This window comes from Fusarium poae (assembly GCF_019609905.1).
Source record: "Fusarium poae strain DAOMC 252244 chromosome Unknown contig_4, whole genome shotgun sequence".
NCBI classification, from domain to species: Eukaryota; Fungi; Ascomycota; class Sordariomycetes; order Hypocreales; family Nectriaceae; genus Fusarium; species Fusarium poae.
In genome coordinates, this window is record NW_025408662.1 from 62919 (window position 1) to 202888 (window position 139970).

Here is a 139970-nt window from a genome sequence, read left to right on the forward strand (position 1 = left end):
GTAAGTAGGTCTACTCACCATTCCAATAAGTGATAGGGGTAACTCAGGAGTCGCCAGGGGGTATGGCGGTCTTGCCACCGCAGCCACTGCAGCCACTGTAAGTTCAGACAGGGATGCGGCTAGTAATCAACCTATCGGTGTCCTGCTCATCCTACAAAAGCGGCTGCCCCCATTCATCATTTGACTCAGTTTGGTTCCTTTACCTTTCTCATTTGCTTCGGCCTTGATTGTTCCGCATTCTTACAAGTGAGTGAGGCTTTTAATACACGATGGTATCTCGCAAGGACCGAGTTTCAGTAGGAGGCAAAGCCCCATGACAGAACGAAAATGTAAGTGGAATCACGCCGCTCATTTCTGGCTTCAATAACAAAATCCTTATTGAAAGGTTGTCGCCGCCCGATTTCGTTTCATACACATAATTCAACATCTCGGAGAAGATCGGTGGCAAAAGCTCATGGCGATTACCAACTATCTAGATCAAAGAGAAACTGCCAAGGAGACGGTCTTGAAAATACTGGGGGATAACACCGAAGAAAAGCACGGAGATTTATCTATACTCTCTAGCACACAGATGATTGATGCTATATGCAGCGCCAAAGGCGAAAAAGAAAAGCAGCAAACATCATCTACGCCAGTCAGAATACCGGGGTACTATAATACGGCCAACATGCCGACGCAACCCGTGGGCAATCTGTCGAAGTTATCTATATTGCCGCTCCTAGAGCTTTTTTCTTTTTTTTTTTCTTTTTTTCTTCTTTTTCTTCTTTTTTTTTCTTTTTTTTTTCTTTTTTTTTTTAATTTACCATCCCCGATGTCTCATCCAATACCTACCCAAAAGGTGGTGAGAATTCAAATCAACATTCATAGTAAAGGAAAAGGAATTGATAATATAGGCATTATATGCATCGAGGGCATGGTAAGAATGTGTCAATCTTGTGTCGTATTGGAAGGATATAGGGTAGCAAGGCGTTTTAACAAAACGAGCCTCGAATTTAGAGAAGGCTGGGTCACATGACTATCTGAGACGCGAAGAAGCTTAGTGTAAATGTAGTCTCCTGAAAAGAGGGGAAACAAGAGACACAGAACAGACACACAATCAATCAACAAGTTCAATTCAATCAATTACAGGACCCATCGGCCTAGGATTCAGACTCATTGAATCGCTAATTAATCACCCCGATTTATTGCATCACTGAGCTCGGGGTTGATCATCCCGACACGCTGACCAGCATGGCCGCCAACCTTGCATTCACTTGGCACAGTCAGGGCCGACTTGAAGATTCTCTGACTTTGGTGCAAGGCTGCGTTCATCTGCGTCAAAAGAAGTTTCATCAAGATAATGAAGAGTTGAAGACAGGGGACTAGCGCACGAGCGGAGAGTGAGATTTAGTATATTACAAGCAGTCCTTGGTACAGTAGGGTGATTGACTGTAGATTTACTAGCAAAGTGCTCTCGCGATCCGTGTCCTATGGCTTAGCATTCCACTCCAAGAACGCCGTCTTTGCCAACCGGATATCCTCTAAAAAGCTTTGACTTGACCGACTTCGCTTGCTCGAATCACCAGTTACCTTCTTGCCATCCATCGTCTCCGACTGCCACGCTCGCTTGTTCGGCACCAGCTGCGCCAGCGGACGTCGAGGCGGGTTGAGCAGCAAAGCCCGCTCAAAGTCGATCACCATAATCCCGCCGGTCTCGGGATTGAATAACATGTTTGCGAGCCTCACGTCTTTGTGGACCACGCGCTCTCGATGCATGGCTCTCAAGGACCGAATGGCCTCGCCTTCGAGCGACCTGCCCATGTCGCCAGCCCTCTGCGCTCCGTCGACGCTGCAGCCTCCCCAGGACAAAAATGTCAAGTGCACCACGTAGACCCGGTGGTCGTAGTAGTAAGTCTTGTTCATCGATCGAAGGTCAACCGCACCCAGGAAAACGGGCACGTGGACGCCTTGCACTGGCTTGAGACGCTCGTAGACAGCAGCCTCGTGCTGGAGATCTTTGATGAAAGCCCGCACCGTGCCCTTGCTGACAAAGGTGTAGCCATGAGCAAGTAGGGTCACTTGGAAAAGCACACCCCGCGCACCACCTTCCCCCAATGGCCTGATCCCGTCGTCGAGAGACTGTTCCAGCTGCTTCCGGAGTAGGCGAAGCCACTCCTTGTGGTCGACAGGATGACGTGCGCGGGCGGTAGCGCAGCTCCCGCAGTGAAGCGCCACGTTCGGGCACTTTGGGTCAAGAAAACCACCCTTGACCATCCCGAGAAGACATTTCTGCGTACAGTACTGCCGACCCTGCTCGCCGTCTCGCGCGGCGGCCGCAACGCCAGTCGCCGGCTCCGCCTGGTTCCTTGTCTTGTGTTTCGTCCAGTTGGCGTAGGCGTGTCCGGTGGCCTGGATGCCGACTCGTCATCAGATGGCTCCGGCTTGCCGTCCTTCCTCAACGACCCCTCGCCAATCTGGCACTTGGCAGTTCGACGCGTCCTTCTGCGCGGCAAGGCCGGCGACCGATCGACATCCTTGTAGGTGGTAGGTTCATGGCCAGGAGAGTAGGCTGACGACACCGATCGTTCATTTTCTGGGATAGAACGGAATGTCGATTCGAAGTCCTCAGACCACCTCTTCAAGCCATTCATAGCTTTTTGACGTTCCTCCTGGCTAATCTCCCGTCGCTCTCCAGGCGCACCGAGAGCCATGAGGGTGAACGCTAGATATTGACCGACAGCCGTGCATATATGGAGGTTGTTTGGATGTGCCGACACCTCCGGACCAGGCTCTGCTAGATGATAGTACAGAGTCTCAGGGTCGTCGTCCCAGTCGATGTTGAGAAACACAATAGCCTCGCCAGTAGTAAGAAGACCATACCCAAGGCCGCTTTCAATCATGTAGTGATACGTCTGCGTGATGGCAGATGCCGTCAGCTTCTCCGCGTGGTACTGGAAACGCGCGTCAGGGTTAATAGAAGTTGGAATCGTCCTTCGGTTCACAACTTCCCTGTAGATGTCCATGGGGCGGAGACCGAGGCGAAGGTGCGGAGCGGTCAGCTTGTGGGGCGGCTTGTACTCGGAAACGTAAACCATTGTGCGCTGGGAAGACGGCGTGTTGTCGGATCGATAGACGCAGATTTGATCCGGCCGCAACTGGTTGAGATCTATTCCGTGGTCCGGCGTCCGCGGCGGCGTCGATGGGGTCTCCCTCTCAACCACTTCTTCGGCAACATCGCTGAGGGCATGGGGATGGTTCTCAAAGACGACACCATCTCCGATCTGAAAATCCCTGCCGACCTCTTCCACCTGTTTAAGATGTTGTACGATGGCCCTAACCGGATCCTCCACGCTATTATGTAGGAAATATTCGAGCGTCTTCTCGTCTCCTATCGGTCGTTGGGAGACCCGGTTCCCCATGCCGGCCAGGAAGTTTCGGTTCTCGAAAAGGCGTCTTTCGGTAGGAAATGAATGGTGCAGTGTACCGAAGGTGACCTTCTGTTGATGAAGGAAGTTGGGCCATGGCCTGAGGTTTTTAGGACACCACTTGTTACGCGGGTTGGTCAACGGGCCCTTTGAGGTCAGTTTTGGATCTGTTTCGATGGCGAAGCGAGAGAAGACGGAATCATGGCAAGCTGCAATGTATTCGTCAAGCGTCGTGAGTCGTGTGTGTTCCTCTGCTTCCTCGGCGCGTTGCTGTTCCCTCTCGGCGCGTTGTCGCTCCTCCTGTCGTTCTCTCTCTGCTCCCTCGGCGCGTTGCTGTTCCCTCTCGGCGCGTTGCTGTTCCCTCTCGGCGCGTTGCTGTTCCCTCTCGGCGCGTTGCTGTTCCCTCTCGGCGCGTTGCTGTTCCCTCTCGGCGCGTTGTCGCTCCTCCTCCGCGCGCTGCTCAGCTTCTCGTAGGAGTCTTGTCAATTCCTCTATACTCGATGGTCCATCCATGATATATAGGATTGATGTCGTGGTGAGGAGTGATTTCGAAGGGTGGATATTTGTGTCGTAAACGTGTGTATTGTGTTTTGATGTTTTGAGCTAATTAAAATGGAGCTACACTACGTTGCGAAGGGTTACCCGCCGGAAATCATTTCGAGGGCGGCCAATACATGGGCTAGGTGCCCAAATTATGTCAGCAATCGTCGCCCCGATTTGATCCGTAAGGCTGTTTAACCGATTGGCCCCGCCCTGTGAGGCCTCCCGCTCGCACCCTGTCTGAAGCCGATCCCGTTGAGCACTGGCCTGGTTCGCGGAATAGACACTCCGATATGTATACTACTTCATCAGAGATTGGTGCCACTTCAACTGGTTCTTTTGGTCTCACTCCTCCCGGCTAGCCAACGAGTAAATGATTTTCTTTTGGCCATTACTACGCCGGCGTGACAGAATGGCTACACCGGCGTCACTCTTATACAGGCAGGCGTTTCTTTTATGGCTTCTGATTCGCTCTTTTTTCCTTCGACCCACAGGTACATCCGCGCAAAGGCGGTGAAGGCAGCTCCCCCTTAAAAAGTCCTTGCTTTTGGTAAAGAACCAATCGGGTCAACCAGTTCTAAAGCGAACATCACAACAAGGTCTAGTTTTCACTGCAGAACCAGGCCAATTCAAGTATGCCCTAGAGGGTAGTTATCTATCTCGCTATCCTCTACCTACTATCGAAGGAAGTCCTTTCTTAATACCTGATGAGGAGAGGCTGTTCAGACAGTTCTGGTATCATCGTGAGACATCTTTCCTTGAGGTGGCTGCCTGCCATTTCTCCAACACTACACACAGTGTTGGCAGAAGCTAAATGCACTAACAAAAAGGGATGGACCAATCAGAAGCCGTAGAAATGACGCCTGTGTAAGAGTCACGCTGGTGTAGCCATTTTGTCACCCCGGTGTAGTAATTACCTTTCTTTTAGCCAGTCATATGTTGAAGTAAGCATTTACTAGAAGGGGAATGTCGTAAAATCATACGACTATACTGCAGGAGGCCCACCGTTTACTGGGCACATGCAAAGTAACGGTTTATGGCTATTCTGGCCTGATCATTTCCCCTCTTTTAGACCTAATTAAAGCTTCCTTCGTCATATGAATCTGACTATTCCTACCCGCCTATCAAGTAGACACATGTATCTATAAGTCTCTACTCCAAAACTTACAAAGAGAATGTTATTGCGAAGAGGAAGGTGTACATGTACAATACTGTAAAGGTTACGCAACATTCCATTCATGCAATCTACCAAGGTTAGCACTACCTGCTGCCACCAGAACGCGGAGGTGGACGCATAGACCGGTCCGCCACAGAAGATTGTCATACTTTTACCGTCATGCAGCTAAGACGCTTATACATAACCCGTTCTAGGAAAAGGTCTTCTGCATGAGGCCATAACTCACTCATAGATCCCTTCTAAAGCCAGTGGCTTAGCTACCAAACAGAATAAGACATACTGATATATCAATGCCTTTAACATGTAGTTATCTATAATTAGAGAGGTGGTATGTTGAAGGATGATTGTATTTTGAGAGTTCACTTTCAGCTTACTGCAAGAAGTTGTGCCGTGTCTCAACCGCATGCGGGCAATTTCGTGGAGAGCTGAAAGGCTGGAAATAGGCTCTGTTATTGTCGATCTTCTGCCAGCTACCCAAGCGGGTTATGTGGCGTTTCCGCCGGCTGTAGATCAGTCCGAAATAAGTACATACGTTGTGTGTTTTAGGCCGAGTAGGGAGAAATTAGGGATGAGAATACTTTTGGCAAAGTACCTCAGGAAATTGGCTTCCAAGCAGACCCCTCAACGGTGTGAATCGGGAAAACTAGAGCTTTGTCGAGGTGCATGGTTTAGCGTAGTCTTCCCAGAAGGAGTAAACCATATTATATCACACTTACGTCATTGGAATGAAGTGCGCCCCTGAGGTTTCCGGAGCCTGTTAATAGCCTTCGTGTGGGCCGTTGACCCGGCGTTTATCTCTACTCCGAGTCTCTTTGTCAATGCTTCTATATATCGGGGTGCTCCTTCTACCACCAATCTACCTATATAGCGCGACGGGCTTTTATTATCTAGATTTAACATAGTTCAGCCCTTATCCAACACTCACAAACATGTCTAACGACCCGGTCAACAAGCAAAGAGAGGCCGCAGCACCCTTTTGGGATGGCGAACCAGACAGCAGGCCAGAACACTCGTTAGAATTTGAGTTCTCTCTTTGAAGACCGTCAACTGACAATGCAACAGGCCTTACGCCAGTCAAGTCTGTGCCGTATACTTCCAAGGAAATGGACCCCTCCATATCCCTCACGTACTCCTGCATCAGAGTGTCGAGCTTACTTCCCGAAGCGTCGCGACAGACTGTTTCTCTTCGTCGTTACGCGGCCTTCACTTGGACGATATCGACTACAATACCGGCCATGTCCTTATTCACTTTATGACCACCGGCAGGTATCAATGCCTGAAGCCACAGGGAGAGACTATTATGATGAGGTATGCATCCGAGTTTACAACTGCACTCCGCGTGTACGCCGCAGCCCAATCCTTTCAATTGCCCTCTCTTTGTGATCTGGCAAGAAGAGAGATGATCGCACTCGGCGACAGGTTGAGCTTGCCTTCCTTGGTTGATATCATGGAAGAGTCAAGTCTGTCATTGAGCACTCTCCCGGGAATAGCCGCGTATGTTGAGTCGCGCATCCTTGCTTTTGCCGAGAACATTACCTATCCAACTTCAGAAAAGGTACTCTCTGAGATTGGAACTCCCAACACGCTCAGCATGGTACTTTTGAAGGCTATTCTGCTGCTTCAAACTTCAAAAGTATCTCTACGTGATGATTCACTTCGGAAGGGGGAACCCGTAGAGATTCTCCGAGGTCTCAGCGATACCGGATCCATAGTAAAAGGCAAGGCTTCGGATGTGGATCAAGTTATAAAGGAAGCCGAGGAGCAAGCAGCTAGGAGGGCCGAAGAAAAGGTTGCTCAAGAAGCAGAAAAGGCTACAGCTGCCGCTATGGCCGTGGCGCAAAGAATTGCTGCGGCTCAGGCGACTGAAGCAGTTCATGAAGAGGGGGAAATTGCTTGCTTATTAGCAAAAAAGGCACACAGCGGAGGCAGGCTTTTCAAAGAAAAAGACGAAAAGAGGCTTTCTGCACTCGAGCATAATGCCACAAAGAGAGCTGAAGCTCGAGCTACTCATGAACTTGCTGAAGCAAAAACTGCCCACGCACTAAGTGCCCCCGCTGCAGACAAGGTCGACCTTTCGCTGTTGTGGGCCGCCAGGAATGGAAGCGAGGCCATGGTCAAGATGCTCCTCGATACGGGCAAGGTCGACCATGATGCGAAAGATTACATTGGCTGGACGCCGCTGTTGTTGGCCGCCAGGAATGGAAGCGAGGCCGTGGTCAAGATGCTCCTCGATACGGGCAAGGTCGACCTTGATGCGAAAGACAAGAGCGGCCGGACGCCACTGTCGTTGGCCGCCAGGAATGGACATGAGGCCGTGGTCAAGATGCTCCTCGATACGGGCAAGGTCGACCTTGATGCGAAAGACACAGAGTATGGCCAGACGCCGCTGTCGTGGGCCGCCGAGAATGGACACAAGGCCGTAGTCAAGATACTCCTCGATACGGGCAAGGTCGACCATGATGCGAAAGATTACATTGGCTGGACGCCGCTGTCGTTGGCCGCCAGGAATGGAAGCGAGGCCGTGGTCAAGATGCTCCTCGATACGGGCAAGGTCGACCATGATGCGAAAGACAAGAGCGGCCGGACGCCACTGTCGTGGGCCGCCGAGAATGGACACGAGGCCGTGGTCAATATGCTCGTCGATACGGGCAAGGTCGACCATGATGCGAAAGACAAGAGCGGCCGGACGCCACTGTCGTGGGCCGCCGAGAATGGACACGAGGCCGTGGTCAATATGCTCCTCGATACGGGCAAGGTCGACCATGATGCGAAAGATTACATTGGCTGGACGCCACTGTCGTTGGCCGCCAGGAATGGACACGAGGCCGTGGTCAAGATGCTCCTCGACACGGGCAAGGTCGACGTTGATGCGAAAGATGTAGAGTATGATCGGACGCCGCTGTCGTGGGCCGCCGAGAATGGACATGAGGCCGTAGTCAAGATGCTCGTCGATACGGGCAAGGTCGACCATGATGCGAAAGACAAGAGCGGCCGGACGCCACTGTCGTTGGCCGCCAGGAATGGACACGAGGTCGTGGTCAAGATGCTCCTCGACACGGGCAAGGTCGACCTTGATGCATAAGATTTCTACAGCATTGAGTACTTGCACCTTCCGGTCCAAAAAAAACATGCTCTTTGCAAGTCTAGGGTGGGGCTACCTGGGTACATGGCTCTATCTCATAAGCAGATGTTCTGTCAGAATTTGGCCGCCTTATGGGTGCGTAAATAATTTCTGGCTTAGCGAATGAAGTACTTAGAAATACCGCTGCTGCCTGAGTTCCGGGGTGCGAATGTGGGGGAATGGAGACAGGTCGACAGTGCGAGTCATAAATACTGTCGCTAACATTAATGCCTTGATGCATCCGGTAACCCTAGTTCTATTATGAATGGTCCAAGCGAATGCCTTGTTACTAAAACTTCTGCTACGCACTGCCGCTCATGGGAGGACAGCCCGGAGCATATGTGCGCTATCGCCCGTACCCACTCTGATATGGTCAAAGTTGCCGTAGGCTAGGTCCAGGCTGGCGATCAATTCAATTCCATCAATTTCGCCCTCGCGTGGCGTTGCGTTGACAGCTTACTCAGCATTTGGCCCGTGGAGGGGAGCCCATAGGTTCGCGGTGGCCGCGGATTTAAAATTTCACGGGTACCGCGAAAATGACTAAGCACCGTTACCGTAGCGATTTCCAGCCATTCAGCTGGCGTCGTGCGGCGCGACGCGATCATATTCTTGTTTTCACCCTTCTCTAATGTTTTCAGTATCGCCTACAGAGAACGCGACTTTCCCTGAAGACTGTCTCCCTCCAGAACGGAGCTATGAGTCACGAGATGCCCTTCTAAGGTCTATAAATGTGTGGGCGGCTACGAGAGGCTATGCTTTCACCACTGGGAAGTCTACTAGAGGGAAAAGTGGCAGACAAACAGTCTCATACGCTTGTGACCCCGCCATTGACTTACACGGGGTCTTTCACCAGATCCCATGGACTGCCTTGCCTCCACACTCTGAAATCCTTGCAAGAGCAGGGACAAGTTCTTTCACTTGGACACTTCCACCAGCACTGGCGCCTGCAGCGCAAGGGAGCTCCACAACCACTTCTAGAGCCTCGCCAACGAATTGAGTCGACGTTTGCACACTCAAATATCCCTAAACAGAGCACCCGAAGAGAACCTAGTGCATTTGAGAGTGTGGAGATGGCGCGCGAGGCGCCACCTACATGCAGCAGATGGTGCCTGGACTACAAACAAATGTCCAAGCGCTGTACCACGTCAACAAGTTCAAGAGAATGGACGAAAGAAGAGATGATGGCATATCTAGACTGGGCTAAGGCTGAGGATGAGCGAATTGAAGCCCAGGTCGCGGAAGAGATAGGAGACAGTCCTTTGGCTAATAGCAGAAGGGGCGTCAAAGACATTTGGAGGAGGATAGAAACGGACAGCAGGGAACAAGAAGCTTTGCATTCAGCTAGCCGTAAGGCAGAAGGAGACTGTATCATTGTTGGCAGTCATGGGTGTTAGACAATCGACCGTGTGGCAAGGCCCATTCTACAGCTGTCACGCCTGTCTATAATTTCAAGTAGCTCTTATGTGAATCAAACACCTGAACCTTCTCATCTCAACAATTATAATTGAAATGTAGTTATTGGCTCCGTTGAGTGTGTGTGTAAGTCAAGTGGGCTTTACTTTACCCACAAGAGGCCAATTCTGCAAATACACAGTGCTTAGTCATTTTCGCGGTACCCGTGAAATTTTAAATCCGCGGCCACCGCGAACCTATGGGCTCCCGCCCGTGGAGTTGAACCACCGCATCTGCAAATTGAATTGGTGGCGTTGAATTGAACATGTTGAACCTCATACGCCCCCCGAGATGCCCAACACGTTATTCGCCATCGTCTCGGCCATCTTCCTCTGTCTCCCATATAATGCTACTCCCAACCTCATCTGATACGTCAACCAACGTATCCACCGCGTCGATTAGGCCATTCCGCACCCATGACCTTAGCGTCTGTGTCATCCTTATCGTGCTAGCCTCCAGTCGAGTCCGCAGCGGTGAGACCATTTGCCCAGCAACACTAAACAAACGCTCGCACTCTGCCGACATAGGCGGTACCGAAAGCAGGTCAAGAGCCATTCGCGACAGTCGAGGGTAATCTTTCCGTCTCTCCCACCAATATTGGATGGGATCCGTGACAAGAGGGTCGCTCTTAACGTCCGGACTCGACAGCCAGTGGTCATATTCATCATGGTCTGCGTTCACTGACCTATCCAAAGGACATCTGCCTGCTAGAGACGAAGTTCTGTGTGCTCGGTGTCTTTCGAGAGCACTCATTGCCTTTAAACGCTTGAATGGAGGTTCCTCATCTGAATTCGAAACATTCGGTAGTGATTTATACTCTTCCTCCCACAGAGTCTTCACCATTCTTTTGCCTCCTGAAGCCATGGCAGCTGTGCTTTGCCGGTCCACGTATTCTCGAAATATCCCCAACGTGAGGCCGGATTTAGAATGGCGGAAGCATAGTAAGCTGGCGTCTCGTCCAGTTTCGTATAGTACTCGTTCAACTTATCCCACCTCAGGTTGATGTTTATCCTGAAGTGCTCAGGATCCGGGTAATTCTCTGCTGCTGCTTTCCACTCCTCCAGACGTTCCATCAGAAATTCATACGTTGAAGCAACATCCCACATATTGCCATATGCCTCAATACGGCCACCTTTACGTACCCGGCTCTGAGCATCTCCTTCAAGCATCCGGAGTGCCTCCTCGAAACCAAGCAGCACCTTGTCCATCAACTCAATTACTTTCCAGTCCTTCTCCCCAAGAAGACTCTCCTCCCGGAGACAGAGCGGTATCTCTTCCCTCCGTCTAGCCCCGTTGCGGCATTCCTTGTTGAATTCAAGCGTCACCTTCTCAACTAGGTCCTCCAGAAAAGGACGCAACAAGAGACCGCGTCGCATCATATACAGGGTCGACAACCACCGCGTCTGGTTATCGCGAACAACGTCGACAGGCTTCCTTGCTCGAATCTTGGGGTTGTCAGAATGCTGAAAAAGTTCTTCCTGCAGCGCACGGAGACGATAGGTCAACTTGTCAGACCGATGGATCCAATGGACCAGGTTATGGAGCTTCCCAATGGGACCTTTCTTTCGCCAGATCTCGTGCTGGGCAGCGCCAGAAACAGATTCTCCATCAATTTCTGCTTCAAAAGCCTCAGCTTTGTACCCAAACAACAGGGCTTTCACCACCAAGTTGAGCACATGGCCGAAGCATCGCACTCTCCGTTTCTTCGGATCGAATCCCAGCGCCTCCGCAATGTCCTCCATTGCTGTATCCATATTCCCGGCGTTGTCAAGCGTGATGTACCACACCCTATCGAGTATCTCATAGCTCTCCAAGATCTCGAGGATCTGGGCTGCAATATTTCCCCCCGAATGGCAATTCTTCAACTCCGGTAGGCCAAGGACCAACTTCGACGGGATTCCATTTTTGTCAACATAAAAGCAGACAATCCCATACAGAGCATGCCGATTCCTTGAACGCCAGCCATCGAACGCAATATGAATTTGACCTGGAACACTCCTCAGGTGGTCGATTATGCGTGTCTTTTGTTGGAGATGAAGGTCGATGATTCGCCTTCGAACCGTGTCATGAGAGATATGAGCATTCGTCGCTGCGACTGATGGGTTCAGGTATTCGAATATACGTCGAAGCCGCCCATGCTCGGGCTGGCGAAAAGAGATATTGGCGTCGATCACCCACTCAAGGAGCAGTCTCTAGGAGTGGTCCCTGTCGAAACGCTGTATGAGGGCGTTCGCGATGGCTTGCTCTTTAGGGTCTGAGGTGTCAAGATTCAGCATCTCCACAATGTTCCTTGAGGGAGTCTTCTCCTGCTTTCCCTTCCAAAGAGCGGGTGGCTTCCTCCTCCCGGACTTATCGACAAGTCCGTGCTCCCTGAACAGATGTTTCTCGATATTCTGGGTGCCAACAGCAGAGAAGTCTGTCATCTTGGGCTTAGCTTTCCGAAGACAATGCTTGCAAACCCATTTCCTCTTCGTGGGAGAATCGCGGGCTTGAATGTCAAAGCCGTGCTGCCAAACCCACGAAGTCTGCCTGCCAACGTGTTCCGAAATCGAGAAACCCGGAAACTTGTGCCATGGGAAGGCTTTCCAATCTCCTGGCGAAGCATCCAAGTTATTAGGTGAAGCACTAGGTGCGCTGCAGTCGGGACTCTGGCACTTGACAGGTACGTTGGCGTCCATTTGAAGATTAGGAAAGGAATAGAATGCACGCAATCTTTCTGCAAGGGTCATGGGGCGCGACGACAGCTGGTTGGTTGGTTGGTTGTATTCCTACTCGGTTTTAGCCGCCACTACAGCAGCCATGCCCGGTAAGCAAGTCCTGGCTGACAGCCGAAGCATTCATCCTGTGAACACCCCACTTCGCCTCATTGTTGAAACAAGGCCAGCTGTCCCCAAGTTTCCTGCTGTCTCTACTCCTATACTCTGCTTTACTATGTACATGTCTTCTGTTGGAGAATCCCATGTGCTATCCGTCCTATTTCGTTCCGCAAATTTCCCCACGTGTTTTCTTGAGAATTTTCTGCTTCATATCCTCGTGTTGTGACTCTGTCGGTGCCCTCGGGCACCATATGTTGCAACCGTGATACCTGCAGTCTCCCCCCAGCCATCGGCTTTGTCTGTTTGCTGATCTCCCTCGAGCCCCCCGGGTTTTTGTGCGTACTCTTTATGTTCCGTGTGTTTCTGTTGTTGTTGCCTCCGACCGGGTTCCTATGTGGCCATGTCTTTGTACTGTGAAGTCAGCCGCTGGCGACATTAACCATAGCCGTCATCAACCACCTCATGTAGTGCAATGCTCCAATCGTTTCGACATGGTGAATTACTGAGTATGAGAGCTCCCTCACGGCCTCCTTAGACCCGACTAGCCGGGTGGCGGAGGGTGGCCAAGCCTCCGTCACCATAGGTTGGGGGGAGCGACAGTGGGCAAGTCTGTCTGGGATCCATAGTGTTGTGTGGCCTTTGTCTATGGCATGCCGGGCGTTTGGTGGTCGCGGGAGGTGATACCGTTCTGTCCAACATGTCGGCGTAGTGGGACGTTGCAAACGTTGACGAAAAATGGGCCGAGGGCCCATGAGTGGCCATGTATTTATTTATAGAGGGGACAATAATGTTGACGATGTTTGGGCTCCGTCGTCACACTGCAAGAGGTGTGTTGTAGTTAGCTATAGCCGCAGTCATCGGTGGTATATGCGTGGTTTTCGTGGCGTGCTCGTGAATTTCGCGCTCCTTTCCCCGCCCGCCATCGCAACGACATCTCTTGGGAAGTCAAAACACTGCAGGGGAAGGTGTCAAGACCCGTTGAGGCGCATTGCGACAGCGGGCGGAAGTGTTGAGTTCCTCGAGTGGCTGTTGTTTCAAAAATTCGTTCTCGCTGTTGTGAAAAGTTTTTAGCTGGCGTGAGCCGTAAGGCTACTCTTTAGTGATTGGCTTGAAAATTGTGGGGTACACGTGACGTAACCGCTAGGGTCGTAACACCCCATAGTGGGTGAAGGTCGAGAGCCATCAAATCTCGCATGCGACTTCACCTGCACCCATGAAGGAAGCCACCATCTTAACGAGCTGCCCAAAAGAGAATCGTCAGTGGAGAATAGTGGGGGTTTATTGATATGTCAAAGTTTGATCTTCAGCCTGACAGGCACCCTGCGATTCAGTTACTGGTGCTAGGGAGACCTAGACCGCCTGGCACACAAGGAAGAGCGCAGTGGAGTTCCAGATGGCACGCATTAAGTCATATGGGTTCATTTCTATCCGAGGAGACATAAAAACGAAGCGACGCAGAAGAGTAAATACAAAAAGTACACAATATCGTACCCATACAGTTCAGACCCTGTTCCAGACCCTGGACACAGCCAGGATCCTTTGCAAGCTAACAAATCTATCAATATGCCAGAGAGCATCCATAATCCCAAAAGTTTGTAACATCCCCTGTCGCCAACTCTTCGTGCTGCCACTAAGACTTCTTGAGACACGACAGATCCGGGTACTGAGGCCAAGAAGACGGCCAAGATATATTTCAGTTATTTGTATGATGAAGTTCAGAGACTAAAAGATGAAGAAGATCGAGATCGGTGGATTCAGGAGCTGGCGGAACGAAATGATTTTCTGGAGAATGAAATACAACGAATGGCAGAAGAGATCAAGCGATTGAGCCCCAAGAAAGAAAAGGAGGTCGACAAATAGAAGTAATTACCGTTTTTTATGGCTTTGGTTATAGAATATGTTCTACAGTCTTGTAATACTGTATCTCCGTAGGCTCAGGGGCTATTCCGTTCGCTTCGATGAATTATGAATACTTGACGTTGATCTAGAGTTCCCAGTCCCTCGTCTCCAATTCCTGGCTACACATGCGTACGAACCCTTTTACCCGAGGACATATTAGAAACAAGTGTTTTCCATAAAGTAAAGAAGTCTCCAAGTTCTGGCGAGGGGCTTATCAGTTGCAAGAAGAATGCTTATATAGCATCAATCGTCAAAGTACGGACGGATAACACCCGCTTTTTTTTCTTTTTTTTTCTTGATATCGCTCCCGAATCGAGCTCCAAAGCTGGATAGAAATAAGGACCTCGGATTTGGTGTAGGGACCATGGTTATCTTTGAGATGTACTCCCGACGTAGCAAGTTTCTCGAGTCAAGAACACTACCTAGCCCACAAGAGTCGACCAATTTTACAGCCCTTTTTTACATCGAAGGACTAGTGACCAGGGTTCAAATCCACGGCACTCCACGACACATTTGTGAATATGGCATGGATAGGGGCCCCATAGGGACACGGGTACCCGTGGCTCCAAAATTTTCACGGGTACCCGGCGCCCGCTACAGAGGCGCCCGGACGCGCAAATCATGTCAGCATTCAACCGAGGCAACAACACAACGGCAGAGATCAGGGGCTGCCTCCATGGCTCAAGCAGCATTCCCTAATGATGTGCTCCCGTCAGAGGGCACATGCGACTCTCGGGGGGCTCTTCTTCTAACCATAAACTCTTGGGCGAAGCCTAGAGGCTATGCATTCGCGACGGGAAAATCTTTCAAAACTCCAAACGGCCGAGTGAAAGTTGTATTTGCGTGTGATCGGAACAAGCCTCCGCCACGTGCATCTGTCGGACGAACACGACGCACATGCAGCCGAGGAACTGGTTGCAAGTTCTCAGTACTTGCCAAACAATCTCTAGTGGGAAATTCATAGGTCTTGAGTCACCAACCGAGCCAGAGGCTGTTGGAAGTACCAAGGTTACCCCTCACATCATGATCAAAGTTTAATAATACATAGAAGGTTCGAGAACTCAAGGATAACTCAAGTATGAAATAACTTGATGATTCTTGAATAGAAGAACAATAATTAACAATTGAATTCTTACACACAAGTGCACCCGGCATGACTGCGCATCATAACAACAGCCGATTGACGTCTCCTTTTATTTCTGCGTTGCGCTAACTCCATGTCGGCGCTAGCTAACCCCAAGTTCAATTGCCTCTTAATAGTTCCTAGGGTTAGGGTCAGAGCGGTATTCAGGGTTATTTTCACTCAATCAGCTGCTCGTCTCAACATGTAACGATTGACCGATGGATCGCCTCTTAATAGTTCCTAGGGTCAACTGGTCTGTACTTGTAGCATAGCATCATCGACCTAAGGGCTTCGATCCACATAGCAGACTAAGATAAGTGCTCCACCCCGCTCTGTGAATAAAACGTGTGGTGAGACGCCAGTCCCTGGTGGCTACATCTTTTCCTCTATCACCTGTATTCAATCTATCTTTTTGTGTGTGAGAGTAAGATGAGCCAAGATCTGGATGGCCTATCCTCAAATTTCAGGAACATCGTGGAGCGAGATGAGCCAGACGAGAGCACTTTGTTGAATGATGCGACTGCAAGTTTCGAGATAGAAACAGATACCATGCAGTACCCACCCCCGTACGTACCCACCCCCCGTACGTACCCACCCCCCGTACACCAAAAATATTTCCTCCCCATACAAAATGCAACTTTTCAACGTCGTACTAAAAAATTACCAAAAATGGCAACAACGTGACGTTTCATATGAATAGGTTTCAATTTGTTCAAAGTTCAATATCTTCTAGGTTTCTTGACTTTACGGCCCCTGCGAGTGTGCATGACAGGTAATTCTTCCACCTCAGAATTTGAGCTTTCGCCCTCCTGCACCCCGCCAACCTCGATCACGTCCTCAACAGCCTCTGTCTCTTGAGTTGCCCGAGACGGGCTGGAAATAACATCACCAGCTACTAGAGCCTCGGCTAATGTCATAAACTTCTTATTGGGGTTCGGTATCGCCTTCCTCTTCTTACCTCTGCTCAGCCGGCTAACTTCCTCCTCCAAACTGGCTACTATTGACCTTAGCGACAGGCTTTCTATCCATACTCCATACTCCATACGGCGCCTTATGGAATATGGAATATGGAATGCAACCCATATGGAACTTAATCCATACATATGGAAACTAAGAAATGACGTCATTTACATTATCAACTAAACCGAATCTGGGTTGGAGCTCTGCCAGCCAGCCGAATCATCTAGCCCCTCTACGTTGTTATCCTCAATACTTTCCGCTTCAAGTAAATCTACCGGGTAACCTTGTGTTATCCCGCTTTTGATCCAACTCTTCATGCATACGTGCTGAAGAAGCTTCCATTGTTCGGCACCACCGTGACTACCCGGCCCGTCAAGACCTGGCAACTCCGACAAAGCTAATAGTGCCTGCAGCGCTTCCTTTGCATCCGGATCTACAAATTTGACGCATATCCCAAGGAAAGCTTTGTGATTTGGAGCAGACCACACGTCAGCAGAGAGATGAAGTTTCCATGGTGTAGACTGCAATTTTCTTCGCAACATGTCTTTGTGTACACGAAAGGAATTGGAGACAAGCTTCTGTATGGAGCCGTGAGAAAGGCTGATGAGGTCATCTGCCGCAGGATTGACTGCAGAAATGAGCGCATGAAGCTCTGGCCAAGAACTGCAGTTGTAAGAGAGATTACGGACAGTCACGAGCTGAATAAGTGCCTTCAACGCTGCTTTGTGATTGATGGCATGTCTCAGAGTTTCTTCTCGTTTTGCCAGTTGCTTTGCAGCATGCATATCGCCGGCCTTGGCGAAAGCATCCTGAATCAGACGGTCACGCCGTTTTTTAATCGGATGTTCATGGGCTTCCAGCTCAATGCCGTGTATCTTGAGCAGATGATTCCGAAAGGTCGTTGAAACGGTCGTGGAGTAAGTCGGACTTACACAATGCATGCAGTAGTAAATCTTCTCATTTTTGCGACCGCAACGAGATGGCTCCGAATTGAGGGGCTCACGGGCGTGAGCCCAAGTATTTGCAGTCGTTTTACGCTTTCGAGCCATGCGCTCTTGGACATCGCCGCTTGAGAATCGAGGGTTCGTGCTGAAGATTGAGGAAGAGCACAATTCGCTTGTGGACACTGGAATCCCCGCAGGGTCAGTGGAAGTGGATGTCATCAGCGAGGACATACGCAGCGTCCTTACACAGTGGTGTTGGAATTAAAGAAAGAGTGGAGAGTTGGAAAATCGCCCCTGAACGGGATTACTACAGGGATCAAATTTTTTCCGCCGTATTGCCATACTTATGGAATACGACATCCCCGTATGGAATATGGATTAACGCGTATGGATTATTCCATATGGATTAATTAATCCATACGCGTATGGATAGAAAGCCTGCCTGGATATACACGACACGGATATATTCCGTTCCGTGATTAAGAGGTTGTGGATGAGAGGACAATTTGGCTCTAATTACACTGCACAGAGCCTGGATTGTGATATTCCAGAGCACGATGCCAAAGAAAAGCCAATTGGCGAGAAGCCTGCAGAAGATACACCGGAAAGGTTAGACTGGGAGCTATTGGTACCAGCAGACGCGCCCGCAGAAGCTTCGGCTTATGATCCAGAAGAAGAAGCTCCTGTAGAAGCAGCGCCTGCCGAAGAGGCGCCTACAGAAGAAGCGCCTGCTGCATACGACGGCTCACCGGAAGAGGAACTACCCACTGCAGAAGCATGTCCGGTGGAAGTGTACAATGAAGATGCACCGGCTGAGGCAAAACCCACAGAAGGTACGTCGCCCAGATCCATACTCGTCAGTGTATTCATATACTCACCCGTGCCATACACAGTAGAGGAAACATGCGAAGATGATTACGTACCGAAAGAGCAGGACGCAACATACCTACCTTTCAGTAGTCAACACAAGTTGATAACCTTTCTACAGGAGGTCCTTGAGGGAGCATGTTTTGCTTATGGACGGAGAGAGCTGTCGAAATTATTAAACGAGCGTGGCTGGAATTGCGTCGAAGCAGTACCGCTCCGTATCTGGATGGACCAACTCGCTAATAGACGACACATCCTCGACACAATACCCAGTGAACGTCTCTTGGAATCGGTGGCTGGTACCCAAGACATCGCTGTTAACCGCACGCCTATTGATTCGTCTAGGATGAAGAAGTTCCTAGAGGATGCGGCCGAGCTTACCGATATCTTGAAGATGAAAGACTACGGCGACATCATTAGAAAGGTTCGAGTAGATATCAATAAGACAACCGAAGGTTTAAGCCGTGAGGAGCAGGAGGCAAAGGACCGGCAAGAGAAGAATCTGAAGCGAATTGCCGAGGAACGAAAAATACTAGATGAGCGGGAGGCGGATGTTCGAAAGGAGCGGGGAAAAAACAAGAGGGAGCGCCAGATATCGGCTGGGCTGGAGGTCAAAGGGTTGTTGGATGAAGCAAAGAAGTCGTTTGGGATAACAGTCTTTTTCGACGAATTGGCATAGTAGTGTCACGGCCAGGGTCCCTGGATGCATTCAGGGTCTTACCGCTGCACTAAATGGCAAAAGACTAGGATGTAAGGTCCCTGACCTTACACTGCATTCTCATATATATAGCTATAGCGCCCTCAGATCAGGATCAGTTCAGGCTTTAGGCTTCAGGCTGTGACAAGTAGACGTGGGAGAAAGCTTGTTGATAAAGTTAAGCAGTAGTATTTTTACCAGCCAACCAGTAAATTAAGGGACTACATAAAGATGAGAATATGCTAAGAAAAAAGCCCTTTCTTCGTGAAATTCAAACTAGAATTAAAGTTACTTATCGTCCTATATTGTAGTTAAAGTTCTAAGGCAGACGATAGGGTAAGCGATGGTAGTACGGGGGCTAGACCTCCCTAAGATTTAAAGTTCAGGCCGGGGTTATAAGGAGGGAGGGGCTGAAAGGACACCACTGTGAACAGGGGTCAGCAGAGGTCTACAAAACTGGAGCAGTCCCCCATAATCGTGGGCAGGCAATTTCTCCACTCTCAACCGCATACGACAATTTTCCATCATAATTAATCGCAACGACAATGCGCGACATAAAACGATTTAATGCGACAAAGGCAGCTAATCTGATGATGAACACCACAACGAAGACGAAATGGATAATACGACCCGTATGTAACGGTTGCACCTAACCGTTAGGCCACAGGGCAAAAGATTGGGCTATAATCACTATGTGAGCGATTGCAGTGGTGCTTACAGCTGCCTATAGAAGCCTTACAGCGCTGTTACGGGACCAATCGTAACACCAGGGGAGTCGGTTACATGGGTGCTTGACTTAAGTTCTTCCTTGCTTAGTTCTTTTAAATCATCTTTGAGATGCTGGACATCCCCAGAGAACGTCTCCTTTTCATTAAATATCACGTCTTTAGTGGAGATGACCTTGTTGGTCAAAGGATTCCAGACCCTGTAGATGTTTGTCAAGCTATACCCAACCAGGTATCCTATCCACCCTCGGGGATTGAGTCGTTGTCGTCGATTCTTCTTTTCAAGGCATCGGTCGTCATCGCGAAGGTTTTACAGCCGTATACTCGAAGGTGTGTCTGATCGGGCTTACGCTCCGTGACTACCACTCCGTCCCTAATGGCAAAGTAAGTGTAGAAACGCTCATACGGCGTTTTCCAATTGTAGATGTACTTCGGTGTCCTGTTGTATAGGTATACAGCAGCACGCCAGATCTCAACCCAAAGGAACGAAGGTAGCTTTGCTCCGATTCTCATTGCGCGAGCTTTCTCCTTGATCACACCCCCGAGCGCTCTGCGCCGCCGTTTTGACTTTGGGCATATGGCGCGGAGGGCTCTAGGCGCATCCCGTTTTTGATACTGAGGAAGTCACTTACCTGGCGACTATCCGGGATTTCGTTATCGCACTCAATGACCTCGGGCCTGCACTGGAGTTGTCGCTCTAGTGTTCTGAGTAGATGCTCCAGTGCATAGATAAGCGTTGGTGCAGTTCGATCGGGAAGATAATAGTCCCAAATATAGCCAGAGTAACTTTCAGTGACCAGCATAGCTGAAGTACAGCCAGAATCTCCACTGATGTCGTGGAAATCGATGGCGAGTCGGATGCCGGCCTTCTCGGGCGGAACTCGTCTTTGTCGATGGACTTGGCGTTTCATCTTCGCCGTTCCACAAGCATCACACTCGACCGTGGAGATCCCCTTGATCTTCACCCCCCGAGATTGGCCCACGAGGTGCTTGAGTGCTTCAGGTCCTGGGTGTCCAAGTCGAAGGTGCCAAAAGGTTTCGTTTCCACTACAAGGAGAACGCTTACTCCACGAGTCATACTGTTTCCGTCTGGCCAGGAACGCTGCTGCTGCTGTCGATTTGTCGATGTACTCCAATACATACTGGTCGAAATGGTCCGTCAATATGCAGGGGACTGAATCATCTTTTCTGCGAATTTGGTTGTTATTTCCTCTCGTGTCCCAGTAGTAGCCCCTTTTTCGTAACTGCCGGTATGAGACAATATTGCAGGCAAAGTTTGTGCAATGAGCTACGTCATGTAATCTGAGCAGAGAAGGCCCTTGGGGCCCCCTGAACGCGAATGTCCACGTTCCCTGTTGGAGATCACAAATGTGAAACGACCAAGTCGGTGGCAAGGTGTGAAACAAGGTGGAACATTCCACGGAGGTGGTGCCTGTACATAAATAGTAGTTCTCCTACTGCATCTTTTGAAAGAATTAAGAAACCTAAACTCTTCCCATTTTAACACGACTCCCGTGCGAACAAGATATTGCGAACACTCTGGCCAAGGGTTTCGACCGCAAGCATTTCCAGCGCCTCCTACTCGAATGGATCATCGAGGAAAACCACGCATTTAGCGTCTGTGAGCAAGGAAGACTACGCCAGATATTCGAATACCTTAACCCACTTATCAAGATCACGGATGCCAATATTACCAGGACAACCATCCGCCGCAAAGTTCTCTCGGCCTACGAAATGCACAAGGATAAGGTCGTCGCAGCGCTGAAGAAGTCATGGCATGACTGTCATGCGGCCTGATTCACGTCTCCTTTGACGGATGGAAATCAGGCAACAGGCACAGCTTGTACGGGATTGCTTGTTTCTTTCGGGATGAGAATAGCCAGCCACGCAAGCTGGCGCTTGGTGTACCGGAATTGAGAACTCGCCATTTTGGACACAACATTGCGGCCGAAATACTGGACGTCCTTGACGCCTATGGTATCCAGGATAATATTGGGTACTTCACACTGGACAACGCGGAAAGCAACGACAAGGCCATGGAGGTAATTGGTGGTGAGCTCGGGTTCATCGGGTCGAGGATGCGTGGGCGCTGCTTCGGCCATACGCTAAATCTCTCGGCCAAAGCACTGCTGTTTGGTCACAACGTCGAGGCTTTTGAAGAGCAGTTGTCAGGGGAAGCTGCTCTGTCTGAGGCGGAGCACACACTTTGGCGGCGTAAAGGACCTGTCGGAAAGCTGCACAACCTGGTGGTTGGCGTCCGAAGGTCGGACCAGCTTACTTATTTGCTGCGGAGTATACAACGATCCGAATTCGATCTATCCTCGGACCCCCAGGATTAGAGCGAGGCAGCCGGTCGATTTGATCATTGACAACGATACCCGGTGGCTTTCTCAACTATACATGATTAGACGCGCCATCATTCTTCGACCATTCATCGAACAACTCGTCTTGAAGCATCGTCAACAGTGGGAGCAGGACAACAGATCAAAGAGGACAGGGAATCTCAGAAAGTCTGCAAGGGAGCCCCGGATTTGCTTGGAGGAAAACCAGCTTACGGTCAATGACTGGGTAGTCCTGGAACACCTAGCTAAGCTTCTTGGATTCTACGAGGACTCCGTGAAGACTCTGGAAGGCGATGGCCAACAACGCAAGCGGAAAGGAGGGTGGGTTGGCTCGTACGGGAATGTATGGGAGGTTATCCAGGGATTCGAGTTCTTGTTGGAAGTACTCGAGGACTATAAGCAGCTTGCTTCTGAGATACCCGCCGCGGAGCACTTCCGAATCAATATTAATCTGGGTTGGGAAAAACTCAACAAGTACTACAGCAGGCTGGATGAGACACCAATCTATTACACGGCCTTAGCGCTGCACCCGGCTTTCCGGTGGGGGTATTTCGAGAATGAGTGGAAGGATAACACGAAATGGGTGATGAAGGCGAAGCAGATGGTCCGAGAAGTGTGGGAATCGGACTATCGTCACCTGCAGGTGGTCCGGAGTCCCGTGGATGACGAACCAGTTGCGAAGCGGCAGCGAAAGTACTACAATCCATTTCAAGCGTACTGTGAGCGCACGCGGCTGGTTCTCGGATACGGTTTGGTGAAAGAGGAAGCGACTTTGTCTGACGATATCAATGAAGAAATTAACGAGCTCGGATTATGGTAGTCGTCATGGGAGGCTGGAGATAACGATGTTAGAGATCCAATATCATACTGGCACGAGCGCAAACGTCGGTATCCTCGTCTTTCACGAATGGCGCTGGACTTCCTTACGATCCAGCCAATGTCAGCAGAGTGTGAGAGGATGTTCGCGGCGGCAGGGCGGATGGTGACGCCGCTACGAAATCGGCTGGACGCGGACATTATAGGAATGTGTCAAGTGCTGCAATCGTGGTTACGGGCTGGGGTGATTTACGACCTGGACGTGTCACATCAGGATCACGGCGGCGGCGCAGAGTGAGTGCTGCATCCTCTATTTCCCACTTCGCGGCAGGCAGGCCTGACTTCTGCATCCAGATGATATAAGATACGATAGCTTCTTCTTCTTCCTCCGTGAGCTGCTGCGGGCGCCCTATCTTAGCATCAGCAACATCCTCATAAGCAACGGTATTTGCAGCCTCAAGCCTCTTGACGATACGGTCGATGGATGCACGAGCAGAGCCGGCATATCGAGCTTCAGCATCACGAAGAGTCAGTGCCTTTTTGGGCGGCCGGCAGCGTCACGATTGAGGCCGTGGCGAAGTCTCTGGCGTGAGAGAACAACAGCCTGAGCAGCTCTGAGATTTGATTGTGAGGGCATAATTTCTATAGACGTGATATATGAATTTTCTACTGATTGATGTCCTAGAAATCATTGGTTTTGGCGGGCAAAAGTCATGATTCTACGACGGCAGCCTGTGCGGGGTTGTCTCACACTTTTGTGCCCAACTAAGCTTGCTTAGTTGGCCCCCCCGGCTAGCCAACGAGTATAATTGACCAGCTTACGACGCCTTTCCGTACTGCCTTGATCAGATTTCAATTCTAATATCTAATCGGATTGAGACGTAGTGTCTTGACAAAGATATGCTTTATTGGGAGGCCAGATGTACCTATGTTTCAAGAAAATAGCGCCGGGAACATATCCTTGTTGCTGTCGGTTTGGTCACCCTGTTACCAAGAACCAGAATGTTGAATGCTGGTTCAGTATAGTGATCTGACACCAGAATTGGCAGACCAGCCACTCATTCAGCAATTCAAGACGACGGCTGTGCCGCAAAAGCTTGTCAGCGACAAAGTCCTCAAAATCAAATACGCACCCCACTCACCTTTGGCGAAGTAACTGTACGAGTTGGTGTGTCTAAGGTTCTGAGCTGCTGAAAGAGCCCGGGTTTGTTCGTAGCTGTAAGCCCTATTGATATCCTTGAGGCCGAACAGATGGCCCGTCTCGTGGAGCGTGACGAAGGCCTGGTCCCTATAATGGCATTGGTTGTTTTGAAGCTGCTTTTGGTAGTACCCAGGGCAGGTGCCTATGATTCCCAGCTTGGGCACGGCGTAGGCTACCGCATTGCGTCTAGCGCAGACGCCCCTCGGGTCGCCACAGTAGTAGTGGGCACCCCTGAGTTGATGCTGCTGCAAGCCACCGCGATGCGGTCAAAGATACCAGCGACGTGGTTGCGAGTCACAGGAGCGGCCGACTTGAAGTACTCCCTCATCCTGGCGGCAGGTCCGGAGCGAGCGGCGGCGGCGGCTCGACGCGCGCGATTTCGACATATTCCGATGGCCTGGCTCACCGCCGCGCGCTTAGCCCCCCTGGCAGCCGGGCACCAGGATGTGACGTGCGCGAAGGGCGAAACCCTGATGGATGGAGGAGGCAGCGGCACCGTCCACGTGCGTGTTGATGGTGTTGCTGGTAAACTGGATCACGCCTGCGATCTCGTTGGACCCGGGCAGAGCGTACAAGAAGGATCCAGTAGAGATCAGAGAGAAGTTGCCGCCGGCGCCAAGGTTGTGGGTTTCACCGACATCGAAAGTGGTCTCAAGGGTCTGCCCAACGCGAAGAGCTTCAAAGTCGGTGTCGTCCACGTCCTCCATAGAGATTTCGACATAAACGCCTTCAAAGTCAATGCTCTCGCCTAGTGTTTATTTAGGTTAGCCATGCGCTCTGGCAGAGCTTGCATCTACACTCACCATTCTGGAAGATCTCAGCCTTCTCGGTTTGGATATCAGGATCAATCAGTGAACCGGTCTTGAACAGCTTCAGATCAGATCCGCCATTGTTGGTGATCGTCGCCTTAACAAGCGTGTTGCCAATCATCTCCAGGTTCACTGCTAAGGAGGATGCATCTCTCTCGTCGAATGGCATAGAGTTGGCAACAGAGGCTAGGAGCATAATGGAAGACGAGAATAACTTCATCTTGTCTGGTAACTACGGATTGTAGTGTGATGGGCGAAACTCAAGAAAAGACAGAGATGCTGGGACCAAGATCAGACTCATAGAACGTCAGGGAACCACCATTATATAGTAAAAAGAAGACCATTGGGTCTCTCCCTGATCGCACTCAGCGACTACCTTGCCATGTCTGCTGGCATCGCAGTACATGACCTTCCTCTACTGCGATACCGCTCCCGTATGCTGGAGCTAGTAGATGGAAACGCAGCTGAAAGATGCTTTCACTCCCAGCCGAGCTTCGGCATGATGTCCAGATTGCAACATGGTAGATGGAAGCAGAGTTGAAAGATGCTTTCGCCCTTGACCGATATGGTATCCAAATTACAACATAGTAGATGCAAACACAGCTGAAAGATAAAAAAGCATGATCACAACGATTCTTGGCATGCCCCGCTGCGCCCACCCCAACTCCCAACACGACGACACAACACCCAATACAGCAGATGCGCCGTTGAGTGATCAAATGCCTCGCTGGATTGAAAGGCTCTCACATAGGTTCGTGAATATTAGTATGGTGCATCTCCGAGGAACCGCGGTCCATCGCTGATGCAGAACACAACGCGATTCTTTGGTGCCAAGATTGCCGCGGCGGGCCGGCACATGGAGCCGAAGCGGGAGAGGCCAGTGTGGATGGTGGATGAGATGGGGGCTGAGCATTACCAAGCCAACCTTCCGTTTTTACCGTCAAAGTTGCATCGAGCTGACAGGATCACCGAGGATCTCTCACAGACATCACTTCACTCTCACTTGCCAAATGCATGGGAAGAGAGTCGCTGTCCATGTGGGCGCGACGGCCTTGGTCCTACATGTTGTGATCTAGATAGGGTAATCGCGGACACGCTGGTCTTATTTTTCTGAGACTAGCTCAAATCGGGTCCCCGCAAATCGGTTTCAATACGACAATACTGCGGGATTACTGCATTGTTAAAGCCGTGATCAGCAATCAGTTCGATTTATTGGCGGCGGCAGCAACCAAGCTCTTTCACTGGCTGTTAGAAGATATACACCGGGGTAGGCCGTTCTAGACTTGGGGGATTTAACATTTAACACGCGGTGCGGGACGGGACCTTTCAGCTCCCCGCTATTGACTCTTGGCGTCCGGTCAGGACCAAGTGGCGTCCAATCAAAGACGGAACTGATAGCTTCCAAGGCTCACACAGCACAATTCAGGGATGGCTGAGGCCTGTTGCTTTGTTATCTGCAAGGGTTGAAAATATGCAGCCGCTTCCCTTTTCATCAATGCCCAGCGCGGCCATGCAACTAACAATGATATTTAAACGAATCATGATGTAGCTGCTCTGTTCTCGAGAAAATGGAAAGGAGACTTTCTCGCACACGGATACTGTTGGATGTTGAGGGTTCACCCTCACGTGGAGGATGAGGGAGGCCGCATGAGCAGCCGAGCGGCTCGTCAGCGTCCAGGCCTTAGCGTTGCATTCATCACGTACATGGACATCCTCTTTTCAACAGTTCTTCTTGAAAAGCCGAAACATACATGACAGTTGAAAGCTGAAAGTTCCGTGTGACTTGGCATCATTGTAATTGGAACATTCAGAGGGTCAGATATGATGAAATGGTGAGGCGATTGCAACCGCCACTATTGTGCTGATTTTTTCTGCTTTGAGGGGCATTTTCCCTTGTGAAGATGACTAAAAGGGACGTCGCATGCTTTTCTGAGTCAAGGTCAGCGTTGAAATACGCATGGCGCAAGCTGAAAAACAACCCTTGTAGGATGCCAATGATATGCCGTGAGAGAGAGAGTTTATTACGCCCGGGAGAACGAATCTCATAGGGCCAGTAGGTACCCTAAGCTATTCACGATTCCACCGCATTGGTCCGGTCTACACAAACTCTGCTTGACAGGCCTGCTTGAAGACCGACTTCTCCAAGTGTTCAGCATCCTATCTTCAGCAGCTGAAGCATGGTCTGTCAACTTGAGGCTGTTCAATGTTAGTAGTCAACAGCGATGTTAATGTTTAGTATGTTGAGTTTTCCCTTTCAACTCAGTCTTCCCGTAGCCATCGCAAACTTGGTTGCCGCTCTCACATGTCCGATTCTTCGGCTCCTATCTTGCTGAGGTAGCTGTTGATCCTGGCCATTCCTGTGCGAAGCTGGGAAAGCACGTCGGCCTCTCGTCTCTTTAGACTGTCGTATAGCATTTCCGTGTGCTTGCCTGGTAGAGCTCGGTCGATGCGCTTAGAGTAGCCGCCTACTCTGTCACGGGCACCTACGGGGGGCCCGAGCGTGTAAGCTTGGACCGTGGATGGGGACTTTGATGATGTGATGTGTGCGCTAGCCGATGCTGACTGTCGGATCAGGTAGTCTAAGGTACCTAATTCAGTAATAGATTGTCAAGATGATGTTAGATTAGTGGCTGGGGATGGGGTAAAACCCGTCTCGGACAGATTGAAGAAGGATCAAGTCAACAATCAATAACATCATAACATTTTTAAATCCACATCTGATATTCGTAATTGCGCGCATCCAACAGATGACCGTGCATATGCGCAAAGAAAGAGTAAGAAAAAGAAGGCCCTGACAAAAAACCATACTCGTATAACGTATCCGGTGGGGAAAGGTAACAAGGCGACAGAGCTTCGGCATTGGACGATGTCTCACAACGCCATGACTCTCTTTCAGGCCAATACAACGGCCATGGAAGTTTAAATGTTTCTCGCGTTCTTTTACTTCGACGAGAGGATCTCTTTCTCCGACGGATGGGTTGATTGCAGATTAATATATTACTCAACTAATTGGTGGATAAAGCTCAGTTTCATTAGCGATATACATGTGCAGCGCCTGATATGTGAGTAAATAGTATAGATGAATAGATAAGCGTCATGACTGAGCCCAAAGTCATAGTAAAAGCCTCTATCAGGTCACATATCTCTAATATAAAATGATGTGATACGGTGATGTGCTGTGCTCAACGTGAATCTTTCTGTCCTGAGACCTACAGCTGCATCTGCATGCAGAATCCTCTTTTCGTATGGGAGACTCCTGTGTTGGAGAGAAGAAATGAGGATCCTGGACGAAGATCGGCCGCCGCCCTTTTTAGCAAAGGTCTGACACGTCAGAACATTCTATTCTTGACAAAATAGTGTGGTGGTGGTGGTGTCATGAACCTGATGTAGTCGAACACGGAGGGAGTGTGTAACTCTCTTTTAGAGAAACACGCATTGGTCTCAGCATTAGCCAACATTTTGAGCTTCTCCACAAGTTTATTTATTCATCTTTACAAGGAACGTTCAGGGATGTCCCCAGCGGGAATACGACTGGAAGGCTCGGGCCTCTTCCGCCTGAACCCGCACCCCAACCTTGTGTTCGTCTCACCTCGGGATGAAGCGAGATACAAGTCGGTCACCACAACGCACATCAGGCATATTTCTGTATTGAGAACCTTTAACAGCCTCAGATGTACACAAATCTCAGAAGGGGTCGTTTTAGTAAGGGGTCATTCAGCTTGGGAAGGTCAATGGATTACGCATCGGTCATCTGCCTTGAGGTGTGGACGGCAGAACAGCGTGCAGCGACTGTACGACAACCAGATGACCATGGACGATCAAGTCCCAAAAGAAAACTATAAAAGGAGGAAGATTCAACCAGAGGACACACAGTCAAACATCAACAGATTAGCACACAGCATCAAAATCAATCATACTCTTCTTCTTTGATAACCAAACCTTTTACATCGTTTTCAAACTGCCTCTCTCACCGCCTTGTGCAAGATGGCAGCTCACTCTTTGATCAAGGGCCTCATCGTCGGGTCAGGTCTCCTCGCGGCCGCCGTGCAGGCTTCCTCGGGAGATCATCGCCTGAATGCTCGAGACAATGGCGGCTACAGGCCTGAGCCCCAGGGACATTTTGTCTGCGTCGAGCAGCACAAGATCGTCAAGGTGACCGTCGGTGAACCCGGGGGCGAGTGCACCATGACGACCACGTACCCCGGGACCTCTGTTGGATATCCCCCGGGGACTACCCTTACCCCGACGCCAACCTCAACGCCGCCGCCGGCCTTCTCATGCGATGAGGGTGGCTACCTCGTCCAGGGGACAGTTCTGTACCGACTCAACTTGGAGACTGGCGACAATCCGGCTGTCAACGAGAACGTCGGGCCTGGCGGTAACATCAATGCCATCGGTTATAATATCCTTGACAATTACCTCTATGGCTTTGTGGCCGTGAGTGGCGGCCGGTGGCAGCTGATCCAGATTGACGCCGAGGGTGGTCACCAACTGCTTCCCCTCACGGTTGACCGTTTCTACAGCACGGGAGATATTGACGCCAACGGTCAGCTGTGGATTGGGGCATCTGGGACTACGGCTTGGGCACAGATCGACCTGGACCCTGATTCGGCGAGGTACGGACAGCTCGTAGATTCGGGTACTATGAAAGTCCCAGGAAACTTCGTTGCTGACTGGGTGTTCCTTGAGAACGGCGGCCCATACCTCTACTCGATTGCCTGGTCGACCACAGCTCGCCTTGTTCGCTGGTCCATCGAGAGAAAGGAGTGGACGGAGGTCCGTGACTACGGCAACGTCACGCCCGCGGCGCCTCAGTTCGGCGCCCTGTACGCTGTTGGCGATGAGATGTGGGGAAGCGACAACGCCTCTGGCAAAATCATCGCGTTCCCTGTCCTGGACGATAATGCGCCGGCGAGGGATATCAGCGCAGGGCCGCCATCGAACAGCAACGATGGTGCGCGTTGCTTCGCTGCCCCAGCACCTTCGAACCGCTAAGGGCAAAGACGGTGCCGGAGGGGTGAGAGGGCATCATTCTCGTAGGAACACGGACTTTCTGTTGGTTCTTTTTGTGGCTGAAGCAAGCTGACTTGGGCCAGAGTATACGGTGGTCTGGGGAAGAGCTTTGTCAAGTATTTGTTAGTCACAGAGAGAATCGATGTGTGCCCAACCTGGATCGCCAGACCAGTTGTGTTGCGCTTGGCCATGTCTAGGAAACGTAATCAGTCCCGGTAGCGGATGTGCCCAGACCGTCCATCTGTGTTCTATCCGTATTTCAGACTAACTCAGTGATACGTGTGCATCACAACAGATCGCTTTTTGACCAATGAAGCCATACGTGACCCGTCGTGTGGGATGCTGCTGAAAAGGAAGAAGGAAACCAATGTGGGAGCGAAGGACCAAAGAGTGCGGCTAGGGTGCCTATATCTCGAACATAATAGAACTAACAGGTATTGTAAACATTGTTCTCTGCAGGAAGCTGTTCTTCTCGCGGGAAATTAGATGACTTACTCGCTCTTATACTGATCACTTAATCTTCTGTTGAATCTCAAGTCATAACCCTTTATTACTCTATCTGAGAAGTATGCCTAAGTGAGTCGTCCTGTTTACTACTGCTTAATCATAGTACGTCCAAAAAGAGGAAATAATATAAAGGTGCCGGGGATAGTTATATTAGAGCTTAATTTGTTAAAACGAGTACCCGTGGGTCTGAGTAATCAACGCCGACCCACCCTCCTCTGGAGGGTGGGTGAGATAACCCGTAACTGCGTACAAACCGTAACCACATAACTATGCCGCCGTGATCAACAGAACCTTCAATTCGACATCAAATAAATCCAGATTTTCACAAATAGCTTCATTTCAATCTAAATTCGCTATGAAACCAATTTCAAAAGAATCCCGGGTTAATGCGGCGGCTGCAGCCCGCGCTTGGCTATCCGGGGAGTCGATATCACGTACAACGCGTCAGCGCCCCGCACCACCAAAAAAGCTATCACAAAGCGATGTTGCAGCTCAACACAAGGCTCCATTGTCTCTCACGAAGAAATATATCTATCTTTTGAAGGATGGAAAGCCTCTTCCAATGATGAAGAAGTCTATGACTATGGGAGGTCGCCCAATGGCATTGACTATACCAGAAGAAAGAGCTCTCATCGAGTATCTCAGCAATGTTGAGAACAGCGCTTTTGCAGTTACTGAATCTGTCATTCGTAACTATGCAAGTTATATACGTTCCATACGCATCAAAGGCCCAAAAACGAAGCTATCACAAGCTTGGGTACGGGGCTTCAAAAGCGGCACCCTGAGTTACAATGTAACATCCCCAAGACCAAGGAAATTCAACGGGCCAGCGCAGAAACAGATATTAAACGACTAGATGGATGGTTTGATAAATATGAAGCTATTCTCAAGAGCTACAATATTATTCAAAGGAATAACTGGAATTTCGACGAGTCTCCCTTGCAAATTGGCTGGGTTTCCGGCAATGTGAGGCTATTCTCGATCCGCAAGAAGCATAACACACGGGCTATAGCTTTTCAGCCGGGCAACAAGGAGTCATTGACTTCAATTGACAGTATCAACGCCGCTGGTCAATCAATTCCTTCATTTCTGATATTGTCTTTGAAGTCATTGCTAGAAGAATATACTCGAGCAGAAATTGACGAAGAAGTCGTCCTTACACATACAGAAACCGGCTTCAATAACGCCCAACGCGGCGTTCAGTGGCTTCAACACTTCAATCGGCATTCCTTCGCAAAAAGCAGCGATTTTGACGGCTTCACGATAAAGGAATGGTTCGGGTACCCCCCTGAAATCAGCCTCGCGACTTGGAGCCAAAAGTACGCATATTTGGCATCCAAAAAATCCCGGAAAAATTCCCCTGTCACTCGTCTACTAGTAATGGATGGATTTTTTGCTCATGAGGATATTCAGTTCATTTGGTATTGTATCATGTTCGATATCGTGCCTTTCCTTCTTCCGAGTCATACTAGTCACATTCTTCAGCCCCTTGATGTGGGGGTTTATCTACACCTCAAAAGGGCACAACGAGATAGCCTCAATGACTTCGTTGCCGGCGGCGGTCTTCAAATCACAAGATTTCACTTTCTCAATATGTGGAATACACTATACAATGCTGCTTTTAGAGCCTGTTATATATACGTTGGCTGGGAAAAGTCGGGACTTTGGCCCGTTAACAGAGAAACCCCCCTTCAACCACTACGACTTGCAGCCAAGCAGAAAACCGAGCCTCTCTTCCCCAAGCTTCTACATCCTATTACACCAAGAAAGTCGAAAAAACAGCTCAATGATATACGTGAAAAGCTTCAGATACTAAGCAGCCCAACGAGAGAAATACTGAGGAATGTAGAGGCATCTCTTGACTATGCAATCATCGCAAAGTCGGCACAGCTTGAGATCGTTAAACTGCAACGCGAGCGGCTCGCGATGGAGGCACGCCGGACCGGCTCACGGCGGCGAATCCGCAACGAAGATGGAGGTGCCTATACAATAAAGAGCCTGCGCAAGCAGGGTGTCACAGCGTCAACATGAAGAATTGCTTGTTACTAACAAAAAGCAGGCAAAAGAGCAAGAATCCTGGTTGAAGGAGCTACGGCAGAAGGCACAGCCCCCTGTTGATGCAAGCGGCCTGAAGTTGCGAGGCAGGGCCGCGGCCAAAGCAAAGGCAGAAAAGGAAGCTCGTGATACAGCCAAGTGGGAAGAGATCAAGAAGTCATTTATAAATGATTGGGAAATTGAGAATCAACAACGGATTGCAAAGAAGTGGAATGAAGTTGATGATGAAGAGAAGAAGCTGATGATTTCAACGGTACCCAAATCACTCCTTGACGGCATCCCTGACCTTGACAAATGGCAAGAAGATCACCCCTTTACCTTCATTGAAGATGATGAGGATGTCAATCCATCGCCAAATGCCGAAGATTTCATCTCGGTAGCTTCATCGCTTGAGCTCCCGCAACTTCCTCGATCTGTTACTTCGGATAGTGATGATGTTAGTATCATTGTATCCTCCCAGGCGAGAGCTTCTCAAAAAGCCCCAGCAAACTATACAATGGCTCCCTTTGGCGTGGAAATCAACAGGGAGGAAATCGAAGAGATACCTAGAGAGAATTGGGGGGGTTGGGGCTACGATCGGAGGCCAAATAATTACTCATCGCGAGAGGGAAGTGGTGTTGAGAGTGATTCCGGGCCAGTAGCCGGCCCTGCACCGAAGTCGCCGTGATAACCCGGACTAGGCAAGCAAATAATACAACAACAACATAAATACATATTCAATGATGCTAAAAATAATATTGAAGATACTATCGATTGAGCGCTTTTAAATGATATAATTATTAATTTTTTCTGATGTTATTTGATAGCTGTAGCTTACACGGCGGCATAGTTATGTGGTTACGGTTTATACGCAGTTACGGGTTATCTCACCCCTTTTTCTCCAGAGGAGAGGGGGTCGTCACGTTAGTCCCGACCGGCGGGTAACGTGCTTGATAAGCGAGTTAACCAAAAATCCCTCAACTTTCATCATTACCATTTGATTAAGTACTTCTCAACAACCTAATATGACACAGCCTTCAAATGAAGCTAGAATCCTTCTTGCCCTTCAGGCCCTTCAAAATAACCCAAAACTAAGCATCCGACGCGCTTCAAGTATGTATAAGGTTAGATACGGTACCCTCCGTAACCGAAAGAATGGCATGCAATCGCGGTGCGATTCTATCCCAAAATCACGGAGACTATCTGATCTAGAAGAGAGGATAATAATCCAATTCATTCTTGACCTAGATTCGCGAGGATTTCCCTCGCGACTGCGTTTTGTGGAAGAAATGGCCAATTCTCTGCTTGCTGACCGTGACGCATCACCTGTTGGCAAGCGCTGGGCTCATAACTTCATCAAGCGACAACCAGAGCTAAAGACGCGTTTATTTCGGAGATATGACTACCAGAGAGCCAAATGCGAAGATCCGACTATTATTTGTGGCTGGTTTAGGCTTGTACAGAACACAATTGCAAAGTATGGTATCCGATCAGATGATATCTGGAACTTTGATGAGACTGGCTTTATGATGGGCGTCATTATGGCCGGAATGGTTGTCACAGGTTCAGAAAGGCAAGAAAGGCTAAAATCAGTGCAGCCTGGAAATCGTGAATGGATTACTGTAATCCAGGCGATTAATGCGGAAGGTCAATCAATCGCGCCGTTTATCATTGGTGCAGGCCAATACCATCCACAACCCCTCTTTCGCCACCACCCCTCTTTCGCCAGGCAAAATAAAAAAAGCTCCACCAAAACTCACCAACTTCACTTACACAGAATTTGACCAAATTGACAGAAATGCGTAAAATCATTCATTTAATGAGTCATAAGTAGATCAATCTATTGTACTCTGGTTTTTTTCACTATCCGCTGCGACCGCCTGGTTGGTTGGTGGGGTATGTTTTCCTCTCTGACTTCTATGACCGAGCCAGCCTCCGATTCTGACTCTTGCTCGCTTGAAGAGATAAATTCCACCCCGATAGGCGTATAACGAGTCGCCCCTTCTGGTATGGACTCTTTACCAGCTAGAGTCTCTCCAAGAGTCATGAAACGTTTGTTAGGATTCGGCACCGCCTTCCTCTTCTTTCCTCTTTTCAGCCGAGCCAATTCTTCCTCTAGGCTGGCAATCCTCTGCGTATGCGCCGCTACTGTCTGCTGGTGAGCTTCAAAGCCCTTGGCTATCACGTTGTATCGTCTCCGCGTCTTTGGTGTCTTGTTCAACCCAAGATCACGAATTTGACGGCTCGTCTGTGGCGTATCGTCCGAGCCAAGATACGGCCTGGGTTCAGGAGTCACTCTTGGGCTGCCGTTTGGCCTATCTTGTTGGATTTCAGGGTGCCGTAACGCTTTCGCACGTGAAATTGGCCAGTTTCCAGTGACCCTCCAGCCTGACAGTATGTTCTTCTTAGTCATTCCAACTCGGCGAGCTTTGGCGTAGGCCCTGATGAAATTGACCTTGTCCATCGGAGCGGAATCAGTCAACGAAGCGAACCTTTCCAACTCTCGTCGATATGCAGCCTTCAATGCGTTGAATACTCCATTGTCCAGTGTCTGGAGTCCATGAGAGCAGTGTGCTGGTAGATAGCAGCAATAAACGTTGTTCAAAAAGCACGTAGCCATCCATTCATCCTTCCATCACTCAGCACTAATCTTGAGGTGGGGAAAATGGAGAACATACTGTTGCATGGCTTCCATGACCATCTAAAATGATCAGCCTAGCGTCTGACTCGTCAGCAGGTGTAGTCTGGGGTAGATAAACTCTTTCAAGCCATTCAATGCCTATGTGGTCATCAGTCCACCCGTTGGGCGATGTTATGTAATACCAGTCTGCTATCTGCTTGAACTCCTCAAGAAACCATTGTTTCTGCAGTTCTTTTCCCTTGAAGATTATGCCAGGAACTAAAGCGCGGCCGTCAGCAGTGACAGCTTCGATGAATGAAGTCCAATTTCGAGTTTGTGGTCCTTTGAGAAAGGCCTTGCGCTTCGGGTCCGCGCTTCCAACAACTAAGCTATCTAGGCCTGAATGAAGAGAATTAGTCAGTCAAAATGCAAGCACAGACAAGTAGTAGAGGTGAATACTTGCCGAAACCAGTCATAATACCCCCTTCATCAACGTTGACGGTGTTTTCAGGCTTGATCCAGCCATACTGGCCATCCCGGATATCAAAGTACCAATGAACCGCTTTAGGGGTAAAAGAGTCGAACCTTTTAGCTTCTTGACGTCTACCCATCTTGGTCTTTAGATCTGCGCGGCGATTGATAAACTTGATCACCCAGTTGCGTCCCAAGTTGGGATGTTCGCCCTGCTGTCTCAACAAGCCCATGACACAAGCGCGGATTTGACTATGGGACGGAGCATAGCCCAAGGACTCCTGGCGGAGAATCCAGAAAGCCAGCCTATCCTCTTGTCTCTTGGACAACCGTCGATGAGGGTGGATCTGCTCTTTCACGGCCCCGCGGCCGTGAAGTCTGTCGATTAGAGTCCTTCGGGGCACTCCCCGTCTATGAGCGGCTTGAGGGGGTGAAAAGCCATTGTCAGTAACGTCCAATATGGCCTCTGCCACGTCGTCCTCTGTGTATTTCCATCGAAGTCTTGACCTAAGCATTTTCATGTCGTTGTCAAAGACAAAGACCAAAAAACAAGGCAAAGAGCGGTGAGGAATTTGGCGATCAAACTAACGACATTTCCATAGCACAGCACGCATAGATCACGTACCCTGCACAGCCTTATAAGGTCAGAATCATCACATCCAATCATTTTTATGATCAATAGAGGTAATTTCTCTTGAGTAGCTATATATTTAGGCTGACTTTCGTGTAAGTGAAGTTGATGAGTTTTGGTGGAACTTTTTTTATTTTGCCTGGCGAAAGAGGGGTGGTGGCGAAAGAGGGGTTGTGGATGGTATCATCTTGCGAATTGGTACCGAGAATGCGACCTCCCAGGTAATTGGGTTATTGCAACAAGCCAAAATGGATGGACAAATAACGAGCTGGGTCTTGAGTGGCTAAAGCACTTTGATCGATCTACAACCAACCGATCAACTGGTCCCTACCGTCTTCTGATCCTTGATGGTCACGAAAGCCACCACTCTACCGATTTCGAGAGATATTGCCAGGATCACAAGATCATCACGCTCTGTATGCCTGCCCATGCATCTCATCTACTCCAGCCTCTTGATGTTGGGTGCTTTGGGCCGCTGAAACAGGCTTATGGTCGAGAAATAGAGCATCTGATCAGATGCTCTGTAACCCATATTTCCAAGACTGGGTTCTTTTCTGCCTTTTATGCCGCATTTAAAGCCACCTTTACTGAAAGCAATATTCGGGGAGGTTTTAGAGGAGCTGGGCTTGCTCCTTTTAACCCGGAAAATGTAATCTCAAAGCTTGATGTGCAGTTGCGGACCCCAACGCCTTCCGAGGAGGCTGCTAAACCATCGACCACTTGGACTTCAAAGACCCCAACAACAGCAATTGAGGCCCAATCTCAGTCTGAATACCTTGAAAGGCGAATCAGAAGGCATAAGAGTAGCTCACCAGAGTCAATAATTGAAGCTATAAGGTCTAGTACTAAAGCAACAAAGGCAGCTTTACATCGGCTAGGCTCTAGCCTTAGTAGAGGCTAGGTTAAAGGATCTTGAACAAGAAAATAAGATACTAAGCCGGCGCCGAAGGTCAAAAAGGACCAGACTACAGAAAGGAGGGGCAATGACTGTACAGGACGCATCGTAAGTAATTGATCAGATGGATGTTGATGCGCAGGTAGTGGTTGAATCATCTAGAAATGGTGCTCGAGGAAGGTCGGAGCGACCGGGTGGTCGGCGTTGTGGTGTATGTGGCAAGGCCGGGCATAATGCAAGGACCTGTCAGGTAGTAATTGAGATATCTGGGGAAGAGTATAGTAAGTGATTTTAATTAATTAGATAGTTTGTGGTGGTTTTATGGCGATTTTTATTTAGATAGTTAAGATTTTTGGTCAACTCGCTTGTCTGGGAGGCTCGCGAATTGGTATGACTACGAATTGAAAAATTAAAATTAGCAATCCTCATAATCAGGCCTTCTATGCTGAAGTTGTTGGCCCAATACAGAAAGATCAGTTGACATCAATCTAGACCGGCACGTCAGCCTCACCGGACGAACGGAAGCATATCTGTTAGAATTTTACCAACTACACCACACGCCACCAAAATGGGAATCCCCACTTAGAGCAATGCATGAGTGGTTTTTACATCTGACAATATCCGATTGCGAAAAAAGTAAGACGTAAGAAGAGACAACAGGTGGGGGCATGGCGAACAGCGCATATACCAAAACATCAAACATGACGAATGGTAGTCCGTCTGGTGGTAATTTCTTTCGCGGGGTAGATGTGCTATCCATGTTGGGTTGCGTGGCCGCATTGGGTCTAGGTGAAAAGAAATCGGCTATATATTTTCAACTCCCATGGATAATAAAATTATGCTCCAAAAGTCTGTAAACACCCCACCCTGTAGCAACTCAACTACTTCAGCCGCGATAACTTCACTTATACACAATTAATTCAATTAAATTCCAATAATAATTAAGTCCGAAGGACTTCTATTACGACGATAACTTGAACTTTCAAATCTCCACTCCCATTGGCCAAGAGTGTCTCCACTAGGCACCGATTGGCCAGATGTGTGTCTCCACTCAACGATTGGATGACAGTGACGCCCTCATCCTTTCCATCCCCTCCAATCCAACACAGTCAGTCATGGCTGATTCTATCCCTTCGATGAACGTTTACAGGAAATGCAAGCAGGAGAAGCCAGTAGATCAATTCATTTCGAAGACAAAGTCGTCACTCGCATGTGGAAGACCTACGACCGACTGTCTAGACTGCAGGAATCGACGAGCCTTAGGCGCCTCTAAGCGTACGGCAGAACAAGCTGAGTTATCCCCAGTATTTCGAGAAGGATTGCCATTGATAGACTTGCAACTGGGCACACCAATCACCACGTCAACACGAACGGACGCGCCGATTACTCTCCGACCAGGTCCGTCGGCTGCTTCTCAAGAAGGCGTACGACTCGGGACGCCCATCGAATCTCCGGTATCGAGTCTTTCTATTTACCCGAGGCCAACTCGAGGGGGAAGAAATCCCCGTCCGCCCGCACAGCTGCAGCAGCCGGCCATCGAACGCCCAGAACATCGAGATTTTGAACTTCCTGGCCCGGACTGGGCGCGTGATCTGTCGCATTGCCCGTTGTCTGATAAAGATAAGGACCTCCGGGAGGCGTTCTGGACGGAGCTGGAAAACGACCGGATGGAACACTGCGCCCGTTATCAGGAGACATGGTTTGACATGGGCTTGAAAGACGGCGTTTGCAAGCGTTGCATGGCCAAGGACAAGAACAAAAAGGAGGATGAACCACTGTTTTTTTCAGCCGAAAATCAATTGGATTTTGGCTCAGTCCCCGCATTCCTCCCCCAGTTGACAAGAATAGAAGAGATGCTAATCGCTCGAGTTCACCCTCTCTACTTTGATGGGCCACTCCAAGACCTGCATGAGGTCTCTGGCCAGACAGCATATCTGGCGTTCAACCACACTGTCTCCTTGAAGAATGTCCAGCGGCAACAGGGCAACGATCAGGCTAGCTTTCGTCTTGCGCTTGAAGAATTACGTGGTCTGAAGTTATCCATCGAATCATGGAAACTTCTGAGTCAGCGTGTGCAGGTCAAACTAAGCCAGCGCGAGGTATATACGTTTGATGCTGCTCTTCGTATCTATCGCAAGAAAGCTCGTGTCAATGAGTACAACTACGACCACCTAGTCCGTCTGAAGCACCCAGCAATCCAAGTCATGGCCAAGAATATTGGCAGCGGTGCTGACAAGGCAACATCTGAACAGTCCGGCAACCTGGCTGGCCAGTTTCCGGTATGTATCGGTGCTCGCCTCATGATCACCCAGAACATCTGGCAGCCAGCAGGTCTGGTTAATGGGGCCCAGGGGATAGTGTATGACATCGACTGGGCACCTGGCGCTGATACACGTCGTGACTCGCCGTGTGTCATTATGATGGTGATAGACAAGTAAACCGGGCCATCTTATCTAACCACTGATAATAGGCGCAAGGTAGTGCCCATACTCCCCATGAAGCGAGACTTCTTTCTTGGAACGTCCGCGTGTACACGGAAGCAGTTCCCACTTACAGTGTCGCACGCCATTACGGTTCACAAGTCACAGAGCATCACGGTGAACAAGATGGTGACGGATCTGTCTGAACGGGACTTTCAGACAGGGCTTAGCTATGTTGCAGTGTGGAGGGTCAAGATGCTAGAGGGGTTAATGATCGATGCCCCATTTGAACGGGCATCTCTCTACTATGACAAGCTACCTGATGGCAAGAATAGTTCCACGTGAGGCTCTATAAGTCCTAACTGATTAGTAGGTGTTCTGATGAAGGTCCGCGACCAGGACTGGCGGAGGCAACAGCAACTTGATCAGCCCCTTTTCCATCCTCTTTTTTCTTAAAATCTTAACGACATCCACAGTTAGCAATATAAGCAATACAATATGAAATTTCATCTCAGACAATCCTCCACAGCATAGAGATATATCCTTCGGACTTTATTACGCCCTCCCCACCTCCGGTGAGGGTGTCACTATATTTTAGTACTTATTTTGGTATATAATTGCCATTGATGGATTTCTTACGCCTTTACCATATGATCTAGAAATGGAAAAGATACGTCGGCAATACTTTGGCGAGTTCTAGCCGAATACTCTCTGTGCAACATTTCTGCAACCTATTCTAATAAAAGGGCCTGCTGTTTCGGGCAGGCCTTAAGGTACCAACTCCTTTCCCTCAAGCAGATCATACGTCACACTATGCTGGTATCGAACTGTCCTGGGGCAGCCTGACCGTCAAATCGATGCTTCATACCCTTCTCTTGAACGTACGACATGGCTGTGTCACGGAGAGTTGCCCAATCAAGCACTGAAGTCCCCAAAGCCTTGCTATCATTCTTCAGCGTGGCTAATGCTTCTCTGACCCACTCGAAACAGTTCCATCCCTCTTGCTCCCCCCTAACTGGTACACTCCTCAATATAATCTCAAGTCTCTCCATACTCTTAACCTTTGCCACCTGAATACGTACCAAGATCATTAGGGTAGATGCTGTGCCCGTCTCCTGCTCACTGAACTCCCAGACTGACTGCATACCACTGTAGATTCGTTCTTTGGCATGGAACCGCTTGCCACGTGTCTCATTGTTTTCGACCTTGGGGCCAACTAGCAAAGCCCAATGATACCTGGCACTGTTTGTCAGCTGCAGCACACGCCTCAGGAATTAAGAAGCCTGACTTGTCTTCGCCACCTGGCATCTTCGCTGTACCTCCTCGAGCGTACAATCCAACGTACAGACGCTCTTTATTGGATGGCATGGTGTATATTTGGGGGTTATTTCGTCGATATCTCAATCTCAAAGATGCTGTGCGGCTGTGAATGGAAAACGTTTCCTTACAGTAAGAGATAGCACAATAGTGAAAAGTCTGCACTATGTTGCAGATTTGTTGCTCAGCGAAAAGATCGCCCTTATATAGAGATAATACGAAATACTTTTGACGAATGGATGATAAGGCAACGTGTTGTCGCCTTCTTGAGACCTAGCCGCTGTGGGCCGACATAAGGTTGGCATTGCCGCCGAGTTTCATTAGCCGCCAATTTTTTCATTCGTCACATCCCTACTCAAGCATGTAGAGTAGAAGTGCGCCGCATTTCCACTCCTGCACCAATCAAAATTTCCATTTTCTTACCTCGAATTTCCCCTCTGGAAATGCGCCGCGTTTTTTTCACGAAGGTCCGTGCTAACCATATTGGAGACCTCGATCTGCGGCATCGAAGTGTATAGCAATTTGCGCTTTGTGAATTACGAAGGACTAGCAATGAAGATTTTCTTTTCTTTTCGGGTAAACATGTCTAAATAAAAATTTTCCTGTCCTCACGGCGCCTTCATAACTTCATCAATATGTCAGATCTAGCAACACCCAAGTAGGCCATCGTATTGCGGCCAAGTCAGCTTTGGAAGCTCGACAACCACGCCGAGTAGTCAATGCCAACATTAAGTGTAGTGTTGACAGGGGTGAAGGTGATTTTTATTTGGGCCACGCCAACGCCAACACGCGTGACACAGGTAAACTGTATCTACCCTTGACCTCATTCGTTGCAAACTTATCACTCCCCCTTTCCTTACCCATTCTCATCAGCTCAACAGCAGTAGGTATGTTGAGGAAAATATACGCCTATTAATGGCCCTCATGATGATATGCACTCACGGAGCAAATCTTAAGTATATCCATCAAGACTTACGTCATCCCAATGAGAAAGCATGGGACATTCGAATAATGTTTCCTATATTGTATGTATTCTAAAATTGCGCTGTTCAGAAGTTTCATGGTGTTTTTGACATAGGGTAGCAATATTGCAAAAATTATGGGGCACATCAGCCTCTGTTAGAGGCATTCTGCCAAATACATGGGGCGCCCTTAACTACCCCACTTCTAATCCACCATGTGGATTGGGTGGAGTGGCTTTCAACCCTGTCGGGCACACCCAGCACAATCTTACGGGGCTTGTTGTGCTCATCTCTGAAGAAGCAAGCGATTCCGTACAAGGTATGCCGGTTTCCCGACGTCCAGCCATCGAAAGAGATGTGAATCAGGCCGGGAGATTGTCGAAGGACGTCGATAACGGTGTGGCGGTGTCGCTGATACTCAGTGATAATCCTGGTCCTGAGGGTATCTGCAGATAAGTGGCCACCACGTATTGACACTGATGGACTAAGATAATCGAATATGGCTCGGAGATCCTCGTCTTCGACCGTGAGAAAGGAAAGATTACTCTTAACGATCCATTGCATCACCATCCGTTGAAAATGGTCCCTGTCAAAGTTCTTGACCAAGGAGTTCGCCATGGCCTGCTCCCGCGGCTTTTCCGGATCGAGCGTCAAGGTATCAGCTATTGAGCGGTGCTGCTTCTCGACGCTTTCCGCTTTCAACTGCGTCGAAGACTTCGTCTTGCCCTCTGGCGCCCGAATATGATGTTCTTTGAACAGATGTTTGCTGGTATTTTGAAGACCAGTATGTGTGAAGTTCTTCGGCTGGGGGACTCGTTGGTGAATGCAGAGTTTGCATACCCATCTTCGCTCATGAGCCCGCTGGATATCATACCCGTAGTCCCAAGTCCAGGAGGAGGTGTCCTTTGCGCGCTCGGAGAAGAGCCAGCCGCGGAAATGACGAAACAGACGTTCTTCCTGTAGCTGTTGGGCATCAGCTAGTAACGTTGATGGTGAAAGAATTGGTGGAGAGGTCTCAACGACTTTGTCTTCTAAAGGATCGGCCATTACGGGAGGTGTGAATGCGTCAAACAGATCGATGAAAATTTGGACCTGTACGGGAAATTACCCCAGGATATCCTCTATAACTACTGGGGGCCCGAAAATAAGTTAGGAAATACTAAAGTCTGTGTGGCCCTGCCCTCACAAAAGACAGTACCTCCTAACAGGGTGGATCCAGATGTCCAAAACTGGATACCTTGTCCCACTAAAAGTCCACCGCTGCAAAAATCCACTACACCTACATCAACCAGGGTCGCCGATGTAGGGTAGTTGATCACGTCGAGGGTTCAGGTTGATTGATGTAAGTGTATGAGTAATACACCAATCGATCAACCGGTGGGTTTCGGTGTAGTTGATCGGAACCTTGACGGAAAGCGCTCATACATGCCGAAATCCAACCAGACAAGAAGGAAACGACGCCTGGATCAGACGGCCACAGAGACGGGCAAGTCGACTCTGATAATACGCCAAAGACCAGCCGTCACATCAGAGACCTGGGGAAGAACAAGAGCCCCTCTAACAGAAGGCGGTATTCTGTGATATCAAAAGGGTTTGAAGCCCAAGAGTCCAAGATCGCCTCTTTGAGCACCAGAATAGCCAGCCTGGAGGAGGAAGTTGGCCGGTTGAGTAGAGGTAAGAAGAGAAAGGCGGTACCGAACCCCAATAAGAAATTTATGACGCTGGCAGAGGCTTTAGCGACTGGTGACACTATTTCAGAGCCAAACGAAGCAGTTGAAGGGGCGGGTGTTGTTGAGGATGTGATTGAGGTGGGAGGGATGGAAGAGGATGAGAGGTCATATTCAGGGAAGGAAGAATTAGGTGTCGTACGCACCCGCACAGGGCGTGAGGTTAAAAGACCTAGAAAATATTAAAATAGATCCAATTTTGATCTGAATTCCAGAGATAAACTCATTTTTACTATTTTTATTAAATTGTACCCATGAGGTTACAAAAGTGCATTATGTATGGGGGAATTTTTTTTTCGCTGACCGGTAGGTGGGTATGACCGGCAGGTGGGTACTGCATGGTATATTGATCGGAGCAGAGAATAAGTCCACAGTACGAATAGACCTGATCAGATCTTGACAACCTCAAAGCCTTCCGTCCAGTTGTCCAACGCAGCTCGGATCTCATTCTTGTAAGCCGGAAGACCGGCAGCATAAGCCAGAGGCTCAAACGCCTTGCCAGGGACATTGCCCCCCATATACGTAGACTTGGTGGTAGGGAACAAAGTTGCGTTATTCAGATCAACAACACGCTGCTTCCACTTGTCGGCGGCTTCAGTCTTCGGGTCGATGTATTTGACGCCTCCGCGCTCCATCTTGATAATGGCATCGGTCACCCATCGGCCTTGGATCTCCACTGTTGTCGGACCGTTGCTGAGTAGGGTCGGGGCCTGGGCACCATAGATGGAGAACATGTTTGGATAGCCAGGTACGGTCGTGCCGAGATACGTCCTGGCCCCAGGGAGCCAGTCTTTCTCGAGGTCAGTTCCGTTGATGCTTTGAAGGCCCAGCTGTGTCATGGAGCCGGTAGACACGTCCTGCCAAAGTCAGGGACTAATTTCATAAAATGATGTGAAAGAACTCACGAATCCAGTGGCGACGGCGATGACTTCCAGCTCGTGGTGAGTCCCGTCTTCAAGAGTGATACCTGTCTCGGTAAACTCGCGGAGTGGGTTGTTTCTGGTGTCCACGACGTGCACTGAATCTCTGTTAAACTGTTCGTAATACGTCTCTTCCAGGCAAGGGCGCTTGACGCCAAAGTAGTGTGGCATTTCAAGTGGTGCCAGTAAGTCCCGAGCCTTCTCGTCGTTAATACGAGCCCTCGTTTTCTTGGCCCAGAAACGATAAGCCTCTTCATTAGCCTTTGGGTTAAGAAGTGTATCCTTATAGTTAGCCACCCAGAACCGAAATCCACCGTCTTGCCAGAGTTTCTCATAGAAGGCTTCACGCTCTTCTAGTGAATCATCGAAGGTACTGCGCTCGCACCAGTCATAGGTAAAACCTGCAAAGCTTGTCTCGCGGAGCTTGAATAGCTCAGGATAGAGCTTTTTATCTTGGCCTTGAGCTGGGAGAGCCTTTCTCCGCATGGGAACAGCAAGGTTGGGGGTCCTTTGAAAGACCTTGACCTCAGCGGCTCTTGGGCCCCAGGCCTGGGTGATTTGCACACCAGAGGCTCCAGTGCCTATAATACCGCAACGTTTACCCTTGACGTCGATCTCCTCGTTGGGCCAGAATGAAGAATGGTGAATGATGCCCTTGAACTTATCCACCCCTGGCCAACTGGGGACGAACCTCTTGGAGAACTATGTGAAGCCGGACATCTTTAGTAAAGCATTATCGCAGCTAGAATTTTAATCTGGAAACCATAGACTCACAACACCAGTACCCAGCACGAGATATTTCGTCTTCGTCGTTCGACCATCTGCAGTCTCAACAGACCACTTGCCTTCGTCGGTCGAAAAGTGTGCCCCGACGACCCTCGTATTAAAAGAACAGTCTTTCTTGATCTTCATGACCTTATCTACATGATCGAAGTAGTTGCGAAGATCTTGGAAGTTTGGGTAGTTAGTCCTCCAAGACCATGTGTTGTACACTTCAGGCCAGGAGTACTCATACTCGGGAACGTCAGAGTCAACTGCGGCGCCGGGATAGCAGTTCCATCGCCAAGTGCCGCCAAGATCGTTTCCAGCTTCGAAGATGACCGTCTTGAGACCGCGTTCACGAAGTGTTTTGAGCATGTACACTCCCGCTGCACTATTATTAGATTGCTTCATGCCAGGAGTGTTAAGCAACGCCAAACTCACCGAAGCCAGCACCGATGACAAGAACATCGAGCTCTTGATTGTCAGTGTATGGGCCGGTCTTGGATGCATGGCTATCCGAATGATCAGCAAGGTCAGTGCTGAACTTGCTGGCCTTGGCTTGTCTGTTGCTAAGAGTAGCCATTCTGGAGCTGGGGTAGATTGTCAGTTTAGTGCAAAGGATAATTGATATGATTGAGGTGCTCTAGGAACAAGCGAAACTGATGGCTTGGAGCGACTATCCTTATATCAACGTCTTCAACTCGGAAGCACAATCCAGACCCAGGGCGACCCATTATGACATTAGCTGTGTTACTCTCTCAACACAGTGAGTCCGTGCTACACATGCCTTCCGCACTCCGCACTTGAGCGTCTACTGCAGCGATCTGCATCCATGTCTCGGTCAATACGGGACATACGAAAGCACCGAGAGTGACGTTACCGCGGAGGCCCAAGCGTTGCAGCAAAGTTGGAGCTAAAGGACACTATCCCATACCCTATGGGGGCAGAGGCACTTGACCTGGCCCCCGCTCGCTGCGGCAGCGTACAGTGCGAAGACTTTGCACCATTCATGTCGTTTGATTATCCATCATGTGCTTCTCGCGGGTACTCCCATCAACGTTAGTGCAGTCTGGCTGTAGCCAATAGTCGTCGGTTAAGGGTAATTAGTCGTAGCTTGCATTATGCGAAAGACTGCATTATCACGTTCTCATTACCCGTATCAGCTAAACGAATCGCAATTTGACGTCTGATAGTCCTCCAATACTAGGATTTGTGCTTGCTTCTTGCCTATACTTATTAGTAATTGCCTCTCAGATTATTAAAGGATCAACTGACCCTACTGAATATCTTAATTTGTTCCTCTCAAGTTTTACACAAACCTGCATCTATTCTTCTGAATTACAATTTTCTGCTTTGAAAAATGAAGGCATTCCGATACTCCAGCGTCGAGTCGGGCATGGAACTTATTGACGCTCCAATTCCTGAGCCCGGACCTGAGCATGTCCAGATTCAGGTCAAGGCCGCGGGCATGTGCCACTCAGACTGCCATCTTCTCAAAGGCCACTACGATGCCTGGATAAAGATCCCTCTCATATGCGGGCATGAAGTTGCTGGTATAGTCACCAAAGTCGGCTCATCCGTCAAAGACTATCATCCCGGTGATCGGGTTGCTTGCCTCATTATCTGTCAACCTGTAGAGGAGCACGACTGGAATTTTGCTGTTGGACTTGGATTTGACGGAGGTTACGCCGAGTATGTTTCAGCACCTATCAACCGGCTTATCAAAATCCCCGATAATGTTTCCTTTGCCCAGGCCGCTGTGGCTATGGATGCACTGGCCACATCCTACTTTGCTGTCATGTCCAAGGCAGGAGCAAATCCCGGAGTTACCATGGGAGTCATCGGCCTGGGCGGTCTTGGCATGGCAGGCCTCCAGTTTGCCATCATAGCTGGGGCAAAAGTTTATGGATTTGACTTGCAGAAGCATAAGCTTGAGGAGGGCCTGAAGCTAGGGGCGGCTGGCTGCTTTGGATCCCTCGAAGAGCTAAAGGACGTCACATTAGACGTCATTGTCGATTTTGCGGGTGTCGGTGTCACCACGGCTTCCGCAGTAACGGCTGTAAAGCCAGGTGGGACAGTAGTAGTGGTTGGATTGGGCAACGAGACCATGACCTTGCCAACCCAGAATGTGGTGTTGAAGTCAGTGACTGTGGCAGGAACACTGGGGTCAGACTTGAGTGCAACCAAGGGAGTCTTGCGGTTGTTAGAGGAGAAGCGCATTGATCCAATTCTTAAAGAAATTCCCTTCCTAGACATCCCCAAAGGCCTGGAAGAGATAGAAAAAGAAGAGGTAGTGGGAAGATTATGGGCAGACCCAAGTAAATAGGCCATGCAACGACTATAGTTCTTAGGGTAGCTACATAAAATATATTTTACTTTATCTATCTCGTTTATAAGAAGTTTTAGCCATTAGGGCTTAAGATACTACTTCATTCTGTATTTTAGGTAATTTTACCGAGCTGAGTCCTGTAACCGGGGCCCCATAGGGACACGCCTAGGCGTGCGGATTATGTCAGCCCTCAATTTGGCCCAAACTCCACTGTCGAAATTCCGAGTTCTGATGCAGTTTTTACTTTTTAGAATACTATGATCCTAAACGGTTATGAATTCTTAATTATCTACCGGAATGGATGACCTGCTGGGCCTCACTATCTACTGCTGCCGCCTCCCAGATATCATGCATACCTCTTCTACTGGAAAAAGGGCTGCGTTCCATCTCCGCAGCTACTTGAGCCTCGACACGGTCATCTTCCGCTTTGCTCCAATCTAGATAGGCCATCATCTCCTCTTTAGTCCAATCTCTGGAGCCGTTTGGAGTATCGCAGCGCTTACCCATCTGCTTCCAATCGAGACACCATTGATAGCTAGATTTGTCGTACCGCAGAGGTAGACCTAGCGCCCTCCGATACTGCTGGTTAGTTTTAATACTGCCACGAGGCTGCACCTTGTACCAAGCATCTCGAGCAGCAACATATCTCTGATAGATAGCCCGAGGATCATCATACCTTGATGTCGGCATTATCCTTGTCTGTGCCGGTGGTGCTGCTGATGATGCTGCCGGCACCATATTGTCCGCGCCGTCGAGACTGACGATAATGCAACTGGCACTATCTATCACTGACTCTGCCTGCTCTGATGATCCCGAAGACGTTGGTCTTGGAGCTTCTCCTGCGTGCAAGGATGATACTGATGAAGATCTCGTCGACAATGGTCTTGCCTGCGCCGACGGTGCTGGTGGCTTCAAAAGCTCCTCGTATCGTTGAGGGCATGTCTTTGAAGTCATTGTATGACCTATCTGGTGGCATCTGCTGCATTTAGGTTGTGCCTTTGGCCGTGCTGTTGCCTGAACTGCCTCGAATGCACTTGGCTCTCTCTGGGTGCTTGATTGTGTTCTACTAGTACTCGAACCGGTGGCTATCCGATCGGGTCGATGCTGAGGCTCCAGTAGTAACCGGTGAACACCATGGCGATTGAGGTGCCAATGTGTGTGAAAATGCTCCAGGCGAAGGGGCTGATTTTGTTCTTGTAGAGCCTTGAGAGTATGGGCGCAAGGGAGGCCGTGAGATCTGGAGAATGCACCGGTGCAAATGGGCAGGTGTTCTTTTAGGAGCAGCTTCCGCTGTTCTTCCACCTTGCGTAAAGCCTCGTGAGATACCCAGCCACGTATGGCACTGTATAGTGATCCAGAGAGCTCGATTGGTATTCTCATTTGCTGGCTGGCTTGGTTGGATTGCAGTTCGGCTAATTGATTGAGAAGCGCATGCTTCATAGCCCTCCAAGCCTCGAAGAGATCTAGCGTGGATTTCTTGAGGTGGCTCTTAAGGAGCCCATGGATACCCTCAACCCGCGAGGTGACTACATTACCAAAATGAGGATGTTGATCAACCCAAGCCCTCACTACCCTTTCCTTGTACGGATCGAGCCAATTGGCCTTGATATAGTTAACCTCTTTAATGTATTGTGGTAAGTAGCGCCTTTCAAGCTCTTGCACGCGCTGATTAAATGCCTTTTCATCCGGTGACTTCATGATCGAATGCCAGTGATTGAAAAACTCATTCCAATCGGCCAGACCTTGCTGGTAGGCCTCTGATCCTTGTTGGTGGCGCACGAATGTCGGCTGGCAATAACGGAGGACTGCCTTATTCGCATGCCATAGGCACAAGAGTGAAATTGAGGATGGAAAGCAGATTTCTGCGGCGTTCATACAAGCCTTATCGCGGTCTGTTAGGATAACCGATGGAAGCCTTGTATGGCAGAGTTCATACAGGGACCTGAGCCGGTCCAAGGCCCATATGTAGTCCTGCTCAGTCTCGCCGCTGAGGAATGCAAAGGCTATACAGAACGATCGCTGGCAGGCGTCGACGCCAATCATATCAAGCAGTGGCATCCCGTATTTGTTTGTCTTATATGTACAGTCGAGGAAAGCAGGTCTGGGTAGGCCTGAAGGTACGCCAATGACTCTGGATGGGCGAATAACACCGCTGTGATTCGGTCATCCGAATCAAGCCGCATTCGGTTCCAGAACCCTTCCTTATCCAGTTGGTTAGCAAAGGCGTGTATAGTGCTCTGACCCTCACAAAGCTCTCGTTTGCTATCTGCGATACGATTATAAATATCTTGCTGCGTTGCAATAGTCAGGGTTCGGATCAATTCAACGAGCATCAATATAACACCTCGTTGATAGATAATAGACGATTACGTAATGACAGGTGGGTTGATTGATAGAAGTTGATAAACAAACGACATTGATTGATAGATGTTGGTATCCGTTGATAGGTGTTGCACCCATATTTGCTGACAAGCCAAGCCTCTAGCTGTTAATCCTCAGATTCTTCGACATCTGGTATCATGTTGCCCGTCCACTTCAACATTGGATCAAGATCCTGGATCACACCAGCGTGGTACCAGCTCCGGATGGTCTGACAGAGTGAAAGAGTATCGGCATGCAGTCGGTTGCGCAGAGGAACCACCATGTGACCGGTGACGCTAAACAGACGCTCGACCTCAGCACTCATGGGAAGTACAGTGTGTAGATCTAGAGCCATGCGTGATAGCCGAGGGTATTTTTGCCTTCTCTTGTGCCAGTAAAGACGCGGGTCCTCCACATGCTTATCGCCTGCAGCGTGATCATGCTCCCATAGTTCAAACTCATCCGGCTCAGTTGCCGCTGGCGACGCACATGGTGACAAGGAGGCTGACGTTTGCCCGCTGACGTCTCGCCTTTGCTTTTTGAAGTTTGTGAATTTGTTGGTCGAAAGACGAAGGGCTTTCCTAGGCGGCTCGAGGACGTCTTCAGCGTCAATCGGCAAATCTTTGTACTGTTCACGCCATAGGCGGTACACCTGTTGCCTCGCTGCGTCGATCCAGTTGGGGTGATCTTCGTACCACCCGTCGAAAGCGTCCCAACGTTTCCCAGGATTCAGAACCGCGGCAGCGTAGATCAATGGTGATTCACCCACCTTCGCGTAGTAGGAATCGAGCTTCTTCCACGCATTGTTGACGTTCACGACCAAATGATCACCTTCAGGAAGACCTGCCACGATGCCCTTCGCAGTCTCGAGGCCGTCGAGGAGAAACTCATATGCATCAAGGATTTCCCAACTTGCGCCATGAATCTGGTCAATGGCTTCCTCGCCAAGGCTTCGCTGTTTCTCGCGAGACTGGGAGTCGCCCTGCAGGGATTTGATGACAAGCTCAAAATTGAGAAGGATGTCATGGAGAGCTTGTATTGCCTCCCAATCACTCTCTTCCAGCCTATTGCCTTCCTGGAGAAAGTAGGGTTCTCTGACGCCCTTCCTCAAGTTGCCGCATCTTGTTCGGTTCTCAGAGTCGAAATGTGCCCTAGCCTCGAATATGAAGGTATCGTAAAAAGGCTTTAGTCGAAGCGCGCGTTGCATCATGTAGAATTGCGAAAGCCATCGGGTGGCATTGTCGGTGACAACCTTAACTGGTTTATGGGCTTTGAACCCAGAGTCTTCTGCTGCCTCTCGAATGCGGTGCTCCTGGGCCGAGATAAGCTTCCTCGTCCATAGGTCTGACCGATTGACTTCTTGACAGAAGTTGTGAAGCTTCCCAATGGGTCCTCTCTTCCTCCACTGCTCGTGTTCGCGCTGCACAGTAAGCAGGCCATCGTTAACATCCCGCTCGAAAGACTCATAATCTTGGCCGAAAAGAAGGGCCTTTACAACCAAATTTATAACATGACCCAGGCAGCGAACTCTGCGCTCTGGCCAATGAAAGCCCAGGGCATCCCCGATTTCCGCCAAAGCCGTATCGTTGTTCGATGCATTGTCGACAGTGAAATATCCGATCTTCTTCTCGATATCGTAGGAGCTGATGACTTCGAGAACCGCAGCGGCGATATTCTTCCCAGTATGCCTGCCATCCATTTCAGGCAGACCAAGCACAATTTTGTGGGGTTGTGCCTGTCGGTCGCGATATACGGCACTGACACCATAGAGTGAGAGGCCGTTTGTTGAAGTCCAGCCATCAAAAGCAAGATGAACTTGACCAGGGCTCTCCTGAAGCGTCTTGGCTACCAGCCCCTTGTTTTTCTCGTATTCGCGAAACGCAATCGCCCGCACGCTCTTGTCGCTGATGTGCGCGCGTTGGATGCCGACCGAAGGGCTGAGATACTCGAGGACTTCGTGAAGAAAGGGATGTTGCGCGGTGCGGAAGGGCAGGTTGGCGCTGACCATCCACTTGACCATCTTGCGTTGGAACTCCTCCTTGTTGAAAGAGGCAACCAGTCGATTCGCCATAGCTTGCTGATTCGCGTCGTTGACGTCGAGGCCAAAGAACGAAACGACCGACATCTGATCCGCCATGTCATGTGGACGTTTCAGAGTATTCGGTACGGTTCGCTTCGCGCTCGCGTTGCGCACGTTGTGGAAGCTTGAGAGATGTAGCTCAACGTTGCTGAGGTTTCGAGCGTCGTAGTGTGAGGGTCGAAGGTCTCGCTTCTTAACGCAAAAGCCGCAGACCCATGTGGCACTGTTGCCCGCCTTTGAGATATCGAAGCCGAACTTCCATACCCATTGTCTTGTAGATGACCTGCGTTCACTGAGGGTGTAGCCTTTGAATCGTTCGAAGACGAAATCATGATCCTCGTCAGTAAGGTCCAGGGGGTCAGAACCTGTAAAGTTGGCATCATGAGCGTGGGGATGAGGGGAGGCTGATTTGCTTCGCAAAGGCGTTGACGGTGTGGATGATGGAGCAGTGGTGGCCGAGCTCTGCATTTCGTCAGGTGGTTGCTGTTGGCGAACGCGTCAACGACGCGTCTCGTTGCGCGCGAAATATCTTGCCTCGGTCCGCCCACCTACCCTGCAGTCCGCCGTCAACAAACATCAACTTCATCAACGTTGATGCCATCTCGTTGAATTGATATGTCTTGGCGAGTAATGAAATTGATTGATAGATATTGAAACATCTCTGACGCCCGTTGATTGATGGTTGATGCTCGTTGAATTGATCCGAACCCTGGCAATAGTGTTCGAATTCTGGCGGATATAAGTCCTGATATCCTTTGGCGCTACTCCTGCATTCGTAAGGCGGCTGACTGTCGACTTGTCTGCATCGGAGAGCTGCCGATGGACTGGATGGGCCGATTTGTGCCAGCTTGGCTCGTGGTTGTGTAAATGAAACCGGCTGTCCGGACGATGCCTTAAAGACCAAGTCGCCTTATCTAGGGATTCCTTTGCGATAATTGAGAACCGGCAATTGGTTCCTCGCGTAGTGGTCTTACGCTGGCGATCTTTTGACACGCTAGGCGGACGACACCATCGATCGCATGCGTAGGTGATAATCTGCCTGCCGCTAGTTGATCGTGAAGATCTTCCAGTTATGAACGCGTATCCTCTCGGTGCTGCCCACTTGTTGATAGCGGCGAGCAGAGCCTCTCGTGAATCGTATGTACCCTCTGGCGGGAGCACATCATCAGGAAACGTCGCTTGGGCCATGATGAAGCCCGCACCTGGGGACTACAGTTGTGACGAGCAAAAGCAGTAATGGGTGCAGCCCGTGAAAACCGCGACAGTGGAGTTTGGGCGAAATTGAGGGCTGACATAATCCGCACGCCTACGCGTTCAGGAGTGGAGGCGCGCCTAGGCGCGTCCCTATGGGGCCCCCCTGTAACCGGCTTGATTACTTATTCAGTCCGAAGGACTTCTATTACGACGATAACTTGAAAGCATAACCTCTGCTCTCATTGGCCAAGCGTGTCTTATGTATCCACTCATCGGGGACTGGTCAGAATTTGTCTTGTGTCCCCACTCTGTAATGTCGGCCTGCCAACATCATGTTGAACAGGGATGCTTAAGATAGATTTTGACACAACAAAAGATCAGATACACGAATTTACATGAATGAACCAAAAACACGTAATGTCTAACACATCACACGTCGCCGCCAACGCCCAGCCCTTCCCCATTCTTCCTCATCAATCCGTCCCTTCAATCCAACATATCCATCATGGCTGATTTCATCACTTCAACCAAGGTTTGCAGGAATTGCAAGCGGGCGAAGCCGGAAGATCAATTCATGTCGAAGAAAAATACATCCATATCATGTGGAAGGCTTATGGTTAACTGTCTCGACTGTAGGAAACCGGCAAGCCCCTAAGCGTACCGCAGAACATGCCGAGCTACCCCCAATACACCGAGAAGGACCGGCATTGATAGACTTGCAATTATGTACAATACAATACAAGTCTATTACGCCCGGTAGGCCAACGCCCAATGGGCTCTGAAGCTAAAGGTACATACACTTCGCTAGTTATTGCCTTATTCTCGTCAAGCCCATGAGAGCAATTATGTACAGCAAAGACTGAAACCGGTTGTCCATCCGCACACTCTCTTCAATTTCTAGCGCACGAACCAAGCTTACGGGGTGTATATAGCAATCACTGATTTTACTGTGCTCAGTGTATCCTGACGACCAAGCCATAATCAGGCGACCCACGGCAGTGTTACTCCACAGGCTGAAAGCTGCTTTATTTCACTCTTAGTGGACAATGTATTCCTGCGCTTCCCACCGTTTTGTTACATCAACATGAAATGGGTTGGAAACCCGAAAGGTTGACGGCAATCTGCTGTGAAATCGCATTACGCTGTTTTAACATGCATCTCAGCTGTCAGCAAGGGTACATAGATACTGTGGCAATAGTGATTAATTACTGTGTAAGCAATACGCCCCCGGCAAAACCGTCCGTGCGGTATAAATCAAAGAGTGGGCGGCTAATAGGCGGACGGGTACCCGTACTTCTAGGAGGCAAGGCAGCATCAAACGGTCAGAAATGGGCGCCGAACATGGATGCCGTACGAGCTACAGTCAGGTTCGCGATCGCCACAGGTCGCCTGGAACAGAGATGACAGGGACGTCCCTAAAATAGCACCATTTCATCCCAGGATCAGGTTCAGGTTCGGGCTCAGACTCAGGCTGTGACAACCGGTGCTGCAATGGTCGATGAAAACTACCCGCCGTTGTCTCGAGGCCCGTGGGGCGGGGGCAACTAAGCAAGCTTAGTTGGGCACAAAACCCTGATAAACGCACAAAACGGTGGTACAGGCCAGCATCCTTCAACTGTTCAATTTTAGTGCATTTTACACCAAAATCTCAACATCAGTTAGACATAATTATACGATTTTTTTCCAAATCGTAATGCACTCACCAACAAATCTTAAGGCTGCTCAGGCCGTTGTTTTTTCACGCTTGCGGCTTCAGCACGGCCTTCTTGTTACGACCCAACAACTAGAGTAAGCACGTGTCCCGTGCACCCCACTTTTTGCGCCAATAGCCGGTAGCCTACCCTGTAACAGTCGAACGCACGCCATTCGACTTACATGACGAACAAACAGAGTGGCGCATCAATCACTATCAATCACTATGAAGGGGATAATGAAATGAAATGGCTGCTGATTAAGCAGGACCACAATGATAATGATCATTGAGGGGCAAGGAATGAAATGATAGTGATTGAAATGATTCAATGAACGAAACATCCCGGCCATAGTGAACGCGATTAAGTCTGGACTCATTCTTCTGCCACCACATCCTTGAGCAATCCGTCATAATCGTCCAGCAAACCCGCCATTAGAGGCACAGAGAGGATGTCTATAGCCATCCGTGTAAGACGTGGGTATTCAAACCTCTTGTTAAACCAATATAAAAATGGGTCACAGTCTTTCTCAACAGGACCGGCGAGCTGTAGCCACCGGTCGAGCTCGTCACCCTCATTGCCCTCCAACCGCGCTGTGGTCGTTGACTTGAAACTGTCCAGGTACGAAGAGAACGAATCTTCTACTTCCTTGGCCCTCTTGATTGGACGTAGCTGGTCATAGTTGCCTCGTTCAAATTGGACCGGCAATTGCTTGTACTCCTGCCAGAGGCCGTCAATGAGTTGCTGAGCTTTTCCGATCCAATCCGGCCTCTCTCGTAAGCCCTATGAAGGAAGTCCCACCGAATCGCCGGGTGGAGGACAGTTGCGGCATAGTAGACAGGAGACTGGTCAATGGCGCTGTAGTATTTGTTCAACTTGACCCATGCGAAGTTGATATTTGTCCGACACTGAGCAGGCTCCGGCGTCCGATCCGCGCGGCTCTTCGCTTCTTCCAAATGGCCCATCAACCACTCATATGCTGGACAGATATCTTGCACGAGCCCATAGGCAGCTTCTTTCCCTCCCTTGCGAATCCGCTGCTTTCCGTCTCCCTCTAATTTCTTAACGCAGGTTTCGAAATGCCGGAGAAGGTCATGGTAGAAGCCGATGGTCTTCCAGTCTTCCTCCGTGAGCAGACTTTCATCGTCGAGGCACCGTGGCAATGGCCGTTGCCTACCTCCCTTCCTCTTAGACTTCGATGCCTCGTGGCGTACGTCCGCAATAACGGTGTCGATGTATGGGCGCACCTTCAGCGCACGGCTCATCATGTAGAATTGGGAGAGCCAACGAGTATTGTTGCCGATGATGACATCAAGTGAACCCGGCCAGCTCTTCTCCGTGTCCTGCCGCTGAGCTTCCCGAAGCATCTCTGTAACTCTATTGGAGCGGTTGATCCAGACCATCGTATTATGCAACTTCCCAATCGGTCCCCGCTTCAGCCATACATCATACGCTTCAGCGTCGATGTCATCCTCAAGTACGCCGTTCGCATCATCTTTGCCGAAGAGCATCGCCCTAGCAACCAAATGGACAACATGTCCAAAGCAGCGGACCCTGCGGGCTCTAGAATTGTCCCACTGGAACCTTTGAGCTAAGTGCTCCATCGCGGTCTCATTGCTGGAAGCGTTGTCAAGGGTAAAATAGCCGATCTTGTCCCGGCCTAGATCGAAAGCCTCAAGGATATTCTGGACTCCTTCCGCAATATTTTTGCCTGTGTGACGATCCGTCAGATTGGGTAGACCAAGCACGATCTTCTGTGGCCGGAACTCGTGATCAAGGAAGAAGGCAACGATGCCAAACAAAGGATGTCGGTTCCGGGAAGTCCAGCCATCAAAGGCGATATGGACGTGGCTGGGGCTTTGCTGTAGGGTCTTGATAATATGGCTTCGAAAGAAGTAATACTCGTCTGTTATAATTTATTCGCCGTCGAATTGAATCGTGGGAAAGGTGGGCATCGGTTGCGCTGATGATTGGATTGAGATAGTTGAAAATATCGCGAAGACTCTCGCTTTCAGCGACCCTGAACGGTTGGTTGGTCTCCACAATCCACCTGACAAGCTTTCGCTGAAACGCATCCTTGGTAAACCGTTTCTTCAGGTGGTTGATGAACTGATCGTCTGCGACTGCCGTCTCGCTGGTCTTTTGGGAAAACATCTGCTCAATGGTTCTTTTCTTCGCCTGTCTTAGTTGGGACTTTCCGCCGTATATGTGATGTTGGTTGCCAAGGTGAGCTTCGATGTTGGTAGTCGCTGATGCAAGATAGGCAGTTATCTTCGGATCCTTCTTCCGGACACACTCGTGGCAAACCCATCTATAGCGACTCTGGCCTTTGACCTCTTGAAGATCATAGCCATGCTGCCAAATCCAAGACTTGGGGCGCCCGCGCCTCTCAGATATTGTTAGATTGGGGAAGGTGTGCCAAGGGAAGGGCCATGGCCCTCAGTCGTTCAGCCATCTTTGGGAACAGCTCCAGTGAAGTGTGAAGAGCGAAGGTTGTCGAAAGAAAAGGGGCTGAATGAAAGACGAATGTTACTCGTAAGTATAGGAACCTTCTCCTTGGCTAATTCTGCTAGCACCCCCAGGTACCAGTACTCAAGCACGTTACGCAGGGGGTCCCCTGTCTTTCATTTCATTATTGTCATTTCATTGCCGTCTCTCCAATGCAATAATCATTATTTCGGGCATGGCGTCAATGAAATGATTGATAGTGATCATTATTGATCATTCAGCACTAACTCAATCACTATTAATGAATGATGCGCCAGCCTGATTGGAGTTAGGAAACACGCCGAAGGGGTCCTGGTTAGGGTTACAAGTGACAAATATTTAGAGCCTTTTACTTATAGTTATTTTGCGCCACGGCTTACCTATATCAGGAAATTATTATCCTGCTTTATCTTTAGAACTAAAGAGCTAATTGGGTTTGGGGTAAGTTCTGTGCAGTGTTGCGAATAATATAAACAATACGTATATTGGCAATATGGAAGCCTCGCAATATTATTGTATTGCCAAGTGGTGCATATTGTATTAGGCCATATGACATTGGCCTATATTGTATTGTATTGCCAAGAACCCAATATATTGCCAGTATGACAATACATCCCATATATTGCACGTGATCTGGGTTATTCTACTGCGGCAGCTAAAGTACATCACCTTGAAGCTCTCGTATCCCAAACCATGACTTCCAGGCACTCCAGAGCTTCAACTACATCACTACCAAGCCGATTTCGACGATCTGTAATGGTTATCTTGGCCCCGGAGAAGAGCCGCTCCGGCTCCGCAGACATTGCGGGAATTGACAGTATGTCCACCGCCATTTTACTCAAGTTTGGGTAGTTTTTCTGCTGTGTCTCCTCTAGCCACCATGCAAGGGCGCTTGTGAACCCGTAAACCCGTTCAGAGTTGCAATATCGTTCATATTCATCCGTGACGAGCGACGGCTGCAGGTGCTTGTTCCTCCAGTTCAAGAACTCGTTCGTGGTCGTCGATGGGACCTCGCAGAGAGGAAGAGGTGATTCCACGGGTTTATAGTCATTCCACAGCGTCTCCATCAACTTCTTTGACGACTCAACCCACTCCTTTTTCCAGTTCTCCTGTATGTAGTGCCATTTATGCGAAGGGTGGAGCACGATAGCGGCAACGTAGGCAGGCGATTCATCAGTGAGCCGGTAGTACTTGTCCAACTTGGCCCAGCCAGAGTTATACATGGGCGCCATTATCGGATCGTCAATATATGCCTCCTTCCCTGCTTCGAATTGTGCCAAAACGAAATCCATAGCCAAGAGGACGTTATCGAGTGTTGCAAACGATGACTCGAGAGCCTTGGTCGTCATCTTCAGCTTCTCTAAGAAAGACTTGATTTTCTCCAAGATGATCCAGTCCTCTGAAGAGAGCTCGTCTCCAGCGCAATCTAATTCCATCCATTTGTTGAAATAGCCGTCAATCGCATCTCTGAGGTTCAGGGCCACTCGCAGCATGTTATACCACGAACTCCATCTTGTGTCGTTGTCCCGTGCGAGCTTACGGTTATGGCTAATAGTAAGAAACTTTTGGCTGCGCTGGACACTTCGTTGGATGAAAACGACGAAGTTGTGAATCTTGCCAAGAGGCCCCTTTTTCCGCCACGCTTCAATATGTTTTAGTGTCACATTATGCACACCAGGATCGTCGAGTTCGAGCTTCTCATTATCGGTGACGAAGAGGAAGGCTTTGGCGGCGAGGTTGATGATATGGCCTTGGCAGCGGAGTCGGTGCACTTTGGGATCGTATTGGATGTCATATCGGCGTAGGAGGCCTGTGGGATGTTAGGGCCGCCAGTCAGGAGAAATAGTGAGTTGTACTGACCAAGCGAAAGGGATCTCATCATGGTGTCGTTATTGTCAGCGTTGTCCATCACGAAATATCCAAGCTTGGAAGCAAAGCCCCATTCGTCAACCACCTTCAAAATGGCCACAGCGAGACGAGAACCGTCGTGCTCACTGTCGATGTCTTTCAACGCCAAAACATGGTGTTCCAGCTGACCGTCTTCCGTGACATAGTGTGCGACTACGCCTAAAATGGCCAAAGAATTGGGAGAAGTCCAAAGGTCGCAGCTGATGTGAATTCTTGACTTTGCCGACTGTATGCGCTGCTTGACCCTCTCTTTCTGGCATCCATATTGGCGCATAATCCATGCCTTGACGGTATCATGCGTATCCGGAAGCCAAGTCTCGATATCGTTATTGATGTAGGCCAAGAGTGCTCGGAACTCTGGGCATTCCACGAGCCGAAATGGGAGAGAGCAGGCCGTGATAAACCTCACGTATAATGCCTCGAGCTGGTCAGGTTCGATCGAGTCTCACGGATTGATCGTTGAGTCGACGGCGTTTTCGGGGATTTTCTTCTGCCGCAACACGAGCTTGTTCGATAATAGTTCGTATAGTTGTAACTTTCGCTGTTCGCGGGGCTCCTTTTGGCAGGCCGTGACCGTCAGGAGGAGGGTCCATGAGATGTTTTGCAGGAGCTGCAGTACCCCCTGAAGAGGCATAGGTTTTGTCGCAATGTTTACAGAACCACTCTTCCTTTCCGGTCCGCTGATTGTAGTATCTCGTCTCTACCTCCTCGTCTGGCATATGAGAGAAGACCCATAATGTTCTGGGCTTGGTAGAGGAGGTTGTGGAGACGGTGCGAGGTTGAGATGACAGGCACTTGGACTTTTGGCTTACGTCCAGATCATCCGATTGCTGGCTGGAAAACTCCAGAAGGTCGCCAGAAATTGACGACCCTCTTCGTTGTGACCATTGCGCAAAAGAGAGGCGTTGTTGAGGCATGGCAGTTAGATTTGTAAAGTTGAGTTCGACGAGTGGTTATCGCGAAGAAACCGCCTGTACCATCCATCGCCGACAGGCCCTGCTGGAGGCGTTCGTGATGCCCTCAAATCATTTGCTGCCTCTTCAATAAGTAGCTGATTACAAGGAAAACCTGCTCTCTCGAGCCAAACGATATACGCGATCACGGCACGCTCCTCAGCCTCACCGAGATTCCTCGGCCGGCCGCGGCTGTTATCACTGAAGTCAGGTTTTCCGTACAGCTTCATTGACTTCAGATGACGGCCAACAGTGCTCTTGGAGGCGCTGAATCTATCCGCAGCTTCTCTCACGGTGAGAGGTTTCCCTTCCTTAGTGTTGCGGTGGCGGCGTTGTGAGAGCAAAATCGCACGTGCAGCCGCAACGGCAGGGTTGGGTTGATACAGATCAGTCATAGTGACGGCCTAGATGAAAATTCAAATTGAGATACAAGATATGACCGAATAATACTTAGAAATGTCTTTCAAAAGTTGGGTTTTTGGTGGTGAAATCAAGCAAATTCGGACTGAGCGGGGTATTCGGCTGTCCCAGAATTTTGCCCTTGTCCCAGAATTTTGCCGCCCACTCTATGAGTGGGGTTCCTTTTTAGTCAAACCCACGAGTATCATGGTTATCGACTTTCACTGTTAACCCCGCCTTCTCAACATTTTGAGATTGTCTTTTGTTCTCACACGCTGTACAGATTTATCTCATCGGTGCTTAAAACCACCACTGCTGAATTGGGTTCACTATGCGTGAAATTGTAAGTCCGCTTCTAATCCTGCCTTGGAAGCTCCACAAACTAACCTTGGACTCCCTTTTCGATAGGTGCATCTCCAAGCTGGCCAATGTGTGAGTATCACGCCCTTCTTGCTACATCTTTTTCCTCATTTCTTCCTAACGCAGCATATTAACCTCAATAGGGCAACCAAATCGGCTCTGCCTTCTGGCAGACCATTTCGGGCGAGCATGGTTTGGATAGCAGTGGCATGTAGGCAACCCATTCGAAATGCCACTGAATATTCATCCTTCTCACGCGTCAATCTAGGTATAATGGGACCTCCGAACTACAGCTTGCGCGTATGGACGTCTATTTCAACGAGGTGCGCGATATTATGTGACCCATTCCAAACTATCGTCGGCTTCTGATCGAGTTCGCATAGACATCCAGCAACAAGTACGTGCCACGTGCCGTGCTCGTTGATTTAGAACCTGGCACAATGGATGCGGTGCGCTCCGGCCCGCTTAGCCAGTTCTTTCGTCCCGACAACTTTGTCTTTGGACACTCGAGCGCCGGAAACAACTGGGCTAAGGGTCACTACACAGAGGGTGCTGAGTTGGTTGATCAAGTACTGGATGTGGTCCGTCGCGAGGCCGAAGGCTGCGACTCCCTCCAAGGCTTCCAAATCACCCAGTCGCTCGGTGGCGGTACCGGCTCCGGCATGGGCACGCTGCTAATTTCCAAGATTCGTGAGGGTGAGATTGATACCACTGATGTGATGCACATTTCGATGCACTGTCTCTCACGGTTCTAACCGCCTATTTAGAGTTCCCGGACCGTATGATGGCTACCTTCAGTGTAGTACCGTCTCCCAAGGTGTCTGATACCGTCGTGGAGCCGTATAATGCCACGCTTTCAGTCCACCAGCTGGTTGAAAACTCAGATGTGACTTTCTGTATCGATAATGAGGCTCTGTATGATATCTGCAAGGGTACCCTGAAGCTATCGAATCCTTCCTATGGCGACCTTAATCACCTCATATCAACCGTCATGTCTGGCGTGTCAACTTCACTGCGCTTTCCTGGACAGCTAAACTCTGACCTTCGCAAGATGGCCGTTAATTTGGTAGGAAGACTCGTCTCATCTAGGCACATATCGCTGTAATCAAGTAATGCTGTGGCTAAGCATTCCTCCTTCCCGTCTAGGTTCCCTTCCCCCGCCTACACTTCTTCATGGTTGGCTTTGCGCCCCTCACTAGCCGTGACTCGCACTCGTTCAGTGCTGTATCTATCCCCGAGCTTACCCAGCAGCTATTTAACCCCAGGAACATGATGACGGGCTCTGATTTCCGAAACGGCCGCTACCTGACCTGCTCTGCCATCTTTCGCGGAAAGGTGTCTGCGAGGGAGGTGGAGGACCAGATGTATAAGATTCAGCAGAAGAACTCGGCTTACTTTGTTGAATGGATTCCCAATAACGTGCAGACGAGTCTATGCTCTGTCCCGCCGCAGGGGTTGAAGATGTCGTCCACTTTTGTTGGCAACTCGACCGCCATCCAAGAGATCTTTAAGCGCGTTGGTGAGCAGTTCACCGCTATGTTCCGCCGCAAGGCCTTCTTGCACTGGTATACCGGAGAAGGCATGGACGAGATGGAGTTTACGGAGGCTGAGTCCAATATGAATGACCTGGTATCGGAGTACCAGCAGTATCAGGACGCAGTCATCGACGACGACGTCTATAGCGTGGAGGAGTATGACGAGGAGGAAGCCCCCGCCAAGGCCGACGCTTAGTCCATCGCAACCTTGTGCTCGGACAGCACATGGCTTGTCATAGTGGGCTCACTTAAGGTCATGACGCCCTGTGGAAGCAGCGACTACTGAAGGACAATCATTATATACCCAATAGGGCTTGGTAGTCGCTAGGCGGTCCAGGTAGTTCGCGCTATTACGTATTAGAGATTCCACATAGCTCTCGAGTGGTTGAAAGATGTCAATCTACCTCGAACAGAGCCTCGTGTTACGTCAGATAAGAGACTCATTATCCTTGACGGTCAGGAAAGCCATGCACAGATGAGACTTTTGCAGTTTTTACCGTAAATTCTCCCGCTATCAAACCGCTGACGAGCATCCAGGATGAATGGATAGTTACGTGCCTTCCGAACAACGTCTACTGCTGTTACCTACCAGCACATTGTTCTCATTATTTGCAGCTACTAGATAATGGAAATTTTAATATCATCGAAGGTGCGTATCGGAAGGAACTCTAAAACCCGGCTAGTTTGATTGATTCTGCACGGGACAATTGAGCCAACTTTATTCAGACATATGCGAAAGTCGGAGAGGCGCGTATGAGAAAAGAGATGATATTATACGATTGGAGACCTACTGGACATTGGCCTATTTGGCTGAGAGCAGAGATGTGATTTCTATTGCACAGGAATGCCGGGATATGCTTATACTGGATCTCTGCCGGCCGCAACTGAGCCGCGAGTGCTGTCGTGATGCGCAGCTCAACCCGCCAGCCGTACCCCCGTGACGGGTCCTCAAGGTTGCTAGCCATGCGCTGGATTGACTGCGATAGTGCCCGTTCCGTGTCCTGGCGGCTAGCCTTGATGTTACCCGTTCGGGCCACTGCCGCCCAGGCCTCTTCGCTGTGCGCGAGGTTGAAGATGTTGGGGTGTAAGAAGGCCCAGATGGCGGCCACGTTGAAGTTCCCCTCCTCTACGGTGTAGGATTGTACATACGAGACGCCGCGCCTAAAGATAGGACTGGTTTTCCTGGGCTCTGAAGTGGTGGAGATGGAGTCTCGCAGCATGTGTACAGGATACTCCGTTGTGGCGGCGCGCGGGGTCCGGGGAGGCTTCCAACCGTCTCCTGCAGCCTGCTCCTCCTCGCTCCCCCTTCTGTTTGGAGCTTGCCAGTCGCCTTCGTCAAGGTCATAATTTTCACCTTCCCCTTCCTCATCTTCCTGGCTACCTACTACCGGCATTATCATCCCAGTCATTCTCAGCCTCGTCCTCCACCCGCAGGGCTGTCCTTCCGAGCAGAGCCTCCCTAGACTGTCCATAGAGAAAACGCAAGGTGTTATGCTGGCAGCACCGCCGAACCAGAACAGTATGCCCACTTCTCGTTGGCAGGAGCTCGGATGCAACGTCTACAAGCTGGGTTTGCCCCTGCACCGCCGGTTCTGTACTGTTGTCACCGTAAGCAGGGCTGCCACTGCGAATACTGGCTGCCGGCTCCTGCTCGAGACTGACGACGCCACATCGGGCGCGGAAGTCTCCCAGCACCCCCGCTATGCTACTGCCGGAGGATTGATACCACAGCTTGGTGTCCTTGTAGCTGCAGAGGAAGATAGCATCGCCAAACTGCCACAGCCTACTGGCATCTTCTGTCTCCCGCACTCCCCCGCCGTCGCCGGGTCGGAGCCCGTCAGCCGCCATGTCGCGCTCCGCACGATCGAGTGCCTCCTGCATGACGCTCCACAACCTGGGAAGGTTCTCCTCGCTATATGGCACCTCAAAGGCCGCCCCGCGTACAGCCGCCGAGCCCGACGACTCCCTGGCGATGTGCGATGCTGCCCGGACGGAGTCATAGCTTTCAGGCAAGTGGTGCATAAAGTGCGGTCCAATCTTCTCGATGCTTGGCCTGATGAAGCCGTCGAAGAACAGCCTATTCTGCTCCTCTCGCAGGGGTACTGGGCCCTTCTTCCGGCGCTTCTCGTCGTAGAGCCGCTGTTGGAAAATCCGGGGATCCCCCTTCCTTTCAGGGTTTAGACTGTCAGACTGAAAGTCCTAGATTTAGAGTTCAAAGTCCTAGATGAAATCATCTAGAGATATAAACCCGAGAAGAACTCTCATATCAATAATGAACAATCAAGTTTTATAAAATACATTTTCACCCAGCACTACTGCGCAATATAAACATTATGACGCAAATCGACCGACATTTCTACGGTTAGTATATCCACAAGAGACTTACCTGGTGAACAAAACCCGGTCCCAAATAGAAGAACAGCGTCGACGACAGGCGGTCCGTAACGCCTCCAGCGAGAAAACTGCGAGACAGAACAGACCCCTTCTACAGTCCCCGGTTGTTCTAAAGAAGGAGGCTTTACGCGCGCGTTCAATAGGTACAAGTCGGAATTTTATAGCGGACTGTAGCGCGATTAGCCGCCTCTTTTGGAGGGCGGGTGGTTGTTGAAGGAGTAAAGAGGGAAGGATGATGGTGTGAAGGTGGATGAAGACATGGCGAAGAGCTAGAGTTGGCGTAATTAGGAATAGAGAAGGATAGCGTGAATGGATGTGACGATGTGAATACGAGAGTGGAGTAGTGCGCTAGGACGATTGTTTATCCGCCCACCGAAGGTTGTGACTCGGACAATGAGCGGGGCCTGAGATTATCCGATGTAATACTTGAGGAGGAGAAACGGATGGGTTTGGAGGCTCTAAATGCCAGGCCGCTTGCCTAAAGTTTGGAGATTTAGATGCGTGCTCTGTAAATTCAATTGTGCTATTTCATGGGCTTGTGGGAATGATAATTGATATCCGACAGAAACGCATTTCAATACTTCACATGGGATTAAGAATCTCTGGATCCCAGGACTAGCTAGCGTAGATATTACGGATTGTCAATCTAAAAAGTTGAATTTATAACAGGCGCTAAATTATAGACATGAAACTAATAAGTATGTACAAGAGCATTGTATCCGACACTCAAACCACAACTACCCGCATAAACATTCCAATGTCATTCTAGTTCAACAGCTCACTCAAGTCTCGCTTAGCTTTCCTCTTGAGACCACACTTGTTAAGGCAAACATCGATACCAAGAGCAATGTTGGCAGGGATGTGCTCACGGAAAGACTCAATGTCCTTGCCATCGATGGTCTGGACACCGCCCAGTGTAGCTTGAACGACATCTCCATTGAGAGAGAAGAAGTTTTGTGCGACTTGACTGACACCAGGGTCGACATTGTCGAAAGCAGCGACAAAGACAGCATCCTCACAATCAGGGTTGAACTCTTGGTGAATGGCACCCTGGGGGAAAACTGACATCTGGAATGTGTCCATGGTGTTGGCGATGGGCTTGACGCCATTCTCGACAACAAAGTTGGTGACGAGGCGGCCCTTGACGATGATGTTGAGCTCGGTTGCTCTGTTGTGGACGTGGGCGGTGTTCATTCCACATGGACCGAGGAAAGCAACAGTCATAGAAGCACCATTGCCAATAAGAGCAGGCATGGTAAGCGAAGTAGCAGAGACGGATCTACCACCCTTTCCCTTGGACTCTCCAGCTCCAGTGGCGGCTCTAAAGTCAAAGACGAAATCGCCAGGTTCGTTCAAGAGCTTGACTCGTTCGGCTTGTGTAGGAGCGGTGATGATCTTGGAGATGAGATCTCGGTCACCACTTCGTGTGTTGATTGGTACAATGGGAGGAAGCATGTCATCAATGCTATCAGCTCTAGCCTGGTGGGCGGAAGACTGAGGTGCCCAAGGAGCTGCGAGAGCTGTGCTGGCAAGGAGGAGGATAGATGTGAACTGCATTTTAGTGGTTGTTGAGTGGTGGTGAATATGAAAAGGGTATCAATGAAATATTTGTAGTAAGAAATAGAAGCTGTTGAGATATTGCTGTAAGTGACTGATGATGCTGAATTGATTGTTGATGATGATCGTTTCTCAACAGAGATAGAATTGTTCTTATATGTTTCGTCTTCTGGTCAAGACAAGTCGATATCTGATTGTCGGTGACCAAATATTTTCAGCCCCGTCTAATGTCAGCACTACTGTGTATCTAATTTGAAATCTTCCTTCTTTATCTCAGTCGGTGAGGCTGTGGTTGCTCAGACTTGTCATGTTATGCATAACTAAGTTAAAGACATTTTCACGATTACCAACTGGTGCAAATTGCTCCACGTCGAAAGGATCACTCAGCCCGGACAGAAATAGAGCTCTGACAAGGGTCATGGGTCGGTAAGTTCCTCCATTTAGTGGGACACTAACGGTAACGTGGTCGTTTAGTGCTGATGAAACTGCGCCACGCATCAGCAATTCAGTGGGACAAGTGCAAAACTAATCAAATCCTTCTGCAATTAGATTTGGGACTTTGGATGAGGATTTTTCTCCTAGGGCTGATGGTAAGCTGGCTCAAATTCCCTCCAATGCTATTGGTTATACGATGAGGCAGTGTTGACTGTCAGGCTTGTCTCATCTCACGCCAAGAGGCTGACTTCGCCGATTACCTCTATTCTGTCCCGAAGCCAAGCGCCACTGGAAGTTTGACACATGACAAACAAATAAGAATATAAGGTCCCCGCGTGCAAAAGCCTATTTGGAGCACTAGACATAAGATTATCCAACAACTCTATTTTGATCATGGACTTGAGCGAGCCCTCCGGATACGAGTCATACTCCAACCGACTTGACCCTCATGATGAAGTCGACAATGCGCATGTCGAAAAGGCAGCTCGTCTGAGTTCAGATGAACAAGCTCTTCTCAAACAGCGACGGGCGCCGCCCAAGTCGAAAGGAGGTGCTCTGGATAGCATCCGCCTCGCTTTGCGAGTTCTCATTCTCCTCGTCAATCTGAGTATTCTTGGTTTACTGGCACATGGAGTCAATGTTTGGCAAACAACACATAACTCCATTGACAGGAACGAAGATGGTTGGGTGAGAACTCGATGGCCCTCTATCAAGATGCTGTCAACGTGGCTCATGCTGGCTATGGCCATTTTGCACCCGTCGTTCAAATTGTCGCTCTCGTCACGCGTCTCAGTTTCGTAAGTGTTCCCAGAGTTTCCAGTCATACCATATCTAATTATGTCATAGTTCCGCTCGATGCGCGATGGAGCAGTACACAACGTCGCTGTCTTTGTTAGCTCCGGACTTGTCATCGCTGGTTGGATCGCAGCATCGGTTTACCTTATCGTTGATAAAGAAGTCCTCAAGAACAATCACTGGGATCTTTGGTCTTGGTCATGCCAGAACAATTCGCGACAAAGCTACATACCTTGGGCAAGCTTATGTACAGAAATGGTGAGATAACCATTTACATCATTGATCAGATTCAAAGTACTAATCGCTTCTCCTGCAGACCTTTACCTATGCTGCAAGTTTGGGTGTCATGTTATTGGAAATTGTCACCTTGGTGCTCTTTGTTGCCTCGTTGAGAGGTATGAACATTCTTGGCAAGTACAACAGGGCTAGTTCCAACTAGAAGCTGGGTTTGCAATACAGCATTGTCGGCAATTGGATTGAGTGACATAACCATAAAATTGGTTGATCATGTACATAGTCTGAAGAACAGAATTTGAGGCGGGTTTTCCATTGAATGATAAATGGACGATGTGAAACTTTATCTGTGATATGTATGAGTCGTGTCAGCAAATTATCCCGGTCTAGAAACTTGTCCGAACAAAACACCCAGAAGAGGAAGCAGCACCGCAACTGCAAGGATATGGAGTTACAGTGAGTGAGAAAGCCAAGCCTGACTAATGCAACTTATCTGTCCATATATGAACACGACTTGAGTGAAGATCTCTCGTCTCATTTCACTTTTTTCCTTCACAAAAACCCCGCACTATCTCGCAAAACGATCATATTCATTTTTGTTTAGTAGTCGGTTATTACTGAAGTTTAAAGAAACAGTAACTCGGATCTACTTCAAAGAGAAAATGGCAGTTTCACCAGAGGCCTACGCCATCATATCGCAGAAGAAGGCTAAATACTGTCGTCTCGCTGACACTCAACAATGGGACAAGTTTGACAGTATCATGCTCCCCAATGCGACATACTCGTTCCACGACCCTGATGGAAGCGTGATTACAAGGGACGGCACGACATTTTCATGGTCGTCGCGAGATGAATGGGCTGCCTTCTTCAACAATGAGAACAAAGAAATACAGGCGATTCACAACATCGGCCCTCCAGAAATGGAGCAGGTCGCGCCAGACGAGATCAAGGCTATTTGGTCGGTTATATACCATGCGGGCAATAAGAATGCTGAATCAGGTGTTCATGGGACTGGTGGCGGGTATTATCACGAGACGTGGAAAAAGGTTGGAGATGACTGGTTTATGGCAACACTGAGGATGGACAGATTGTATTGGAAGATGTTGATGCACTGAAATGTAGATAAATTATTTTATAAGGTAAAATTTTACTACTGTATTATGAGTTACAGGGAGTTATTAACACGATAACTTATTAGAAATATTACAAGGGTTAAACAAGTATAAATCACGTTGATGTCTTCTTAATGGAAAAGTTACCAAAGAATATAAGGCCAAGGGCGTACTGCAAGGCTTCAGCCAATTAGTGCCTGCATCCCTTGTAGGTTTTTAGCATTCTTACATATAGTTTATAGAAGCATATATCTTTTAAGTAAGTTACCACCTTTTAATCTATACTACTGATAGCTGGATTTATTTTCACATAACGCATAGATCATAGCTCCCTTGTTCTCAATTATACCACTTTACCTAATAACTGCCTGTTTCTTTCTTTCTTCCTCACCTTTCCATCTACGCAGCAAAGATGTCCTCTTACTCAAGTGCCGATGATGAATACGACTCTGACGAGCCACCTGAGCTCAATCTAAATATAAAAGAGCTGAAGATCCGCGCGACCGAGGCCATGCGCGCGACGTGCACTACTGTTGAGCGGCTCACGAGAGGCTCCTGGCATGAGATCTTTGCGCTTGGGTTCGAGGAAACTGATGCGACACCGTATGAGTCACTCAAACTCGCTAAATACTCTTGCATTGCCCGTTTCTCCCGCGTCAAAGGAAATGATGCGAAAGAGGAGAGTGAAGTTGCCACGATCCGCTATCTTAAGCAGCACACCAGCATTCCTGTTCCCGAGGTCTATTATCAAGACCTGGACCCCGAAAATACTGTTGGCGCTGCTTTTGTTCTCATGGAAAGACTCCCCGGTCGTCATCTTTACAAGACTTGGGATGACATGTCGCTTGACAAGAAGAAAGTGGTCGTGTCTGAGATTGCATCCATTATCGTCGAGTTCGCTTCTCTCAGATTTGACAGAATTGGATGTCTCACCCAGGAAGGCCTTGGTCCAATTCTGAGCCCTCGCTACAAAGAACCCCAGGGACCGTTCGACTCGTCACTTGCCTATCTGGAATCTTTTATATCACCAGACACAGTTGAATCATCCGAGTTGGCACATCTCTTCCAGCAAATTAAGAGAGAATTGGAAATCCATGTACACCGTGAAAACGCTGTCCATCTCAAGCCTCCGTTTGCATTTATCCACGCCGACTTTGACGCACAGAATATGCTATTTCTGGAGTCCCCTGATGGTTCAGGCCCAGGGTTCAAATCCACGACACTACACTAGCACTTCTGGTGGATTTAGGATCACATAGCGATCCGTGCATGAGTACACGGATCTTTTTGCGCCACGTGCAACCCCTGTTTCCACTACACTGAGCCCAGATGTGTCGTGGATTTGAACCCTGTTCAGGCCCAAAGCTTACAGGACTGATTGATTTCGAATTTGCTCATACCGGCCCGCTGTACTATCTTTACGAATACCCCATCTTCATCCAGGATGTATCATGGTCGAAGCACTTGTATGCTGAGAATGCGATTCTCCGGGGCCATTTCATTTCGCAGATCTTCAATGGGTTGCCCGACTCAGAGGCTCGAAAGGTCTTTATTGCAGCCATTAATGCGAAATGCTTTCTCCTCAACAGCTTTCATGATTCATTCATGACAATGCAGTGTTCGGAAGACACCCTCATTCAGTCGGCAACTTACTACCTAAAGTCGCTAAGAGACGGAACGGGTCTTGCATATTCAGGTAGACTTGACTACAAAGCGGAGTTTTACTCGGATGAAGGACTTCCTATGGATTCAGCTGGACCGATAACTACAAAAGAAATACGGGATTGAGTACTCGAGAACAAAGGGCTGGAAGCATAACTGTAAATGGATTTCAATAACTTTGTATTTGACATATATGATGACTAGACCATAGCCGCACTTCCCTACTTTAGAGGACAGTACTTGGGCCAGATAATGTAACCAAGTTATTTGAACACAACTGATTGATGACATCCACATTCCCCACAAATCAAAATCACTTCCACACGCCCTTGCTGTCCACCAAACATGATCAGGCCAGGACATTATCAGATCGCACACATAACCAAGATCGATAAAATGCAGCTACTCGTAGAACAAACGTCAGAAACAGAGTACGGAGTACGGGGAAAGCTTTGGTCAGAGCAAGCGTACAGGAAGATAATTATCTGTCACACCTGGCACAATTTTCGTCGTAGGCCTTGTCACATTGCTCGCACGACTCGGTCTTCGTCTGCACCCACTCGGTGTGACCATCAGCGCAATTCCATTGGTGTTTGGTACAATGGCCGTTCCTGGACATTTGCTTTGTTCTTTTCTTGCAGACTGGACAGTGGTGCTTCGACGGGTAGGGAGGCATAATTATATATGGGTTTCGGTAACACTTTCAAATGCTTTTATCACAATGAATCAAAAATCAAAAGAAGCCTCCAAGTTATCAAATTTTGAAGGCAATGGCGAGAGTGATCTAGAATGATTACGGTTGAGAGGATAAAGTTGAAGAAACCAATCTTATATCAAGATTCGAAAAGAATGGAATCACCAGTGATCTTCAGCCGGCTGCTCACTGCACTGCACTGCGACTGTGTCAGATCAGGACTCCAACATCATGTAAAATGGGCGGCTAGAGTAAGATTACTATTGGACTTCATCGGGTTATTATTATGATCACATTTCTCATTTCTGCAGAGCCATCACTGTGATAGCAGTACATATAGCCAATAAAGTACATAAAGTGTGTGGGGTCATGGGTAAACTTGTTCTCTCCTATGTAGACGACGACTTTAGGTCCGTACCTTCACCTACCTCCCCAGCCACAGTTTGATCCTGGTGCAGCGAGCCTGTTGGTTAGTGGACTCGGTGGTATTGGTGCATTTCCGAGCAAGTATGTGGTTCAGAAGGGAGCGGAGACAATGTCTCTATTGTTGTACAGCCATGGAACCATCGAACTGGGCTGCCAACTGCTTCACGGAATAATTCTGCACCACCCGTAAGGATTGCCATGCAGCATGGCAAGTTTCAGTGTGGCATGTGGCGATGAATTCAACGGCTGAAATCAAGGGAATATGCAGCATGTCAATCCGTTGTAGGAGCTGAGTGTCACGAGTAAGGAGATCATCCTCAACATTCGACATGATTGGTCTTCGGTCGTGAGAAGTGTGTAAATAAACATCTCGTGAAACGGAGTATCAAACTTACTCGTAGATCAGCGAACAATCCTACGTTGTATTGTAGCTGCATATCCGAATGCCCAATCACGAGATGAATCTTACAAGCTCTGCAATAATAGTTGATGACACGTTATAGCCGTCGGCAAGATGCGAAATTTGAACCCAGAACGTCACTCCTCGTATAGAAGACCTCAATGAGAAGGGTAACAACCCGACTGCCGCAGATACCAAGGCACTGCTTGAAAGTTACATGCGTATTGATATGTATTATCGAGGCGCAGTGTTGCCCACTTCTTTTTCTTTTTCTACCTTCTCTAATGCTCTCGATATGTCTATCAACTACACTTTACTCCTTCTCTTTCAGCACAAACATACTACCATGCCAACCATAAGCCCGTGTCAATCTCCGGCCATGGCGTCGAGCAACCTCAAAAGGGATCTTACCCTTGGGATGAGGCTCGTGGAAGTGAATGCTCCGCTCAACACTCATACTCACACTAGTAGGAGAAAACTGCCATACTGAGCCGTAGAGCTTCTCGATTTGAAAACCAGTAGAAGCCATAGCATAGAGAAAGTCATGCCATAGAACGGAACCTGGTGTTGATGTTACTTCGGGGTTGAAGAACAGTGTGCGGAATACTTTTAGTACTCGTGCATTAACTGCAAAGGTGGGCTGCTTATCGGCGGCTGTTTCGGAATCTGGGGCGTTGACTGGTTGAGCGTTGATAGTGTCGATGAGCACTTGAGATCCTTCACCCTTGGTTTTGACCTTGGTCTTGGACCGGGCGCTTCGGGAACTAGAGGTTTGCCCCGTTTGCTCAAACTGTCCTAGGAACAGATTCGACATAGGGCGGTTGAGAGCCCAGATATCTTTCTCCAAGCTGGTCTCGACACTCTCGCTTTTCTTCACAGGATCTACCCACTCCGCAGTTCGTCTCAAAATGCGCGGTTGCGAAAGAAGGCGATACAACGCTGTGCCTTCGAAGACCGTAACCCTGGCTTTGGTTACATTGTCCACATTGGCCCAGAACATATCAAGATTCGCCTCAGCCTGTCGCAGCGCGTCCACTGTCTCTTTTGTGCGTCGCTTATCGTAAGGGTAGGTGAACTTTGCACCAGATGGCTCACCTAGTCTTGCGGCGCTGTCTAGGTGCTTTTGTAGAAATGCGCCATGAAGCTGTGTCATTGGCTTTTGCAGGGCAGTGAAATCCTTCTTGAAACTCTCTTCATGTTCCGGGGAAGCCATTTTGAACTGTTGGGCCCATGGTTGGTAAAGTTCAAGTTGCTTCTGGCACTGCGTTAGAATAGCCAACTCTCCGATCGTCTTGGCGACATGGGCAGATATAAGCGCATCAGCTTTAGGTTCGGCTTGTAGTAGGCGCTCCAGTTCGTCTACTACGATGGGTGGGTGCGCGAGAAACAATTCGTAGTCATCTTCCCAGAGTATTCGCAGGAGCCAGATTAGGTGGGTTTCAATTTTGTCCATCTTGACACCAGCCCGGCTTCTTATCAAGATCTTGGTAGTTTCTGAGTCGGGAGGTGGGTCGCGAACAAAGAACTTGCGCATCGGCGGCGAGGCCGTCACGGAGATTTTGAGGTTCTCCAACGGTGCTTTGGACGCCTGTTGTAGGTAGTACCTGAACCGAAGGAGTGCAACCATATACTCCTTAGGTAGCTCCCTCGTGGCCTGTATCTCCTTTTCGAACTTTTTCTGCATGGCGCTGAGATTTTGAGCTTGGCGATGAAGTTCAGTAAGCGTTTCGAGATTTGCGTAAGCATCCATCAGCATAGAAAAAGTGACACGCGCCCAGAGAGTGTTTACGCGGAGCTTCTGAGTCGCTGGATGGGGCTTTCCCTGAGTATCAGGTAGCATTTCCAGTCGACGATCTTGTATCTCGCGGAATTGGTCGGCGAAGTACGCAGGATCTTCACGGAGTGACCAGACGTGATCCTCTGCTGCCAACTTCCTGGCCTCGAGGCAGGAGGTGAGTCGACTGAGGTCCAGCTCTGCTGGTAGTCGGTAAGGAGCTTCGGCGGCCATGATTGCCAAAGAAGGAAATCCGGACGCATCGCTATCTGCCTTCAACTGAGGCTCAGGTTGAACCGGATAGACATCGCTGGCGATAGTTTCCTCGGGGATCTCGTGCAGAATTTGACGACAGCAATCAACCAGGAATACCATCAAACGAGATTGTGCCTCAAGAATTAAAAGGCCCTCGCCTGGGAGGAACTGCTTGCGGGTATGCATCCACTCAAAAGCATCTGGATGAGAATCCCAGTCAACAAGCTTTCCATACTCCTCAGCCCTCGTGGCACCATTCAATACCATCGTATGTTCATTGAGAAAGATGGCCAAGAGTGCTTTTGTTACCCTGCCTAGGTGCATCGCGTCGTTATCAGCTGCCGCAAACGCCGGCGGTGGTCTACGGCCTCTGGAGTTTATTAACAGAAGCATGGGCTTAGACTGAGATAGGTCCTCCTGGTTGATGTAGGGCCACATAAAGTGATCCTTGAATTTTGTTCCCCTCTCTCGCTCCTCCTTGGACTCTTTGCGAAAAGCCTCAAAGTCTGGGCGGTGGGGGGTTGGCATAGCCGGCCATGCTTTGAGAAGAATCTGGAGTCTCTGCTGGCGAGTCTTCTTTGTCCATCTCTTTTGAATGGTAGCCTCATGTCGCTCAAGAATACCCTTCAGGGAGTTGTAACTCGTAAAGATCTTGGATGAATAGTCTGTAGCTTGTTGCCGAACCTTGGCGGGTGAGGGAAGCTCAGGCATGGGACCCCCCATTGCGCTGAGGAACGATTGTGGGTTAGACCAGTCAATGTCTGGCATTGAAGGACCTTGCTCATCGAGTAGTCTTGCCTCCGCTGAGAAGGGATCAAAGTGGAAATCCCGTCTGAGATTCATTTTCTATTTACTAACGCTCGAGCGTAGGGATACAGTTGAAGCTTGATAGTAAGTAACTGAGACAACTTTTTGTGCGGGGTATCATCACGTGCTCGCCAGCAATTCCTTCGACTAACGATGACTTCAGCTCTGTATTTGTTGAACAGTAGGATGGCCGCACGGGGTATCGTGTGACCTATCGGTCAGCTGTCGGCGACCCTAGACCCATTCAGGAAAGCATAGACCCCTCTCCAAGGAAGGCGGGGGAAAAAAAAGTTGAACAATACACATACAATTAAGGACATCAAGGCGCACGCGATCCGTTCAACAAGTATTATTGATATACAGTTAAAATCGATTTGCTGGCGATCGCCAAATGACGGTCCAGTATGATCCGACGTTGCTAAGTCTTTTCGGATTTTTATAAGTTACTATAAAAGTGAGTATAACTATCCCTTTATTCTTTTCTCTCTCTCTCTCTCTCTCTCTCTCTCTCTCTATTAACCCCTCTTATAGTAATATATCCTTATTATAATCTCTATAACGTACATGATAAGCGGGTGCAACAGACAAGCGAGTGCAACAAAAAATCCCGCAATTTACATCTTCTCAACTTAATCAATTAATTTTCAACCACCAAATATGTCAGACCCAAAATATTGAGGCTAGGATTCTTCTTGCACTTCGTGCCCTTCAAAATGACCCAAAATTAAGTCTCCGACGCGCCGCAGGCATCTATCGGGTCCGTTATTGGACTTTATATCGCCGACAGAAGGGTATCCTTTCTGCGCGTGATTCTATCCCAAAATCACGCAAACTATCTGATCTAGAAGAACAGATCATAGTTCAGTTCATTCTCGATCTGGATTCGCGAGGGTTTCCCCCGGGACTGCGTTATGTTGAGGAGATGGCTAACCGATTGCTCGCCGACCGCGAGACGCCGCCTGTCGGCAAGCGCTGGGCCTCTAACTTCGTCAAGCGACACAAAGAACTCAAGACGCATTTTCCCCGTAAATATGACTACCAGAGAGCCAAATGTGAAGATCCGACCATTATTCGCAACTGGTTTAGGCTCGTAGCAAATGTAATTGCGAAGTATGGCATCCGACCTGATGAAATCTACAACTTTGACGAGACTGGCTTTATGATGGGCGTTATTGCGAGCGGAATGGTCGTCACAGGTGCTGAAAGGCGTGGAAGACCAAAATCAGTGCAGCCTGGAAACCGGGAATGGATTACAGTCATTCAGGCGATCAATGCCGAGGGCCAAGCGATCCCGCCGTTCATCATAGGTGCGGGCCAATATCACCTCGCCCACTGGTACCGAGAAAGCAACCTCCCGGGCGATTGGGCTATTGCGACGAGTCCTAATGGCTGGACAGATAACGAGATAGGCCTCGAGTGGCTAAAGCACTTCGACCGGTGTACTACCAAGCAATCAAAGAATCGCTATCGTCTCCTGATCCTTGACGGACACCAAAGTCACCACTCGGTCGACTTTGAGAGATATTGCAAGGCAAATAAAATCATCACGCTTTGTATACCGCCTCATTCGCCTCATCTGCTGCAGCCTCTTGATGTCGGGTGCTTTGGCCTGCTTAAGAAGGCTTACGGGCGAGAAATCGAGCATTTGATCAGATGCTCTGTAACCCACATTTCCAAAACCGAGTTCTTGCCGGCTTTTTACACCGCCTACCAGGCCACAATGACAGAGAAAAATATTAAAGCAGCCTTTAGAGGAGCCGGACTTGCTCCTCTCGACCCAGAAAGTGTAATCTCGAAGCTCGATGTGCAGCTGCGGACTCCAACGCCTGTGGAGGAGGTAGTTAGCCCCTCGACCCCTTGGGTCTCAAAGACCCCAAAGACTATCCTTGAAGCCGACTCTCAGCTTGAATATCTTGAAAGGAGAATCAAAAGGCATAAAAGTAGCTCTCCAGAGTCGATTCTAGAAGCATTGAGGTCTTCCAAGGGAACAAAGATAGTTATGCATAAGGTTGCCTTATTAGAGGCCAGGGTCCAAGATTTTGAACAGGCAAATAAGATACTAAGCCGGCGGCGGAGGGCAAAAAGAACCCGGCTACAGAAAGGAGGGGTGATGACAGTAGAGGAAGGAAGACAAGTAATTGATCAAACGGATGTTGATGCGCAGGCGGTGGCTGGACCATCGAGAAGTGGTGGTCAAGGAGGGCCTACGCGAATGAAGGAAAGGCGCTGTGGAGCGTGCGGCAAGACAGGACATAATGCAAGGACCTGTCAGATAGTTGTCGCTATGTCTATGGAAGAATATAGCGATTAATTTTACTTAATTAATAGTCTGTTGTGTTTTTATCGCTATTTCTATCTGAGATGTTGGGATGTTGTGTTGCACTCGCTTGTCTGTTGCACCCGCTTATCATGTACGTTAGTCTAGTTGAGATTAGTCATGCATTTGGGACAATTGTGACCCGTCAATTCTTGACCTTCCTTTGTCAACTACAGGAACTTCTCAAGCAACGGGCTCTGTGAATGCGAAGCCTGGGAACATTTTGTGTCCCCATTCACATGTTCGCCCAAAGAGTATTGCCGCCACGTCGGCGACAAAGGACTCAGCTAGCATGCAGTCCCTGTCGTGTCCGTAAAACTGGTTGTGACGGCCATCGGCCGGTCTGTACTTCGTGTAAAATGAAGGGCTTGACGTGCAGTTATCAACAAAAGATGTCAAACTTGCGAGCGCCGTGAGTCTCTTTCATACCTAGATCGAACCTCCTGACCTCTTGTTAGAAATCCTCAAGTGATGAACAACCAACGGCAGCATTTGGAAGAAACGTTACAAGAGGGTCCGCGCCTAGACCAAAATGCTGCCAACACTTCTCCAGTGCCTGAACTTAAGTCCATCCTCCAAATAGCACCACAGGTAGTCCTAACCTAAGCTATAGTCCCAAGTTTAATGTCCTCGGAGCAACCCGAAGTGTCTCATGCCCATCGCAAGGAAGAAGAAACCTTCCATGGCCCGTCCTCGAACATTTCTTTTCTACAGCAAACAATCCAAAGAGCAAACCCCGACCTAGTTGAAAAGCCGTGTACCCAGGAAGGGACTAAATCAGATCTCTTAGGGTTCGAAGTAGTCAGACCGCCCGACTCTGCACATAACGTAGGCCCCCACTCACCTCCAGATCACCTTGTGCCCACCCTTCTCCGTACTTTTTATGACTCCATCCATCCAGTTTTCCCCCTACTTCACTGGTCATCTTTTACTACGATGTACAACAGTATTGGGCGACCAAATATGACATTGGATGATTGCCATTACCAAGCAAGAGATGATCTCGTCTTCCATGCAATACTCAACATGGTATTGGCCCTTGGATGTCAACGCAGCAAAGATGCTCTCTTATCTCAGAGAAAGCAATACGCCGATTCTTTTTATAGAAGATCGCAGCGATTAGTTTCCATCGAGACCTTGGATTTCGCCTCTTTAGAAATCGTGCAACTCCTCCTTTTACGAGGCATCTATCTTCATTATACGTCCTACGCTAATCGTTGCTGGAACATGGTCGGTGTTGCTCTCAGGGTAGCGCAGAGCTTGGGATTAAACTTTGAACATGCTGCATCCTCCAAAAGTCAGCTAGAGCGGGAGATGAGACGTAGAGTCTGGCATAACTGCATTGCTCTGGATCGGTACTTTCGGCCTCATCCATAGATGTACACACGTCGTTGACTGTTTCTAGGCTCTCAGCTACTACATTCGGCCGGCCCGTTCTTCATTGCAAGCCGCATGCAATTCCGTTGCCCGAGCCCATTGACGACGAATACCTATCGGAAGTCAATGAAGGCTGCCAGCCAGAGAACATTCCATCCAGAATTGACTTCTTCATACATAGCATTAGGCTTTTTGAAGTTTTGGACGAAACTCTAAGTAGATTTTACTCGAACGGATACCAACGACCAGGACAGGATCGAACATCTACATCTTTTCAATATCTTGAGGATATCCCGAGACTATGTTCGAAACTAGACATCGTGGTCGCGGGCTTGCCTGCCCATCTTGTGCTTGATGGTACTATGGAGGCTGCCAATGAATCAACAAGCTGCTTCCGCATGCAGGCCATGGTTCTAAAATCAAGGTCTATCACAGCCTGATCTGCAATAAGACATCGCTGACTTTGAAAAGGGTTCTATACATACGGCTACTGCTACTGCGGCCTTCGCTTCTCGTCGAAGTAAGACGACTCGTTTCAAATCAATCTCCGATCTACCGTCATCCTACCCCGTCTCTCAAGCAAATCTTTCTAGGTGAAATCAGTCGCTTGTGTGTATCGACTGCGCACGAGATCGTTGATGAGATGTATCAGAACTTGAGTAGTTCGCAGCAAAATTCACCATGGCATGCGTTGTTCTGTAATTGCCCCTCAACCCGGCAGAATTCTGTCTCTAGATACAGTCGGGCGCTTACATCGGTATCACAGTTACTTTCGGAGCTGCATCAGCCCTCCTCGCTGCCAGTCTCTTTCCTGATTTAGGAGTTGACCTGGATGCCGGGCCCGCCAAAGATTCTTGGGATAAGGCCCTGGAAGTCTTCTATCATTACGAGTCTAACGTCGAATCTGCCGCAAGGGGAGCAGAAGCACTAAAAAAATACCGGCAACGATTTTCCGCATTTCTCAAACAAGGTTAGTATTATTACCCTGGCTGAAGGTGTCCAGCCGAACTCGCAAGTTTTTAATGCATCAATAGATGGGCAAACTAAATCAGAAAGGAGCCGAACTGTCAGTTCCAGTATCTCGGATAATGCTCCGGTTGAGGCCGCTATTGACGAGAACTGGCTGGCAGGAATGTCGGAGGATTTTAACGCATTTTTTACATCCGACTCCCTGGAGCAAAGTTGGCTTAGCTCGCAGGGTATTGATTGGGGCATGGATGGGTATTTTGCAAATCAAACGTGGCAATTGGGTGATCTGGACTTTTAGGTCTGCGATAACTATTTGTTATTTAGAAATAATATGTATCGCCTTTCTATTCGCTAAGCAGTTCCACCATCTTCTTCACAAACATATCAGGGACAGTCATAAAACCAACGTGACCGCCAGGAATCCTTAGAACCTCCTTGCCCAACCGCATGGCGATAGCGTTGATTGGTCCTGTACCTGGACCATCGCTTTCATTCCCAGCGGCAAGAATCAGCTTCTCCTTTGCCCTGTCGAGACCTTCAATATCGACTGACGCGCTAGTATACTGCCTCAGCTCAAATTCGAACCAAAAGAGGCAGTTAGCGCGTATCTCGTCGCCACGTTTTGCGTCCATGCAATGACGCATCATCTTCGCATCAGGGCCTTCAGACAAACCTGAGGTAAAAGCCTCCATGGCTGCCTCCGGGCCCTGAGCTCTGTATGTGTTGTAGATGTGACTTATAAGTCCGCTCGCCTGCAGTTCAAACTCTTTGGGTAGCGCACCAAAGGCCGGTGGCTCGTGGGAAATGAGCTTGGTCACGCATTCAGGGTGAGTGGCCAGCAGCTGCTGTGCAACAACAGCACCCGAGGACGTTCCGAAAACAAAAGCTGTGCCATCACGAGAGACGTGGGCTATCAGACGCTGTGCATCGTCGGCGTCGGTTTGCAGCCGGTTTTCAAAATATTGTTTGCCAACGAGATAGCTCTGTGAATATCCACGGCGATCCCAGCAGACGACAGTGAAGCTGGCGGCGAGAGATTCGGCTACAGTATGGAAAATACTACCGCGGCCGTCGGCTCCGGGGATAAAGACAAGCACGGGCCCAGATGTCCCGAACGTTTCGTAATGGAGGATAGCACCAGGAACGGTAAGCTCAGGCATGTTGATCTTTGGGTATGAAAATGAAAATGAAAAGAGTAGTTATATTGTTTTGTTTGATAAAGGTATTTACAACTCCCGACACTTGTTCACTGGCCCAGTATATTTATATGCCATTCATTGTCCATGTGTAGTTAAAGCTTCATAAGCATCTCCATTACCAGGTGGAGTAATCGGGGAGATAAAGAGAAGTTTTAATTGGTTAGGTGACTGACCCAAACTTACCCTCGGGGAGATAACTGACAACTACAATTGGCTGGACCACTGTAATCTGATCGACGAGATATCAGTACGTACAACTAGGCCTTATTTGCACCGGGAGGTCCGCTTTGAAAAAGATCTGCCTCTTCATTAGGCAGAGCTCAGTTCCTGCAAGTGCGTTTCTGGCCAAATATCGATAATATTCTGGTAGCAAAGTGATTTTCGAGATTTTCTAGTTCACCTAGCTCCTCATTGTCCTTATCTGACTAATAAACAATCACGCTGCCTTCCCGACGCTGCTCTCGCAGAGCTGACCTTCAGTAAGATGAAAGGTCGCTGCAAATGTGCAGACTTTGGGATCATCTTTGCCGACAAAACTGTCCGTTTCTGCTCTTTTGTTGACATCACATTTTTTGTTTGCAGGCGATTGGACGCTGATGATTAGGTAAGGATCGTCTGGTTGATTCGAGGTCGACAAGCAGCTATACGTGTGGTTGAGTCCAACGTTGTGAGAATCAAGAAGGTAATTTCGGTGCCTTCGATCAAAACTCCAGTTGACAAGCCGATTGATGGTTTTGCAGTTCCCATAGTATTCATCCAACTTCATATCATAGCCAATGGAAATTGTAGCAGATGTCTCGACATATTCTAATACGATGAGCGAAGTAACTGTTACTGGCGCCCCCACAATACCTGTGCCAACTCTATCGATACAAGCCAAAAGAGAAACAAAGATCGCATACTTATGGCTGTCGCAGTCATCAGCACAGATGTGTTCCTTTGAAAAGCGTACTATGAAACCAGAATGATGCGTAGTCGGAAGTTGCCAGACTCTGGAGCAGGTGACTGTCGCCTTGTCACCAGTAAAGAAAGTTAGTCCGGAACTGGAGCAAAGTAGGTAGATGCGTAGGTAATACGCCACGAGTTCATGGGTTATGGAGGTATGGCTGTCTGTGGCAACACTTTACAATGACCCGAAGAGGGTAGCTAGTAAAATACCCGTTGGCTCATGTGGGCCCGAAGGGCCCAGGCGAGCCAACCTAGCAAGCACAAATTCGTGAGACAGACCCCGCACCTGCCCGTGTCGCCTTTTTGTGCCTTTTTGTATGTGAAAACGCCTAAAGTCAGGACAGAAATCAGTGAAAAGAGCACAAATTGTGTCTAACATCATTATGCCGTCACAGGCAAATCTAAAAGCTGCGCAAGCGGTTGTTCTTTCTCGTGCCCGGCACCAAAAGGGCTTATCTCGCGATGCTTCCAAAGTCAGCAAGCAGCCTCTTTCTCTTCGCAATGCCGAGGCACGGCATCACGGCTCCTCTCGTGCAACTATTCAACGGATCTTGAAGAAGCTAGAAGCTGCAAATTCCGCTGATTTGAACGATATCGCTTTCAAGACCGCTGGTCGCCCGAGAATCCTGACAGATGAAGAAGAGGAAGCTATCGTCGCTTTCGTGATGTGGATGGAAAGATCAGGACTTCCTGCTTGCAAAGGCGAAGTTGAAGATGCAGCCAACACGCTGCGCCTCCGCAGAAACCCTGATGCGCAGCCTGTGAGCAGAATGTGGTATCGCCGCTTCCGTGACGATCATCCTGAGCTAGATAAATCGATTCTGAAGTCGTTAGATAAGTCCCGTGAAGCGTGGGAAGTTGCAGGCATTGACGATGTAAAGGAGTAGTTTAAACGACTTGCTGAACTCATCACGAAGCTGCAGATCGGCGCTTCTGAGATTTGGAATGCTGACCAGGCGGCAGTTAGAGTAGGAATACTGCGAGAGCGAGTAGAATACCTCATTGTACGCACTAAGAAGAAGTCTCCTGCCCAGGTTCTTTCTCCTGCCGACCGAGAAACCTGCACAGTTATTGGTACCGGAAATGCTATAGGAGATACGATTCCTCCCTGGCTTATCTTTAAGTCTTTCCCTACTTTGGAGTGGGCGTATATCGACGGTGATCCGAATATGCGCTTTGCACAGTCAGAGTCGGCGTTCTCGGAACGGCGATATCACGCTCGAGTGGGCGATGGAGTTCAACCGGCATTCTTGGGGGAAATCTGCTACTGTACAGGATCGTCAGCTATCATTTGAAGAGTATTTTGGATGTGATGAGCATCTTAGGAAACCGCTCGAGCATCACATTTCATTTGATGTGCCTCCGAAGGAACGCACACCTGCAGAGAAGATCTGGCGGCTTCTTATTATCGACGGCTTCACCGGGCACGGCGCCTTTGCCTTCCGTGAATACTGCATTAAATTCGATATCCTCGTTGCCTTTTTGCTTACTCATTCAACGCATAAGCTGCAGCCGATGGATGTTGGAGTATTTCAGTGGATGAAGAATGCGCATCAGAAGAAGCTTCGTCAGGCATTGCGGCAGGGAAATCTCTCATTTAACCGCCGTGACTTTGCTGGTGCCTTTATGGTAAGTTAGTAATCCTTTTTCTTCTGCAAAATGTATGCTGATTAGGGCAAAAAAAGGAAATCTTTAATGAAGGGTTCACTCGTGCTCATATTATCTCAGGCTTCGAAAAATCAGGGATTTTTCCACCTACAGACCAACCTGCAGTCTCATATCTTCTCCAGAAGCAGCTGAAATCGAAGCAAGCGGTTGATCCTGCATACGCCTCTCTTCTGCCTCCAGAAGGACGATTTTACGCCGCTTCTGATACCGCCAAACACGTTGGAGAGAGATATCACGATATCCTCAGTTCTCTCACTCGCGCTGGTCTCAAGAATATCCGCAACATCGTCAACGAAGCTATGCTGCTAGAGGATACGATTAAGAGATATGCTGACGATCGGCGAAGTCGTATTGAGAAGCAATACAATAAGAGAAAGCGAGGGAAGAAAGCAAAGCCTATAGGGGATTATATTCACAACGTGAGTCTGCAAGAAATACGTGATCAACAAGAATTTTTTATCGCAGAGACTCGCGCCAAAGAGGGGAAATCTCAACTCCGTACCGCACGCAGTATCGCGATCCGAGAAATTGAGCGCTTCAAATCAGAGTGGCGGGATAACAAGGAAGTCATCGTGAACGGCGTTCTAAAGAAGCTACCATCCACAACCCCTCTTTCGCCACCACCCCTCTTTCGCCAGGCAAAATAAAAAAAGTTCCACCAAAACTCATCAACTTCACTTACACGAAAGTCAGCCTAAATATATAGCTACTCAAGAGAAATTACCTCTATTGATCATAAAAATGATTGGATGTGATGATTCTGACCTTATAAGGCTGTGCAGGGTACGTGATCTATGCGTGCTGTGCTATGGAAATGTCGTTAGTTTGATCGCCAAATTCCTCACCGCTCTTTGCCTTGTTTTTTGGTCTTTGTCTTTGACAACGACATGAAAATGCTTAGGTCAAGACTTCGATGGAAATACACAGAGGACGACGTGGCAGAGGCCATATTGGACGTTACTGACAATGGCTTTTCACCCCCTCAAGCCGCTCATAGACGGGGAGTGCCCCGAAGGACTCTAATCGACAGACTTCACGGCCGCGGGGCCGTGAAAGAGCAGATCCACCCTCATCGACGGTTGTCCAAGAGACAAGAGGATAGGCTGGCTTTCTGGATTCTCCGCCAGGAGTCCTTGGGCTATGCTCCGTCCCATAGTCAAATCCGCGCTTGTGTCATGGGCTTGTTGAGACAGCAGGGCGAACATCCCAACTTGGGACGCAACTGGGTGATCAAGTTTATCAATCGCCGCGCAGATCTAAAGACCAAGATGGGTAGACGTCAAGAAGCTAAAAGGTTCGACTCTTTTACCCCTAAAGCGGTTCATTGGTACTTTGATATCCGGGATGGCCAGTATGGCTGGATCAAGCCTGAAAACACCGTCAACGTTGATGAAGGGGGTATTATGACTGGTTTCGGCAAGTATTCACCTCTACTACTTGTCTGTGCTTGCATTTTGACTGACTAATTCTCTTCATTCAGGCCTAGATAGCTTAGTTGTTGGAAGCGCGGACCCGAAGCGCAAGGCCTTTCTCAAAGGACCACAAACTCGAAATTGGACTTCATTCATCGAAGCTGTCACTGCTGACGGCCGCGCTTTAGTTCCTGGCATAATCTTCAAGGGAAAAGAACTGCAGAAACAATGGTTTCTTGAGGAGTTCAAGCAGATAGCAGACTGGTATTACATAACATCGCCCAACGGGTGGACTGATGACCACATAGGCATTGAATGGCTTGAAAGAGTTTATCTACCCCAGACTACACCTGCTGACGAGTCAGACGCTAGGCTGATCATTTTAGATGGTCATGGAAGCCATGCAACAGTATGTTCTCCATTTTCCCCACCTCAAGATTAGTGCTGAGTGATGGAAGGATGAATGGATGGCTACGTGCTTTTTGAACAACGTTTATTGCTGCTATCTACCAGCACACTGCTCTCATGGACTCCAGACACTGGACAATGGAGTATTCAACGCATTGAAGGCTGCATATCGACGAGAGTTGGAAAGGTTCGCTTCGTTGACTGATTCCGCTCCGATGGACAAGGTCAATTTCATCAGGGCCTACGCCAAAGCTCGCCGAGTTGGAATGACTAAGAAGAACATACTGTCAGGCTGGAGGGTCACTGGAAACTGGCCAATTTCACGTGCGAAAGCGTTACGGCACCCTGAAATCCAACAAGATAGGCCAAACGGCAGCCCAAGAGTGACTCCTGAACCCAGGCCGTATCTTGGCTCGGACGATACGCCACAGACGAGCCGTCAAATTCGTGATCTTGGGTTGAACAAGACACCAAAGACGCGGAGACGATACAACGTGATAGCCAAGGGCTTTGAAGCTCACCAGCAGACAGTAGCGGCGCATACGCAGAGGATTGCCAGCCTAGAGGAAGAATTGGCTCGGCTGAAAAGAGGAAAGAAGAGGAAGGCGGTGCCGAATCCTAACAAACGTTTCATGACTCTTGGAGAGACTCTAGCTGGTAAAGAGTCCATACCAGAAGGGGCGACTCGTTATACGCCTATCGGGGTGGAATTTATCTCTTCAAGCGAGCAAGAGTCAGCATCGGAGGCTGGCTCGGTCATAGAAGTCAGAGAGGAAAACATACCCCACCAACCAACCAGGCGGTCGCAGCGGATAGTGAAAAAAACCAGAGTACAATAGATTGATCTACTTATGACTCATTAAATGAATGATTTTACGCATTTCTGTCAATTTGGTCAAATTCTGTGTAAGTGAAGTTGGTGAGTTTTGGTGGAGCTTTTTTTATTTTGCCTGGCGAAAGAGGGGTGGTGGCGAAAGAGGGGTTGTGGATGGTACAGTTCAGGAAATGGCTTCAACACACCGGGAAGGATAAAGATTACCTTTCTATGGATACTCAGCGATCCAAAATGACCGAGTTACTGAATGAGAAGACTGACGGCTTTATGATAGATACACAATTACCGCAGGAAGTTAGAGAATCTATTCGCAATGCCAATTTCGCAGGGAAGCCGCTCAACGCGGTAGATTGGTCAGCCCTCCCCGGAAGTGACGATAGTGTTATTTTCCAACTTACGCATCCGCTCGCCAGCGAAGAAAGCGATAAAGAAGAAGAAGAAGAAATACTCCCACTTCTCGATTTGTCATGCCTTAACGACGTGGGGATGCCCTCATCGCCGCCCTGCCTTCCTAATCACGAGTCACCGTTGTCCTCTCCTTGGCCCGGTCTCTCTACACCCTGCCCCTTTCAACACCACACTCAACTTCACGATTCACTTCGAGATCTCATCAGGGAGGAAATAATAGTTGCAGAATCCAGTTACAGGGCCACAGAAGACGCAGATATACTATAATTTGTAACGTGTTTGATAAGTGAGTGGGTCATCCAAGTGAGTGAGTCAGCTTAACCTATACCTTAATGCCAGATTTTCATAAAGCTATATAAAATCCAAGCTAACTTTAAAATAGCTAAAACTTAACTATTACATATTTAACTATATAAAAGACTAATATACTTAGTAAAAGAATTCTAGCTAATTTATTTATAGCTAGTATAGAGAAATGTCTATTCACACTGTATAAATAAGCTTTTCTATATAAAATAAAATAGTTAGAAATCTACAGAAAATATATATTACTAAGCTATCTATATTACAGTAAAATCCAATTTTAGTGTATTTTTAACTATTTTATTTTAAGTAGCTATGCTCTATAGGGTAGGTTATTTTTGTTACGATCGGCCCCTATAGGCAGCTGTAAGCACCACTGTAATCGCTAGCATAATGATTATGGCCCGATCTTTTGCCCTGTGGCTTAGCGGTTAGGTGCAACCGTTACAATTTTTCAGTGTACAGTATACTGACTCACTCACTTGGATGACCCACTCACTTATCAAATACGTTATGGGGAATTGTCCTGCAAAGCAGCATAGCCTGGGTGCTCAAACAGTCACTTCCCCGGCCTTCAGATATTCAATAGTCAATCTATCATCACGAGCAGCTTCAAACTACCGATTTCGCCTTCAACTTACATTTTTGGACGCCTTGTGATGCACGGAATAGCCAATTAGCCATAGTAGTCAGCCGCAACTCGTGGAAATTAAGTTTCTGCTGGAGTCTGTTAGACCAATAGCTGTAAGTTGAAGACATTTTGCCCTAACTGCCCCCTCTGGACATTGAAGGTTTGAGATGGGATTTTCGAAGCTGAAGACTGAAGTCTACCACTTTCGCTAAAATTATGCTCCAAAAGTCTGTAAACACCCCACCCTGTAGCAACTCAACTACCGTACTTCAGCCGCGATAACTTCACTTATACACAATTAATTCAATTAAATTCCAATAATAATAAAAGTCATATCACTTTGAAGCCCTAAATTTTCTCTTCAATATTTTGTATACCATCCCCTCGCGCGAATGCAAGCGTCAAGTAGGCGGGGAAGTGAGTCAATCAGACGATTAATCTGCTCTGATGTAATTGCTGCCCACGCCAACTTGATACATTCGATCAACTTTGCTTTATCGACTTCGTTGTTTTTTAAGAGATTTAAATGAGGAAACATCTTGCGAATGTTCAACTTCAATTGCTTCCAAATGTGTTCAATTGGGTTGAGATCAGGACTGTGAGCAGGCCAGTCAATCCAGGAAATGCCGTTTTCCGACAGCCAGTTCGTTGTAGCTTCCGATGTGTGTATACGAGCGTTATCTTGTTGAAAATGGCGAAAACCGGTCCAAATAGGAAGTAAACCTTCCTCCAAAGCCTGTATATAACTTGTAGGAGTATATCCTTTCCTTCGTGCAGTCTGATCGCGGATCATGACGATGATATCAGACTTGCCGCCTCTCCAGATAGCTCCCCAGACCATGATCGATAATCGTGACTTTCCATGAACTGTCATATTAACTAATTCCTTCATAAACTTCTCGTGAGGCTTCCGGAATATCCAGCCTCGTTTATAATTGGGTTGCGATTGAACTGACGATTCGTCGCTGAAAATGTTCTGAAGGTGCCGAAAGTCAGATGAGAGATTCCCGAGCGGCGTCCATCCGCGAACTTCAAAACGACATACCGCCAGCAATTCTTCGATATCTTCCTTCCAAGCTTGACGCCAAGAAAGCCGCTGACGATCGGTTTCTCTAGATAGCGGTATGCGTTGCATAGCCCTCCATTTGCGACCGTAATGGAGGCGGATAACTCGGCGTATTGTTGTTCGTGAGATATTGCCACCTAGATAATTAACCAGCAATTCATATGTGATCCTACGGTCGCGTTTGAGAGTTATTAATACGTACCGAATCTGCTGAACCGCGAGTTTCCTGGGACGCCCAGAACGACATTTTTTGTCCAAGGTTTGGTGAGTTTTCCAGCGTTGAAAGATCTTGAAGGCTGCGGCGGCTGAACATCCGGCCTCCTCCGCGACATCTCGGTATGACCTCCCGCCCTCCACAGCTTGAACGATAAGAGCTCTAGCCACCTCACTAAGTTCCTGGTTACTTTGGCGCCCGGTGCATATAACGGACAGAATTCCTTTCTTTTGCGACATGATTTGTCGAAGTTGTGTACGATTGAAAACGTTGGACCGGTTTGCGTTTATGTGGTGGATAACCTGTTGACGGGGCAGCGTTTACAGACTTTTGGAGCATAATTTTATACGCACAACTGCGTCATTAAAAAAGCCGCCTTTGGACATAAATCTGGCGGGTAATATCCGTCTGTGAGTTGATGGTCGATGCTTTATAGGGTAAGTGATTGAACGATAGAGGTGGCTGATATGATTGCTAATGAAAATGGCTTCAAGGCTGGCATAATCATACTGTCACATCAAGCCATAAGCATAACCAAACGGCATGTGCCGCCTAGGTCCCAAAAGACGCATCTCTATCCTCACTTGGGAGAGGCCCGTGGGGGTTTTGAGACCATCTGACATAGAGAGTATCGCGGGCTTCCCGCAGGAGCCCCTCTTGCAGATTCAGATATATCTCACATTGTTGTGAGGTGTCAGCTCGATCATTCCTTTTGTTTGTCATACTTGCTGGTGGGCCTTCGATAAACTCTTTACCACTTTTGTGAGGTATCCCACGAAGCTACGCCATGGTTTAGTATTTAAAAGACTCCCTTTCCGTGCCACTAGGCTTGGCTCCCGACTCATGACACAATGGTTGATGATATCGCTTGTACGATCAAATTGATGTATTATATCTGAGAGAAAGTATAACCAAACGCAGTAGTCAGCTTGTAGTGCATCTTCATAAAACTCACTTGTTCATACTCGCGTAATGAAGCTTTCCATGCCAGAGACATTTGGGCACGTGATGATGTGGAGTAATGCAGATGCATCAATTAAGAATCTTTATACCTCCCTATAATATGCCGTGCTGATCTCCGCGAAGGAAAATAGCCCAGCCTCAGAAGAATTACTCAGTCTATCGTAAACGGTTTCAGTATGCGCAATAAACTCAGTATAGGTAGTACGGATGAACGTGCCACAGAACAGAGCCTGTCTTCCGGTTTTAAAAACGCGACCCAAACAGGAACGGTCGATCATATAACTGGACCGATTTGCCAGCGGGTATCATCTCCCTTCTTGTATGCCTCTATTGTTGGATTGTGAAATTGCTTCGCTTCCGCAATTGATCTCCATAGCGGAAGAGATACCAGAATCCAACAATACCAAGTATGCTCAAGCCGCCTAATAGACTGCAGCCTCTTCCAATTCCTAGATTCAGGTAGAGAGGCCTACCGAATAGAATGGCAGCTGCGGCAAACGAACTCCTTAAGGCATCATTGGCGGCAAAAGACTAGCCGCGTAATGGGGATAACCCAATGGAAGATAAATAAAGATCCCAGAGCCCACCACAAACGAGAATCCGCAGTAAATAACAATACCAAGCGTTGGCACTTCCCAGGGAATTGACTCTCTCGCGCCCCAGCCAAATAGGAACATGCCAATTGGCGCACCAAAGACACCAAGTAGTCCAGGACGTAAGAAGGTCTCGGGGACATCATAGGAACCCAGTGCTTTGAAACGCTTCTCGATGCATATACGGTACCAAGATAGGTACCATACGATGCCAACAATACACGCGATTAGAACGCACACAAAGACGGCACTCGTTTCTCCAAGATTCATCCCATAGATCTTGGGATAAACAAGTGGGAAAACCTCGAAGAAGGAATAGTATATTCCGTAAGTAAAGGATGTCTGCACGGAGGAATTAGATATGGAGATTTCTCGAAGGGAAAACACGCAACATGATGAAGGCAGCTTACGTAAATGTTTACAAATGCGATTGAAGGATCCTTGAGAGAAATCTCGAATGGCTTAATCAGCGCCGCTTTTATGGCATCTCTGTGGGTCACCGCCCTCAACGCAATGGACGTCGCATCATTGTATTTGTCCGACCCAGTTTCCTCTCGCAGCAGTTTGGACCTGTGGTACAGCAACGTCGGTGTAGATGTCTCGGGTAAGAAGATGACGAGGAAAATGAAAACAAAGCATGAGAGCCATAGCAGTTCCCACATGGACCACCTCCATCTATTGCTGGTTAGAACGGATGTAAATACTAGAGAAATAGGAGGAGCTCACCCTTTGACAACAACTGAGAAGCCTGAAAACAATGGGCCAAGTGCCGGGCCACAGTACATAGCGCCTGACCATGCCGCTAGACTGTATGGGATGTAGATGACGGAAAACTGTTAGGCAAGCAGTTAGTGACTAGACAACATGACTAAGGTAGAGAAACCTGGTATTACCATGTCCGTAAGGCTTGCAGCACCAGTGGCGAGGCACGGGCTTCCGAAGAATCCTTGCAGGAAACGAATGATGAGGAATCCAGCAAAGCTCTCTGTCAATGCCGCTCCGACGCAGAGGAGATTGAAGATAGCGAACGTAATGATGTAGATCGGGTTACGTCCGATGTAGGGGATTTCGCTAAGCGGAGAGAAAAGCAGCGGCCCAAATCCATCTGTAGTTCTCGTCAGTCTATGTCAAAGTCGTGACCGTAATTGAGAAGACCCACATCCGAGAACATAAAGGGCGAGACCTAGCGACGCGGCTGTTTCTGTGGCGTTAAATTCTTCCATGACCTGTCTATATGCTGACTTAGTGTATCGTCCTTATGTTTGATATACCTTTAACTTACCCGACGCTTGGAACGTAAATCGACGACCCGCAATAGATGGTAAAAGTGTACAAGCTGTCAAAAAGAGGTTCAGTTTCAGCAAGGGTCAGGTAGTGATCGGGATTCATCAAACTAGATACAACTTACCAGATCAAGGCGGTCACCGCCGTCTTCCTTATTGTAGACCAATTGTGGGGGTTTTCAGGATCATCGTCTGATTTCCTGTGTTTGCCGTAAGAAAAAACGAAGATTGATAGCGTAACACTTGTCACTCACCATCCAACAAGTATACAATCATCCTCTACCTGGAGATTACAGTGTGACGACCCGCTGCTTGCCTCCTTAGGATACTCATCTTTGTAACTTTTGAATGCTAGGAATCGGTTCCTTGTTATTAGTCTGACAATCGTACCCAGGGCCGTGGTCCGGAAATAACGCGCTATCATCTTGACGAGGTCTTGATGGTGTCTTAGAAGGGTGCGGACTTATGGAGTTGCATCTCGAGAAGCCAACTGAGACGTAAGGCAGTCTTATATGTTTACTTGATACTTGCAAGACCCACTGCTGCAAGTCTTGTCCGAACTTTCAGCTAGCTACTTCCTTCAATACATTCCGATAACCATGGATATTCGGGATGACCAAGGGGTCTTCGCCCCGCCCTTAGGCAATTCGGGATTTGGGTGGGTCCCCGCATCCCGGAGCGAATTAAGAGGTAATTAATTACATGCATTCTTCATACGAAGTTTCTTAGGGCATCAAGCCATTCCTCTTCAAATAAACCTCCAAGCGTGGCGTCTTGCTGATTTGCAGAGACTCCAGCATAGGTGGGCTGATAATGCAAGGTCGCCATCTCAGTCTGAAAAATGGAATTAGCAATTCTCTTGAGTTCCAATAATATCTTCTTAGCCCTCGGCCATATATCCTCATAATGCCTGAGCGTGCCGAGGCAAACGCGGATCCGGGATCGGGCTACTTCGGCTTCGTCCTTTGGTAGTGCTGACTTGCAAGCTATGAGGTGAGCAATGGTGCAGCAGGCAACCATGCAAATGACGAAAGGCGACAACTGGGCAGAACCGAGGGGCAAGATGATAAGGCATTGATTCTGCTTGCGGATGGCTTGTAAGAGCTTTTGCAGATGTGACTGACGATTCAGACCGCCTCCACCACTGAGTCCCAAGAGGAGTGGAGGGGGAGGCGACCCGCACGTAGAGATTCCTTCAACAGGGTCATATCGAAGGGTGGAAAAGGGTCTGTGTATGTAAGCAAGACATCTAGGAATCTTTGGTCAGTTCGAATCAACAACTAGCGAGAAACATGTGCGAGTTCTTACGTGTACATCATCATATGTGACTGAAAAATGAGTTGATCCAAGAAGGCAGGCCGAACATCCAGATCTCGTTTACTTGGCGGTAACATCGCAAACCAGCCGGCGATCTTGGCCTCAAGATTATCACAGAGTATCTCTGCTTTAGATACGGTTCTGAACTTGAGTGATGCGGGCAGTGTGGTAGCAAATATCATACTTGCATCGATGTAATATGCAAACGAAGAGAACGGCTTTTCTTGCATGTCGTACTCGCGATTATGATACTCTGCGAATGTCGTTCTTGTCGGCGGGATAAGCTTCGTAATTCAGTTTAGCAATGACAATATTTATCCAGGGACAAATCTGGACGGTTACCATTTCATTGTACTCCTTATCTTCGCATGGTAGATCCACGTCAAAGCTCATGTCCTTCAGCCTCAGATCATAGTCCTGTCGAATAACAGCAAAGTTTGTGTCGCTCACGTATAACATCCACATTGTGCGCCTCCAACTTTCTGCGAGTACTGGATCGCTTTCGGAAATAAAGTCGGCCAGTGTTTTAGTGTCCATGCCAATGAAGCTTGCTTGGTGCATTGCCTTTGACAGTAGTTCATCGGCAAGGTCCTGCTCGGCGCACATGCTCTTTGCCAATGCCATCAGCAGAGTCGTTTGCACGGTGAACCCATCTATCTGTTCGTTCTTCTCTAACAAACAATCTTGGATCCCAAGGGTAGGGTTACTTGTGTAAAAAGAGCCAATGTGCTGAACAGCGGCTACGACATGCTGAATATTAGGGCATCCAGCGGCATACCTCGCGTCAAGAGCTGGCCTCGGCAGAATAAAAGGATGACTAGGGTGAAAGTTTTCATAGTACAAGTCAATAAGCTCGATTCCAAAATCACGAGCAGTTTCCCTCACTCCAAAGCCTAAAACCGAGCCGGACGGCATCTGCCGAAATTCCGGAGTAAGGGATGTAACGCTATCAGTGGGTGTCAAATCATCGGGTTGGAGATCTTGAGCCCGTGATCTTGTTGAAGTTGCTTTATAGCTACCACTTCGGCGCGATTCGGGAAATGCGCAGGTTCTAGAAAGGCCTTGACACCGGGAACAAACAGGACGTGTCCCGTCGCATTTCAGATGCTGGTTTCGACAAGGGAGACAGGCAAGCGTCGCACGAGTTTTCGATCGGCGCTCCATTGTAAAATAAGATAATCGACTTAGAATACGATATAATTGATTTCGATGGATTGGCTATGCTGTTGATTGTTGCGGCTTCCGATCGTGTTGTCCTTTAGAAGGAAGAACTGTTGTAAAAGTCTTCATTCAGCCTCCGAAGAGCGGTGCCGCCAAGAGATATCTATGACTCAGCAGAAACTGTGGACAGGTGGGATCTGTTACCCGTTGGCTCGAGGCCCGTGGGGCGGGGGCAACTAAGCAAGCGGTGATACAGTGGATTCGGTGCCAATTGTGTGTGTTTTTCTCATTTTCCTCTATTTTGAAGGTCTTTTTATGTCAAATTTAGCTGAAAATGACGGTAATGTAAAGTTGAAGCTTCTCATAATTCTCTATTAACTGTAGCTATCTTAAGAGGGAGGCGTTGACTGTGGCGGCGGCGGCGAAGGTGTGGAATAGAAAACTGCTCTCAATGTATTTACTGCGGTAGCTGTGTTTCCTTGGCCAGCGAGGCCCTCTTTGCCAACGGGCCTTTCTTCTCTGATGATATCTCGAAGTGACTGATGAAGCTGTGTTTGGTGTTGATGTGGGCACGGCGTTGAGGGAGGCAGCTGTTGAGAGGAGAAGCCGGGCGGCGAGGAGGATATCTCAGGATAATCTATGCCGGCGAGATCAATGAGAGGAAGCATTTCTTTCTTCACCCTCACTTTCTTCATCAGGCGGCGGCCTTGTGAGGGCAAAATCGACTGTATCATCGGAATAGAGACCTTTGAGATCTACCGCGCTGAGAGGCTTTACGGCATACTGAGCATTGTGGATAGATTATGTGATCTCAGGCGCTGGCTGCGTATCTATTATATAAAAGTCAGCCTTTTCGCTAAGCATAGTCGAAATACGAGCACGCTGTTCATCGTATGAAGCATATTCAACATCCTTCCCTGTGTGTTGAAGCCACTGTTTAAACCGAAGATTCTTCGGAAAACCGTCGACGATGGCTTCCTTATTCTCACGCCACTCCTCCTTAATGCGTTCCATCTCGCGCTTGGCTAGAGATCGTGTGGCTCGAAGCTGAGACTTCTGATCCTTGCTTTCTTCAGCGGCGAGATATTCGCCCTGCTGATTGCGAAGATCTTGGAGAGAGGTCGTGAGAAAATAGTCATCCATCGGCTTCGCTCGCTTTCCTCGCTTTCTTTGGTGATATCGCTTCTCAATACGTGCACGGCGGTCATCAACATACCGTGTGATTACGTCTTCAAGAAGCACAGCTTCGTTAACAATATTCCGAATATGTTTTAGCCCGCGCCGAGCTGGGGAGCTCAATACATCGTGATAATCGTTATCAAGACCAGCGCTCATCATATGTCAATCAAATCAACTTTGGCCCCGAAGTTGATTTGATTGACAGCCCTCGAGCTCAAAGTTGATTTGTTTGATTTGATTGATACCCTTTTCAATTCCGTGAGTGGGGACCCCAACCCGAAGTCATCCCCCTCGTGTACACCAACACTCAGCTACCCACCCAACTACCTAACCTTACTCCGCCCTGCCTGACCCAGTTCTTGAGGCATTGAACATGTTCCAATGTATCTGCGCCCATCGAGAGCCTCTGAGAAGTCAACGTCAGCTTCGCTAGGCTGAATTGTCTCTCACAATCGCTCGCCATCGCTGGAATAGCAAAGACATCCAGGGCAAAGCTGCTCAGTGAAGGAAACGAAGCCCTGTGGTCTCTCCACCATTCGATAGCATCCTGCGTATCCTGTGGCTCGAGACGGAGTTACCTTTCGAGCTCGCCGACACTGCCACCCGTCGCAAACGCTTTCTTTGTCTTGCTATTACCGTAATCCACTGAGTGTACTGATCATCCTCTTGACCCATCGTCCTTGGCGCTGCGTCGTACTTCGTTGTTTCCTCGCACAGTCCCTGGTTCGCGTCGTACCAACGGGTGAAGTAATCCTTGATTCCAGCCTTGGCATCACGAACCCAAGCGAGTTGCTCCTCAGACACCCAAGTCGCCTCTAACCAGCTGATCCCGAACCTCGGGTGAAGAATGATTGCTGCCGCAAACAAGGGAGATTCTCCTAGCTTGTCATAATACTCATTCAGCTTCTTCCACCCGTTGTTGATTGATGCCCGAATGTAGGCTCGATGGTCCGCTGGTAATGTGCTCTTTTGCGACGTCTCGGACGCTGATCGCTTCTCCGCCGTAGAATAATCAGCCCGAGAATGCAACGGTAAGGCAGATTCTACGAATATCGGAGGTTGACTCCGCTGTGGTAGCGCGTAAACCTCATCCTCCTCAAAGCGGGCAGGGAGACGGCGAACGCGGCTTGGCCGACCGTTGGACTCTCGGAAATTTGCTGACGCCGTTGCAATCCGCTCCGCAGCATCCACTTGAGTTTCTCCCATCGTCTCCTCCGTAACCTCACTACAGAAGGCCTTCCAGTCCTCAAAATGCTCCAACAGATATTCCATTCCTATCACCACCTCCCACAGGCGTCCATGGCTGTCACCTTTACCCCAGCCTTGCGTCCGCATCGTCTGAAGGTATATGGGTTTGAGAATCTCGTTGACTTCGCCAAGAACCCGCCAGTCTTCACTGGACAATATGTCCTCCGCCGGGATCCGTCTTGCCCCGTCTTCCTCTTCTTGAGTTGCAAAGATAAATGCTCTGATATCTGTCTGCTTTCGCAAAGCCCTCTCAATCATCATGTAAGTGGAGTTCCACCGCGTTTCGTTTTTCATGACGACCTCGAGCTCGGCCGTGGATTCCTCGCAGAGCCGGTATTCCTCGTGATCCTGCTCTCGGGCAACTCGCTTGACTCGCTAGACTGGCTAGCTGGGGTGATCCGGTGAGCTCTGTACAGGTCGATTAGCTGCTGGATATCTTGTCAATGAGATTGAACGGGATAAGCACAGACTTTCGAAGATGGTCCGCTGCGGAAGACGTGGCTTGCACCGAAAAGAACTCCGCTGCGCCTCTCATATCACATCGATTGCAGCACCAGACGTGACCTATCGGTAGATCCTGATAGTTCAGCTCAACTAGGAAGGTCCCGTGCGACCTAATCCAGCTCTTCCTGCCCTTTGCACCTTTTCGAGCTAACAAATCCTCCTGGACGAAGCGACGGTTCTTCCAGGTAATCTTGGACAGATTCTCAATGGTCGGGTTGGGAGGTAAAGCTCCAACGGCTGCTTCTTCCAACTGCTTGGCGACCGTTTTAGGCTGAGACAATCGTGAGAAGACGGAAGAAGGAGGTGTAGGTGTTGAGGTTGAACATGATGGATGGTATATAGATAGTCCGATCCGTCAGTCATGTATATATAGCTAGGAAGGACATGTCTTGTCTGCAGTTAGATCTTCAACCTTATCATCAATCAATCTCATTACCTCACATCAATAGTAGGGCAAGGTGTCAATGTTGTTGGCGGAAAGCCAGCTGGCGACGGGGAGAGTGGCGAGTTCGACATCCTACTGGTGAAATGGAATAGAAACCACGTGTAGAAGGGATTATTTCGATGGCGCGACATGGTTGGAAAACGCGTTCCACATTGCATATGTAATATGTCAATTATTTCAACTTTAGAAATGTGTGATTTGATTTGATTGAAAGGAAGAATTCGACGATTTGATTGATTTGATTGGGGTGATTGATTGATTGAGTTGACATATGATGAGCGCTGGTTGTCACTGAGCGGTTGCGATGTGTCACGTCTCTTAATAGTGAATAGTGCGGGTAAGGCGTATTCAGGTAAAGAAGTTTTGTTGATAGCTGGTGAGCTAAGTTCTATCTAGTGCTAAGAGAATGTATATATACTTGGAGGTATGCAAGTCGAATGGCGTGCGTTCGACTTCTACAGGGTGGGTAGCTGATGATTGGAGCGAAAAGTGGGGTGCTTATCCCACGTGCATAAGGACCTGTTGGGTCGTAACAGTTGACTTCAACCTCACACAACCTCACGCTTATACCGATAGCGAGCATGAAGATAACCTTAACGAATTCTCTGATCTAGATGAAGTGGCGATGCCCTCATCGCCGCCGTGCCTGCCTGACTACGAGTCACTTCCTGAATCACTTTCCGAGTCACCCCTGCCCTACTCAACGCCGTGCCCGACTCAACACTAAGGCCGATCTGAAGATTCCCTTGGGAGGCTGTTCTACAAGGCACCCGAGCCTGGCCGCCGCTGTAGCTGCCTATGCAGCCCGAAGATAGTCAGTAGTCAATTGATATCACGAGAGACCTCAATTTATCTCTTCTGTGCAATTTCTGACCTTTCCGACAAGATTTAAGCACCGTAATATGAGAATTGTTGAAAATCACACCAAAATCACACCCCCGCAGATGTCACGCGATTTTGTGGCCAACTAAGCTTGCTTAGTTGGCCCCCCCAACTCGAGCCAACGGGTAACTGGAATTCAATTTCCCTCAATTTAACGTTTTGCTAGTAATCAATGACGTTATTTCATTATTAATATGACGTTCGTCATATGTTTGTATAGCCTTGAGTCAATCTCACCATGTCATATATTACGAAAACAGGCTGGTCCTCTACAGCAGGCTTTCTATCCACATTCCATATTCCATACTCCATACCGTGCCTTATGGAATATGGAATGCAACCCATATGGAAACTAAGAAATGCCGTCATTTACATTTCAACTAAACCGAATCTGGGTTGGAGCTCTATCAGCCAGCCGAATCATCTAACCCCTCTATGTTGTTGTCCTTAATACCTTCCGCTTCAAGTAACACTACCGGATAACCTTGTCTTATCCCGCTTTTGATCCAACTCTTCATGTATTCGCCTCTCAATTGTACAACTACCCAATTGGAACCGGTCCCATGATATTGTGCGTCTTGCCCCGGAGAAGACGCGCTCCAGCTTGGGGGATTGCTGGTACTTCTATCATGGGCCAAAATAGGTGGGATGCTAGGTATCTATGATTTGGCTCATTTTAATTGGTTACACCACTCTGTCGTGACCTGGCCGGTCTTTTAATTTTAGAAGAAACCGCATCTCAATCCGACGTGATTTGCATGCGTGAGGCGTGTTTTGTTATTGCGAGGGCGACGTGTTGTGTGATATCCCTCAGTCGCGTATGTAATTTTGGAGTAAATGTAAGTACCCCAAGTTTGCAAATCAAAGCGCACTTTGCTTCTCAGCGAACCCCCCTACCTGAGGTACGAAGGTCAGGGGGGTTGTGATTGAACCCCCTTAGTATATAAGGACGCCTTTTCTCTGCTTCAAATCAGTTCTCATCATTCTTATCATCAATAACTCTCTCACACTCACACTCTACACTCAAAACCACTTCTCTCTCTATCACTCTCACCCAAAAACATCATTCAAAATGAAGGCCACTTTCTTCTCCCTCTTCGCCCTCGCCGCGTCGGCCATCGCTTCTCCTATTGCCCAGCCCGCTGGTGTCAACCCTACTCCCGAAATCCAGGGGGTTCGCGGCGCTGTTAAGGCCCTCGAGAACATCCTCGCGATCGTTGGCGTTGACCTAGGAATTATTCACAAACGATCCTGACAGAATCGTTCATACAAATGTGATTTAGCAGGTTGTTACGATCCCAGTTCTTACGTCACGTGTACCCCACAAAAACTCATGCAAGGCGTCAGCCGCAAGAAACCCACCTACCCTACGACAACCAATGAGCAACCCCATGTTGGAACGACGGATGTAGGAACGCAGCGTTCCAGGAACGACTCATCCCAAGGACTTGTCGTCCCTCGCACAATCACCACAGTATACACGTTCATTTAGCAGTAGATAGAACTTAGCTCACCAGCTATCAATAACACTTCTTTTAACCCTAACCTCAATAAGCCTAACACGCACTATTGTCACGGGCGGGTCTCGGTAGTACAGGTGAACGGGGAACGCTTCTGGCGGGATCGGTTCTATTGCTACGGATAGGCACTGCAGGCACGTCAGGCTCTATTGACAAGACGTAGCTCAAGGAGCTACGTTCAGGATCTATGGTTGGTTGGTTGGTTGTATTCCTACTCGGTTTTAGCCGCTTTTTAACAGCCATGCCCGGCTAGTGGGGTTTGGCCGACAGCCGAGACGCGCCCCAAATATTCATCCGTGCCGCCCCACTTCGCCAAACATCAAACGATATTTGGCCAGCTGTCTCCAAACTTCCCACTTTCTCCTCCTCCCTAACCTCTATCTACATCGGCCGACCAGCTGCCGTAGATCGTGGTTTGAGATACTAATGTACATATGTGTTTTGTCTCCAGCGAGGGTGGCTATCCGCCTCGTGTGCGGGTCCTTTCTACCTACAGTCAGTGTTGCGAATAATATGGCAATAAAGTAGTATATTGCAATACATACCATATAATATGCCTTTTCTGGTATTGTGATAATATGATATGAAGTCTACGATATTGTGACAATATAATATGAGGATGTCCATATTGGCAATATATTATCTATATTGGGCTATTAATTCTTGGGTGAATTAGCCCCGTGAAAGCTGCAGAACTCGGCCTTACCCTATATAAGAAGCAGGGATAGCTGGCATTTTATTGGCCATCGTTCACTTCCACGCACTTCTTTGTTGACAATTAGACCTAACACGCGATCACGCATGAAAGAAACGCGTGAGGGAGTGCAGACCATGTTGGGTTGGGCCATCTTCGCCTCTGCTCCTCCCATTTCTTTTTTTTGTTTTTTTTGTTTTTTTTGTTTTTTTTTGTTTTTGAAAATCACTCGTCGAACTCAACTTTACAAATCTAACTGCCATGCCTCAACAACGCCTCTCTTTTGCGCAATGGTCACAACGAAGAGGGTCGTCAATTTCTGGCGACCTTCTGGAGTTTTCCAGCCAGCAATCGGATGATCTGGACGTAAGCCAAAAGTCCAAGTGCCTGTCATCTCAACCTCGCACCGTCTCCACAACCTCCTCTACCAAGCCCAGAACATCATGGGTCTTCTCTCATATGCCAGACGAGGAGGTAGAGACGAGATACTACAATCAGCGGACCGGAAAGGAAGAGTGGCGCTGTAAACATTGCGACAAAACCTATGCCTCTTCAGGGGGTACTGCAGCTCCTGCAAAACATCTCATGGACCCTCCTCCTGACGGTCACGGCCTGCCAAAAGGAGCCCCGCGAACAGCGAAAGTTACAACTATACGAACTATTATCGAACAAGCTCGTGTTGCGGCAGAAGAAAATCCCCGAAAACGCCGTCGACTCAACGATCAATCCGGAGACTCGATCGAACCTGACCAGCTCGAGGCATTATACGTGAGGTTTATCACGGCCTGCTCTCTCCCATTTCGGCTCGTGGAATGCCCAGAGTTCCGAGCACTCTTGGCCTACATCAATAACGATATCGAGACTTGGCTTCCGGATACGCATGATACCGTCAAGACATGGATTATGCGCCAATATGGATGCCAGAAAGAGGGGTCAAGCAGCGCATACAGTCGGCAAAGTCAAGAATTCACATCAGCTGCGACCTTTGGACTTCTCCCAATTCTTTGGCCATTTTAGGCGTAGTCGCACACTATGTCACGGAAGACGGTCAGCTGGAACACCATGTTTTGGCGTTGAAAGACATCGACAGTGAGCACGACGGTTCTCATCTCGCTGTGGCCATTTTGAAGGTGGTTGACGAATGGGGCTTTGCTTCCAAGCTTGGATATTTCGTGATGGACAACGCTGGCAATAACGACACCATGATGAGATCCCTTTCGCTTGGTCAGTACAACTCACTATTTCTCCTGACTGGCGGCCCTAACATCCCACAGGCCTCCTACGCCGATATGACATCCAATACGATCCCAAAGTGCACCGACTCCGCTGCCAAGGCCATATCATCAACCTCGCCGCCAAAGCCTTCCTCTTCGTCACCGATAATGAGAAGCTCGAACTCGACGATCCTGGTGTGCATAATGTGACACTAAAACATATTGAAGCGTGGCGGAAAAAGGGGCCTCTTGGCAAGATTCACAACTTCGTCGTTTTCATCCAACGAAGTGTCCAGCGCAGCCAAAAGTTTCTTACTATTAGCCATAACCGTAAGCTCGCACGGGACAACGACACAAGATGGAGTTCGTGGTATAACATGCTGCGAGTGGCCCTGAACCTCAGAGATGCGATTGACGGCTATTTCAACAAATGGATGGAATTAGATTGCGCTGGAGACGAGCTCTCTTCAGAGGACTGGATCATCTTGGAGAAAATCAAGTCTTTCTTAGAGAAGCTGAAGATGACGACCAAGGCTCTCGAGTCATCGTTTGCAACACTCGATAACGTCCTCTTGGCTATGGATTTCGTTTTGGCACAATTCGGAAGCAGGGAAGGAGGCATATATTGACGATCCGATAATGGCGCCCATGTATAACTCTGGCTGGGCCAAGTTGGACAAGTACTACCGGCTCACTGATGAATCGCCTGCCTACGTTGCCGCTATCGTGCTCCACCCTTCGCATAAATGGCACTACATACAGGAGAACTGGAAAAAGGAGTGGGTTGAGTCGTCAAAGAAGTTGATGGAGACGCTGTGGAATGACTATAAACCCGTGGAATCACCTCTTCCTCTCTGCGAGGTCCCATCGACGACCACGAACGAGTTCTTGAACTGGAGGAACAAGCACCTGCAGCCGTCGCTCGTCACGGATGAATATGAACGATATTGCAACTCTGAACGGGTTTACGGGTTCACAAGCGCCCTTGCATGGTGGCTAGAGGAGACACAGCAGAAAAACTACCCAAACTTGAGTAAAATGGCGGTGGACATACTGTCAATTCCCGCAATGTCTGCGGAGCCGGAGCGGCTCTTCTCCGGGGCCAAGATAACCATTACAGATCGTCGAAATCGGCTTGGTAGTGATGTAGTTGAAGCTCTGGAGTGCCTGAAGTCATGGTTTGGGATACGAGAGCTTCAAGGTGATGTACTTTAGCTGCCGCAGTGGAATAACCCAGATCACGTGCAATATATGGGATGCATTGTCATACTGGCAATATATTGGGTTCTTGGCAATACAATACAATATAGGCCAATGTCATATGGCCTAATACAATATGCACCACTTGGCAATACAATAATATTGCGAGGCTTCCATATTGCCAATATACGTATTGTTTATATTATTCGCAACACTGGTGAGAACGTACTCTAATGAACTTATTGAGTAAAATTGTGAACCGTCAAAAATCGCCACACTACTCTGTAGGTATCACTAATTTCTGTATCTACATTGCCATTAACACCGTCCGGGTCGCACACTAGTCCTAGTCCACCGTCCCGACTCGCTACAATATGCCCATTCCGTATCCAATTGCCGAGACACTCAACTTCTTCTATTCGCTCGCACGTTATCGACAGCCGGTCCCATGACGCAGTCCTACGCGCGCCGGAGAAGGTCCTTTCAGGCTCTGCTGATTGAGGGTTTATCGAGAGTATATCGATGGCCATACGGCTAAGGCGTGGAAATTGCCGTCGTTGTTCAGTGCGACACCACCACTCTAGAGGTTCGCAATCAATCTTGATAGCTGGAGCATTGATAAATGCCTCTAGGTTATCACTGTCTGTTGACACAGCCGTCTCGACCTCCATCTCCTGCAGCAAAAGCTGTAGCTGCGAAGGCGGCTTCCCTGGCGCGACTGGAGTATCTTCTGGAGTAGTTACAATGTCTCCATCTATATCATTGACGCTGTTGTTGATATTGTATTCCTCCTCCCATACCTGTCGGACACCCGCAATCGCCGGATTGATCCATGCACTCTTCCAGTTCTTATCCAAGTATGCTTTCCGACAGCGTGGATCGAGAAGAAGAGCGGCGACGTAAACGGGAGCCTCTTCAGACATGGTGTAGTATTTAATGAGTACAAACCATCCCATTTCGATAGAATGAAGCATGCGACTATCATGGAATTCCGGGGTCGAGTAGTGTATCTAACAAATCAGCGACTATCATATCTTGAACCGAGGTAGACATCGGGTACCTTCGCTTTCTCGAAGTGGCTGAGAAGACCATCCATCAGCCGCAGTGTACTGCAAATGCTCGCTTTATCGCCTTCTGTTATCAGCGTTGCCTCAGTAAAAGGCTGGAGAAAAGCATGGGTTTTCGATAGTATATCCCAGTCAGCGCCCGTTAGAAGATTAGTGAGGCCAATGTCCTTGTCATGGTCTACCATAAACTGGACGATCTGTACCTTCTTATCGAGGGCAACACTGATGGTTTTATACCATGAGGACCATCGCGTTGTGTTGTCGATGCCGAGACTGCGATTCACAGCTTCGCGCCAGTCATCGCTGTGAATCGGGGAGTTACGAAGCCAGACTGCAAGATGGTGGAGCTTCCGGAGAGCACCAATACCTTCCCACCCACTAAATTCTACTCTGCGAGCATTTCTGTCTCTTTGCTGTCTCCCATGGTTCTCTTCCAGTGTTTGATTGTTGTAATATGAGAGTGATGATTGAATTGATTGATTGAAGATCTAGGTTAAAGGACTGCAGACAGGAAAGAGATGTACATGTATGTATGATGTGATCACGTGATCGTACCAATGTCCTCCACGTTCAACACTCCCACTCGAGCTCGTGATCACATAGAAAATAGTGTCCTCCCAGTCCTTTAACGAGTGAGGGTCATATGTGGTCCGTTCGGCTTTGCCATCAGCTTTGCTCCCACTGACTCCTGAGCTCGTCTGTCTACGAGGTGGCAAGAAGAGAAGAATGGAGATATTTTTGACAGATAAAGAGATAAAGAGAGAAAGACAGGTAGATAGATAGATAGAGGTATAGAGATTGTGTTGTCAGGACAGTCCTGTGTCTCCCACTGATCATGTAGTCGCGTGACTGCGTCTTCATGATCAATTTGAGGGACTGTTCGACTTTGAAGTGTCAATGAGTCCAAGGGCGGACCGAAAACGTAGAAAGTCCACCTTGGGAAGTGCCTTCGTGAGTCCATCTGCAACTTGTTGCTTCGTTGAGATGTATTTCATCTCGATTTCGCCAAGTGCGACACGCTCACGGACGAAGTGATGTTGAATGCCAATGTGTTTGGACTTTGCATGTTGCGTAGGATTCTTGGCCATGGCAATTGCGCCTTGATTGTCACCATAGATAACGGTTGCGCCCAGCTTGACGTTGCTTGGGGCCATGAGTTCCTCGAATAATCGTCGTAGCCAGATGGCTTCCTTTGTTGCTTGAGTCTGAGCCATGTATTCGGCTTCACATGAAGAGAGGGCGACTGTTGGTTGTCTTTTGGAGCTCCAGCTGATGGCTCCTGATCCAAAGTTGAAGACATATCCGCCTGTTGATCGCTTCGTGCCTTGGTCGCCTCCCCAGTCTGCGTCTGAGAAACCTTGGGGTTCTTGGATGTTACCTTGGAGTCTGAGTTCGAGGTTGATAGTGCCACGTAGGTATCGCATGATCCTCTTGACTGCCGTCCTGTGTTCTTCGGTTGGATTGCCAAGATGTCGGCTACATAAAGACACACCAAACGCTATGTCTTGTCTCGTTCCCAACATTGCATACATCAATGAACCGATTGCGCGTGCATACCAGTTCATGAGTTCCTGGTCAGCCTTGTATCCGTTGGCTGGAGGGTTGAACTTTGAAGTTGCAACTGGTGTCGTGTTGTGACTGCATTCCCAAAGGTCGAATTCCTCGAGGACTTTCTGGATGTATGCCGATTGAGACAGATAGATAGCTCTGTTTGTTCGATCGCGTCGGACCGTCATGCCAAGGTAATACTCACATGGTCCAAGGTCAGTCATCTTGAAGCGTGATGAGAGTTGGGACTTGATGTTCTTGATCTTCTTTTTGTCCGGACCGACGATCAAGAGATCATCAACGTAGACTGCAATGAACGTCGTGCCTTTGACAAAGACTCCAACATCTGACCAGAGCGGCTTAAATCCAAGTTCGTCGAGGTAGGAGGAAAGAGTCGTGTACCAGATACGTGGTGCTTGCTTCCAATCCATACAACGCCTTGTTCAGTTTGCAGACACGGTCTGTGCCATCCCCAAATCCCTCAGGTTGGGAGATATAGATGTCTTCGTCGATGTCGCCGTATAGAAATGCGGTCTTGACGTCCATTTGTTCAACTTCAAGGTCAAGGGCAGCAGCAATTGCAAAGATGGCTTTGTAGCTCATTGGTTTGACAACGGACGCGAATGTCTCATGGTAGTCAATTCCTTCTTCTTGTTCAAAGCCGCGAACAACAAAGCGCGCCTTGTGTCGAAGGATTTCGCCCTTGCCTCCTCTTTTGACCTTGTATACCCACTTGCCACGTAGTACGTTGACGTTGTCTGGTTTGTCGACCAGGTTCCATGTCTTGTTCTCTTCAAGCGATTGAAGTTCGTCAGTCATTGCTTCATTCCATTGGTTTGAAGATGGGGACTGTGACGCTTGTTTATATGTTCGTGGTTCGGAGAGATCGATCGAACGAGCAGCCATCGCGATGTGTGTTGTGAGGATATTGAGTCGATCTGTGTATTCGGTTCGTGGCTCTTCGTTGGAGACATGTGCGTATCGTGGTTGTCCTCGAGAGGAACGGGTTTGTCGAGGCAATTGGAGTTCGTGATGGTGATCGAGTGCAGTCGGACTTGGGACATGATTGTCAACTTGTGCATCGCTGAGTTGAGGGACCCGTGTGTCCGTCTGGACAATAATTGTATCATGAATAGGTTCATTGATTAGTTCGTCTCGTTGTGCTTGTTCATCTTGAAGTTGTCTTGATGCATCGTTGTTGTCTGCGCTTGTATGTGTGATTGTGATGAAGTCGGTTTGGTTGTGAGTCTTTTGTCTCTTGGTATGTGTATTGTCGTTTGCGACAGGTTGATGTTGATGAAGCTGAAGAAGGGGATGTTCGTCGAATACGGCGTCATTGGATCTCAGCACCTTGTTGTCGTTTGTGAGTACGATGTATGTCGATGAGTCAGCGCAGGCAAGGAGCTTGCATGGGATTGCAACTGGTTCCATCTTGTTTCTTTGAGTCTGTGAGTCTGACATATCCCGAGCTTCCTGGGGTGCGAAGGTGACTGAGATCTGGAACTTCGTGATGCCATTGTTCGTATGGTGTTGTTGGCAGGGTTGTGTGTGGACTGAGGTTCCTGGTCCATACGGCTCCTTTAAGGACGTATGGCCAGTAGATGCGTGGGATCTTGCCATCAATAATGGTTGTTGTTAGTTTCTCGAGGATTGTGCGGTTCATCCGTTCAGCAATTCCGTTTTGTTGATGTTGTTCTGTGTTTGTGTAGATGATCTCAATTCCCTCACCCTGACAGAAGAGTTGGACTTCTTCTAATACGTTCTCGCCTCCTCTATCTAGTCGAAGGAACTTGCATTGTCTTGAGGGCGACTTGTAGTGATTGATGATAAACTTGAGTTTATCACTGAACTCGGATTTTCGTTTTAATGGGAAGACCCAAGTCATCTGGGTAAAGTCGTCTGTGAAGGTGACCCAGTATCGTTCTCCGTGAAGTCCAGTCGTTGGAAAAGGTCCGGCAATGTCTGCGTGAAGGCTCTCAAATGGACGGGTTCCCTTCTTGATTGATCGTCAATGTGGTTGTGCAGTCATGCGTCCTTGCGCACACGAGATGCACATGTGTCCTGATCCTATCTTGTTCATTCCTGTGACCATGGTTGATAGCTTCTTGATGCCTTGTTCGCTGAGGTGATTGAGGCGTTTGTGCCAGATAGCAAGATCTTGATCCTGAATAGTATGGGCAGAGAGGGCAATGTCGTGGTTGATCCCTTCTTCGTCAATGATGTACATGTTATGTCGCATAGTAGCTGTGAAGACTGTCTTGTTATCCCGAGTGACTGTCGCTCTCTTATTATTAAAGACAACTTGAGCGCCATTCTTTGAGAGTTGTGAGACAGAGACGAGGTTGACATGTCCGTCTGGGACGAAGAGCGAGTTGCTAAGTGTAATGGCTCTCCCACTCTCGTTCTTAGCCCAGAGTCGATATGTACCGCGTCCCTTTGTTGTTGTCTTTGTGCCACCAAGACCAGTGACAGATTCGTCTACATTAGACAACTCCTCAAAGTTCTCAGACTTGCACATCATATGGCTTGTCGCTCCACTGTCTAGTATATGGACTTTGGAGAGGTATTGTATTGTGTCGTCTCGCGATTGGGCAGTTCCAGCGAAGTTGTCAAGGACTGAGATGAATGCCGTATTGAGGAAGTTTGTGGCCGCCATGGCTGCTTCTCCCTCTGGGCTATTTTGTCGCGTCGGGGACGCATTCGAGTTATTGTTGTTTCGCCATTGTTGTTTTCGTGCCGTTCTTGATGCTTCAGCTCGTTCCGGGAATTTGCGTTCCCATTCGCGTCGCTTGTCTGGATGTCGTATCCAACAGTCTTCTTCTTTGTGACCAGTTCGATGGCAGTATTTGCAGGGAATACGAGGTCTCGGATTGTTTCGGAAGTTGCCTCGTCTGGCAAGGAGTGCGGTTTGTGTCGCCTTGTTATCGTCTTGTTGTTTCTGTCGTCGTTCTTCTTGTTCAGCGAGTCGTAATGCATCATTGAGGGAGACGCCCTTGTGCGTGACTGCGTTTCCTATGTATGTTGAGACGATGTCGTGGTTTTGGTAGAAGACGGTGAGGAATGTGTCGTAGGCAGGTCCAAGGCTAGTGAGGAATTTGTCAACGATGTGTGGTTCGGAGAGTTTGCAGTCTGGCCCGAGTCGCCCGAATCCTGCTGCAATATCTCTGATTTCTTGTCCAAAGGCAGACATGCTGTCAAATTGACTGAGGGATACATCTCTCCATTTCCTGGCAAGGTCTGTGAATTCAACGCTTCCCTTGGGTTCAAATTGGAGACGCAGCGTTTCCATCATGTCATAGACTGTGGGTTGTCCCTCTGCGACCTCTTGGGCATTATAGCCACAGCGGCTGAGGATCATGCAGGTTGCCTGGGTCTGTTTGGACATGTCTGATGTCTTCTCTGTGTCTTTTTCGTCGAGGTAGTCACCGAAGCCAGCAATTCCAAGTTTGATGCGGATGGCGCGTTTCCACTTGGACCAGTCACTCGGACCTTCGAGGAGAGAGACCGAGTCTAGTCCAATAACTTGTTCGACTGTTTTCGAGGACATCTTGTCGGAATTGTCGTTTCAAGGCAGCGTTGATCGTTGGGATATACCAGGGTTGTTGTCTAAGTATCTCGATTGGACTGTCGATTGTTAGTTTGAAGTTATCATTTATGTAGTCCTGATCTATTGGATGATCTGGTTCCTGGTATGTTGCATCCTGCATTTCTGAGTCGCGACGTGCAATATCGCGTTGTCTGTGTAATGAGACATTGTCAGCCTCATCATCTGTTGTGGATGGGGTATCCTGGCTTGTGTCTGATTGAGGCTGCGTCTCAATTTGCTGTTTGTGTGTAGTTGTGGCTTGTCCTCATTTCGGATGGTCCTTGTCCCGTGTCTATGCGTTCAGCTAGTGGCGCATAGCTCATTTCGGTGTCTGAGATTGACATTGCGCTCATTTCTGAGTCCGTGTCTTCCGAGCGTGTGTCCTGTAGGTTGGAATGGATGTTCATTCCGTCTAGGGACATTGTGTCGGATGTGTCGGACGTCATTTCGATGTGTTGTGGGTGCGTGACGCGTCTGTCATCTCTTGTCGAGACTTCCAGTCCCCAGAGTTCCGTCGACGATGCTTCAGACAGGCTGTCTGTAACATAGGATAGTGTCGTCTCTGTTGTGGTCGATGGAGAGATGCTTGGATGGAAGGAAGAGTCCTCGATTGACTGTGCGGGGTTTGTGCAGTCTGGACACGCATCAATCGCGGCTGTCAGAGTTGGGAAACGCTCTTCATTGAGGAATCTGAAGATTGTAGGCTTCAGAAGTGGTCTTGGACGTAGGTTGTATATGGATGACATCTGTATAGCTTCGTTTTTTCCTTGCGCTAGCAGTAAAGTAGCTATTTTGTCGGTATATAGTCGGAAAACCCTTTTAACTAAGTTATTTAGGCAGTGGAAGGAGGAACTTTTAATCCTCGATATAATTAATAAATAAGACATAATAACTTAGCTTTTTATATATATAGCCGTCCGGGCTCATAACCTGTTGTAATATGAGAGTGATGATTGAATTGATTGATTGAAGATCTAGGTTAAAGGACTGCAGACAGGAAAGAGATGTACATGTATGTATGATGTGATCACGTGATCGTACCAATGTCCTCCACGTTCAACATTGATCCACCGGAATATCTGATGCAGGAGGCGCACTCTCACCGAGGGCAGCAGAGAAAGTCTCGACAGATTGTGCACCAGCGACATCGCCGGTGGCATGAAGAGCAGCTTGTAGAGCTTCTTTCGAGCGCGCGAGAAGGAAAGCTTGAAGGGAAAGGTTAATAATATGGCCGAAACAGCGGATACGGCGGCGGACAGGGTCGAAGATAATCTAGGCGGAACTTAGCTGGGACAGGAAAAAGTCACCGCATAGCCTTTCACTTACTTCTCGCTCGTTAAAAAGCTTTTCTGATAACGCCTCTAGGCAAGTATTGTTGGAGGTTGCATTATCTCCGGTATGATATCCCACGCGTCGAATCCCAAAGCGCTTCAGGACATCAGCAATCAGACCGGCCTGAGACTTACCCGAGTGGTCTTTTGGATATTCTAGCAGCCCTAGGAGCGCCTTTCGGAGCCCGTAGTCCTTATCGACCCATTGTCCACATACTGCTAGCATACCATGCCGATGTGGCGATGTCCAGAGGTCAGATGAGATGTGAATCATCGAAACGGCAGACTGAAGGGATTGGGCCAAATGATCGGCGTATAACTCATAGTTCGCTGAAATATAGCGCATTACTGTACGTCGGGAAGTGATTAGGCTATCCTCGATAGCAGGATTGCATGCTAGGGCCAGGTCCTTTAGCTCATCCCACTCAACCATCGAAAAGGCCACCCTGCGACGCGTAACAAGGCCGATGATAGCGTCGACATAGGCCTGCCGATTGAAGGCATTCCGTAATGCTGCCGCGGATGGCGTGGTGGATGAGGTGATATACGTGTCGAGAGATTGCTGGGATCGATTCTGCCGGCTGGAGAGCCCGATCAGATACGGGTGGTGATTTCTTATGTGACGCCGCGCATTGCCCTTATAGCCATCCCTCCATGGGCTCGCCTTGCAGTACAAGCAAACATATAAAGCGCGAGGCTTTGCCTTCTCTCTGGTGAAAAATCTCTCAACATCGATGAAGTCGGGATTAGAAGAGGGTGTGCTGGGCACAGAAGATGATTCCGATACCATAGCGATGGCTTAATGGTATAGGTAATGAATTCAAGAGAGAGAAAGTCTGTTGGCCATCGCCATTGTAGCTGCGGAACTTGTATTGAAGCTTCCGAACGGATGAGTATGAGCCATTGGCCGCTTTTCAACAAAGTAAATTTGCAACAAGCTAGCTTAACTTAGTTAGACTAAATATAGTGGGGATGCCGGCGTGAGTTTCATGAGTTAAGGTTTGAGTTAACTCAAATGCCCAGGTATGCTCGGGTCTCTGGAATGCCTGCAGACATTCTCATCGCGTTATGAGGGACATCATTGAGCCTACCGAACCCATGGTCGTTCAGACAAAGGTGGAATGTGGCAGTCGCGAAGCAAAGATAGGCGCGTCAGGGATTCTACCATCCCAGAAGCGCACAATCATCGTATCGCCTAGCCTGGATCTGTTCATTCTGCAGTTCGACAATCCTGACATGCTCAGCTGGTCTTTGTCAGAGGATATCGTTCCCTTCGACACAATCCCGAGCCCGATGCAAATACGGCATGTAGGGTGGCAGTACCATCCAATCTGGGCCTCGAGCTTACAAGACTCTCCATGGATTGGAAGCCTTGACTCTTTGTGCTCATATATTGTATACGGCGTGAGGCTCGGGGGACTGGAGACGCTATGGCTCATAAACTACCGGATCAAACGAAAGCATTGGGTTTCATCGAAAAGCGAAGTCAAGGGACCGGAGCCCAAGGTCTTCGAAACAGATAATTTTCGACTTATAGAGGTGTTGTTGGATGAGAATGTACTTTCGCCGGAGCAGCTGCGGTGGGATGAGGTGGTCGCAGAGGGTGATCCCTACACTGTCAGCGACTTTCTCGCCTTTGTGACAAAGCTCCGACTGTTGGTATCTCACATTCTTATATTTACCTCAAGTCTAGAGGCTACCAGACGAACCATGAGCATCAAGATCCTAGCCTGTGAAAATATTTAAAAACCACACGAATGAAGATGAGATGTGGATTTTAGAGGTAATTAGCACTGTAGAAACTCGTGAATCAATATTCTAAACCTAAATGTCTTCGCTCGTATACAAATAAAAGTTGAAAAGGTCTATTCACCATTGCAGGGAGTGATAGGGGCTCAAGGTTGACGCGGAACGACCGCTCTGCTGGAGGTGTAACCCAGAGTATAATTCCTCCTAGTTTTGCTCTTTCACCCTCCCATTTCAGGTCGGATATTCCCTAGGCCACGATGTTGTAACAGATACAATGCATGTGCTAGAAGGACGTTATGCATGTGGATAACATTGGCATGTCTCTTAAAAGTTTATCAACCGAGATCAAGAAAGAAGTGGCTTTTGATTTGTTCTTCGTACCCCCTACCCTACAGCTAGTGAGTACTAGGCTGTAAAGGATCACCTTCCGTGTTGGATCAAACCCCTCCAAGCCATAGCGTTATTTGTTTTCGCTTTTGGTATCGCGTAAGCGGGAGGACTGGCCGTTGCAGAGATAACGGGAAGCGGCGCCAACGGCGTCGGGGGACGAAACCAGCGACAAACGTTTTTGAACATCATACCAGCCATTTTTGGGCGTAAGGTCTGGAGTCCAGATATAAACATTGCCGAGCTACAAAAGCATGTTGCTCGGCGGGTTCCGCGTTCAGTTTCGCTGCCTCTCTCAGCACAGATATAGATATTGTAGAATATGAAGGCATTTGTTTGGTCTTCCCTACTTACCTTTGTCAGCGCCACTTGCACTGATCACGCGGTATGGGTTTCGCAAGACAGGACTCCATTGGAGCAGTCCCTAGGTCGAGCCCTGCCCGGACTCGACCTTGAAAAACTCGAGGCACTAAACCCCTGGTACAGTCCCGGCATTACTGTTCCAGGGAGGATATACAAAATCCCTTACGACGAAAGTATGACCATCGTCCCACCAGCTTCTTGGGCCGGCGGTTGTCCCAAAACCCTAGTGCTTGACAGTAGAGAGAGGAAGGCAGAGGCCCAATCTTCAGAACAGCTGGAACATATAGTCGCGCGTGCCAGCACCAACGCAGAGGAACCTGCTCAGAATAATATCAAGGCAAGGTCTATTGGCGCCAGCGATAACTCCAAGGGGACAAAAACGCCTTCTACGACTTACTCAAGCACAAAGGCAGCTCCGAAGACAATGGGAACAGCCAATGCATTGTCCTGCTGGAAGGAAACCCACCCCACAGAAAAGTTTGATTCAAGCCAAGACCTGAGGCTCGAATTCATCACAACGTTCTGCAATAGGCTGAAGGAGGTCAGCCTCAACCCCCAGAGCCCGTTAAGGGAATATCCATATCAAGACACGTTGATTGGGATCAATTTGCTGTCTTGCCCAAAGTACCACTTCGGTACCCGAGAAGTTGCTTCATGCCACGAAGTCATGAAGTATATCGACCACAAATGTCCCGACTCTGGCGGAGTGTATAGTACATCTTGCTTGTTGTACTATTTTGTGAAACGAGACGACATCGTGTGGAACAGATAATCCCTCATCGGTGTGGGCTCGCTGTTATTTTCTCTATTCTCCTTCCTAATCATGTCTCTTCCCAGCTACGACGTTATGTGCCTGAACAGATGCAGGCAAGTTGAGAACATGATTTGTGTCTGCATCTTTCGTCGCATTCGTATGGCTGATAGGAACGGAGAGGAAGTTTCCGTGATGTACTTACGAGATGAGGTTTACATAAATGCTACATAGAAATTACACTTATGGAAAATGTTGTGGTGAAAACTGTTTTGATTTTCATTTCTTTTTTTCAACATTGGATTCAGGACTGAATTGTTTCAAAAGTCTAAGTATGTTCATATCAGTCGCACAAGTATGGACCACCTGGAAGGTCGCTGTCACTATAAAGTACTAAGCATGTTAACTTAACGTTAGTCTGTTTTCCAAAAATCAAGTCTACCCTCTGTAAATTGAGGTAAAATCAATCAATCGTACAGCAATTGATTTTTGGACTGTAGGGCTAGGTCAGGCGGACTAGTGGCAGCCCGTCTCGGGCAACTCAAGAGACAGAGGCTGTTGAGGACGTGATCGAGGTTGGCGGGGTGCAGGAGGGCGAAAGCTCAAATTCTGCGGTGGAAGAATTACCCGTCATGCACACTCGCAGGGGCCGTAAAGTCAAGAAACCTAGAAGATATTGAACTTTGAGCAAATTGAAACATATTAATATGAAACGTCACGTTGTTGCCATTTTTGGTAATTTTTTAGTACGACGTTGAAAAGTTGCATTTTGTATGGGGAGGAAATATTTTTGGTGTACGAGTGATGGGTACGTACGGGGGGTGGGTACTGCATGGTAAAGCTAAAGTGCACGAGCAGAGCACGACTACCACCAGTGAATTTATGCAGGACAATGGAGAGGGACATTAGACAGAATGATCTATAAAGCCCGTTTTGGGAGGCATCTGTCTCGTAACGCGTGCCGCATACATCTTCGTCTGTTACCTCAAGAGATCGTACCTGAACACGTCTTGTTGCGGAGTGGATAGCTTTCATAGTTGTAGGGTATGCGAGGGTAGACAGCCCGGTCACTCACACTGTTTCCGAATATCTGACACGCTTGATAGTCGATGATTTATTAAGGGGTAAGGGTGGGAATCAGTTGATCAGAAGACTGCCCGGCTTTCTCGGCCTCTTTCACTCAAGATAGGCAACCGGCATAACTAAAGTCATACGTAGCGGCCTTTCTAAGTATGCTCTCTGTAATGAACGCCGCAGTGCATCCTCGTGAAAGATCTTTACATAGCTACATTGAAAGGGGCTTCCTCTTGAGGTTGTAGGTTACCCTGCAGTCAAGCCATGAGACGCAAATCCTGTTGGCATTATTGTGCAGCGGATATGAACGGACGAAATCGGCGACGAGACCTCGACTTGATATTTACCTTCATTATTGCAAAGGGTGGGGCAACATACAAAGATACCCTTTCGGACGATAATCCACCATCAGTGTTTGGCTATCAAGATTGCTTTCGGAATGGTGGCATCATAGTGTATGAATGAATTTATTCCGCCCGGGAGGATACGCCTCATAGGGCAGGGAGCATCATATTGTGTGAGCATTGGACGTCTCGTAATAGAAAAGATGGGTCAGTGAGTCGATTGCGTAATCAGAACAGTCCCATTGAAAGGCCAAAATTTGACGATTTCTCATAGCCATCACGTAATCAATTCTAACTCAATTTGATCTAGTCTATTTTTACGCCGGCTGTACTCATTTAAATTCTTTTTTTCTTCCCATCTTCTGTTCCTTTTCCTCCAGGACGTTCCACAAAGCTCCTGCGAACATAAGTCAGTCAGAGTGCAAAGCCTCCTGCCGTTGTAAGACAGTTAGAGATATACGCTCCTTCAATTTTTGTCTGTTTCTGTTTTCTTCTGTTTTCTTTTTTTTCTTTTTTTTTTCTTCTTTTTTTCTTTTTTTACCAGTAGGTCATGTCGTATGTCCGTTATAGGACTCTTTGGACTGGTAAGCATCTCGTGTAGGCTCGATCAGTCCGCCTCGTAGAAACTACCGGCACCGTGCTCCTAGGCGGACAAATTTGACGGCAAGTTATCTTCTAGTGTCCCTGATTGGCGGCGGCGGTTTTAGTCCCTAACCAAGCCTCTGCCGTGGGATGAACTCTTAATTGCCCGTATCGTCTGTAGTAGTATAGGTAGGCAAATATCCAAAACGAAAAGCGGCCAATCTCAGCTTTCACAGGACTGGGGTATGGACAAATTAGCCTGGTTCCTGAATGGGTGACACTCCGTCCGGTTTCGGCCCAAGCGTGCACATATGCGGTCGGTTCTGTAGGACTGAGCACCCACTTAAAATTTTAACAAGAAACGGCCAAATTAGGCTTGCCTTACCCATACATCAACCAACTACACATGAACCCCAAGTTCGAAAGGTCAAAAAATCGCCATCGACGGAGCATATCCTAGAGGCAGTTAAGGCCTTTCGTCCAAAACCGTACAATTTAATTCCACTCGCGTTCGAGTCGACTTTGCCTTAAGACCTACCCACCCACACCCAAAAGGCCGTAAACTTTGACTTCACCATCATGAATTCCGATGACTGCACTTGTTCCGGCGTACAGGACTTCTTACCCGCGTTCTATGCTTCAGCTCTCAACCTTTTAGCTTCTTTATCAACTTGTGAACCCTGCAGACGTGAGTGTCTTGACACCATGCCAATACTGTACGCCAGCGGCTTAGTTTAGCCGAAAGGACACTAGTCTCTAATCCATGCTTACATACCGCCTACTTTTTCGTCCTCGTCTCCCCAAGCCCATGCTCATGCTGTTCCTTGCCTTGCATCGTCCAAATTGTGACCCGTTTCCTGAAGCCCATAACTGTCAGACCCTGCCTGTATTCGGTCCATTGATGCACATTGGTGTATTCATGTTGTGTTTTGTCCAAATCCTGCCCCCTTGAAGGTACTGCCATTCCGGTGCGTAATCTTGAAATATCCCCTGTTTGCATGCGACACCCCAGCACCTGTCCAATTATAACAGGCTACATACTGTGCCACTCTACCCCTACCGGCCAAGATAAGCCGCCGAGCGTAATGAATCGTGTTATGTTGTACTACCTTCACCACAAAAATAGCGGGCTAATCATTGCGCCGCAAAGCTGCCAAGAGTCGAGAAGCGGAATCTTGGCTGGTGAAGTATACCGGTATGCCACCAGCGACCGCTGACAGGCCTAGCATAGAACCAGCGACAGCCTCGGTAGCTCTTCGCCAAGGCCATTCTTAGTTCAGCAGCTGGGCCGCTTGGTTTTGCTTGTTGACACAGATTCTGGCTGCCATAATACCCCTGTGCTGGTGCGCGTGCTGTCATTCCGGGTAACTTGCCTAGCTTCAGTCTAGCTTGGACGATCTACATGGTCTGGCGCCAGTTCTTCAGCGCCTCGCTTCGTTCGACCTCGGTCACTGGGGGTCACACGCATGCAATTCATCCAAGTGAAACACATCATGGATCCATGAAAGCATGAAAGTGGATAGACAAACCAGAAAGCACAGACGCAGAGATGAAGAGCATCAAAACTCAATCTGCGAAGGACAACGTCCGCCTCCGCCGCGTCTATTTTCTGCTTCTTTGATCAGTGAGAGCTTAAAAAATAAAAAATAAAAATAAAAAGGAAAAGGAAAAGTGGACCTACAAGCCGCTTTGGCTACTCTTGGGGGTGAAATTCATGGCGACAGAGTGGAGCCGTGCGATACAGTAAAACGCAAAACAGTCGCCCAGCAATTCCCTCCTATAGGGTTTTCAAGGCAGCCATTGCTGTTGGCAACCACGATAAGTTGTAGAAAATCTAGTCGCGCATCGAACTGGGTCATTTGGCTATGAAACTACAGACTACCCTATACAAGCTAGCATCCTGCAGCGGCAGAAATGTGCCGCCAAGAGCTCAAGGCCCGGCTACCTGGCCACTAGATCGGCGATCAAAAGTCCGTTTGGGCCGTTCCTGTATCACATGATATGGGTTCAATACATGATAAGTCGATCGCCATTACCGATGTAACCTCAGCGCTGAGCGGTCGACACTAGGTGGGGGCAAGCAATTTACGGAAGAACGGAAGGCAGAAATAGGACGCTGAACAACAAGATCGACAACGGCATCGTGAAATCGAATTCACAACCAAGGATTCGAAAGAGGTGTTGGCTCTAGCAAACACTGGACCCACCTCTATCATGGGTTTCCCGAGGATTGACCATTGGATATGATGACTCTACAGGGCATATCGGCAACTTTAGGACGGCCGTGGCTGCCCACGCTAGATCCTGACGAAGAACGGCTAATTTGGGCTCCTTTTTGCTTTATGCCAACTAGGTAACCAACTAGGTAACCAACTGTAGGGGAACACCAAGTTCCAAAAGTCCAAAAATCACCGTCTTTTTTTCTTCTTTTTTTTCTGGAGGAGACTGGGGCCTGTCACCACAGGAGGAACGGGCTGTTCGTCCGGCCGTGCGACGCAGAAGGCCGCGGAGAGCCAAGAAGCGGAATCCCGGCAAACGCTTCAGCATGAGAAGGGCTTTTGTTGACGGAAGCGCCCCCTGAATCCCTGACCATAAGACACGCTTATCTAGGTATGTACTAAAGCGAGCAAGCCTTCCGCCTTTGTTGAAGGCATTTTGGACGTCTACGAGAGCCTTCTCCTCCTTGTGACTTCGTGGTGGCGGGGGGCAATAGGGAGCCTTCTGTATGCGTTCTTCCCAGATTGCTCGCTGGGTCTGGAGAAGGACGAATCTGGCCGTGATCATGATGGCCACTTGCCCGGCTGAATGGTCTCTCTGCGACTTGTGAAAGGGACAGTACAGTGAGGTGCGGGTTCACCGTCAGCTGTTTTTTATCGTGCTTTTATGAAAAGTGTCCCAAGATGGACTGACTAGTGTGACGAACGACCCCACCATCTCTCAGCCATAATTGTCTCTTGCTTTGTCGGCGGTCCGGGATAGGGTACCTCAATCATGTGATAGATCTTTTCGTTAGTACAGTATTGTACATGTGTACCTTCCTCTGCGCAACAACATCCTCTTTGTAAGTTTTAGAGTGGAGACTTATAGCTACATAAGACTACTTTATAGGCGGGTCTGAATGTCTATTCTAGGAAATATAATCAGCCTGCAAGCCATTTTCCGGCCCTGGGTAACTGTAGTGTCTTTGTAGCTATAAGTATAGAGCTAGTCCCAAAATAGAGTCGCTTTTGACAGTGCGTGTCAGCCCTCTCGTTACTGCCAAGATACATGAGTCCCACACATGTGCACTGCCCCATCCAGAGATGTTTGCAAAAAGGCGGAAAATCAAATGTCCGGTACTGTTAAAACCCGCATCCAATCCAAATCCAACTCCACATCTAAACAAAACAATATCAACACTACGGTGACTTTATAATGGAAGCATCAATTTCCTATCACGAACCAACAATAACTATCATAGCCATCCTCTCAGGTTTTTTAATTCTTCTGAACCTTATCAACTATAGTCTTGACAAGATCGCGTACTGCGGTCTAATTGGCCAGGTCGCGTTAGGAATAGCTTGGGGTACACCAGGCGCAAAATGGCTATCTCGTGAGGTTGAAGATGCTGTGATGCAATTGGGATATCTTGGGCTTATTCTTATCGTATTTGAAGGTAATTATATATTTTCTTGTCATAAAGATGTTAGCTAAAAAGTGTATCATAGGTGGTTTGTCGACTTCTTTCAAATCCCTCAAGGCCAACTTGGGCCTCTCCTTCGCCGTCGCCGTCACTGGGATCTTTTTTCCAATCGGTCTATCTTTTGCCGTCATGTCTATGCTCAGCGCAACGCCATTGCAGGCATTCACTGCTGGCGCTGCGCTCTGTTCTACCAGTCTCGGTACCACGTTCAGCATCTTGGGCACAAGTGGTCTTTCAGCAACTCGTCTTGGTGTTGTATTGACGAGCGCTGCTATGATAGATGATGTCATCGGTCTTATTATGGTCCAAGTTATCTCAAACCTCGGCGGAGATTCGTTTGATGTTATCACCATCATCAGGCCTATTATAGTATCTCTCGCCTTTGCAACAATCGTTCCGATTCTCTGTAGGTTTATAGTTGTGCCGGTCACTCTCCGTCTCAACTCTTACAGAAGAGTCAACCCTTCTTCCAAGGTTTCTAAAATCCTTAGTGTGAGGCAGACTGCTTTTACTATTCATACAGTATACCTCCTCAGCATCGTCATCGGTGCAACTTTTGCTGGCACTTCGAGTCTGTTAGCCGCTTATATTGCCGGTGCAACTATTAGCTGGTGGGACTCTGATGTTCCACATGTCCAGACTCAGCACGAGAGCGTGAGCGAAACTTCAAATGCACAACAAACTACAAATGTCGAAAACTCGACTATGGGGAACACGACTCCTGTTCCTACTGAGCAAAGAGCTTTGCCCCTAGGGATGGAAGCCGGTTCAGGTGCCGAGATCTATCATCGCTACTTCGAACCCGTCGTGGATTGTATTCTGAAGCCTTTCTTCTTCGTAAGTTAGCCTGCTCTGATTCTACTAGTACGTACTAACACAATCTAGGCATCAATTGGTTTCTCAGTTCCCATCACAAAGTTGTTTTCAGGTCCCATTGTTTGGCGCGGGATCATCTACACAGTCCTTATGGCGATCGCGAAGTTGGTTTGTGGCCTTTGGCTGGTCTCCTTCAGCAACCCATTCCAGGTTCTTATGCAGCTTATCCAAAAGCACACGCCTAAATTCAAGCAGTCCCCGAAGGGTTTGGTACCTGGCGCTCAATGCACAGACAACTCTTTTCCTGCAACATCTCAAAATAGGGACAGCGCAGCTCAACGACCAGAAGAGCGTGATGTAGTCCCTCTAGAGCCACTGCCTAACTCGAATACAACTCAGATCGCTGCCCAAGTGCGCAACTCAATACCAGAGCCTGAAAAGTCTCTATCTCTGTATCCAACGTGTATCGTTGGCATTGGTATGATGGCTCGTGGAGAAATTGGCTATTTAATTTCTGCATTGGCTGAAAGCAAGGGTATCTTTGGTCGGCTACCGGACGGTCAGCCATCGGACCTTTTCCTCATCGTCACTTGGGCCATATCACTATGCACAGTGATTGGACCGATATCTGTTGGGTTGATTGTGAATCGAGTCCGGCAGTTGGAGAATGGAAGTCGAAAAGCAAGGGGTGAAAGTAAAAGAAACGTTTTGGGAGATTGGGGAGTGAGCTAGATTATTTTTGCCTTGGTTTGAAAGCTTAAAAGAACTGTACAGTCCATACAGCTGTTGCCAAAATTGGTTTGACTAGAACCCATTCCTAATATTCGAGTAATAAATAATCAAAATCTTGAGAGAGATTGTCGCTATGAAGTGAAACATCCTCCGTCATTCTTCTCAAAAGACCTTGGATACTCTCGAACATGGGAAGATGGCGTATCGATCACTGGAAATACGGTAAAACGAGACTAGCTAGGATAAGAACGCATAGAACGATCTTGGCTAAATAGCAGACCCGTAGCGCCTTCTTCTCGCCTTGAACAAGAACTTCGCAATATTTGGTCATGAGATCTTCATGGAAGCATGCATTCGTTTCATCAAGGTTGGTAGGATTTTTGTTAGTTTTGTGGCTGTGAGTTTCCATCGTAAGATACTGTCGCTGAATATATACACTCTTGTAGGAAGCCAGAGGTTGCTTGTAGCCAGGGCTGTTTGATGCCTGATTTCCAGGCATTTAAATGCAGTTAGTGTAGTGCGAGGGCAGGATCATGTCGACACTACTTGCATATCGTACATCCACCATGTCTAGTCTATTTCTGGAATTTTTAATATAACAATAATAACAGACTACTGATAATCAACTCACACCTCACTGTATTTGCGACCTACTTTTAACACTCCCTTAGTACTCTAGTCGACTGTGCTACAGCTACGTGAATTGGTCATTCAATACTTATTAAACTATTGCTTTACCGGCATTCAGGCTGTGATCACGTGACTATAAATCATGGTAACCCATGGAACTCTATAGAATGAAAAGGAGAGACCAGGACACGTGTTCTTTGTGACAAGCTGGTGTAGGCAGCGAACCGGCGAGAAACAGCCAGACTGTGCCTTGTGGCAACATTCAGGAGTCATAACAAGATTATAGATGACTGGTCGAGTGATGATGTGAGCGAAGCTCAGATTTCGACTGTTACAACGTCCGATAGTGACGTGTCTCAGCCCGCAGCGTCAGCCCCGAGAAGCCGACTAAGACCTGCCGGGAGTGCCCTTGCATTTGTGCCATTTGATGACTGGGAGCCAAACCGGTCCTACGAAGGCGAACCGACGATACGCTACAATGTCGAATGGAAACTGTCTGCGAAGAATAGGTGCCAGGCTGGCGAAACAGAGCTAGACATTGTAATATCGCCGCGCAAGTTCTGGAAATACGTCCTTCAGTCGAAGCTGACGGAGGCGAGTGCTGACAAGCCGTGGAAAGAGGACAAAACAAAGCTCGTTCTATCCGTTACCGATCGTAAAACAGGTAAAATCACGAAAGAATATCCAAAATTGGACGTTAAATGGTCGTTCATTGCGCAACGACTTCGTGATTGGAGTCCATTTCTGAACGATGGCAAGAAGATCACCATCATGCTGACATTCTATTACCAAGCTCTTGATCCAGGCAAAGCTGGTAGAGGGGGTGCCACGGCCAATCAGCTGGCGGATCTGGAAGCTAGGACAGCTGGCGTAGGTCGAAGTGCGTGCATCAGGGAGGCATATGCTATCATGCGCTGCCCTGGGCGACCGTGTACAAAAGGGAGTCATTGTTGGCAGGACGGAGGAGTACACCGTCGTGTTCAACCCCATCATATCAGTATGCTTGCCGACCATTTACAGGCAGGGAAGCCGCTGAGCCATGACGATGTTCCCGACGAGTTCCGTCGCTTGGTTAGAGAGGACGAGCGGCAATGGGAAGAGAGGGAACAGAAAGAGCGTGAGAGAACACAAGGCCGTAAGAGACGACGACAAGGCTCGGATGGATCACCGGCTGGTTCGACAGTGGTCCATTGTCATCAAGGCTCAAGTGACGATCCACCAACTCCCAAAATGATCTTCCCAACCTCTCCCCTTCTAAGATCTGACCTACCTCGAGAAGAAGGAGTCAGGGCGTACAGTGTCTGGCAGCGGTCTCAGGTGAGCACCGAGGAACAGAAGAACCATTATACATCCGCTGAGGAGTTAACGTTAATGCATTGCCTCGACCTTGGTATCCTTGCCAGTAATCCAGAGAGGATGTTCAAATTCTACACCAAGAATGCCATACCGGAAGGCGTGGCATGGCATTTCGTTTGTGATGTTAGGTACTAACTAGCACAACGCGAGAGGGCATACAACGTATAGCATGGAATCATCAAATGACATGGCCTCGAATCTGTTGATATTATACATATCCCTTCAATGAACGTAGATCTGTGCCTTTCTAAAGTGCCCACGCGCGATGTGCGTATCCTGCCCAACTGCATATACCTGCATTTCCAAGTACGACTTAAAGTCACCCTGTATGAGCTCTTCATCCTCCAAACGTCTCTTCCGAATGCGGTTTTTGACAGAGCCAAATAGATACTCGATAGGGTTGAGGTCGGGAGAATACGGTGGTTGCTTTTCTACTATGACACCCGCCGCCGCAAACTTCTCCTTGAGGCTTTGGGAGATGAAGTGAAAAGAGGCGTTGTCCATAAATACGACAGACTTGGGCTCTGGGTATCTGCCACAGAAGGGCAGCAACCTTTCAAGAAACCCCTGGAACAACTCGGTATCTGTATTCTCATGGTACACCTCGCAATATATGACACCATCCAAGGTGTAGGCTGGCAACATCTGTACTCTCTTTCCGCGATGGAATCGCTTGAACTGGACCGGGGTTACTCCTTTGGGGGCGTAACCTCGTTCCACTATCGCCAGTCCGCGATCGCTACCGCTTTCATCGATGAATATCATTTGTTCAGGCTTATAATGGGATCGTCTTTCTATGTAATCGTCACGTAGATCTTGGTTTTGCTCTTTTGCGACGCTCTGTGTCACCTTCCTAGTCCAGCCGACACGTCTCAACATCCTACCAACGGTAACTCTTGACAGGTTGACATGATACATCTTATTGACAAAATCAGCCATATCTTGTTGGGTCATGCACGGATGGCGGTTTAGCCGATCCTGCAAGGCGAGCCACATATTTTCTGTCATGTCCCCAGGCCAGGCGACTGCCTGACGAGGAGCGTCGATTATGCCATATTTGAGTATATTAAATCGTGCGTTACGAACTGTTCGTGCGGTACATCGGCCGATCGTTTTCGCTATTGCTTCGTCCGTAATGACTTCCTCACCTTGTAACTTACTGATGATGACTTTCTCGAGCTCGGTTCGTTGGATTTTCGACAATCGAGGTGCCATGGGTGGAGGGTTGCAAGGTTCAAGTTTGCCCCTTCCTCGCGTCACGGCAACGTGTCCACATTTGCAGCCTACTGACTCATCATCGGAAGACGGATTAAACTTGAACCGAATGTTCATCAGCATTCGTGCAGAAGTATACAGTTGACATTGAGGAATTTTGAACACTGTGTGGAGACACAAACAGAATGGGATAGTGTTTATAAAAGAGGAAGCTACAACTGTTCACCACTGTAACTATCCCTTCATCCGACTCGAGGTGATTTCCATCCTCGCTTTAATTCCTTGATGCTGATCAGAATGCTGTTAGTAAACAACAGAACAATGACCCCACTAGCGTCATCTGTCACTAGGATTAGCGCCGCAGCTAGTCTGCTTTGAGTCAATTCAACAAAATTATGATGAAGGGCTACTGACGGTGAACCCGCCAGTGTGTCCAATAACCAAGTTATTTGATTTGCTTGGTTGTGGTTGGTTGATTATGTAACAACCAACCACAAGTAAGACCCCCTCCGACCAACCACAAGCAAGCCTTTTTGGCTTACTCGAGTTAACTTGAAGTTACTCGACTAAGTTACCGGATTGGGAAAGTGGCCAACAAAGTCTAACCTTAATAGGGCAGGCTAGGAAGACAGCGCACCCTGATTGGCCCAGTCTTTAAATGAAATGGGTGAGGATCTCCTTTTCTTTCTCCTCCAACCTTTCCACAGAGCCAAGGCTGCCGATTTGGTCCAATAACTTGAAGAACAAACCAAATATGTCTTCGCGCCCATTCTTTAAGCCTTATGGAAGGCTCGAAAAAACCACTCCTCCTAGGACCCCTTCTGAGTCGCTCGGCCCCGCCCAGCCGAGCACTCCTAGCTCCGCCTCAACTCAAACCCATGTGCCTAACGATAAGCCCTCCCCTTCAAGGCTTTCTGACGAAAGAGGTGCGCCGGACGCCTCTCAGTGCCCTTTCCCTATCGACTGGGACAAAATCCGCTACAACAGGAAGCCAGTAGGTACCATCTATTCGATACCGCCAGCCCCACAAGCGCGCCATCAACTCCAAATCCCAGCCTTCAGCAATCTACAGGCACGGCGCACAGCTTACCACAGATGGGAACAATAAGTTCTGGCTCTGCAAGTATTGCCATAGTAGCGGCCATCACGATGCTGCGCTTTTTGCCAGTGAGAGCACGACCAGCATCAATTATCACCTTAAACAGCAGCACAGACTGGAAGAATTCGGTTACAAAGCCATAGGAGCCGATCCTTTCAGCATAGCCAAGAGGACAGCAAGCCTTACGCCATACCTCGGAAGCCGGCGCGCGGTGTTCAACGACCTGAAATTCAAGGACGATTTTACTGACTGGGTGATTGACCTTGGCCTCACATTTCGTCAGGCGACTCATCAGCGGACGAATGAGATGTTTATCAATTATCTGGAGGATATCGATAAGATCCTTCCCAGAAGCCCATTTACTCTTGGCAGTTGGGTCAAAGAGAAGTGGCTTGGCGATGGTGGGAGACGCGTTTGGCTAAGGACAAAGCTGCAATCCGCCAAAAGCAAGGTCCATGTATCGATGGATGCATGGACATCTGAAGAAGGGACAAACTATCTTGCCGTTGTCGCTCACTTCCTGGATGAGCGCCACAAGTTACAAACAGCTCTTCTAGACCTCCCACCTCTAAAGGGTCCTCATTCCGGTGAGAACATTGCCAAAGTGTTGTCGACCGTCATCGACTTTTACGACGTCTCGCCAATCATTGGCTTCTTCATGATGGACAACGCTGCAAGCAACGATGTATGCATCCAAGAGCTAGCAGAGCAGTACCCGACAATCAACCGCGAAAGCCGCCTTCGGTGCGTCGGCCATATGCTGAACATCATCGTCAAAGCTCTTCTCTTTGGCAAGGGCGTTAGCAAGCTGGAGAAACAGCTGCGCGCTGCATCCGATGACGAGCGGTTTGAGATATGGAGGAAGCAAAGCTGTATTGGCAAGCTCCATAACTTCTGCGTGTGGATCAACAGAAGCGACCAGAGACGGGAGCGGCTGAAACAGTACATCCTGCGGGCTTATGACGAAGGCAGTATCGAACACCTCTACACCAGGGTCCTGGTCGATGGTGGTATCCGCTGGAACTCTGTGTATTCCATGATTGAGAGAGCTCTGAAACTCCGCCACGCCATTGATCTCTTCTTTCTCAACTATCGCCGCATCGTCGCCGAAGGATACGATATCTCACAAGATATCCCAACTCCGCAGGATTGGGTTGATCTCGATCACTTCCTCAATATCCTCAAACCTTTCAAGGATCTAACAAAACGCATGGAGGGCCGGGCTAACAAATCTGGCTCAGAAGGATCACATGGCTCACTTCACGAGACTCTCGAGTCGCTGGATGTGCTCTTCAAGAAGCTCCAAGAGGCTGGGAAGTTCGCAGATGATCACCCTGACGTGGTGTCAACATACTATTCCCATGCTATTGATGCCGCTCGTATCAAGCTTGAGGAATATTTTGGCCTCACTGATGCCACCCCTGCATACCGGTGTGCAGTTGCCCTACATCCGGCTAACAAATTTACCTATTTCGAGCTTGAATGGAGTCACAACAGGCAATGGATCAGCGGCGCAAAGAGAGTGGTACAGGAGGTTTTTGCACAATACGAGGCAGCAGCTGCGGAAGCGGACCGAATGGACGGAGTAGGACAAGAGGAGGAGCCGGAGGAGCTGGAGGAGGAAGCAATTGCTGACAACAGTATCGCTCTTGATCCACTTCAGCAAGCTCGTAAGCGTCGGCAGAGGCTTGCTGTCACTGCGATGTCAGCTACACGAGGAAAGAAGCGGGTAAAGTTGACGTCTGAGCTGGATGAGTTTATGGCGAGGACTAACAAGGCTGATCTGGATGTTGAGGATCCTCTGGAGTGGTGGGTTCGCCATGCATCTGACTATCCTATCCTGTCGAAGATGGCGTTTGACTTGTTCAGTTGCCCAGCAATGAGCGCTGAATGTGAGCGCGTCTTCTCACAGACAAAGAAGGTCATTACGGATGAACGGAACCGGCTCAGTTCGGACACGGTAGCAGCGATTGAATGCCAGAAGCACTTGCTTCGAAGCGGAATATTAGCCTAGATCTACCACCGTAGCTATACAGGGCATGAAAAATAGTCGAGTAATGTCAACCAACCAAGTAAATCAAGCCGCTGTTGCCGAGTAAACCAAGTCAAGCAAGGGGTTCTGTCAACCAAGTAAAAAAAAGGGTCCAAATTTTGCTTTACTTGGTTGTTGGACACACTGGCAGCGGCTCCCTGGAGACCCTTTCGATAGCCCGCTGTGGCACTTCGTCGGCGTGCTAGGGATTGACGCCGAGACGGGGCAGCTGCGACCGGCCCACCTGTTCACCTACGTGCTCGCCGGTCTCGTCTTCACAGGACGGGCGCTGCTGGGGGAGTGGGCCATACCTACCCGGGAGCGGGACGGCATGGAAGACCTCATCCAACGATTCGCCCAGGTCCGGGACGTATGGCTCTGCAAGGCCACATACTCACCTATGGGTTATATACTTAGCTTGCTCTTATTCGGGAAGAAGATTGCAAGGGAGACAGGGAGCAGGCTTATGGTATCCTGGAGTAAGCAAGGTGAGATGATGTACTTTATGGGCAGGCCTATCCTGATGGATAAACTCCGGACCATGGTAGCCATGATGACGGTCGATGCCGAGGATCTCCTCTGGGGTCAGCTGATGTTTAAGGAGGGTGATGATAAGCGCTTTGTGATCCCCCTGGCCGGTATCGAGGACGATCTCACGCAGACAAGGCGGGGGCAATCCTTCATCCATCGTAACGGTCTCGCCGGTAAGGAGGTCGAGATGCTGAAGGACCTTATTGCGAGCTCCCGGAAGACCGACCTCCTTGATCAGACGGGTGAGTGGAAGTGGGCGGGTATCAGGAAGTACCTCAAGCTGGTTAAGAAGTTCGAGGAGTTCATGCTACTCCTCGCCCACATCACGGGAGGTCAGCCTAGCCGAGGGGAGGAGATCACAGGGCTACGCCTCATCAACGGCATCAATAGGGACCGCAACATCTTCATCATCGACGGCGAGGTCGTCCTCGTTACACAGTACCACAAGTCCCTCGCCCACTTCGACTCGCCCAAGGTCATCCCTCGCTTCTTGCCCGGGCGGATCGGGCAGCTGTTTGTGATGTATATGATCTATATCCGGCCGCTGACAGATCGCTGGGAGGCCGATAAGTGGGAGCTATATGGGGAGAAGATGGCGCCGCCGAGCGACTTTATCTGGCATAACGAGGCGGCAGGAGGAGTACCCTGGGAGAGCAGCCAGATGTCCGCGGCCATGGGGAGGTGGACGTCTTACTATATTGGCCGCCGGATTATGCTCCATGATTGGCGCCATATTGCCATTGCCATCAGCAAGAAGCATGCCCGTGACCGAGGGGCCGGCCGGGCTGACTTCGAGGACGGCGAAGATGATGATCATGATGAGTCGGAGCAGTATGCAGTATGAGGCACCCGATGACCTGGCCGCCTCTCATACCGGACAGACGGCCGCCAACTATGGCGTAACGATTGATATACTTAAACGCTTAACGGCTGAGTCCCTAGAGATCTTTGGGCAGGTAAGCTATCGCTGGCATAAATTCCTCGGCTGTGATACCAGCTCATCATCACCGCTATCATTGCCATCGGGTAAGAAGGTCGAGCCTACCCCCACACAAGATAGAGAGGCGAAGGATGGTCATTCCCCTAGAAAGCGGGCCAAGGTTACATCTCTCGAGGCATTACGGGCGGGCACGGTAGGGGTAAACGAGAAAGAGAAGCGAAAGAAGGAGGAGGAGGAGGAGGAAGAAGAAGAAGAAGAAGAGGAGGAGGAAGATATGATTATATGGGCGCTACGGGCAGTACTATGTAACGATACTGCCCGATTTCGGTCACCTCAGCAAGAAGAGGCCGTGAGGCTAGCCACGGCTAAACAGAGCCCGCTCGTGGCAGTACTGCCAACAGGTGGCGGCAAGAGCTTGGTCTTTATGGTCCCGGCCATGCTAGCAAGTGCGGGTGTCACCATCGTGGCAGCTCCCTATGCCGAGCTTAAGAGGCAGCTCGTCCAGCGCTGTGTCGACGCCGGCCTGGATTGTAAGCCCTGGCCTGAGGCACGGTCATCTTGGCCCAGGGTCACGCTTGTGTCGGCCGAGGCGGCCATCACCGATGACTTCCTGCAGTGGGCGGCCGACTTGAGCGTCAATGGAAGGCTAGACCGCGTGGTCATCGACGAGTGCCACCTAACCTTCACGGCTGCCGAAACCTACCGCTCGAAGCTCCGGGGCCTCGTCCTCTTACGGAGCCTGGGTTGTCCCTTTGTCTTCCTTACCGGGACCCTGCCGCCTCTCCGGCAGCGTGACTTTGAGGAGGCCATGCAGCTACAGAACCCGTTCTACATACGGGCCTCGAGTCACCGGCTGAACGTACGATATGCCGTCCTTCGCGTCCGTAACGGGCGGGGCGTGATGGAAGTGAAGAGACGGGTAGAGGCACGATTACCAGACCTATCCACAGGGGAGAAGGGCATCATATACTGCACCAGCCAGGCGAAATGCAAGGCCCTCGCCCGGCAGCTCGACTGCCACTACTACCACGCCTTGCGCGACGACAGCGACTCGCAGTTCATCGCCCAGCGTGAGGAGGGTTTCCAGGCCTGGGTCCGAGGTGAGGCGCCTTACATAGTGGCAACGGCGGCTCTAGGAACGGGCATCGACGTCGCCGGCATCATCCACGTCATCCACCTCGAGGCCCCCTTCAGCATCATCGACTACGCCCAGGAGGCCGGGCGGGCCGGGCGAACCGGAGAGCCTGTAACAGCTGAGGTCATTATCGAGGATAAGGACTGGCCGGACGAGGACGCCGCGGGCGAGGCCTGTCTAGATATAAGCGTGCGGGAGGTACGCAGGCTGATCCGGACCCGAGGGTGCCGGCGTCGACTGCTCGGCCAATGCCTAGACGGCGACCTTCGGGACTGTAAGGACCTCGGCGGCGGCGATGGTAACGAGGCTAAGGTCACAAGATGCGACAACTGCCACCATGCCGAGCTGGCGTGGAAGAGCGAGTTATCGGCACAAGGGATTATTGCCTCACATGACCGAGGCAGGCAGGATGCCCACGCCCTCGAAGCTCTCGAATCTGCCTTGGAAGAGGTCGAGGGGCTCGGCAAGATGGGCTGTCGTATCTGCTGGATGTTTAGTGGTGTCGAGGAGGCCAGGCATACATGGGGCGAGTGTCACTTGACGGCCGGGACAAAAGACCTATCCTTTACCAGCTGTATGGAATTCCAGGGTCTGATCAACTATAAGAAGGACCGGCAGGCAATATTCCTAAGCTGCTTCTACTGCCATGTATCGCAGGAGCTCTGCCGAGACGGCTACAAGACAAAGGGGGCCTCGTGCTGGCGGTGGAAACATATAGTAATCCCTGTGGCATTGGCCGCGACTACTGAGGCAGACCTATTACTGCGGATACAAGAGGCGGCCGGACGAGAGTTTAAGAGCCGGCAAGACTATGGGGACTGGCTAGGTCGAAAGCATAATAAGCTAGTATGTGGGCGGGAGATGACAAATGCGATGGCGGTATTTCTTATAATACTTAATTGGAGGCAAGATTATATTAAAGGTACATAAGATTTAAAAGAAGAGAAAAAAAAGATAGTTTGAAGATAGACTTGAAAGGTATTATATTATAACTAAAGTAAAGAAAGTAATAAGAATAAGATATTTATAATTTAAATACAATAATTATTGACTGAAGGTAACTAGTAGTAATTAATTAAATATAATTATACCTTATATCTTAGCTAAGTAGAGAATAAATAGTAAATAACGGGCATAATATCAGTAAGTAATATAAATAAAGAAGCTACATCATTATTCCAGCTCCAAATTCAAGTGAAAAAGGACGTTTATGCGTCTTGATTGGGCCATCACCCCTGTTTTCCTCTTTCACTTGAAAGTGGGTACTTGACGAAACTGCCGCGACTCCACTTTCAGCGATAGCAGGGGCGCTTTATCATCTCATTGGTGCTCTGGTCATAACCCTGGATGGTTCTTATAGTGTTTGAGGTGGTAGCTCAAAGCTTTGCAACGTATGTAATATATGTAATATAACTAGTTAATTAAAGTTTGATTACGGAATTCCACGCGAACAGCGCGTCTTTGACGCGCGCTTTTAGGACAGGTCTAAACTTTATAGAGAGAATAGCCCTCAGTGTTCTTCAAAGGCAACTTACAGTGAATGAAGACTAAGAGAGATAAGAAGAAAAAGGAGAGAAAGTTACAATAAGCATATGTAAGAATATAATAGATATGGATTCAGGCTCCCCATTTTATTCATTGTTCCTAGATCAATAAAAATACATCATCTTATAGTAATAGTACTACCTACTATGGGTCTTGATAGCTTCCATTACAACGCCGATCACCAGGTCATAGTCTGCCGCCTCTGCGGAACATGCCTGGTTCCGAAACAAACAAGCTGGAGGAGCCACCTGCGGGCCGAGCCGCACCAGATGAAAGGCGAGACGCTGCGATCGACCGTTGAGCAGCTATTGAGCTATGAGCTGCGCCCTGTGGAAGAGCTGCGACAGTGGAGGCCTGACCGGAAAAGGCCATGCCAGCCGGTAAAGGGTCTTGCCGTCTACGGAGGATACATCTGTGCCGTTGATAAATGTGACTACTGCACGCGGCGCATCGAGACAATGCACGACCACACGCGAGTCCATGGCAAGAAGGCATCGCAGCATACCATCAATGCGCCTCTCTGGAGAGCATGCAAGCTCCAGACGTATTTTACGGCGAAGGGGCGGATCGACTACTTCGTCGTAGCAGAGGAAGAGCGGCCATCGCCATCATCATTACCAGCGACCGGGAGAGAAGAGCCAGCGCCATCGAAAGAGGAGGGAAAACTGTTTGACGATCTGAAGGCGGATGTCATCCAGGCCTCACACGATCTAGACAGCAGAGCCGAGATCGTGCAAGGCATCGAGGAGTCACGAGCTGATCGGGTGCCCTGGCTTGTACGTACAGGATTTGCCACTCACCTCACCTGCGGGGGTTGCGCGACGCCGAGATTCTATCATCATATGCGTTGCCGCGAAGTATGGACATAGGCGGGCGGGATGATAGAGACGACGATAACGACGACAGCGATTTTGGTGACGACGATCATGTCAACACAGATCTTAGTCGCATATTATCCGCAGCAGATGGTACACTAATGGATGCGTATATGTCGTGCAGCGAAGCATCACCCGATGGGAAGATGACACGGCAGCGGGCACTACGATTGAGCAACTTCCGCGGCGGCGAAGATAACATGAGCAGTGCCAAAGCCAGCAAATTCCGCGAATTCAAGAATGGGAAGTCACTCAAGTCCTATTTCCGAATAGCAAAGCAGCTCCTTGTATATTACTATCGGGTAGTGTACCGCGATGGTGGGCACTTTACCAGAGAACATAATAACCAGGTATTACCAGGAGACATCATTGAAGTGACCAGCTGGCAGGAAAAGATGATGCAGGGCATTATCGACGCTCTACGGCGGCAGGACAAAACTTCGAGGGTTGAATTAGGCGGTGACGGCGATGAGGAGCGTGATATCGATCTCAAACACGCCATTCGTACCTTCTACATCTCCCTTATCTGCCATACTGTCGGAAGCAGGCCGTTCCGATCCGTCGTACTGAGCTTCTGCGCTATGCTCAGCCGGAAGAAGAACCCGACGCGCCAGCGGGATAAACAGCAGCATAGACTATGCACTTGGCACAAGCCTGGCAACTTTAATAGTAACCTATCGTCGCTCATCTGGGTCGCTCAAGTCATCATATTTGACTTTGTATGCTTTAAGAAGCAGGACGATGAGGATGGAATCCCCGATATGGTCGATGAGATATGCGGGAAGTACTTTCAGCAGATGGCGGAAACGCCGTTCGGCCACATACTGCAATGGCGGCTCTATCTGTTCGCTGCTTCCAGCACCAATCTCACCGAGCACCAAGCCCGCTGGTCTCTCGATAAAGAGACCATCGACTACAGGGGGGTCGAGTTACACATGGATCACGTACCGCAGCTGGTCGTATCGGAGTTCCGCCAAGCACATACGCTTCTACATGATGAACTGCTATTCGGAATGGACAACATTGCTCCGATCGAGGCGTGGAGGCTACACGACGACCTTGATGAGGACGAATTCGGTGCTTCGTGGATGTCAGATGAGAGAAACAGAGAGATATTAGTGGGAACTCACGATGCCCTACTTAGACATATAGAAGGGAAGGCGGCTTTACGCAGGGTGTTTGTTCGGCCGGATCGGAACCATCATGACGGTGGGGAGACTCGTCTCTGCCCCAAGGCTATGGCAATATACGAAGCGCACGTCCAGGAGTTCCTACAGAGGATGCTGACACTTATACAAGTTCCGGCCGGTCCTCCATTGCGATCTCCAGAGTTACTCTCCATCACATATGCCAACACAGGGACTCGTCGCCGATCTGTGTTACTATGGGAGAAGATGGTTTTGATACACGTACGGTACCACAAGAGCCAGGAACAGACCGGCACGCAGAGGGATAACATCAGATTCCTACCACCAGCTATCGGAAACCTTCTATTAACATATCTGGCGTATGTGCCACGCCTATCCTAGCTGCGCGGCGGATTCAGCTCTGAATCCAATGGCTTTCCCATAGTAAAAAAAAAGGCGCTAATGAAATGACGACCTGAATCCATTGCACCCCAACGGATTCAGGTCACCCATAAGTTTTTATCAGTAAAATGCATTTCAAGTAGATGCATCGATTTATTACTTTGAGGGAAGCTTATATATGGCTTGCCAGCCTTCGAAAATCATTTTTGCGGCATTGCGACTGGTTTGAAGTTTGAGTCAATTGATCAATTGAAGTTAACAGACCGGGATCCAGCAGGCCACATTAGTCATCAGACACAGCCAAGGTTCAGCAGTGGCGACTACTAAACGCACAACCGGCTGTGCAATAAGACCGCACAACCGGCTGTGCGATTAGACTGCTGATGTAATCAACAACGATGTGAGGCTATCACCACTTGACCAAGTAAATCAACCTTCCTTCAATAAATGAAGCTATTCAAAGCTTCTGCAAGCTGCAGGCCTGTTCAGCTACAGTTCCTGATGCTTGAATACATCTATTATCACAACCTAGACCGTGAATAATAGGTGTCAGCCCTCAATGTGATACACTGCAGCTAGAAGGATAGTGATGCAGTTTATGTTATATCTATCTGATCAATTGTTGCTAATGAGCTGTGATAGTATGCAAAATAGCTGTTTATTGAGCAATTGAGTAACTGAATCAGTAATGCCTTTTGAATATATATATCTCGGCTTTATAGCTTCTTTCTCTCCCTCTCTTTTCATATCAATCTAACAACTTGACTACTTCACGAAGCTCAACATGAACAACCAACGGCCTGTATTTACTATTGCTGAGGATGCTACTGCTATCCAAGCAAGAGCTCAGCAAGTAAACCCTTTTGTGCTTCAACCTTTGCAGCAAAATACGATTCATACGCTTCAAAATCGGCTTCCAATTAACTACTCTCGTGAAGGCTATAACCTGTATCCTGTTCAGCAATGGCGAGATGCGCATACTAATGCAAATGGCCCTCAAAATCTTCGTCAGCTGTATGCTCAAGACCCTTCAGCTCGCCAATGGGTGGCTCAGATAAGTCACATTCCTCAAGGTCAACCGGCTCAAGCAACTGTACAGCCTTGGGGCTATGAGGTATCAGGAAATTGGCATCTCGGATACATGAAAAACATGTATCAAGGTCAACAGCAACGCCCGGCTGCTGCACAGTTACCGACGTGGTCATACAACGGGCTGCAGCAAATGGATGCTAACTACTACAATACCAATTTTGCAGTCAGTGGCTATCAATGGCCTACAGCTACAATTGGTATGAATCATTTTGAGCCCCAGCTTCAAGGTATACAGCAGTCAGGGCTTCATATTTCGAATATATCTCGCAACGGCTATGCGGATTGGACTTGGCAAGGAAGAGGTGTTGCAGGTACGGTCCCGGTGACAAATTGGCAGCCACGGCCGAATCAATCAAACTCTTGAAATAGAGGTTTTTGCCACCATTGAGTTTTGCCGCTATGCTAGTTAAATAGAGAAAAAAAAGAGCTTTCTATTGATATGTCATTGAGTCTAATTTACCGTTATTTACCTATTCAATTGCATTCGTAATGCAACCGGCGGAGTGTGTTTTGTCGGTGCCGGGTAGGTCCGGATCCACAACCACCGGCTCCGTGGAATACACTTCATAACTTATTGAAAAGATTAAGTATCAACATAATAATAATACAAGCTATATAGTCGTAGATACAGGTTTTTTTTCTTTTCGCTCTTTCGAATGGTATGTATCAATTGCGCTCTTTAATGCAAATAATTAATCTAGTCAGGTGCATTCGATTGATTGTACAATGCCTCCCGTGACTGAAAATCCACAGCTGCTTCCTCCCAATACGAATTCAGATTCCTATTCCTATCATACAGTGGTTTTGCCGCCTCTTTCTCATATGCCCTCTCTTCCTCTTCCTTATCCCAATCTAGATAAGCAGCTATCTCTTCATCGGTCCAATCCCTCAGCTTTAAGCCGTTCCTACGCTTGACGTGCCTACCCATCCGGCTATCTGATAACACATATGCTTTCTCGGCCTTGTTGTAGCGAGCACGAAGTCCCTTGGCCTTTCGATATAGCTTATCGGTTTGGCGGTGCGGTGGTTGCTCTCTATACCACTCTTCTCGAGCTGCTTTGTAGCGGCTATAGATGACACGCCCGTCGTCATGCATCAATGGAGTAACCTGCCGAGGCGGCGGCGAGGGAGGAGGTATAGGAGGGGACCCTGTTGAGGAAGGCGAAGATATCTGTATCGTTCGTTGCTCTACCTGTGTTGTTGTCGTACGAGTTGTGGTATATACAACCGTCTGACCCGGTGACTGAGGGACGGGTTGCTGTACGGTAGGCTCAACCGAGGGGACGACTTCCGGAACAGAGGGAAGCTGAGAAGATGACTCCTTGAGATAGTCATGTCGTGAGGGACACATCTTGGAATTCCTCTTATGCCCCTCTTGACCACAGCCAGTACACTTTGGTGGTGCCCTTCCTTGTAGCTCCTTCTCGACAACCTCAAATCTCGAGGGCTCGCGCCGTATGCTTGATTCAGCCTGTGATGACTTTGCTGCAAGTCGATCAAACTGCTTAGCCGGCTCTAGTATGACAAGAGGGATTTCTGGCCGCCGGATCTGATAGTGACGGGCAAAGTGATGCAGTTGCAGAGGCTTTCGTAACCTGATAAGTGCCCGGATGGTATGACTACACGGAAGACCTAGGGTCTTCGTGAATATCCCCGTGCAAGGGGAGACTTCCTTCTGCAAGAGCTTCACTTGCTTGTTGACTTCCCGCAAAGCCTGACTTGATATCCAAGTACGGACAACAGACCATATACCTCCAACAAGATCTGCTGGGGGTCGACTGTGTTCATCGGTCTGCATTTGGTCTAGTTGATCGCATTGGGTCTCGATCACAAGGGTCATCTTCATCCAGGCTTCAAAAAGATCAACAGATGCACTATCAATCTCATTTTTGATCAATTGATGGATACCCTCAACCCGGGAAGTTGCAGTCTGACCGTAATGACGATATTGATTAGTCCATGCCTTGATAAACTTATGCTTATATGGGGTTATCCAGGCCTCCAAGATGTAGCCGACTTCACGAGAGTGATCAAGGGCATACTTTTCCTTGAAATCATCAAGCTTCTCATAGTAGATAGTCTGCGTTGGTGCATACATGACCTCACGAAAGGCAGCATAGAATGCCCCCCAATCTTCATGCCTCTGCAGGTTATCATGATCTCGAAGGAAGGCAGGTGAACAATATGCCTTAACAGCCCGATCAATATGCCAAACGCACAACAAGGCAGGGATATCAGGGAAGCAATCTGAAGAGGCCAATGCATTCATACAAGCAAGGCTTCTATCTGTAACTATCACAGAAGGAAGGTCGATTTGATGAAGGTTGAAGATATGCCTTAGCCACATGAGTGCCCAGGCGTAATCATGTTCAGCCTCGCCGGTCAAGAAGGCAAATGCAATACAGAAGCTCTTGCCGCAACAGTCAACACCAATGATATCAAGAAGTGGCATCTTGTATCGATTAGACCGATAGGTGCAGTCCATGATGAGCACTTCTGGATAGGTCTTGAGGTACTGAATAGACCGAGGGTGCGCAAAGAACACGGCCTTCACTCTGCCGGTATCGTCATCACGCTGTATCCGGCTCCAGAAGCCTCGGTCTTGAAGCTGTTGAGCGAGGGCCTGCATACAGGATTGGCCTTCCATAAGCTGTTGCTTACTTCGAGCGATAGCATTATATAGATCCTTCTGCTTGATGACAGTCTGCCGGCTGCTATCACGCATGAGGTTTGTGATCTGCCTTGGCATAATACCACGCCGGATCAGTCGCCGGATCTCTATAAGCTCCTCCTCAGAGAGCTTCCGGTGCTCTGGATGCGCTCTGCCGTCGCCTCGACTCCTTGGATGATTATGAGAAGCATATTGAGGACCCTCACGATGCCTCACAGCCCAATTAGCACCATCAAGACTCTCTTTTGCCATCACCGAGAACTGACAGCCTGTGCGGCGAGCACCTGTACGGCGTTTACGATCTTCCTCCTTCATGGTGGTGATACGACCTGCACCGCGGTCACAGGTGAAATGCACCCAAGTCCTTCCATTGGGAGTCTTTCCTGACCGGCCCGTCACGAAGGCATATCCTCTACTCTTTGCCCAGCTGTTAATAGCCTCACGGGCTGCTTCACGGCTTTCATATTGATCTTCAGGTGGAAGAGCATCAGCAGGGAAGCTCTCATCAAGCATTGGATCGATAGTCTCAATAGTAGCGGCCTCGAGCCACTTCCTCTCCTCCTCAGAGAGACCCCCTTCACCAACAGGCTCAGGATACCACTCAGGTTCAGGACTGGGGAAAAAATGGCGTTCATTCTGTGAGGGGGGAAATGACGCCGAAAAAGTCGTACAGAAGAGGTCATATGAATCCATTTTCACGATAGATAGATAAATAACTTCAATTGAGGTCTAATTGGCCCATTGGGCATCAAGAAAGCTGTTGTTGTGTTGTTGTTGATCCCTTCGTGCATCGCGTGTCTTGTTGTTGATTACATCAGCAGTCTAATCGCACAGCCGGTTGTGCGGTCTTATTGCACAGCCGGTTGTGCGTTTAGTAGTTGCCGTGGATATGGATGCTGACTAATAACTTCGATGTGGAATAGGTAGAAATGGATCCATTATGGAAATGAATCCATATTGTGGAATTTGTGGAATGAAACCTACTTTGTCCAACAATGGTAATTAGTGGGCTGCATCCAGGTCTTAGTCGTCGACGTTTTTGTCACTCGTCCATTAGAATCCTATCTAGCGACCCGATCAAACCGGCACGCAACCAACTCCGTAGTGTCTGATAAAGCCCAATTGTACTGGCATCTAGCCTATTGCGGCTCTTAGTAACCATATAGCCAGTGGTCGAGAATAGCCTCTCATACTCGGCTGACATTAGTGGCACAGTAAGCAGATCCAAGGCCATTCTAGATAACCGGGGGTATTTAAGCCGCCTTATGTGCCAGTATTCGTAGGGATCTGTGACAGAAGCATCAGCATCCTCGATATTACGCTGCCACTGCTCGTATTCATCAAGATCCAGACCGCCAACCGAGGACCTAGGGGATTGAGCTGGGGATTGAATTGGCGACTCGGTAACAGAAATCCCTCCAGCCGTCAGTCCTCGCTTCTTTGTGCGCCACGCTGTGAACTTGTTTCTTGAGGTCTTCAGCCGCTTATTGGCAGGCAACTCAATCTCTGGGTCATCAACCTCCAGGTCCCTATACTCTCTCACCCAGAGATCCTAGACCATCTCCTTCGCCTTGGTAATCCACAACTGTCTTTCGTCGTCGTCTCCCCACAAATCGTTAAACAGTGCCCACCGGTAGGCAGGATGAAGAACTGCGGCGCCATAGACCAGGGGGCTGTCGTTCAGATGCTCGTAGTATTTGTTCAATTTGAACCAGCCCAGGTTAATATTAACAGCGAGATAATGGCCGTCCGGAAAATTGGCAACTGCTCTTTTCGCGGTTTCAAGGGTTTCAAGAAGAAATTCGTACGCATAAACAAGATCCCAGCTTGTTCCTGTACAAGTCAGCTGTTAAAATAAGAATCGGGCCGCTTTTGAGAAGTCTAAGGCTTACCAGACAGTGGAGGGTCGATCTCGTTTTCTTCGACCTTTCTCTGGTGTTTTCCCTGTCCATCACCCTCAAGGCCTCTCACAACCAGCTGGAAGTCAAGCAAAATGTCGTAAAGAGTCCCGAGCACATGCCAATCATCAGCTGTCATGCGATTCTCTTCCTTCAGGAAGAAGGGCAGCTTGGAACCCTTTTTGATGTGGCCAGCTCTCGTCAAGTTGACCTTCTCCCACTCGTTTAATGCTCTCTGGACAAAAGAATTATAAAATGGCCTCAAGGCGAGAGCGCGCTCAATCATCGAGAATTAAGAAAGCCACCGGGTAGCATTGTCGACCACAACTCCAACTGGACGGTGTTTCTTGAGCTGAGCGTCATCAGAGAGTTGGCTCTCGACAGCTTGTACCTTCTTGAGCATATCGGTCCACGTGTCCGATCTGCTCACCTCCTAGG

The 139970-nt window shown here is 48.8% G+C and overlaps 27 protein-coding genes across 27 annotated transcripts; 16 read left to right on the plus strand and 11 right to left on the minus strand.

Annotated features, from left to right (window-relative positions):
- Positions 1 to 1467: 1467 nt before the first annotated feature.
- On the minus strand, positions 1468 to 3917 carry FPOAC1_013887 (uncharacterized protein; the record flags this gene model as incomplete). Its single annotated transcript, XM_044858227.1, has 2 exons — positions 1468 to 2223; positions 2277 to 3917. 2 exons carry the CDS (start codon positions 3915 to 3917, stop codon positions 1468 to 1470), a joined length of 2397 nt encoding a protein of 798 aa, XP_044700683.1.
- A 2133-nt stretch (positions 3918 to 6050) lies between these two features.
- Positions 6051 to 8203, plus strand: FPOAC1_013888 (uncharacterized protein; the record flags this gene model as incomplete). Its single annotated transcript, XM_044858228.1, has 2 exons — positions 6051 to 6133; positions 6184 to 8203. 2 exons carry the CDS (start codon positions 6051 to 6053, stop codon positions 8201 to 8203), a joined length of 2103 nt encoding a protein of 700 aa, XP_044700684.1.
- Positions 8204 to 14073: 5870 nt separating this feature from the next.
- On the plus strand, positions 14074 to 14370 carry FPOAC1_013889 (uncharacterized protein; the record flags this gene model as incomplete). The annotated part of the gene is made up of 2 exons (XM_044858229.1): positions 14074 to 14101; positions 14156 to 14370. The coding sequence occupies 2 exons, from the start codon at positions 14074 to 14076 to the stop codon at positions 14368 to 14370; spliced, it is 243 nt and encodes an 80-aa protein (XP_044700685.1).
- A 2301-nt stretch (positions 14371 to 16671) lies between these two features.
- FPOAC1_013890 (uncharacterized protein) lies at positions 16672 to 17667 on the minus strand (the record flags this gene model as incomplete). Its single annotated transcript, XM_044858230.1, has 1 exon — positions 16672 to 17667. The coding sequence occupies one exon, from the start codon at positions 17665 to 17667 to the stop codon at positions 16672 to 16674; it is 996 nt and encodes a 331-aa protein (XP_044700686.1).
- Positions 17668 to 17782: 115 nt separating this feature from the next.
- On the plus strand, positions 17783 to 18982 carry FPOAC1_013891 (uncharacterized protein; the record flags this gene model as incomplete). Its single annotated transcript, XM_044858231.1, has 3 exons — positions 17783 to 17800; positions 17966 to 18269; positions 18330 to 18982. The coding sequence occupies 3 exons, from the start codon at positions 17783 to 17785 to the stop codon at positions 18980 to 18982; spliced, it is 975 nt and encodes a 324-aa protein (XP_044700687.1).
- A 4101-nt stretch (positions 18983 to 23083) lies between these two features.
- FPOAC1_013892 (uncharacterized protein) lies at positions 23084 to 25113 on the minus strand (the record flags this gene model as incomplete). The annotated part of the gene is made up of 5 exons (XM_044858232.1): positions 23084 to 23394; positions 24026 to 24171; positions 24282 to 24481; positions 24525 to 24832; positions 24888 to 25113. 5 exons carry the CDS (start codon positions 25111 to 25113, stop codon positions 23084 to 23086), a joined length of 1191 nt encoding a protein of 396 aa, XP_044700688.1.
- Positions 25114 to 28877: 3764 nt separating this feature from the next.
- On the plus strand, positions 28878 to 29888 carry FPOAC1_013893 (uncharacterized protein; the record flags this gene model as incomplete). Its single annotated transcript, XM_044858233.1, has 1 exon — positions 28878 to 29888. The coding sequence occupies one exon, from the start codon at positions 28878 to 28880 to the stop codon at positions 29886 to 29888; it is 1011 nt and encodes a 336-aa protein (XP_044700689.1).
- Positions 29889 to 32339: 2451 nt separating this feature from the next.
- On the plus strand, positions 32340 to 33135 carry FPOAC1_013894 (uncharacterized protein; the record flags this gene model as incomplete). Its single annotated transcript, XM_044858234.1, has 2 exons — positions 32340 to 32426; positions 32473 to 33135. 2 exons carry the CDS (start codon positions 32340 to 32342, stop codon positions 33133 to 33135), a joined length of 750 nt encoding a protein of 249 aa, XP_044700690.1.
- A 10744-nt stretch (positions 33136 to 43879) lies between these two features.
- FPOAC1_013895 (uncharacterized protein) lies at positions 43880 to 45755 on the minus strand (the record flags this gene model as incomplete). The annotated part of the gene is made up of 4 exons (XM_044858235.1): positions 43880 to 44347; positions 44396 to 45112; positions 45185 to 45558; positions 45614 to 45755. 4 exons carry the CDS (start codon positions 45753 to 45755, stop codon positions 43880 to 43882), a joined length of 1701 nt encoding a protein of 566 aa, XP_044700691.1.
- Positions 45756 to 46532: 777 nt separating this feature from the next.
- Positions 46533 to 47498, plus strand: FPOAC1_013896 (uncharacterized protein; the record flags this gene model as incomplete). Its single annotated transcript, XM_044858236.1, has 1 exon — positions 46533 to 47498. One exon carries the CDS (start codon positions 46533 to 46535, stop codon positions 47496 to 47498), a length of 966 nt encoding a protein of 321 aa, XP_044700692.1.
- Positions 47499 to 60905: 13407 nt separating this feature from the next.
- Positions 60906 to 62665, plus strand: TUB2_3 (Tubulin beta chain (Beta tubulin); the record flags this gene model as incomplete). Its single annotated transcript, XM_044858237.1, has 7 exons — positions 60906 to 60917; positions 60983 to 61006; positions 61078 to 61145; positions 61203 to 61257; positions 61318 to 61630; positions 61702 to 62000; positions 62081 to 62665. The coding sequence occupies 7 exons, from the start codon at positions 60906 to 60908 to the stop codon at positions 62663 to 62665; spliced, it is 1356 nt and encodes a 451-aa protein (XP_044700693.1).
- A 526-nt stretch (positions 62666 to 63191) lies between these two features.
- Positions 63192 to 66420, minus strand: FPOAC1_013898 (uncharacterized protein; the record flags this gene model as incomplete). The annotated part of the gene is made up of 4 exons (XM_044858238.1): positions 63192 to 63799; positions 63855 to 63933; positions 63988 to 64636; positions 65639 to 66420. The coding sequence occupies 4 exons, from the start codon at positions 66418 to 66420 to the stop codon at positions 63192 to 63194; spliced, it is 2118 nt and encodes a 705-aa protein (XP_044700694.1).
- An 828-nt stretch (positions 66421 to 67248) lies between these two features.
- Positions 67249 to 68089, plus strand: FPOAC1_013899 (uncharacterized protein; the record flags this gene model as incomplete). Its single annotated transcript, XM_044858239.1, has 4 exons — positions 67249 to 67452; positions 67527 to 67652; positions 67702 to 67908; positions 67967 to 68089. 4 exons carry the CDS (start codon positions 67249 to 67251, stop codon positions 68087 to 68089), a joined length of 660 nt encoding a protein of 219 aa, XP_044700695.1.
- A 457-nt stretch (positions 68090 to 68546) lies between these two features.
- On the plus strand, positions 68547 to 68999 carry FPOAC1_013900 (uncharacterized protein; the record flags this gene model as incomplete). The annotated part of the gene is made up of 1 exon (XM_044858240.1): positions 68547 to 68999. The coding sequence occupies one exon, from the start codon at positions 68547 to 68549 to the stop codon at positions 68997 to 68999; it is 453 nt and encodes a 150-aa protein (XP_044700696.1).
- Positions 69000 to 69408: 409 nt separating this feature from the next.
- FPOAC1_013901 (uncharacterized protein) lies at positions 69409 to 70227 on the plus strand (the record flags this gene model as incomplete). Its single annotated transcript, XM_044858241.1, has 1 exon — positions 69409 to 70227. The coding sequence occupies one exon, from the start codon at positions 69409 to 69411 to the stop codon at positions 70225 to 70227; it is 819 nt and encodes a 272-aa protein (XP_044700697.1).
- Positions 70228 to 72491: 2264 nt separating this feature from the next.
- On the minus strand, positions 72492 to 75050 carry FPOAC1_013902 (uncharacterized protein; the record flags this gene model as incomplete). The annotated part of the gene is made up of 1 exon (XM_044858242.1): positions 72492 to 75050. One exon carries the CDS (start codon positions 75048 to 75050, stop codon positions 72492 to 72494), a length of 2559 nt encoding a protein of 852 aa, XP_044700698.1.
- Positions 75051 to 78294: 3244 nt separating this feature from the next.
- On the plus strand, positions 78295 to 79975 carry FPOAC1_013903 (uncharacterized protein; the record flags this gene model as incomplete). The annotated part of the gene is made up of 5 exons (XM_044858243.1): positions 78295 to 78686; positions 78737 to 79118; positions 79180 to 79228; positions 79475 to 79678; positions 79743 to 79975. The coding sequence occupies 5 exons, from the start codon at positions 78295 to 78297 to the stop codon at positions 79973 to 79975; spliced, it is 1260 nt and encodes a 419-aa protein (XP_044700699.1).
- Positions 79976 to 80021: 46 nt separating this feature from the next.
- FPOAC1_013904 (uncharacterized protein) lies at positions 80022 to 80837 on the minus strand (the record flags this gene model as incomplete). Its single annotated transcript, XM_044858244.1, has 1 exon — positions 80022 to 80837. One exon carries the CDS (start codon positions 80835 to 80837, stop codon positions 80022 to 80024), a length of 816 nt encoding a protein of 271 aa, XP_044700700.1.
- Positions 80838 to 90238: 9401 nt separating this feature from the next.
- Positions 90239 to 92032, minus strand: FPOAC1_013905 (uncharacterized protein; the record flags this gene model as incomplete). Its single annotated transcript, XM_044858245.1, has 8 exons — positions 90239 to 90667; positions 90736 to 91000; positions 91052 to 91158; positions 91219 to 91430; positions 91485 to 91555; positions 91608 to 91661; positions 91734 to 91808; positions 91863 to 92032. The coding sequence occupies 8 exons, from the start codon at positions 92030 to 92032 to the stop codon at positions 90239 to 90241; spliced, it is 1383 nt and encodes a 460-aa protein (XP_044700701.1).
- Positions 92033 to 92319: 287 nt separating this feature from the next.
- FPOAC1_013906 (uncharacterized protein) lies at positions 92320 to 94089 on the minus strand (the record flags this gene model as incomplete). Its single annotated transcript, XM_044858246.1, has 3 exons — positions 92320 to 92857; positions 92917 to 93209; positions 93268 to 94089. 3 exons carry the CDS (start codon positions 94087 to 94089, stop codon positions 92320 to 92322), a joined length of 1653 nt encoding a protein of 550 aa, XP_044700702.1.
- Positions 94090 to 94887: 798 nt separating this feature from the next.
- Positions 94888 to 95424, minus strand: FPOAC1_013907 (uncharacterized protein; the record flags this gene model as incomplete). Its single annotated transcript, XM_044858247.1, has 1 exon — positions 94888 to 95424. The coding sequence occupies one exon, from the start codon at positions 95422 to 95424 to the stop codon at positions 94888 to 94890; it is 537 nt and encodes a 178-aa protein (XP_044700703.1).
- Positions 95425 to 99416: 3992 nt separating this feature from the next.
- On the plus strand, positions 99417 to 99756 carry FPOAC1_013908 (uncharacterized protein; the record flags this gene model as incomplete). Its single annotated transcript, XM_044858248.1, has 2 exons — positions 99417 to 99560; positions 99631 to 99756. 2 exons carry the CDS (start codon positions 99417 to 99419, stop codon positions 99754 to 99756), a joined length of 270 nt encoding a protein of 89 aa, XP_044700704.1.
- Positions 99757 to 109403: 9647 nt separating this feature from the next.
- On the minus strand, positions 109404 to 109919 carry FPOAC1_013909 (uncharacterized protein; the record flags this gene model as incomplete). Its single annotated transcript, XM_044858249.1, has 1 exon — positions 109404 to 109919. The coding sequence occupies one exon, from the start codon at positions 109917 to 109919 to the stop codon at positions 109404 to 109406; it is 516 nt and encodes a 171-aa protein (XP_044700705.1).
- Positions 109920 to 111572: 1653 nt separating this feature from the next.
- On the plus strand, positions 111573 to 113775 carry FPOAC1_013910 (uncharacterized protein; the record flags this gene model as incomplete). Its single annotated transcript, XM_044858250.1, has 2 exons — positions 111573 to 112159; positions 113004 to 113775. 2 exons carry the CDS (start codon positions 111573 to 111575, stop codon positions 113773 to 113775), a joined length of 1359 nt encoding a protein of 452 aa, XP_044700706.1.
- A 5393-nt stretch (positions 113776 to 119168) lies between these two features.
- Positions 119169 to 123105, plus strand: FPOAC1_013911 (uncharacterized protein; the record flags this gene model as incomplete). Its single annotated transcript, XM_044858251.1, has 5 exons — positions 119169 to 119409; positions 119462 to 120273; positions 120322 to 120730; positions 121901 to 122494; positions 122639 to 123105. 5 exons carry the CDS (start codon positions 119169 to 119171, stop codon positions 123103 to 123105), a joined length of 2523 nt encoding a protein of 840 aa, XP_044700707.1.
- A 4542-nt stretch (positions 123106 to 127647) lies between these two features.
- On the plus strand, positions 127648 to 133871 carry FPOAC1_013912 (uncharacterized protein; the record flags this gene model as incomplete). The annotated part of the gene is made up of 4 exons (XM_044858252.1): positions 127648 to 128685; positions 128729 to 130768; positions 131653 to 132243; positions 132297 to 133871. The coding sequence occupies 4 exons, from the start codon at positions 127648 to 127650 to the stop codon at positions 133869 to 133871; spliced, it is 5244 nt and encodes a 1747-aa protein (XP_044700708.1).
- A 784-nt stretch (positions 133872 to 134655) lies between these two features.
- On the plus strand, positions 134656 to 135327 carry FPOAC1_013913 (uncharacterized protein; the record flags this gene model as incomplete). The annotated part of the gene is made up of 1 exon (XM_044858253.1): positions 134656 to 135327. The coding sequence occupies one exon, from the start codon at positions 134656 to 134658 to the stop codon at positions 135325 to 135327; it is 672 nt and encodes a 223-aa protein (XP_044700709.1).
- Positions 135328 to 139970: the final 4643 nt, after the last annotated feature.